The sequence below is a fragment of the Drosophila kikkawai genome, chromosome 4 (genome assembly GCF_030179895.1).
Source record: "Drosophila kikkawai strain 14028-0561.14 chromosome 4, DkikHiC1v2, whole genome shotgun sequence".
Classification (NCBI taxonomy): Eukaryota; Metazoa; Arthropoda; class Insecta; order Diptera; family Drosophilidae; genus Drosophila; species Drosophila kikkawai.
The window spans coordinates 1732188-1853842 of record NC_091732.1 but is presented as its reverse complement, the minus strand read 5'-3'; the positions used below and the strand labels follow the sequence as shown (position 1 = coordinate 1853842).

Sequence of the window (121655 nt, the reverse complement as noted above, 5' to 3'; positions counted from 1 at the left end):
TCGATCTCATCAATTTCGTTAATCGGAGCCATGAAAGAAATTTTCTCCAGATTAGGTTATCCTAAAAAGTTAAAGACTGACAATGGAAGACAATATGTCAGTACAGAATTTTAAGAATATTGTAAGCAATGCGGAATAGAGCAAGTAACATCGCCACCTTATTGGCCTCAAGCTAATGGGGAAGTTGAGAACATGAACAGATCGTTAGTGAAAAGGCTGAAAATTGCGTACACCAACAAGAATAACCTCAAGGAAGAAATTCAATCATTTGTTATGATGTATAATGTTACTCCCCATGGAACCACAGGGTCTGCACCAACAGAATTGATGTTCAATCGAGTGATAAGAGACAAAATCCCGGGAGTTCAGGATTTGGTAGGCGAATACAGTGATTCAGCAGAAAGAGACCGGGATTTAGTAAACAAACAGAAAGGGAAAGAATATGCCGACAAGAGGAGAGGGGCTAGGGAGATTGATGTTAAAGTAGGCGACAAGGTTTTTCTTAAAAATGTAATATTACCTCACAAACTTACACTGAATTTTGACATCACTGAATACGTCGTAGAAGGAAGAGAGGGAGATATTGTAAGAATAGCGAGTGGAGGCAAGACCTTGACAAGAAACGTGAGCCATGTGAAAAAGATTCCACCATTACAGTTACCAGCTGATACCGCCGATCACTCTTCACACTCCCGGAGTACAGGTGATGTTCCGCAGCCCTCCAACTTCAGGATACCGGAGATATCTAAGGAAATGGAAGCGACTACTGAGGCGACATAGGATTCCAAAGAAAGGGCTGAAGCTGAAGCTCGTCAATAAGGAAGGGATGTAGGAACCTGTACTTCCGAGCTAATCAAGTTGGCTTTGGATTTACATTTATGTTGGGACTGTCATTGTAAAAGCTAAGTCAGTCTTATTCGCCGAGGCAAAGTGTGCAGAGCACAGCGAGAAAATATACGTGTAAAACGAACGTAATTATTTGTATTTTTGGTGCGTAAAACCGGGTTAATACATTATCTAAAGAACATTAAAATTGCACCAATAGTGCGCCAAAGGACACATTAAGACTAATAGTTTTTTGCTCAGAATTGACAATGCTTCAACATACATTTGGACGCACTGAAAACTAATGCAAACTTCTATTTCAAAACTCTTCCCAAAGTTGAAATTTGTTCCTCAAAACTCAGCTTAAGATGCATTTATAAAATGACAAAATATCAGTATAAACACGCACAATTTAAACAATAAATGCATTTAACATGTAGTTAAAACCTGTGAAATCAGTGTCTATTAGTTTTTTCCTTTACAGATGGTGTCTTACACCAAAGATCACTTCGTAAAAATTGCAAACTTAGCGGACGTGCTTTCGGATGCAACAGCGTATTTTGCAGCTGTGTTGCTAACATATGCTGTTAAGTATTGCCATTTTGAGTATGGGGCATAAGAGTTTTAATGTTTGGTTAATACAATCTCACTAATTTTTTTTTTAAAAAGAGCATTTAAAAAAAAAATGACAATACCACATAAAGTGGTCAAAAACCTTATAGATCAGTGTACTGATACCCAGTGTACCCTAACAGCACTAATGCATGCGCATTTCCCAGGATGCACTGAGGTACCCTATGCGAATAAGCACCAAGACCTAGCAACTGGAGAAGAGCATCTCCCAAAAGATCTAATATCCTCTAGTAGAATCCACGGGGCTATAGACTCATTTGCGAGAATAAAAGCACCAGGCCTAGTTGAAATATTCCCAGCCATGCTGCAGGTGACCCAGGAAGTGATCACCCCATGGCTTTAATGCAATATATACAGCAATATATACATGCAACGTTAGCATGGACGCAATAATGGATCGCCTAGAAGCGACCAACACGCCCCCCGCTATCAACTTGTGGATCAGAAATCTTCTGATTTGCCGTCGGATACAATCAGATTGGGGCACCGCTTCCATGCACACTGGTCCCAAAGTCCAAAATTTGTGCAAGAATCCAATTTTCTTTTTTAAGAGTTGGGCGAAAACAATATTTTATTGCGATAGAGTAATATTCAGGGCAATTGAAAATAATAGAGTTTCAATTGAAATTGCATCCCTGCGATCGCTGGCAGCCCTGGAAATCAGCTAATCGTTTACCGCAAACTTTGGCATTGCTTTCTCGCGAAATTAATGCAAAGTTTGAAAACAAATTGTGTAAAATCTAATATCTCGATTGCTATAATTCAAAATGGATGATAATTATGCAGGTATGTGAAATATTATGTAATATTGCAATATTTGTTATATGTGTAATTTCTTTATTAATATGTGTTTTTGTGATGTTATGTGTTTTAACAATTCTAACCTAACTTTTGTCGTGTTCCGTGGAATAAAGGTATATAGTATTTAATCGTATTTAAGAAACTATTGATACAGATGTTATCTTTAACATATACATTTTTTGATTAAACTAATTTTTTTTGCCCGTTTTTGCCCGATTCCATGAAATATTGTTTTTTGACAGACAACATCGATTTGAGCTATGCTGAAATGGTAGAGGTTTGGCTGGCAAATGGTCGTGAAAATAAAAGTATTTATGATTTTGTGCTGCAGCATATTATTAAAACAGTAAAGGAACATATAAAGAACCCCATAGACAATAAAATAGCAAACTTTGTTGCTGCATTAAAAACACGGTTAAACAATTGTAAGCGGGATGTTTAAAGACTTAAGAAGAAGCATGAAAATTGGCTCGCATTACGTTTCAAAATCAAATTATTACCATCTGATTTTATGGAAGTGGCCCCCAAAAATGCAGGACGCCCACGACTAAACTATGATGCAGGAAGTTGCCGATTAAAGCAAAGATTAGCTGCCGATCTTTCATCTAAAAATAATAACGACGTTAATCTTCTTGCTCATGCAGCAAACTTGGCTGCAAAAAAGGCGCGATTGACCGTTGAGGAAGTATCTTCCAAAGCAGAGCCTGTACCTTTCACTCCAGAAGAAGCCTTAGACTTTTTAATTGAAAACGGCTTTACAAAAAAACAGTATATGAGCATAAGGCTGCAAAGTAAATGCTGGAATTGCGACATTTATCCGAGCTACAAAAAAATTATCGCTGCAAAAGATAAGTGCAGGCCTAAAGGAATAAATATTACGGAGTCTGTCGCTTCTGTTTCACTACAAAACATGCTTAATCACACTGTCGAACGTATATTACAATTACAAAAAGACATATTTGACGTTTATCCAAATATTTGTAATATGAAATTAATTGCCAGTTATGGATTTGACGGTTCAACTGGCCAAAGTTTGTACAAACAATATTTTGAAGATTGTATACCAGATACATTTGATGATTTGATGATGCACATGATGATGGAGATGACTTGGACACAACTGAATTTACTAATGACTATTCTTTTGATTTAGATGTAGAAAATGATTAATTTAATAAATATATGTGATAAAGAAAATAAATAAAATTAGCCGAAAACTTTCCTCATTTTCTATTTTAGTTATTTTTTCATTTTAAATATTTATTTTCTGATAAGAAACTAAAATCTAAGCCATGTAAAACTGAAAGCAATATCAATTGACAAACGGACGTATGAGTAATTTTGTTGTTTATAAGGGGAGGTAAGGAAGGCGTGGCCCGATCGCAAACAATTTTTGCACAGGCTTTTTATATCCAACAACCATTAACTGTACCAAGTTTCAAGCGTATATCTCCATTTTTCTAATTACTGCACAAATTTTTGACTTTGGGACCAGTGTGCCATGGTGAGAAAGAGCGCACCAATAATAACAGCTTATGCGGCATAATGATCACGGAAGTCTGTCCATCGACCCTCAGTTCGATCATGGAAACAACGCTCAGGGAGAAATGTGAGTGGGCGGAGAAGGTAGGACTCAATATCAATGCGGATAAGACGCACCCCTCTCTGAAAATACTAAAAGAGTACCCTCTCATAATCAAGAACATCCATTTGAAACTATTTGCCTCTCGTTTTTTCTCTCCTTTGAATCCAGGTTTTACCCTTCGATACCGTGCCTAAGATAAATTTTTTTCTTCGCGTCATCTTTTGTAAATTTTATTTATAGTTTTTCTTTTAAGTTACTTTTTATTGGTAATTAGCATGCAATCAGATATTGATATAAGGCTTTTTTTGTTTACTACAAATTACATTTTAAAGCCGTTCCTATTCATATCTTGAAGGGGACTTTACAATTAACTTAAATTAATACAGATCCTTCCAATTAAAAAAGGAAAGATGGCAGACATTAGAATGCTCCATTATAGCGTTTTTTCTAAGGTCTGTTTTATTATTTATTTATAAATTTATGTTGATATAAAATGGAAAATGGAATTGTTTAGGACCCTTGCTTTAAAATGATTTTATGATTTTATTGACATATTCAACCTATATAGAAGCTTTTTAATCTTTAAAAACCCGAAAACTTATCAGAATTGCATTAGCATTAGCAGTGTATGGTAAATTCTTCTACATATTTATTCATATATATATATATATATATAAATATTTTTATTTATTTGATTAAGTTAGGTTCTTTATGCAACATTATAACCCAAACTGTGTGTAACATGTATGTAGCAATTTTTTGTTTTGTAATAAAAATGCAATCATACTTAAATTTGTAAATTTTAATCCTTGTGAGATCTTTGTTTTTTTAGTATTTATGTGTGCGACTTGACTTGATGTTTAATTTATTAGTTTGGTATCACTTTTATACTGGCAGTGCCTTTTTTAAATAATAAATCAAATTAAGCTTTTTATGATCTTTAAAATGGCAAATTGTATGATATTTTCAGGAATTGGCTACATATCATTTCTTATATTTGTTAGGTTAGAGTTACCACTAATAATTTTAATAGATTTATCCAAGACATAACCACTACTAGCTAGGTTAGCCAAAGACTCATTAGCTGTATCTAAAGCATATCCAGATCCAGCATCTTTTGTTTTTAAATTGGGCGTGCTTGAGGTCGAGGAGTAATCTTGCAAGATATCCAAATTTGTGACATTCTCTAGTTGGAGGAGAGAGTTGGCCGAGCTGTTTAGGGAGCCAGTGAGTCCTAAAAAAATACATATATATATTTATACATTTAATAAAGTAAAAAATTGAATAGTTCTGTTTACTATTCATTCCATTATTGTTCATCAAATGCGGTAAATATGGCATAGAAGCTGGATAAAATCTAGATGTTTCACCAGAATCCGCTGAATGCGCTGACGTTGTTGTTGTTGAAGGTAATAATAATCGTGTGGAGATATCATTAACGCATGCTTTTCTTAAACCTTCTGCCAAGATATCTGTATCTTTTTTTGTTATTAATTCGCCTTCGTTGACATTTAAGTTGGCCAGTTTCGTGAGCTTTAAATCGCAATGACTATTTTCGTTGTCCCTTTCAATGGATAACGAAATGGATGTACCGGATGTTGAGGAATTTATATTTGTTACTTCATTTGCGGACCCTTTATTGACACCTGGAAAACATATATTTTTATTATAAACATATTTATTTTTATGTATTATTATATTATATATCTCTTCCTTATAATACCTGTTACTGGGGACTGATTTCCGCTCGTGTTACAACCGCCACTTGTAGTGCTAGGCGGCCTGGGCAGTCTACGGCGCAGCCAAGGATGCTTCAACGCTTCTGATGGTGTCAATCGCTTTTCTGCATCCCATTCTAGGCAACCGCGTATAAAATTAAGAAACAGCGGATCTTTACATCCATCCAGCGCCTTAGATAAACTCTTGGAGCAAGGTGGACCGCGTGGCTTGCCCCTGCGGGACTGACCACCGATTAGAACCACCATACCATCGGACATGGTGCGAACAGTGCAGTAGCGGGGATATCCCTTTGGGCTAAAAAATGATTTTGATCTCTTCGAACTGGCTAATATATTCCTATTTGGCATTCCCAACACTTCAATAATGCACGCCAGTTGATCGCTTTCATTTTCGCCCGGAAATAGGGCATGCCCCGATAGCAACTCTGCTAAAATACAACCCAATGACCACATATCAATGGCTCGGCCATATTTTGAGCCTAATATAACTTCGGGAGCGCGATAGAAACGTGACTGGATATATGTGTAGATTCGTTGATTTTCAAAACACGACGAACCAAAGTCAATCACCTGTCAAAATAAATATATATATAAATAGTATCATGAAAAATAAAACATACTATACATAGCTAAACTAAGATATATTGTGAACTGGCTTCAGGCTGTCTTAAATTTACTCCAAAAGCCAATAAATGAGCGCTCTAGAACCGGCAGGAGAATTAAGTCAGAAGTTTTCAACGCAGTGAAGGGTCGCTTCCGACCCTACGAAGTACATATATTCTTAATCAGCTTTAACAGCCGAGTCGATATATCCATGCCTTATCCGTCTAACCGTTTTTATGCAATTTTGCAGATAGTCTTCTTGCTTTTTTACTAGTATATTAGTCGCCGAATCGGACGACAATATCATATAGCTGCCATCAAAGCAATCGGAAATTTTTTTAGAAAAAAATTCTAGTTTCGCTGTTTTTTTAATGTTTTTTTCATTTATTTTAAGATTTAACCATTTTGTATTATTCAGAATTTCGGTTTTAATTTTATGGAAATCGGACGACTATATCATTTAGCTACCATAGGAACGATCATTAAATGTTGAGAAAAATGTAGATCTGGGAATGGAAAACTGTATCTGTAAAAATAATATTAATAGGTACTTTGTTGTTGTTCAGCAAATATACAGGTAGTCAAAAGTATTTACACATGGAACCAATTGTTGGACATCCCAACTTCTCTTATTCTTGTTGTTGTTAACCAATTTCAGTAAAATATTTTTTATCACGTAGCTTGATCTATGCAGAAGCAACCCAAAAAGAAATGCGAATGATATCGGTACATGGGGAAATAATAAAAACAAAAGAGTAGAAGCATGTATTTACACACGTTTATTATTTATACACGTTTAAAGATGATTCGCGCTGCTACAGAATTTACAAAAAAATATGTATATGTCGGAGATAACCGTTATTTCGCCTGCGCTGTCTAATCCAATCTGTCCTCACGCCACTTTTCCTGTGGCCCTTTCACCTTTTCTTAATTTTCACTCAGACGTCAATCCTAGACAATCTCAAGCTGTTTCTCTCACTGTCTCCTATTGTTGCGACAGACGAACAGACCTCACTCATTAACAGACAGTCTTCTGTCCTTGTCCTGTTACCGACTCAACTGTCATTGCGGCTGCGCGCCAGCGACACCTACAGGGCTACCAATGCCTGAGCATGCCGAATAATTCTGTTGTCCATGGCAACAAGCATTCCAAATTTGCACTTAAACCAACTTTCCGACATATATATATATCAGAGAGCGGCAGCAAACCACCGGATAAACACCGAGTATTTTTGACACCCGAGTTATTTTTCGGCAACGAGAATAGGGTGCGAGTAAACACTCGACAATAATTCTCGTATATTTGTGCACACAAGCGTAGTTCGTCTACGAGTCAACAAGTTGAGCAAGAAATGCTCGAAAGAGAAGTGAGTAAAAGCGAGAACACAATACTCGAGCCTAAAACAACACCCGGTGACTAGATGCTCTCGTTTATTTTTGTGATTCCTTTTGCAATCTGGTACAACCAAAATTCATTTAAGTAAATTATAAATACAGTATACATTTCCTGATTTCTTGTTCTTTTAATTAACCAAAAATAATAACATATATGTATATGGTACATAGTTCATTCTATTTTTCGACACATAGTAAAAAAACTGAATGCTAATCGAACGAGTGGGTAAAGCACACAAAAACTACTCGGGTGACTTCAAAACACCCGAGTATTTTTTGTGTGCTTTACCCACTCGCTCGTTTACTTATGTGTGCTTCAACTACTCGCTCGTTTAGTTATGTGTGTGAGTGCCACCGGCACCGAGCAACGAAAAGTACCGGGTGTAAAATGAATAAAAACAATCGCTGAAAACGTAATCGGGTGCTCGGTATACATGCCACTCGTTATACTCGTGCAAGTTTATGTGTGTGCGACTCGTTTACTTTATTTGCCGGTGCACAGTGGTCGAGCTTGTATGGAGCCGCGGCCATAAATACTTCTAGATGTGCTATCGCTATGAAACTTTCACCAAAAATCTAGAAAAATGTTTTAAGTATATCCACAAAAAATTGGCCATATTGCTCGACTATATCATATAGCTGCCATAGGAACAATCTGTTAAAAATCCATACTTAATATGAAAAACTTTTTTGTTTTTCAAGATATCTTAACCAATTTCACAGATTATATGTTTGGTACAGGTTCATGCATTCTTACCAAATTTGGTTAAAATCGGATCTCTATATCTTATAGCTCCCATACAACATTTTTATAAAACTATTTTTTTCCAAGACCTAACTTTAATTTTTTAGTTTTTGATCTCTTAATGAGAACGTTGGTGAAATATAAGTGCCCAAAAGTAAAAAAAAAATTATGCACTTATATATTGTGTGTTTATTTTGTCCAGCAACAAACTTACACAGCTTAAGGGGGGTAAGGTTAATTGGATGCAAAACTCACTACTTTTCAAAAAAATGTTGTGGCGAAACGGCTAAAATTAGCTTAATGAGTTAAATACCATATAATAACACAACATTTGAGCAATTTTTTTTTAATTTTTGTATTAAAAAATATTTACATGCTTACGAGTAATAGCGAATCTCCTGAGTCCCCACAAAAAAAGTTTATTTTCGGTGTACATCCTATCCTAGCTGTCCACAAAAACATCAGATATCAAAAAAATGTATTGTATTCACTAAAGGATAAGTGCTCCGAGGTACTCAGGTGACGTTTTTATTTTTAAAATTTTTTCCCGATTTTCTATTACAACCCGGATTATTGGCTAAAAAATTAGGGTAATTTGTTTTGTAATGGCAAATTTGCAGCCGCAGGTAGCCGCAGCTAAAGTAAACATTTTTATAATCTTTAAATATCAGTTAATGACGGCACATAAATTTCATTTGGGGGCAACGGGGGGAAACTACTTAAAACTTTACGTAAACCCAACATTTACGAACTAAAAAGACGCACTTTTTTAACAAAGATTTACACGAAACACAACACAAATTATATATATATTTTTCTGTACAAATAAAGTATATACCTTTATCTACCATATCCAGTCCAATTTTTTTTGGTTCAACAGCGTTTTATATTATAGTTTACATTTTTAAATTTGGTCTGTGCACTCCACTGCTGACAAATTAAAAGTGCATGAATACAAAAACGCTTTTGTCAATCTATTTTCAGAAAGTCCCGTTAGAAATTCCAAGTAGACCGTATTGCATGGTAAACTTTGGACAATCAGCTGATAGAAAAACCATGTTTCGCTTGAATAGCTCAAAATCAATTTTTTTATTTTTGGCCTATGGGCCCGACCACTGTGCGGTGGTAAGAAACACCGGCACCAAAATTTTGACAAGTGTGAATGGAGTTGTCGAAACAGGCACCCCTGCCGTTCTCTGATATATATATATATATATATTAAAATACTGAATATTATGGATTTATTTGCCAAAACTCGGCTAAAACTCGAAAAAAAATAAAAATGTAATATTTTAGTCTACAATTTTTTAAATCATACCAGTTTTTTTTTTTGGTAGTCTTACTACAATTTAATTAAAAAGGAGAATAATTGCAAAAAAAGCAAAGTTGAAGTCAAAACCGTCATAAATCTACGTTAAATCAATCAATCATATGACAACTAAATGGAAGATTTAAGAAAAATCCTTTTATTTAATCATATTAACATCAGTAAAATAGCGATGGCAAAATAAAAACAAATAAAATAAAATAAAAAACATTTATTTACTCTAGAGTATACTAAAGAGCTTATTAATTTTGGAACTATGTTTTACGGACTTTTTAGTCTTCAGATTAATAACAAGGTTCGTTTAGAACATTTATATTTATTATTATTAATTAAATATACCACAAGAACATAAGAAGAAAAGGGCACAACTACCTATTAGATATATGTGACTCTGTCAGTCTATATGTCTATCTAGTTATCTTTTTTTGGATTTGGTGATGTGATATTAATATCACATTAAATCGGTCTGAATTATTTAATATTCTGAAAGATCTTTCCTTTTTTATTTTCCGAATATCACGTGGATCCTGCAACTTAATGGTGCTCAATATAAAAAATGTTTCAACAAATCTGTTTATGCAGTTCTACCATAGCATTTATTTAGTTTTGACTTAATATTATTAAAAGCAGTTAGCTATCATTAAATGTCAAATTGACTATAATTTGACTATACCTTCCTAAACTCAATTTTTAGCCAAGCTGATGCTAAAACTAATTTTTCTAATTATTATGAGAGTAACTTATGAGATTTAAGCCTAAAAGAATATTAACCAGAATTTTATTTAAAAAGAAAATTTATGTGTAAATATCTTTGACGCGAAATAAACGTGTGTAAATACTTTTACATGCTTATACTCTTCTGTTTTATCATTGTTCCATTTACCGTTATCTTTCGCATTCTATTTTGGGGAGCTTCTGCATAGATCAAGCTACGCGATAAAAACTATTTTAGGGAAATTGGCCACCAACAACAAGAATAACTACTAAAAGAAGTTGCGATGTGCAACAATTGGTTTGTTGTGTACATTTTTTTGACTACATAAGTATATTTATAGTTTTAAAAAAATATATATAAAATATAGTTTTGTACCATTTAAAAATGTTTTTGAAATTATATCAAAACCATAGAATACATTGTTTCATATACATACATACATATCTTCTGTGGGTTTTATAATCATTTGACTAAAATTGATCGATTCTTAATGATCCAATTGCGAGGGTACAGAAACTTCGGCGTGCCGAAGTTAACTTCATTTTTAACTTTCATTTTCTATAGTTGTTAGATTATTTATTTACATATGTCTGTACTTTATTAATTTCTACTTGTTTCATAATTTTGTTGTGCTTTTACTTTTTTTCTTCTTCGCTTTATTGGTTACACTGTTTACTGTTTTATTGGTTACAAGTTAAAATTAAAAAAAATTTTTTTTTTTTTTTTAGCGATTTAACACCTTCAGACTACTTTTTGTGGGGCTACGTTAAGGGAGGATATACATGTAAACCAAAATTTTGTTTCCCAATTTTTTTTTTTTTTTTTAAGAAATAGTTTATTACTTAAATTATATACTGTGTAAGTTTCATTTTCATATTCCAACTTTAAGTGCCTTAAATCAAGTATGCACGCAAAGTATACAAGTGTTAACGTGGGCGCATCAAAAACTTTAAACGTCTTTTTCTCAGCTTCTAATTTTTTCATTTCTACCTATGCTATGGATACGATTCACAAAAAACTGTAACATATCGGAGTGAATCAAAAATTATTATGATCAGCATGAAAATATCTTCTATTTGAACCTAAATGAAAATGAGTATTACTATTTTTTAAGAGCGTAGAAAGTGAAATCCCTATAAATGACGTTTTTTCCTTCAAAACAAAATTTAATTTTTTTGTCACAATTTCTTTTTGGTTTTTATACCCTTGCAGGGTATTATAATTTCAGTCAGAAGTTTGCAACGCAGTGAAGGAGACGTTTCCGACCCTATAAAGTATATATATTCTTGATCAGCATCAACAGCCGAGTCGATTTAGCCATGTCCGTCTGTCCGTCTGTCCGTCTGTCTGTCTGTCCGTCTGTCCGTCTGTCCGTCTGTCTGTCTGTCCGTCTGTCTGTTTCTACGCAAACTAGTCCCTCAGTTTAAAAGCTATCTGAATGAAACTTTGCATATAGTCTTCTATATGCTCTCACTGCTATATATGTCGGAACAGGCCGGATCGGACGACTATATCATATAGCTGCCGTACAAATGTTCGATAAATTTTTAGAAAAAAATTATAACTTGGCTGTTTTTCAATATTTTTGCGATATAGCCATTTTATATTATTCTAGAATTTTGGTAAAATTTTTATGAAAATCGGACGACTATATGATATAGCTGCCATAGGAACGATCGGGAAATTAATAGAAATAAAATTATAGCTTCGTTGTTTTTCAACGCATTTTTATTTACTCTGAGATATACGTTTTTTTTATTATTCTAGAATTTTGGTATAAATTTCATAAAAATCGGACAACTATATCTTATAGCTGCCATAGAAGCGATCGGTAAATGTATAAAATATATAAAGCTGGGAATGTAAAACTGTAACTGTCAAACTCTAAACATAATAAGTATAGGTAAAATGTAATGAAACTCTGTTTTGTGAGTGTCTTCAGCATTTCAATCTAAAAAATAAACATCAAAACCAATCTGCAAGGGTATACAAACTTCGGCGTGCCGAAGTTAGCTTCCGTTCTTGTTTAGGTTCAAATAGAAGGTAAAAATGTTATGAATACAAAAAAATTTTGTTTGAGGATTTCCGACACAAATTACGTGCTCTATCGTGTCTATAGCCGGGAAACTCAAGGCTCGAGGCGCTGCGCCATATTTTCCATAGGTCCGCCATTTTGTAAAATATTGTTTATAACAACATTTTTTTTATCATCTCCGATTCTACTTTTAACTATCTCCAAAGTTTCACGAAGATTGCTTGACTATTTCCTACATTAAAAAATTCACGAAAAATATCTACATTTAGACCGTTTACATGTATATCCCCCCTTAATGCTCTGTATAGACAGGCAAGCCCGCTTCAATTGGAAGACAACATTGAAGCATGTATTTTATTTATTTGAATATAGTGTTCCCAAATTGGACTAGCCGAATGGACCATTTCAAGCGCAGTCGCGGTCAACATTTGCATAAAATAATCTTTAAATATTAAATTATATGGACCGTACTATCAGTTCTAATAAAGATATCATGAATTTTTCTGTATTTATTAATTTTTTTTTTCCTATAGCTCTTAAAAAATCACCGTTAACTATGTTTATATATGTACAGCTCACCTTTATACCGGAACGACCTTGTTGCTTAAGTAAAACATTCTCCGGCTTCATATCACAATGGATAATGTCGCTCTTATACAAAGCATCCAAGCATTGCAGCAAAGAATGAGCAAATTTGCGCACCAATTGAAGGCTGAAGCCTTTAAACCCGTTCTTTTTAATCAATTCGTAAAGATTGATACTAAGAAGCTCAAAAGTGATGCAAGTATGATTGCGAAATGTAAAGTAATCGAACATGTGGATAATGTTCATTGTATTATATTTATCATGACGCCGCAAATGGTGAAGAATTCGAATCTCCTCCTGTGCCTGACGATGAAACCTCTTCTCGTTGCGCACAATTTTAAGAGCAACATGTTCGTGGGTTTTATGATCATAGGCCTTTATCACCTGCCCGAAGCTGCCCTTACCAATTATTTTCAACATCTCATAACGATACGCCACATGGTCGTGTGGGACGTGTATATAAGCACCTTGTTCATTATCATAATCCGAATTATTGGGTCCATATACGCCGGGACGCTTCTTGGCATTCGCCCCAATAAAATATATCTGGGGATAGGCTAGTATTTCTGTTCGTTCGTAGGGAGTTAGCTTATGCATATACAAGATCATAACTTGCTGGGGCGAAACAACAAGAACTTTTGGCTTATCCTGCAATGCACTCTTCTGCTGGCCAGACATGATGATTTGTTCGTGAAATAAATAGCTTTGATTCTCCATTGGTTGGGGACTCTCATCCACTATGGGTTCAGTTTGTGCCTTAGCCTTACTGCAGCTGCTTGAGATAGTAGTGCTTAAACTTAAATTGGGAACCTCCGTTTTTGTTAAACTGGTCACGGCATTTGGCAGCGATATGGCTAAAATGTTGTATAAAATTATTAATTTTAGTTTTATAAACGTTATTATTATTTACCTTGAATAGAGGCTGAAAGCTCAAAGCCATCGGAAGTCGAACTGCGCTGATGTAAATGAATATTGCTGACAAGCGAATTTGTATCTGGATCTGACAATTCCGGCTGCATATCTTCTTGCCGATTATAAAGCAAAGCCGATGAGCCATAGCTCCTGCTGAAATATTGAACCTGCCGCTTGCCGCCTCGACACCCTTGATGTTGGCTTGCATTATGGGTATTAGTTTGAGTAGTAACACCAGCCGGGTTGGCCGTCGAGTTTCGGTTAATCATGTGCTGGACCTTAAGCTGAGGTATAGACATTATAGATGGAGGCGAAGAATTGGCTTTTGGTGACTTGAGGATTAGTTTTTCGTCTAAAAAGCTTTCACCGGTAGCAGCAGTAATCCGAATTGACTTTTTGCCACACAGTTCAATATGATAGATTTTCTTCAATGAACCAACCATAGTATTCAGGTATACATACATACATACGTACATATGCACAAACATATGTACATACACCGATATCCGAGATATTTTTCGTTATTTATTTTTTCATTGGTTGTTTTGGTTTAAAATAGCATTATAATTTCAACCAGAAGTTTGCATTTTTGGATGGAATAGTGTTTTTAAACTTCTGGTCAATAATACTTATTTTTTATTTAAACTGCTGAATTATTGTGTGGGCTTTATCTTAATTTATTTTCTTAGTAAGTTACATATGTATGTATGAATGTTTGCATATAATGAATGTTGCTTTATAGAATCATTCCAAATAATTAATAATAATTCGTTACCGAATAAACGTTCAGAATATAGTACAAAAACACAATTTCACATTTCATTAATATGTACATATGTTCATACTTTTGTACATACATTCACCGAATTATTAAACTGTAGCGGAAAATGTTAATACATCTTAACCAAAATTATATGAGATAACACTCTCATTTCATTCTGCCAAACGTTATTTTAAAATATATTAAATATATAAATTATTGGTTTAGCTTTAATAATACACAATTTTTTCTCAAGAACCTGTAGAGATGCGAAAACATCGATTTTACTTTTATCGATGGCTTTTAAAACTGTGATATATAGATATATTTTTCAGGGACCGCAAATATCGGAAAAAATTTTGAATGAAAACATCAAGCAAGATTTCATGCATCATGATCAGCAAAAACGGAGAGTAATAGGGTTTTCCCACACACCGTCAAAGCGCAGCCACCGTCTGTTGAACAAACGGTCCATAAGGTTTTGCCGTTCCGAATTTTCTCAAATGGACCGGCATCAAAGCGCATCGAAATCTAATACTGTCTTCCCACACAGCACATTTGTGAGGAACGTTTGGGATTTTTCACAAATGTGAAACTCGTGTTCCCACACAACATTAAAACACATTTAACATCCGAACAGCTGATCGATCAGCTGTGGCTCATGAAAACGTAAACAAAGGCTGTCGAATTGACAGTTGCAAATTTGAAATGGAGCATTTACCAACTATTTTGGCTGTTGTACAACAGCAAAAGGCACAGATTGCGTCAGAATTTATCCGCACTAAATTTAAATGAATTTAATGACAAGGAATTTTAGTTTTTCTAATGATTTTTCTCTAACAAAGAGCAAATTCCCCGAAGAGTGTCTATAGGTGGTATAGGCATCCAAAATCTTTAAAATAAGATAGAGGCAGGCGGTTTATATTAAATAGTAACAATTGGGGACATATTGAAAAAACGTCAACAACTATTTTGGGCATGCTTGTGCTTTGGCGCCACGTTTTAAATTCCATATCTCATTTGTTCCTCGCCAAGTTTGTTTACATTTTCGTGGTGAATGGTCAAATTAAGAAGAAGAATCAGAGTTGCACCGAAAAACTATCGCCTAACTATCGCCAAGCAAACCGTGGTTAGATTTTAATGTTGAACTAACGCCGGTCCATTTGGGAAAATTCGGAACGGCAAAACCTTATGGACCGTTTGTTCAACGGATGTTGAATGTGCTTGAATGTTGTGTGGGAAGACCCTATAATACTGTCTTTAAAAAAAAAGTGAAACTCGTGTTCCCACAGAGCTGCGTTAAAGTGCATCAGCATCCGAACAGCTGATCGATCAGCTGTGGCTCATGAAAACGTAAACAACGCTGAAGCGATGTGGGAGTAAAATGAATAGTTTATCAACTATTTCGGCTGTTTAAAAACAATAAAACCAAAGAATGCGTCAGATTTTATCCGCACTAAATTTAAATTAATTGGATAACAAGGAATTTTAGTTTCTGTTTAACGCAGCTCTGTGGGAACACGAGTTTCGCATTTGTGAAAAATCCCAACCGTTACTCACAAATGCGCTGTGTGGGAAGACAGTATAAGGGATTACTCTATTAAGTCTAACTAACGGACGGCATGACTTTACATTTTCCGTTTGCATAATTTGGGTTTATGATCTTTCGCGTTGTTGGGTACTAAGATAGTCGTGCTTCAGGCCAGTTTCTATTGGTGGTAGATTACAGCAGGACAATTTGTATGCTTAGTAGTGATCAGGCAAAACAAGTCAAGACAGGCCAGCTGAAATCATTTGATATCGGACTACAGCAAAATGGAATTCCATCATGGGCTATGGCTGTCGCGTGCCACTGTTTTTGTCGACTTCCTTCTGCAGAAGATGACAAGGACAGAATCCAGAGCACAGAAAGAGACATGGACAGAAGAGAAAGAAGAAACAGAGGTACGCGACAGCCGTAGCACCTGACAAAATACCATTTTCTCTGTTCTACGGCTACGGCTTCGTTGAGCTATATTTTGCTGATATTTAAGTCTGCTGCGTTTTTTTATACCGCTGCAGGGTATTTTATTTTTGTAAGAAATTTATAACGCAGTGATGGAGTCATTTTCGACCCTTTAAAATATCAGGCCTGCTCCGGTAATCGAAAACGGCAAGATTTTTTCGTTTTCGTTTTTGAAAACGAGAAATTGGTGCTCCGGTAATCGAAAACGAAAGATTTTTTCGATTTGAAAAACGGGCACCTTTTCTCGGCCGAAATGAAAAGTAAATGGCTGTTTTTATATGAAATCAGATCTTATTTACAAAAGGAAAAAAATAGTTTACTTAATAGTCTATTGATGTTTATTCCACACCACCACAAAATCATTCTGGCTGGTAGTTATTTTATAAAAAATTTATTCTGACCCCTCCTCAGATTTGACAACAACATTTTTGCCGTGTTCAACCAGTTTTCTCCCACTTCTATATATGTTGGAACGAGCAGGATCGGATGACTATATAATATAGCAGCAATAAAACAAATGTGACAAGAAAGGAAGCTAACTTTGGCACGCCTTGCAGATTGGTTTTCATATTTATATTATAAATTATAATGCCGAAAACAGTCACTAAACAGAGTTTCATAATATTTCACATATACTTATTATGTTTACAGTTTGACAGTTACATTTATACATTCCCAGCTTTACATTTTCTCTACATCTACGGATCGCTTCTATGGCAGCTATATGATATAGTTGTTCGATTTTCATAAAATTTTTACAAAAATTCTGGGATAATATAAAATGGCTATATCTCAAAAATGATGTAATAATATTGAAAAACAGCGAAGTTATAATTTTTTTTCTAAAAATTTATCGAAATATGATATAGTCGTCCGATCCGGCCCGTTTCGACATATATAGTAGTGAGAGTATATAGAAGACTATATGCAAAGTTTCATTCAGATAGCTTTAAAACTGAGGGACTAGTTTGCGTAGAAACGGACAGACGGACGGACAGACGGACATGGCTAGATCGACTCGGCTGTTGATGCTGATCAAGAATATATATACTTTATAGGGTCGACAACGTCTCCTTCACTGCGTTGCAAACTTCTGACTGAAATTATAATACCGTGCAAGGGTATAAAATTTTGTAGAAACCGAATTATAGCTTTGCCCTTTCTAAATACATCCTTTGACATTATCTGTCAAGATTTTCGTTTTAAATTTTATGAAAATCTAATGACAATATCTAATAGCTGTCATAGGAACTGCCCGAGATATAAAAGATATTCCTCAAAGTTTACTTTCAAATAAGAAATTAGTTCCGTTTCTCAAATATTTAATTAAAATATACGAAGCTAGTTTCTTTTTTTGTTTTTATATGTAGTTTGGCGCTTGAAAAATATTTTGCTTATGTTAGTACTAAGCTTTAAAGAAATATAACCGATATCTTTACACCCAATATAAACGATTGGTTATCGAATATCGATTTATTAAGACAGACCAGACTTAAAGTTGCCGTTGCAAATTTTCTTCAGTTAAAAGTAAAAATTATTCATCTGTTATTTTAGCAATTGTACATTAGTTCGTATAATATAGAAAACGAATAAGATAAAAATATGCTATAAATTCTTTTGCGTAACTTCCAACCTACAATAGATAAAATTTAATGAATTGACAAAGTATATAAATTCGCCACCCTTTTGCAGTTAATGAGAGTTAACTTTGTGTAAAAAATAACGGCTAATGAAAAATTCATGAGTTTAGTTTTAACGTTAACATAGGTGCCTACTTGTCAAAGACAGAAGAAAGTACATAAAGTTAAAACAAATTAATTAACCCCCCCTTTTTTTTTTTTTTTTTTAAATTGAACGATTTTTCCACCCTCTTAGGGAAATATATATGTATGTATGTATCTATATACAAATGTATATGTGTAACACGCTTCCAAAACAACGAAGATAACATACATACGTACATATCTATATACATAGGAATATGTTTGTTTTCGATTTATTCACAATTTTGATGTTTTCCTGCATTTATATATCTTTTTAAATGAATGTAAATAGTGTACATACATATGTAATATTTACTGAATTTATATGATCAATACAGTGTTTTATTGTTACTTGCAGCAACTAAGCTTTTAAATTTGTTAAATTGAGTGTTTAGTTGCAGTTTAGTAATTATTTTTTGGATTAATTCGATTCGAACTACACTATTGTATTTTATTTGTCTAAAAGTTTATTGTATTGATTAATTCAACTTTTTGACAATGTAGTAGAATTTACAGTAATAAAACTTTTTAAAAAGTATTAAAAGAAAAACAAGAAAGGAAGCTAACTTCGGAACGCCGAAGTTTGACAATGTAGTAGAATTTACAGTAATAAAACTTTTTAAAAAGTATTAAAAGAAAAACAAGAAAGGAAGCTAACTTCGGAACGCCGAAGTTTGTATACCCTTGCAGATTGGTTTTGATGTTTATATTATAGATTTAAATGATGAAAACACTCACAAAACAGAGTTTCATTACATTTTACCTATACTTATTATGTTTACAGTTTGACAGTTACAGTTTTACATTCCCAGCTTTATACATTTACCGATCGGTTTATATGGCAGCTATATGATAGTTGCTCGATTTTTATGAAATTTATACCAAAATTCTAGAATAGTAAAAAAAGCTTAGATCTCAGAGTAGATAAAAATACGTTGAAAAACAACGAAGCAATAATTTTTTTCCTATTAATTTACCGACTGTTTCTATGCAGCTATATCATATAGTCATCCGATTTTTATAAAATTAATATACAAATTCTGAAATAATATAAATTGGCCATATCTCAAAAATGGTGCAAAAATGTTGAAAAACAGCAAAGTTATAATTATTTTTATACAAATTTATCGAACATTTGTATGGCAGCTATATGATATAGTCGTCCGATCCGGCCCGTTCCGACATATATAGCAGTGAGAGCATATAGAAGACTATATGCAAAGTTTCATTTAGATAGCTTTAAAACTAAAGGGACTAGTTTGCGTAGAAACAGACAGACGGACAGACAGACAGACGGACATGGCTAGATCGACTCTGCTGTTGATGCTGATCAAGAATATATATTCTTTAAAGGGTCGGAAAGGTCTCCTTCACTGCGTTGCAAACTTCTGACTGAAATTATAATACCCTGCAAGGGTATAATTATATAAAGGAAATTAATATCAGCACACAGCATCTGAGTGGTATTCCAATATTCATTAAAATAAAACCGAAATTCTGAAAAATAGAAAATGTTTAGTGTAGCTGAAAATATTTTGAAAAACGGCAAAGTAATAAATTGTTTGTCCATACATTTTGCGATCTTTTCTATATTACCTATATGATATAGTCGTCCGAGCCGGCCCATTCCGACCTACATATTTACTAATCAGTATAGATTTAAAACTATTTGCAATGTTTCATTCACATAGCGCGAACACTGATCAAATATATACTTTAAAGGGCCAAAAAAGTTCTTCTTGTAATATAATACCTTGCAGGGGAATAGTAGTTGATAAATAAGAGACTAAAATAATTCGAATCGAAAAATTGGTTTAAAAAAATAGTCAACCATCTAAACTGCTTGGTCTATTTTATTCAGAGCAGCCATGATTGATCCTAGTTCGAGTGAAGAGGAGGGCGATGACGATTCCATTGCCAATGCATCTTCTAATAAGGGACGCCATCATGTTCAGCCGTCTAATAAGTGTGGCCCTGGCAATACAATTTCCATTCCACATTCTGGTCTGGGATCTAATATACCAACATCTGGCTCTAATGGGGACCTAACTGGGAACCATAGAAACTTAACGAATATTACTCATGCAACGTCGGTCAGCAATCGCGTTGATGCTGGACAAAAAAGTGTTGCGGGTGGCGGATCTGGATCTGGAGTGGGGGTAGGCGCTAACAAGAATCAAGACCAAGTACAAGGTACTAATCGCGTTGATGGAGGTGGTCTTGAGGTACCTAACAACGGAATTCCCAGGTAAGAATAAAACAATAAAATACATTTTTGTACAATCACATAGATGTGGTTAAATCATTCTTTTTAGTGGCATTTCGCAAGAAACTCTAAATCAAAGTATTGGCTCCTCAAGGGCCAATTCCCTGCCACGTCCCTTGTCGCCTTCGCCTTCTTTAACCAGTGAAAAGCAAGAAACTGGGGATGCACATGTAAGTAATTGAACCCCTTAAATTATTGTGGCAAAACTAGCTTAATGGATTAAATACCATATAATAACACAACATTTGAACAATTTTTGATAAATTTTGTATTGCTAAATATTTAGAGGTAGCGAAGTTATAGGGAGTCGCCTCCAAAAAAAAGTTGGTTTGCGGTGTACTGTCTCCAATATCATCCGATCTAAAAAAATTATACCTCATTCGTTAAAGGATAAGTGTCCCGAGGTATTCTCGTGGCGATTTTATTTTTAATATTTTTTCCCGATGTTTAATGAAAATTTGAAGTCAAAACCCCGATTTTTGACTAAAAAATTAAGGTCATTTGTTAAATAAAAAATACTATAAATTTATAAATTAAAGAAAGCTAAACGTGAGTACCTGTATAATTACCTAAAGAAGCTATGTTCCAAATTTCAAACCGATTGGTTCAGTAGATTTTGAGTCGGTGTACACGTGATGCTCATGCATTGAACACCAACCACGAAGGTCAACTCGGCATAACTTCGTACATTTTGCTATGTTCGATGTAAAACTTGGAAATAATATTTTTAGGATATTGAGCCTTAACACCACCCCCCCACACCCCTTAAAGTCCCAAAAGTGCCTTGAGGTACCTATTTTTATTATATTATAGGACAAACATGAACGTGAAGAAGACGAACGCAAGCGCCGAATTCAGCTTTACGTATTTATCTCACGCTGTATTTCATATCCATTTAACGGTAAACAGCCCACTGATATGACAAAACGACAGACAAAAATTACCAAACAGCAATTGGAAATAATAACTCAGCGATTTCAGGTAATAATCGTGCAAAATTTAAGGCGATTTTTAGTAATTAAAATGTCTATCCAATAATTAATGTGAAAATATTCATTCGATCAACAGGCTTTTCTCAAAGGCGAAACACAAATTATGGCTGATGAAGCCTTCCAAAATGCCGTACAAAGCTATCATGATGTGTTTTTAAAATCGGAGCGCGTTTTGAAGATGGTTCAATCCGGTGCCTCATCGCAACATGATTTTCGTGAAGTCTTTCGAAATAATATTGAGAAAAGAGTTCGATCTCTGCCAGAGATTGATGGGTTAAGTAAGGAGACCGTATTAACCTCTTGGATGGCAAAATTTGATATAATACTAAAGGGCAGCGGTGAGGAGGAATCAAAGCGACCGTCACGAATGCAACAATCGTTAAATAGTGAATTAATACTATCCAAAGAGCAGCTCTATGATATGTTTCAGCAAATATTATCGGTAAAAAAATTTGAACATCAAATTTTATATAACGCGCTAATGGTGAGTAATAATTGTTATGATGTACTTGTTATCACACCTGTTCCGGTTTTTACTCATGTTAGTTGAAAAATCCTAAAATGTTATCAAATTCACTTCCCTAGCGTGGACTGGAAAAGGTCTGGGCGCTTATTCATATTATTTATATGTCAGAGATAACCGTTATTTAGTTTAACCGTAGTCGAGCCAGCGAATTTTTTTCGCCTGCGCTGTCTTATCCAATCTGTCCTCACGCCACTTTTCCTGTGGCCCTTTCACCTTTTCTTAATTTTCACTCAGACGTCAATCCTAGACAATCTCAAGCTGTTTCTCTCACTGTCTCCTATTGTTGCGACAGACGAACAGACCTCACTCATTAACAGACAGTCTTCTGTCCTTGTCCTGTTACCGACTCAACTGTCATTGCGGCTGCGCGCCAGCGACACCTACAGCCTGAGCATGCCGAATAATTCTGTTGTCCATGGCAACAAGCATTCCAAATTTGCACTTAAACCAACTTTCCGACATATACATATCAAAACACAGGTCAACATGGTTTATTTGTTGGAAAGTTAAGGATCATTTGTGGAGTAATTAGCCTATCACGATTTTGAGACATTTGAGGTTATGTACTCGGGAAAACTCGGTTTCTTTAACTTTTGAGGTTATGTAGAGAGCGCAACAAATTTTGTTGGCCTTTTCCCCTCCATTTATATTATTTAGTACATGCCGAAAAAACTTTCGGAGTGTTTCGTTTTCTCATCGTTTCTTACTGCTCAAACACTATTTTTTTTTGTAAAAAGCAAGCACCGTGAAGAACTGCCATAGTCCATAAGGTTTTTTTTTCATTTGGACCGCCGTTAGAACGCATCTAAATCTAACCACGGTTTGTTGGCGATAGTGCAACTCTGATTTCTTCTCTTTAACAATAAAAATTAGACCATTCACCAAGAAAATGTAAACAAAGTTGGCGAGGAACAATTGAAAAATGAAATTTAATATGTGGCGCCAAAGCTACAAACATGCCCAAAATAGTTGTTGGTGTGTTTCTGTATATTCTTGCCCCAAAGTGTCTCCCAACTGCTATTATTTAATATAAACCGGCTACATTCACTTTATTTTATAGATTTTGGAAGCCTATACAACCTATACACACCCTTCGGGGCATTTTTTTTTTTTACAGAAAAATCATTAGAGAAACTCAAATTCATTTAAATTTAGTGCGGATAAATTCTGACGCAATCTGTGCTTAGCGGTTGTACAACAGCCAAAATAAATTTGTAAATGCTCCATTTCAAATTTGCAACTGCAACAATTCGACAGTCTTTGTTTACGTTTTCATGAGCCACAGCTGATCGATCAGCTGTTCGGATGGCGGATGCGGGAACACGAGTTTCCCTTTTTTTTTAAATCCCAACCGTTCCTCACAAATGCGCTGTGTGGGAAGACAGTATAGGGCGTTAGTTCTTCAGTGGAACTCTGATTTCATCTTCTTAAAGCCTAGTACTCTGACGAGAAAAATCCGCTGTATAAATTTAGACAGCGGCCAAACTCCATATAAAAAAAACTGTGTCGAAAAAAGAAGAAGAATAACTTTTAGCCACGTCGTTTTTTCCGGTACTCTGACGACGAAAATGAAGCCTGCGAAAATTGAATGGCGTTGCCAGATCAAGATAGTAAACAGCTGATATCGCGCTGTCTAAATAATTCATTTAATTGATTTATTTAGACACCCCTTATGGAGGGAAAGTTGAAGGAAAAAGGTGGCATTGATAAGGGCTGTCAAGGGGAAGGCCATAATATGGAATTTAACCCACAAAGGACATTTTAATGCCATATTTATTAATATTTTTTTTAAATATTTGTTAACAAACAGCTGTCCAGTGTGACCAAAGAAAATCCTTAAACGCCATAAAAAGTACATTTTCATGGCATTTCATGATTTTCCTTTAATTTTTTTGGTCACACTAGCTCGGTAGCGAAATAAACAGCGATTCCGCTGTCTAATTTAGACAGCGGGTTTTTCTCGTCAGAGTACTAGGCTTAACAGTGAAAATTTGACCAACACTACGAAACTGTAAACAAACTTGGCGAGGAACAAATGAAATAGGAAATTTAAAATGCTGCGCAAAAGCTACAAGCATGCCCAAAATAGTTGTTGGCGTTTTTGTTTGTATATTCTTGCCCCAAATGCGCTGTATGGGAAGACAGTAAAAGATACTGCCACATTTTCACAATTTTAGTTCTGGTGGTATTAATTAATTATGTGGTAAATTATGAGGTGGGGTCAGATATACATTTTTTATAAAATAACTACCTGCCAGAATGATGTTGTGTTGGTATGGAATAAATTTCAATAGACCACCGAGTAAACAATTTTTTCGTTTTGTAAATAAGATCTGCTTTCATATAAAAAAAAACGAAAACGAAAAATCTTTCGTTTTCAAATACTGGAGCAGACCTGATTATTTGAAAACACGGCCGTCACATTGGTCAATAGTAAATTAATTAATAATTTGGTCATATTGGTTCCCGAGCGAAATATAATATGTGGCAATTTCGATATAAAAACGTTGTGAGCGTTTTTTTTTACGTTAGTACTATAATATTTATAATAAAAATTATAATTAATTCGATAATTCATAATAATTAAATAAATTGTATAGTTGGACTCGGCGGATGAGCAGGCCGCTGCCATAAGACGCGAACTGGACGGACGAATGCAGCGTGTGGGTGAAATGGAAAAAAATCGCAAGCTTATGCCAAAATTTGTATTAAAAGAAATGGAATCTCTGTATATCGAGGAATTGAAATCGTCCATAAATTTGCTAATGGCGAATTTGGAATCGCTGCCAGTTTCAAAAGGAAATATGGATAGTAAATACGGACTTCAGAAACTAAAGCGATATAATCACAGGTTAATAATATTATGTTTCACTTGCAAATACAATTAAATTTTAAACAAAGAATTTTGTTTTTCTAACCTTTTGCTTCTTCTGTATGGGTATCTTCAGTACTCCGTCGTTTTTGTAAGTTTTTTCAATCAATTCTATTTTTAATATAAGAATCATATAATTGTATCATATATTATATATATAATATACTAGCAGACCCGACCCGCTTTGCTGGGCCCGAACTAATTATAGTTGACCCGGCAAACACTGTTTTGTCATGTATATTATTTGTAGGAAACAATACGGAAACAATGAGCATATTACAGAGTTGTCAGTAAATAAAATATTAAACCTTCAACAGTAATCTTAATATATAAAAATCTCCTGTCACTATGTTTGTTCGCTATAGACTCCTAAACCGCTTCCTCAGCTTGTTCAATAAAATTATACTGGCATCGAGTCGTTACGCGCTCTTCACAATTGCCCATAAAATAAATTTGAAGAAATTTCGGATTATCATCAGGCATTGACATCAATGATCCAATTTTGTGGTACACCTGGCCATGTATTTTGAATGTAGTTTCAGAATTACGTCCATCGGATGCAAGATCACAAATTTTAGTGGCCCCAAATGACGTCAGTTGGAAGCAAGAATTAAATTTGCATATTTTACGCAAAAATAATGTTGAGTCATTTGAATTTCCAGCAAGAAGGGATAATAAAGGTTCTGGCGGAGCAGGTGGAGAGCACGACTTTTCCTGCTGCGCAGCACATACCGGCAGTTTCATTCCGAAATTTAAACGCCTGACAATATTGACATACTTTGTCCTTTCCACCGATAGCAATTTTTGAATGCGCAGAGTAGTTAATATCTGGTGCATATTCAAAAGCAAGACGAACGAATGATGTACGAACTAATGAGCGACTGTTCCGCTGCCTTTGTCGTTCTTGTGCTTGTACTACATCCTATGTTTCTATCTCGAGCCGCTCTATTTCTTGTATTGACTTGTTCTGGCAACTGATGAGCTCTTTCGAAACGTCTGAGTCGTGCCACTCTGCTGCTTACGTTGTTGAGATTCGATCTTTTCGGTGGCATTTTGCTGAAAATAATATCTTACCTTCTTAATGTATTTCAAATGAGAATTTAGAGACTCACCACTTATAAACACAAAACAATAATTATGAATGACAAATGACAATTGACAATTGACAATCATTGGCTCATCCTTCCTTCAAAGTGAACGGACGTGTTTTTTTCTTGCGCTCCCGATTTGTGTAGAATTTGTCTATAAACCTCCGGGGTTTACTAACATTTAATATTTGGTGTTTCAAATAATTCCCGTTAACTTCGCGTGTGCATGCTACTTGTTTATTTTGTGCTATTTAATTCAATTTAAATTGCATTTTAGTTTGGGCTGCTGCGGTTGCTTTGCATTTTGCTCTTTTTGCATTCCCTTTTGTGCCTTTAGCGTTTGTTGTTGTTTGCGTTGCCGCGACAGCTATAAACGGTTCTACTCAGCGCTTATCTCTCGCTCTCCTGCTCGTTGCCCCCCCGCTCATCAAGTGCCGCTGCATTTAATCCCTTGCGCCCTCTCTTAAATATCGAAGTACAGTGGTAAGTCGTTACAATGTCCCATAATATGGTCTGCTTCGCCAAAAACTGTAAGAAAAATATTACTTACGGTGAACTCACCATCACCTGTTGGCTGTGTGACAACATAGTAATTTGAACGAAATCTGTTAAGCGGTTTAGGAGTCTATAGCGACCAAACATAGTGACAGGAGATTTTTATATATTAAGATGGTAAGTACAGGATTTATAAGATATGGTTAACAGATTTTTGACAAGGCACACAAAATAAATCACAGGACTTGTAAACGCTAGTTACATATTTCCTTATTTTCTGGTAATATTGTGTATTTTATTCTCATTTTCTTGCTTATTTAAACTAAAAAGGAAATTAATATTACGTTCGCATGGCTCATTATCGAAGCTGGAAGGCGACTCTGAGGATGGCTCAACGCAACTAACTAAATTAGATGTGGTTCTGACCTTTCAATTGGAAGTCATTGTTATGGAAGTTAAAGGTCTCAAATCTCTAGCACCAAATCGCATAGTTTACTGCACAATGGAAGTGGAAAATGGCGAAAAATTACAAACGGATCAGGCGGAGGCATCGAAGCCCATGTAAGAAGCTAGATTTAATGTCTCCATTTATATTATTTCCTTTATTTATTTTGATTATTTTTTATTAGGTGGGACACGCAGGGCGATTTTACCACCACACATCCATTACCTGTTGTTAAAGTAAAACTTTATACGGAAAATCCGGGAATGTTAGCATTGGAGGATAAGGAACTAGGGAAAGTAACTCTAAAACCTACGCCTTTATCATCCAAAGTATGTAATTGTAATTAAACTGAAAATATAACAAAAATAAAAGCTATAATATAGTATAATAATAATAAATAAAATTTTAATCCTAGTCCCCCGAATGGCATCGTATGATTATACCGAAAAATCTACCAGATCAGGATATTCGTATTAAAATAGCTTGCCGACTAGATAAGCCTTTAAATATGAAGCATTGTGGGTAAGATTATACTTAATTACTTAATACATTATAATTATATTAATTAATATTTTAATGTCTATTGCTTATTAGCCATCTGTATGCTATAGGTAAATCAGTTTGGAAGAAATGGAAAAGGCGGTATTTTGTCTTAGTTCAAGTATCACAATATACCTTCGCCATGTGTAATTATAAAGAGAAGAAATCAGAACCATCGGAAATGATGCAGTTAGATGGTTATACTGTAGACTACATAGAAGCTGCCAGTGGTTAGTATTTTTTTAGCAGAAATTTTAAAATTATTTTTTAAATTAATATTCTCAGTTGAAAGATATTCTTTGTTACACTTTTTAATAATAACTGCTGAATATAAATTTAAGTGAAGACATTTAAAGCTCTGATGTTCACTAAGTCTCCTATTATTTAGCAAACCTAATGTTTGGAATTGATCTAAATGGAGGACGTTACTTCTTTAATGCCGTCCGAGAGGGCGATAGCATTTCGTTTGCTTGCGATGATGAGAACGAGTGCAGCCTTTGGGTAATGGCTATGTACAGAGCAACAGGACAATCGCATAAGCCAACACCACCAATAACGCAGGATAAGAATTCAGCGTTGTCGAAAATTCAAGGTGGTAAGTATAAAGCATTTATGAAATATTCATTTTATATAATTTTATAATAAACCAATTAAAATTCAATAAAAATGCAAAAGAATACAATGCGAGCACACTGCCCTCTTTTTATACACTCGTCAAGTCGAGTCGATCTTGCCGTGTCTGTCGGTCCTTCAATTTTGAAGCTTCTGACTATTCTTACTACTATATATGTCGGATGACTATATCATATAGCTGCCATTGGACCGATCAGAAAATTTGTAACATAAAAATTATAACTTGTTGGTGTTCAACATATTTGAGACATGGCCATTTTGTACCATTTTAGAATTTTGATTTTAATTTTGTTTTTAATTAGATTTTTATATTATATAGCTGCCTTAGAAATATTCGGCACATGTAGATAAAAATCTAGAGCTGTTCACACAGCTTTTACAACTGCAATTGTAAAACTGTTAATTTAATACTTTATGGTTTACTTAATGAAAGTTCACATTGCTGACCCTTCTGGATAAGTATTTTCGTCTATTAGCGATGTGACCTTATCAAGAATCGTGCGATGCCCGACGCTCAGTTCTCTCCAGAGATTGCTTGCCTCAAGTCCCATTGAACTCTGCGCCGTCGTTTCCTTGATTAACAGGTCAACCGCCCTCAAATCCCCCGATGCCTAACGTTGTATTCCTGTTAGTTTTGTGATGTAGGATCTAGTGAATGTCGGCCACTATACCAGAGCCCCGTACGTCCATAGAGCCAGCTTTTACTCTGTCTTTAATGTTACGTTTCTATGAGAGCTTTGTGTAAAGTATTACTCCTAGCTATTTTGCCTGCTCTGATACTTGAAGCTCGAAGCCATAAATCTCGGACTGGTCTACAGTCTTGTGCTAGGATACGTTCCTTCTGCCAGGAGAATGACGTGATGTAAATATCATTTTCGCTTTACTCCACGGAAACAGTTTGTGTTAGTTTAATGCATTCCTCATAGATGGCTATAGGCCACCTACAGATGCGTTCTTCTGCTGCCTGTTTTATTGCCGGAATAATGACATCAAGACAGGGTTTTTTGATTTATCAACCGAGTTTATCGCCGATTGAATTTTATATCTTCGGCATGCCGAAGTTTTTATACCCTTGCCGCTTGCAATTGGATCATTAAGAATCGATCCATTCTGGTCAAATCAATAGAAGAAATAAAACTAAAAAAAAGTTCAATCGTATAAAATAAGTTTATTTCAGATTTTAAATATCTCATTTAAAAAACTCTATAAATATAAATGGTAAAAAAACGAAGTAATATCAGGTTTCATTACATTTACCTATACTTATTATTTTTATAGTTTGACAGTAACAGTTTTACACTCAGGTTAGGTTAGGTTAATCCGGACGGCCCTCGTGGGGCCACGCATAGGCCAATATGGCCCCTAGCTATACGGGGAAATTCCTGAATCTAGACCTAGAGACTATTTGTGCTGGTTTCGAGATCCTTGAAGATCAAGGTGTTTTTCGCAAAGGCAAAGGAGTTCGCATGGCATCCTCCTGGAGACCGACTTGGTGGCTGGGAACCCAGTAGATCCTCACTTAGTCGTGCTTAGGCTATCTAGTAACTCTCTGCTTGCCAGTACATTTTTGGAACTGACCGCTGATGATTGCATGGATCTTATAGCCGCTTGACTGTCTACAAACAAATAGACCGCCTCATGTGGAGCTCTGCTGCTTTCCTGATGGCGAATACTTCCGCCTGGAATATACGGCAGAAGCTTGGTAGCTTATACGACAGCCTCATTTCAGGGTCCGAACAGTATAAGCCCGCTTCATCTTGGCCTTTTCTACCCTCTCTACTACATTGGCCTTTCATGTCAGCTTGCTGTCAAGTACAATGCCGAGGTATTTGACTTGTGTTTTCGGGGTCAGCCTGGTTTTGTTAATTTTCGGGGTGATCCATTGCGGCACCTTGTATCTCTTGGTGAAGAGAATATCCGTTAATATTGAGTTCTACCTTGTCCACCCACTCACATATCTCCCTGAGCGTTGTTTCCATGGTCGAGCTGAGGGTCGAGGGACATACTCCCGTGATAATAATGCTTATCTCATCCGCATAAGCTGTTATCTTTGGTGCTGTCCTCTCGAATCTCTTGATTAGGTTGTCTACCACCAGATTACATAGGAGGGGCGAAAGGACCCCACCTTGCGGCGTGCCTCTGTGCGCTCCTCTCACCATGGAAGCGGTGCCCCAATATGATAGCTACCACCAGATTACGTAGGAGGGGCGATAGGACCCCACCTTGCGGCGTGCCTCTGTGCGATCCCCTCACCATGGAAGCTGTGCCCCAATCTGATAGTACCCACCGGCAACTTAGAAGATTTCTTATCCACAAGTTGATAGCGGGGGACGTGTTGGTCGCTTCTAGGCGATCCATTTTTGCGTCCGTGCTAACGTTGTTGAATGCGCCGGATATGTCCACGAACACTCCGAGTGCATATTCCTTATTGTGTAGGGGGCTCTCTCAATGGTGGCTATCAACGAATGTAGGGTCGTCTCCACTGATTTCACCTTCGTGTAGGCGTGCTGCTTGGTCGACAGTAGTCTCTCTACATCGTTCCTGATGTATAAGTGCAGCAATTTTTCTATCAATTTGAGTACAAATGAGGTGAGGCTTATCGGTCTGTAATCCTTGGGGCTCATGTGGCTGCACTTTCCTGCTTTTGTAGTCCCTTAGTAAGACTTTGTATTCCTCATTGATGATATCATATTTCGCCTGCTGGCGATTTTGAAGAATTCTTTGAGTTTGTTTTGTCGGAGTGAAAGGTCCTTATTCCACCAGGGTGGGCAATGCTGAAATTGACGTCTATAGACCTAAGCCAATTTTTGTACCTCCAATATTATGGAGTATTGGGAGAATTTGAATATTTTTATATCTTATATTAGCTGCCGAAAGTAGTGCACTCGGTTCTCGAATCTCGAAATTAAGTTTACGGACCACCGATGCAACATCGTCGATGAGTCATTAGCAAAATGTATTTTATTTTTTTTTAATTAAACAATACTTAATTCAACAGGTCGATCAAATTTTTTTTATACGGAGACTAAATGCAAACTATATGGAAAGAAACTTGCTATTGGTTTTGATCTTACCATAGATGTACAATTTGTGCAGTAAGGATTAATTCCTAGTACTCTGACGACGACGCTGTAATATGTGTTATAGCGGCCAAACTCCATATAAAACACGGTGTGACAAAAGGAAGGAGAAAAACATTTTCCCTCGTCGTTTTTGCGGGTACGGTAACGACAAAAATGATGCCTGCCAAAATTGAAAAGCGTTGCCAGGTCAAGAGAGTAAACTGATATCGTGCTATAACAATAATTCATTTCATTTATTCTTACAGGCCTTATGGAGGAAGAGTTGAAGGAAAAAATGGCATTGATAAGTGCTGTCAAGGCGAAGCACATAATATGGGATTTAACCCACAAAGGGCATTTTAATGCCATATTTATTAACAAATTTGTTTAAAAACAGCTGTCCAGTGGGACCAAAGAAAAGTCTTACAAATTTGTTGAAACATCAGGGCTACCAAAAATATGGGGCAAACGGAAGTTTGCTGAACCTGAGGTCCTTCATTGGTGGTTTACATATTAAAGAGGACAGGTTACGCTTTTAAATACTCTGGTATACAGTTAGCGTTTATTAGGCGTTGAAAAGTCCCGCGAATTTCTCAAAATTTGTACGTGATGGAAACTTTTAGTTCTCGATTTGGCAATGTACAGAGCAAGATCTTTCAGAATTGGAGGCGTTTAGTTTTAGTGTTATATTTTTTTTGTTGGCGACTAGCGGAAATAAAAAAAATTATATATATTAAATTACCAGAATTTAAAATAATATTGGTAAAAAGTTCAACACGGAGCCCGTGATTTAAGTTGTGTTTTATTTTCAGAAAGTAATCTAAATATAATCATTACCATTTGATTTTTATAATATAACTAATCTGTTCAACAGAACATTTTTTACGGTCCTTTTTTGGTGATCATGATCTTGCAACATGATCAGTGATCATTCGCGTTCAGTATAACTATACATTAGTTTTCAATGATCACAGGTCACGTATTTCAGCGCAAGGAGGATAATAAATATGTTTATATATTTATTATTATGTTTTGTATAATTATTATTAACTAGTAAGCCCGGCGAACTCCGTTTCGTCACCTTCGCCAAATTATCCGTTTCATTGAAGTGCTTTTTGGTAAACCACATTTTTTGTGATGTGTCGTGGTAAGAAATGTATTAGGGGAATTATCTAGGGACCAAATGGCCCCTGGGATGTTAAAATCACCAGGAACTACTAATTAAGGGGGTTTCCTGAATTAGGAGGCCAAAAAAATCGATTTTTTTTATTGCTTAAATCGATAGATAACTATCTATAACTATCTAAGAATATACCACAAAAATTTCAGAAGCCAATTCGAAGTATTTTCGAAGATACAGAGATGAAAGCAAAGGAGCGCCGAGCAGGTTTGCAGGCGCTTGGCGAACTTTGAAGCGCGTTTTCTCCACTTTTATTTTTACGATTCTTTCGAATTGGCGGGAAAGATAACAAAAAAACTTATTGACCGATTGAAACGAATAAAGGATTATTCTTTTTAGAATTAAATTCTCTTCTAAATGAACTTAAACGGTTGTTGAAAACCGCTTTTTATGTTTTTAAAGGCATGTTAAAAAAAAAAAAATCATTTTTCGGGATAAAATATTGACTTTAACATGCTGTAAAAAATATAAAAAGCGGTTTTCAACAACCGTTTTAGTTCATTTAGAAGAGAATTTAATTCTAAAGAGAATAAGCCTTTATTCGTTTCAATCGGTCAATAAGTTTTTTTGTTATCTTCCAGGGGATAAAACGGATATGGGCAACACCGGCGGCACAGTCTCACCCGCGACACCGAATTTTTCTAGCACTCAATCTCAGGATTCTTGGAATTTGTCCTGAGGTCGACTCATCACTGTAGTTCGCAGTGGGATAATATAGGAAAGCCAAGGGATTGTATGATGCCAATGATCTTCGTGTGTTTACGTGTTGTCTCAATCGGTTATATTCCCTTACTATATTTTGGCTTTCCTCGCTTAAGTTCTGTAAATATACTTGTTGCTGGCTTGCATGCCTTGTGCGGCGGCCGATGTTCGAACGTCGTGCTCTAGGCAGGTTGGACTATAGACAGCGTGGTTAATTTAACCTCAAATCCACATAATTTCGCTGTTCAACTTTCCACCTTAAAGATAAATGCTGGTTTCCAATTGAAATGTTAGGAAACGGAATAATGGCATGCTATATATCAGAGATGGCGCTGTATGCGAAAAATGATTTTCCCGCTTTTCTGTTGCAATTGTTTCTGAATTTTCTTTGCTGCAAAACTCACGAAGCCCGAGACCTTTCCAACGAATGCAAAACCGTGGAAATTGGTTCGTGCGTTCTGGAGTAAGGATCAGGAAGGAAACCCCTACTTTTTATGTAATAGATTATTTCAAATTTAATTTTTTTTTTAATTAATTCTTATAAAAATTATTTTTTTATTTGTAGACGCAGACAAGGCACGCAAACATGGAATGGAGGATTTTATAAGCACCGATCCCTGTACTTTTGACCACGCCACACTCTTTAAGACCTTACAGAACCTGACCCTCGAGTATAGACTCAACGATCCATATGCATCTTTGGTGAGTTTATTATACCATGGTTTAAAGGGAGCCCTTTAAAAGAGCCCGACAAAATTGGAAAAATCCCTAGGTTTTTGATGCGCTGAACTCAAATCAAATCAGCAAAAAATTCGTTCTTTTAGGTGCTTTTAAAGTGCTGTACCTTAAATAAGGTATAAATTCAATATCTCAGCTACCAATAAAGCAAACTGTAAAACCAAATTTTGAAGGGCATATTTGCATATGCCGAAACGATCAACCGTATTCAAATTGAACCACCTCAAAGGTATACCAAAAACCATATTTTTGGAATATCTAAAAAACCTGACGTAAACCTCCGAAAAAATATTTTGTGGTCTTTGGTTCCGTAAAGCTGTCAGCCTGTTAAGTTATTTATTTTGTCAATATTATTTATTATAAATTATTACTTTTCAGGGCTGGTTTAGTCCCGGACAAGTTTTTGTGTTGGATGAATATTGTGCCCGTTATGGGGTCCGTGGATGTTATCGGCATTTATGCTACCTTTCGGACTTACTAGATCGTGCCGAAAAGCAACATATGATTGATCCGACGCTAATACATTACTCATTTGCATTCTGTGCGAGCCACGTTCATGGAAATCGGTAAGATTCGTTTTTATTATCAATATAATTATTAATTTTTATTATAACTAAAAATTAAACTCAATTATATATGTCCCAGGCCTGATGGTGTTGGCAGCATAACACATGAAGAAAAGGAAAAATTTTCGGAAATCAAAGAGCGTTTGCGTCAATTGCTAGAGTTTCAAATAACTAATTTTCGATATTGTTTTCCCTTCGGACGGCCTGAAGGTGCCCTTAAAGCCACCTTATCTTTGTTGGAAAGAGTTCTTATGAAGGATATAGTGACACCAGTGCCACCCGAAGAAGTTCGTTTAATGATCAAGAAAAGTTTAGAGACTGCAGCGCTTGTGAATTATACGCGCTTGTCAAATAAAGCCAAGATTGAAGGTACGAAAGTTATGTTGTATTTTTATTTATTTAGCATAGTTGTTATATTGTAGTAATTTTTTGTTTTTTTTCTTCTTATATTACAAATGGAAAAAGATAATAATTTTGTATGTTGTGATTTTTTTTTATTATTGTAGTATTTTTTTCTTTTTTTATTAAAAATTATAGAAACAAATAATAATTGTTTGGTCATTATTAAGGAAACAATTATATATATAGATTTAAAATAACCACTAATTAATTTATTCACTCACAGAAGATTTACGTGGCGAAATTATAGTGCCGGCGCCAAAAAAACTTGAGGACCTGATACATTTGGCTGAGCTTTGCGTTGACTTGTTGCAACAAAACGAGGAACATTATGGAGAAGTAAGTATAGAGCCTATTATTTATTATTCTACTTTACCGCTTGCTTAATCGAAGTATATAACTATATCTCTGTATGAACTGTCTATATGTGTGTGACCATCAAACAATAAATTAATTTTAAAAAGTGTTTACAAATGTTGTCATATATTTTTATACATAATTTGTAAGTTGGATGTGCTTGAACCCCCCTTTTTTAACTATTTATAATTCCATCCATCCAATCGTATTGGTAGCCTTTTTTCCTTATTTTTAGCATACTTGTATTTTTACCTGTTTTGTTTAAATTTGTTTTATTCTTAATCCTTACTACAGAATTATATTATCACAACTGTAATATAAATAATATTTAGTAAAACATTTTTAATTTAAATCTGTGCTGACTTTAGTTGATTCTCCCATACTACTACATACCATATTATGAAAGGGCAAATTTATGTTTGCTAATCGTAAGGAAAGTCTACAAGAATTAAATTATATAACTCAGAAACTGGAGTAAGGTTATAATGAATAATATCTTAATTTTTCACTTAAATCTATACTATATACAGACGTATTTGTTGGAAATCAGTAAGACACATTAAATATCTTAAATTTGTCTATAAAAACACAAGGGCACTATCTATTCAAATAAATAAATATCAATATGGTTATTAAAATGAAGGGTTTGAAATTGGCACCTTTTAATTTCTTCTTTTTAATAATTTTAGGTTTAAAGATAATACAATTTTTCCTTACCACTATTTAACAACCTATGCCTATATTATGCCCTATGATTTATTTAGCTGCGCAAACACGATAAATTGGATAAAAGTAAAATGGGTAAGAAAGAAGATTGTAATTTGTTGGGCGAGGAGGAACTCCCTGAAGGCGAGGCCAATCCTGGAGTAAGCACAACAAGTGACGAACTGGTTAAAGCTGAATCAACCGAGGGATCTTCTTCATTTCGTTACTGTATGCCGACACACGCAGTCTATACTACGCCAGTACCAACGGCACGTATATACAAATTCGATTAGATTAGGGACCTATATCATATTTTATATATAAAGCCTGGTCAGGATTTCAGGGTTTTCATTTTTTTATTATTTAATGTATTCCCTATAAAATTATATAACTAAAAATATCGTCAGCTAAAACTGTTCCATACAAATTGCACATTCCATATATTTAGTCAGTCAGCGACCGCGAACTTTCTAAAAATATCAGTTAAATGACTGTAAGACCAGTCGCTAATGAGTTCGTATGAGTTAATAATTTAAATTGCCTATTAAAAAATCCTGTAATTTAAAATAGCTATAGGTAATACATATCATAGAAGCGACTAGGTTTTTGGATGGAAGTTTTAACGGGTTAATATTTTGGATCTTGCCCTATACTATAAACATACAGCCGATACAGTATTACTATTCAAAATTCAACATCGATTTTTAAATTTAATAATATTTATTGTGATCTATTTAAATCTTTTATTTTTAACGGACACAGAGAAATACTTTATTAATTATTGGAATCGATATTTTAACGTTTTGCATTAAATCTATATTCTGTTATAGGGTCTTCCCACAGAGCGTCAAACCGCAAACGAAGAAACTGCCCATAGGGTTTTGCCGTTCCGAAATTACTCATTTTGTACTGCGTTAAAACGCATCAAAATTTAACCACCGTTTGTTGGCGATAGTTAGGCAATAGTTTTTCGGTGCAACTCTGATTTCTTCTTCTTAACAGTGAAAATTAGACCATTCACTACGAAAATGTAAACAAAGATAGCGTGGAACAATTCAAATTTAGAATTTAAAAGTGGCGCCAAAGCTACAAGCATGCCCAAAATACTTGTTGGTGTTTTCCTGTATATTCTTGTTACAAGATGTCCCAATAATATAAAACTCTTGTTTATACTTTATTTTATAGATTTTGGAAACCTTTACCACCATCACACACTTTTCGGGGCATTGCTCTTGGTTAAAGAAAAATCATTGGAGAAACTCAAATTCCTCGTCATCTAATTCATTTTAATTTAGTGCGGATTTTGCTGTTGTTAAACAGTTAATTAAACTATTAATTTTACTCCCACATCGGCCGCTTCAGCCATCTTTGTTTACGTTTTCATGAGCCACAGATGATTGGTCAGCTGTAATTGATTGCAGCTCTGCGGGAACACGAGTTTCGCATTTGTGAAAAATTCCAACCGTTTCTCATAAATGGTCTGAGTGAAAAAACTATATTAGATACATTGGATAAATACAACCTTTCCGACCCTATAAAGTATATATATTCTTGATCATCATCAACAGCCGAGTCGATCTAGCCATGTCCGTCTGTCAGTTTCTACGCAAACTCAGTTTAAAAGTTAACTGATTGAAACTCTGAATACTCTCACTGCTATATATGTATGTAGGAACGGACCGGACGACTATATCATATAGCTACCATACAAATGTTCGATACATTTTTAGAAAAAAAATATTATAACTTGGCTGTTTTTCAACATATTAAAAAACATTTTAAGATATGTCCATTTTTTATTATTTCAGAATTTTTGTATAAATTTTATACAAATCGGACAACTATATCAAATAGCTGCCATAGAAACGATCGGTAGATGTAGCTATTCTTGATATGATATTCAAGGAGATATACTTATCGACTTTTCTTCTCGATTTCTATACATTGAGTTATTTGCAGCTACCTCAAGTAGAACTGGTCAAATATCAGTACGAGAATATGTGAAGAAACTGATCTCCTGACAACACGGGCTCTCTCTTTCAGAATCAAATGTTTTTAACTTTCAAAACCTAGCTCCTAGTACCACTAATTAATTATTTTATTTATTATTGTCTGAAGAAAACACACCTGGACATATATTTCCTAAATAGCATGAATTACCTAAATATTACTATATAAATTGGTTGGTAATATTATTTTGTGTGTGAAAATCTGTATGCAAATATAATTTTTAAATGTTGTATTTGTATTAACGTTGCATGTGTATTTATAATTACTATTGTTAACTTATAAATTCAATTAGTATGGTATTATATTTTTAATCAAAAATAAATAAATTAAAATATTCTGTCATTTAGGCATTTGCGTGGTTCAGTGACTTGTTGGTTGAACATGCCGAGATATTTTGGTCTCTTTTCGCCGTTGACATGGATCGAGTTTTATCGGAACAAGCACCTGATACCTGGGACTCATTTCCACTGTTTCAAATTTTAAATGACTATCTAAGAGCTGATGGTAAGTTGACCGGAATTTGGTGACCGTGAATTAAATAATTTATTTTTAGTCGATTTAATATTATTATCAATTAATTTATATTTTTGCTAAAAAAAAGATTAATAATAAGGAATAAAATTGGTTTTTAAATTGAATTAGAAATTGAAATCTTAAATTATTATATGATTTACATATAACATTTACTGATTTTCGGATAATTTTGAACACGGTTTAAACTTTAAAGTAAAATTTGGTAGGCCTTGGCCATTGAGCTTTATTATAAAAGAAACTTAAATTAAATTTGTAATAAATTAAAGTTAAAATAAAAACACTATTACACAATTATTTTCACAAGACAATTTGCGCAATGGCCGGTTCCATCAGCATCTCCGCGACACTTTCGCTCCTCTAGTTGTACGATATGTGGATCTCATGGAATCCTCAATAGCCCAGTCTATTCACAAGGGATTCGAGAAGGAGCGGTGGGAGAGCAAAGGGTACGTATTTGTATATATGTATAAAATATATTTTATTTTTCCATAAAATAAGGATATGTATATACCCATATGGGCATTTCCAGAAAAGGTCTACCCCTAAAACTAAAAGTCTAATAAGTCGATTTAATTGATATTGTTATGTATGTAAATTTAAATAATTATAAATAAACGGCATATTTATATATATTTTTTGTAATATTTTAGTCGCAACTTACAGGTATGATTTTTCCTCTGTTCGCGACCATAAGTGCTGCCTTTCCTTTTCGTTCCTATTATTACATATTAGTTTTTTGCTTTCAATTTTGTCTTAAGATTGTTTTATCAACAATAAACTAATGAAAAAATAGAAAGTGATAAGCAAGCCGTTGATTAACTATTAATTTCTTAGTTTCTTGCACTTTCTATCTTTCCGTACAGTTTGCGATCCCAAAACGTGTGTTTTTGTCATTACCTGAAATGCAGTCGGTCTAAACGATTGTTAATATATTTAAATATAGTCTTTTGTTCTAATTGAAAGAAAACAAGAAAGGAAGCTAACTTCGGCACGCTGAAAATATTGAAATAATAAGAAAATCTCATATCTCAGAGATCAAAATACGTTAAAAACAACGAATTTATAATTTTTTCTCTTAATTTCCGGATGGTTTCTATGGCAGCTATAAGATATAGTCGTCCGCTTTTTATAAAATTTGAACCGAAAATCTGAAATAATATAAAATGGCCATATCTCAAAAATATGCAACAATTTTGAAAAACAGCAGTTATAATTTTTGTTCTAAAAATTTATCGAACATTTGTATGGCATCCGATCCGGTCCGTTCCGACATACATATACATATAGCAGTGAGAGTATATAGAAGACTATATGCAAATTTTCAGTCGGATAGCTTTAAAACTGAGGGACATGGTTAGATCGACTCGGCTGTTGATGCTGATGAAAAATATATATACTTTATAGGGTCGGGTCCTTCACTGCGTTGCAAACTTCTGACTGAAATTATAATACCCTGCAAGGGTATAAAAATAGTTAAGATATATAATTTACATATATAAGAATGTAGAAACATTATTTGATTAAATTTGTCAGGGTTATACTGCCGAGTGAGAAGTAAAATTGAATAGTTGATCAAGTATTTAGGCTGTTTAAGAACAGCAAAACCACAGATTGCGTTAGATTTTATTCGCACAAAATTAAAATAAATAAGATGACGAGGATTTTGAGTTTCTACAATGATTTTCTCTAACCAAGAGCAAATGCCCCGAAGAGTGGGCATAGTGGTTATAGGCGACATTTTAGGGCAAGAATATACAAAAGAGCTAATAAAAGGCTATATGTTAAGCCTTCAATAAAATTTTTTTTCTTTCTACAGTGGTTTTGGAAATGCCCATATATTGTATGCACTATTATTTATTAGTATTACTTGTACTTGTACGTTAAAAATATTTATATCTGTAAATAAACATCGTTTTTAATGCATTTTTATCACTTAATTTACAAAAAAAAAAAATGATAAAAACAATGTTTATTCACTAATTCGAAAGTAAATTGAGAAACAGATACTAAGATACCTTGATTTGAATAGATGTAAGGAATCACAAAATACGTTATCATGTCTTTAAATAAAGGATATATTTTGTAGTCGTGTTTTTTTTTTTTTTGTTTTATTTATTATTATTCTTGTTTTAACTATTCTATGTATGAAAATCTTTAGGATTAATGCAGCCCTGAACCCAGCAGCATTAAATAATGCTGCTCAGGCGTTGAATACGGCAGCCCTCAACCCATCATCGCTACTAAGCGGCCAAAAAAAAGATCAAATCAATTTTTATGTGCCGAAAATGCCAAATCAAACAGCAGCAGCTTCAACTAACGACGATTTAAGGTTTTTAAAACGTAGATTTTATAATGTCTGCCTTTGGTTTATAATGCATTTTGTGTTTCTGCTAATATATTATGCATTATGCATTACTGAATTTATTGCATTATGCATTGCTGCAAAAACCTTGCCAATAATATCAGCGCATTCATAAATATGCATATTTCCCAAGTTAATAAATGATTCTCAGTAGTTTTCACTATTTTAGTTTCAATACTTACCCAGAAAACAATCAATTAGTTCACGCACATATTTAGAAAATTTGAAATGTTGTTTTTAAACCAGAAATAATTCAAATAATAATATCATATATCATTGCAAATTGGCATCGTATTGGAAGGAAATTTAAAATAAATATTAAATATATATCTCGATTGTAATAATATCGGACTTGCTTGTTATAGATATATTTAAGTGCAGAAGGCGATGATGGCGTTTTTATCTCTATCTTATTAGGGCTTACTTAACCCATAATAAGAACACATCCACATATTATATTATTGCATTTATTATATTAACAACATTATTAAATATATCGCACAGAAATTTCTAGATCTAATGTCATTATAAAATAGATAACATTTGAATATATTTTTGCGAACTCTATTAAAAAAATGAAGCTTAGCAAAATGGAAGCATGTGTCCCATATCAATTATTATATATATATATTATGTATTATATATATATAATATATATATATGTATATTCATAACCTTTCTCATCTTGTGTAAAGCAATGCATTTCTTATACAATATATGGGACTTACAAAAAGTTAGTTGCGTTTTCATATTGAGGTAGCTAAATGCTTTGTTTAAATATCCTATACAATATGTAAAATGTAATTAAAATCGTTTCTTCCCTATATACATATGTATCTAGAAATGGCTGTGCCACATCAGAGGATTTATTTTGGAAGCTCGACGCCCTGCAATCGTTTATTAGAGACCTCCACTGGCCGGATGCTGAGTTTCGTCAGCATTTGGAACAGCGTTTAAAAATGATGGCCGTGGATATGATCGAACAGTGTATCCAGCGCACAGATGCGTCTTTTCAATCGTGGCTAAAAAAGAATATTGCCTTTATATCAACTGATTATATTTTACCATCGGAAATGTGCGCAATGGTTAATGTGATATTAGATGCTAAAAATCAAAGCTTTAAATTAACCACAATTGACGGCATTGATTTGGTAAGTCAAAAAGTTTGGATGACAGAAAGTAATATATATCCGTTTATTAATTATTAATTTATTATTTCAATGTGATGTTGAGGATTCAAGAAATGAGACTAAGAAATAAGCGCCCAAAGCGAAATAAGGTCAAAATTGCCGGCGATATTTCATATAAATTAAGACAAATTTTAAAAACTAGGCATCGGTGCCGAATTTGACCACTGCAAGTATACTTACTTAAAATGCGGTGGTGCTGGTAGTAACACCGCATAATATGCGGTTCCGCATTGTTTGTTAGTAGGGCAAAGACAACGTACAACAAGATAGGGAGCTAACTTCGGCACGCCGAAGTTTGTATACCCTTGCAGATTGGTTTTGATATTTATATTATAAATTATAATGCTGAAAACACACACAAAAAAGAGTTTCATTACATTTTACCTTTACTTATTATGTTTACAGTTTGACAGTTACAGTTATACATTCCCAGCTTTACATTTTCTCTATATCTACGGATCGCTTCTATGGCAGCTATATGATATAGTTGTCCGATTTTCATAATATTGTTACCAAAATTCTGAAATAATACCAGAAGGTCATGTCTCAAAGTAGATTAAAATACGTTAAAAAACAACGAAGTTATAATTTTTTTCGATTAATTTCCCGATTGTTCCTATGGCAGCTATAAGATATTGTCGTCCGATTTTCATAAAATTTTTAACAAAATTCTATAATAATATAAAATGGAATAATATTGAAACCCAGCCAAGCTATAATTTTTTTTCTAAAAATGTATCCAACATTTGTATGGCAACTAGTCCCTTAGTTTTAAAGCTATCTGAATGAAACTTTGCATATAGTCTTCTATATACTCTCACTGCTATATATGTCGGAACGGACCGGACGACTATATCATAGGTTAGGTTAGGTTAAACCGGACGGCATTTGAGGGGCCACACATAGGCCAATATGGCCCATTGCTATCCGGGGAAACTCCTCGATGGACCTAGAGACTATTTATGCGGGTTTCGAGATCCTTGAATATCAAGGTGTTTTTCGCAAAGGCAAGGAGTTCCCCTGGCTTTCTCCTGGAGGCATCTTCTAGCGATACCAGAACTGGAGAGCCTATGTATCTCATTCTTGCCCTCCTGAGGGCCGGATATTTGCAAATGAGATGCTCCAAGGTTTCGATTGCCTCGGATTCATCACATTTCCGGCATTTGGCGTTGTCGGTAATACCCAGCTTGACTGCATGTGTAGCAGACAGGCAGTGACCTGTAAGAATACCCACTAACATTCTGCAGTCCTTCCGCGGAAGATGCAGCACGTAGTGAGTGAGTTTCTCGTTGTGCTCTTTGCGCATGATTTTTGATATTCTGCAGGTTGCGGAATTACTCCTCCACTTGCTTATTGCGCTTGCGTCAGCCCGTCTCTTTAGCTCGCTTTGGAGCGTTCTTAGGGAGATAGGGACGTTTTCTGTTCTTTCACTCGCCAGTCCAACGCCTTCCTTTGCAAGTCCGTCCGCGGTTTCGTTACCGTCTATGGTGGCTGGGAACCCAGTAGATCCTCACTGACTTAGTCGTGCTTAGGCTATCTAGTGACTCCCTGCTTGCCAGTACATTTTTGGAACTGACCGCTGATGATTGCATGGATCTTATCGCCACTTGACTGTCTACGAACAAATTGACCGCCTCATGTGGACGGTTTATGCTCTGCGCAAGCTCTGCTGCTTTCCTGATGGCGAATACTTCCGCCTGAAATATACTGCAGTAGCTTGGTAGCTTATATGACAGCCTCATTTCAGGGTCTGAACAGTATATGCCCGCTTGGGCATGGTCCTGGCTTAACTTTGTAAGGAAGCGCCTGGGCGGCCGGGGTGAACCTCAGCGGCCCAGAGTCCCCTCAAAAATTTATAATTTGTGCCGATAATTATCTGGCCAGCTAGCGAGGGGAATGGGGAAGAATTTATTTGCAAATGGTTATTGGCCAGGAAACTGGGCGACCCGAATAATCCAGCGGTCAAGCTCGCGTCCGCGCCCGGAATTATCCAGCGGCGGGACGAGTGGCCCGGAGTAATCCAGCGGCCACGCCCATGCTCGGAATGATCCAGCAGCGGGGCGCCTTCGGGGCAGGACCAAGGCTCGGAGGAGTCCAGCAGCCAAGGCCTGTGTCCACGCTCGGAAGAATTTAGCAGCGGGACCACTGGCTCGGAGAAAATCCAGCAGCCAGCCCCGAATCCTCGCCCGGAAGAATCCAGCGGCAGGATTGTTCAGAGGGCTCGGAATAATCCAGCAGCCACGCCCACGCCCACGCTCAGAAAAATCCAGCAGCGCGGCGTCCGTAGGGACAGGACAACGGCTCGGAAAAATCCAGCAGCCGATGCCTGCGTCCACGCTCGGAAGAATCCAGCAGCGGGACAGTTGCCTCGGAAAAATCCAGCGACCAACCCCAGATCCGCGGCGGGATGGCTCTCTGTCGGGCAAGGGGAAGGGGGACCGGCGGCCTCGCACAGCAAGTCCGGTCTCGGAAAGAATCCAGCAGCCACGGGCTCCTGTTCCCGTCCGGCTTTCGCCCGCACCCGGAATTACTCCGGTGCTACGGGGAAAGCAGGAGGGGAATTGGTCACTGCCGGCGAAGGGCACCGGCCCGCGAACGAGGACAGGAAAAACGCGCAATCAGATTTCGGCACATGTTTTCTAATTGTACTTTTATTTGAAAATAAACTGCTGGCGGAGGGTGTGGGATAAATCCCGAATATAGTTAATGGCTGGCGGCCATGCTCACCCTCGACTTGATATTTTTGGAGGTCCTACAGGATAATGTCCCGACGCGGACACGCGGATTTTCACGGGTTCTTTTTACTTAACTTTGGGAGCGGCACGACTTGCGAGGTTGAGAATTTTGCGAAAATTAAAATTGACCTAATTCTGTAGTGTGGCCGTGACCCACTTCTGCTGGCAGCGCTGCCGCGATCGATCGCAGCGTTGCCAGACGCTGCCACTATCGCCGATGATCGGCCTTTCCTGCGCGCGTAATTCAAATAATTCCCTTCGTGGGATATCCTAATTGTACAATTAATTCTAAACTTAATGTTATTTTGTGACGACAATTTAGCGTCGCCACAACTTCCAGTCATTTGGTCCCATGAATACTGTTGTGTTTGCATCCGGGCACGTTCTGGGTATCAAGTAGTCAGATGTACTGCTCATGTCTCGACCAATTGAACTGTGCCCGAAACCTTGTAGCGACCAATTTCCTGATTATGGTTTCGAGAGCTTTGGTAGGGGTTGACTTCAGTTGATATGCAGAGCATTGCCTGCCGCTGGGTTCTCTCCATAAGCTTATTATACGTTTTCTTCTCCATTGCTTGCCACCACACTAAGACTCCATAAAACAGAGTCGAACGCACCACCGATATGTAGACCCAATGCATTAGAGCGGGCGAGAGGCCCCCTGTACTGCTAAGCAGCTTCTTGGATGCATAAAGCGCTATGTTGGACTTTTTACCCTCTCTTGTGTGTTACATTGGCCTTCCACGCTAGCTTGATGTCTAGTACAATGACGAGGTATTTGACTTGTGTTTTCGAGGTCAGCCTGGTTGTGTCCATTTTTGGGGGGATCCATTGCGGCACCTTGTATCTCTTGGTGAAGAGAATATCCACGTTAATATTGAGTTCTACCTTGTCCACCCACTCACATATCTCCCTGAGCGTTGTTTCCATGGTCGAGCTGAGGGTCGATGGACATACTCCCGTGATAATAATGCTTATCTCATCCGCATAAGCTGTTATCTTTGGTGCTGTCCTCTCGAATCTCTTGATTAGGTTGTCTACCACCAGATTACATAGGAGGGAGCGAAAGGACCCCACCTTGCGGCGTGCCTCTGTGCGCTCCTCTCACCATGGAAGCGGTGCCCCAATCTGATAGCTACCACCAGATTACATAGGAGGGGCGAAAGGACCCCACCTTGCGGCGTGCCTCTGTGCGATCCCCTCACCATGGAAGCTGTGCCCCAATCTGATAGTACCCACCGGCAACTTAGAAGATTTCTTATCCATAAGTTGATAGCGGAGGACGAGTTGGTCGCTTCTAGGCGATCCATTATTGCGTCCGTGCTAACGTTGTTGAATGCCCCGGATATGTCAACGAACACTCCAAGTGCATACTCCTTATTATTTAGGGCTCTATCTAGGGCTACCAACGAGTGCAGTGCCGTCTCCACTGATTTCCCCTTCGTGTAGGCGTGCTGGTTGGTCGACAGTTGTCTCCCTACATCGTTCCTGATGTATAGGTCCTGCAGCTTTTCCAGAGTTTTAAGTAGGAATGAGGTGAGGCTTATCGGTCTGTAATCCTTGGGGCTCATGTGGCTGCACTTTCCTGCTTTAGGCAGGAAGACAATCCGAGAGGTCCTCCATGGGATAGGGATACAGCCCGTGCTTAAACAAGCTGTATATATTGCGTAGAGCCATGGGGTGATCACTTCCTTGGTCGCCTGCAGCATGGCTGGGAATATTCCATCTAGTCCTGGTGCTTTTATCCTCGCAAAGGAGTCTATAGCCTATACTAGAGGATACTAGATCTTTTGGGAGATGCTCTTTTCCAGTTGCTAGGTCCTGGTGCTTATTTGCATCGGGTACCTCTGTGCATCCTGGGAAATGCGCATGCATTAGTGCTGTTAGGGCCTCTTCGCTGCCCTCAGTCCACTGTTATGATCTGAGAAGAATGGTTCCTCAAGGACTCTCCATTCTGATACCAAAGTACCTTGTCCCCTTACCAGAGTAAGATCTAGCACGTTTGAGGAGATGGGACCTAGATAGGTGTGTTCCTCCCCCACGTTTGGTATACTCAGGTTGGTTGAGAGTATAAAGTCGGTTATGTCGGGGCCCCCCCATACGCAGTGGTGCGTGTTGGCGTCTGCACCCACGAGCAGTTGCTGGTCCTTCGGGCTGGCTTCTACCAAGCTCATGAGTTCTTCTGGTGGGGCTGTCCTCTCGTGTCCCATGTAGCAGGAAGCTACCAAAAGGCGCTTTTTCCCGCTCTCTAGCATCACCACGGTCAGGTCATCAGAGCTGTGGTGAGACATAAGGTTAGCGTGTAGACCCTTCCGTAGAAGTACGGCAGTTCTATTCCTGCTTACCGTTGGTGGATGGAGCAAATTGTAATTTGCGGACTTCGGTCCGGCGATGGCATTGCCTGAGGCGATCCATGGCTCCTGGACCAAAGCTATGTCGGCGGATCCTTGCTCCATGGCTATGAGGAGTTCCGCCGACGCGACCTTGCTCTTATGAAGGTTGAGCTACAGCACCCTGAGTGTCATGGGTACTGGCCTCACCTCCATACGACGGGTTGACTACTATGGTCAGGTCACTGTCCTCTCCTTCGTCGGACTCATCCAGCATCATTTCCCGGTCGGCATCCACGATGGTTTCTAGACCTAGGTCCTTCTCAACCACATCTGCCTTCAGGGTGTGAGAATCTTTGTGGAGCAGGTATACGCTACCCATGCCCCACGCCATCTTTCCGTATCTGGGATAGAGAATGTTCTCTGCCTCCTTGTTTATCTGGAGGACTGGGTGATGGGCCCTCCTTGGGTGATGGGGCCGCAACGTGTAGAACCTTCCAGTCCGCGGTTGGGATATCCGGGTTCTGACGCTGCAGCAGCTTCAGCGCCCGGTCCGCTTGGATTGCGATGGGGAAGAGTACCTTCGCTTTTGGAGTGGATGGGATTAGCTCCCGGTCCACCACCTCTAGCTTGGCTCCCTCCCACAGCGCCTCCAACTGGCAGACCGGTTGCGTCAGCCACTTTCTCGTCGGGTCATCCATGCACTTTAGGATTTTGACCCCATTTAGCCACCCAGCGCCATCAAAGGTGGGCATGGGAGCTTCGGGATCATACTCCATCCGTGCGTACAATGACTCAACGAGCCGCGCATGCACCATCTTTCACTGGGCCTCGGTCATTTTGCCGGCTTCATCGCTTCTATCAATGAGGGCCACGATCAAGTGTCGTTTGGTCACCTCACTGACTTTTGCTGTTTTTTTTTGGGCTTTTTCGCCATTTGAGGAGGAGGGCCTGCCTCCTTAGGCCCGCGTTGCCGCTTGCTCCCCGGTGCGTCCATAGAGGCCCTTTCGGTTGAGCGTTGCCTTTTGTTGGCAAGCGTCTCCTCCACCTTGTTGGCGAATCCGCCAGTCGAACTCATATGGGGGAGTTTGGCGAAGTGAAGCCTCCCCTCAGCGATTTTCTCCTCAGCCCAGGTAAGCTTTGCCTTCTCTGGGGATAGGGCGGCTTTTTCTTGGAGCCGATCCTGGATGCGGAGGGCAGCCTTGTACAGCGCCTTGGCCTTCATTCCCTCGCTTGACCGCTTTGGCCCGTCCCTGCGCTGGGAGCTGGTGCCTGGTTTCGGTGAGTGGAAAAGCTGCACGCTCTCAAGGTCCGAGTCTGTATCGACTATGGCACGTGAGCGGCTCAACTTCCCCTGCTTAGTTTTTTCGGCAGTAGCGTTGCAACTGACATGACCTGCTCCCGTCACATCAGAGGTGTAACCGCTGGCGACACGCAGAGAGGATTGCTCCCCCCGTGCCCGCCGGTGGTAGCGGACACGCCTTCCACCGACGTTTGGGCTGACATCCAAGCCCTGGTTTCTTTCTTTAAACCCTCCAGAATGGTTTCTTTTTGCGTTTTATGCCTTCCGCCAGGCACCTCCACCCATGGCTAACGGCTCACTTCCTTAGGCTTTTTAGGGCAGAAGGAGTTGAGCCGTGGCCTTAGCTAGACACTGTATTATCGCGGGCGGGGCAAGCAGCAATGCATTACCCCTGTCCGGGCTAATATAGTGCCCATTGCCCAGCCGGCACACTCGGGGAGGGTTCAGATGGAGGATTTTTGCCAGGCCCAAAATGGCAATACTTAACAGCATATGTTAGCAACAGAGCTGCAAAATACGCTGTTGCATCCGAAAGCACGTCCGCTAAGTTTGCAATTTTTACGTGTTTATACTGACATTTTGTCATTTTATAAATGCATCTTAAGCTGAAATTTGAGGAACAAATTTCAACTTTGGGAAGAGTTTTGAAATAGAAGTTTGCATTAGTTTTCAGTGCGTCCAAATGTATGTTTAAGCATTGTCAATTCTGAGCAAAAAACTATTAGTCTTAATGTGTCCTTTGGCGCACTATTGGTGCAATTTTAATGTTCTTTAGATAACCTCACTGTCTACAAAACCAATTTGGTTACTGTTTGTATGGAAAAACACTGAATTCCGGTATTTTAGTTATTTTAGTTCTTAGGGAAAGCGATATCTGATGAGTTCAAAATTGCTATATGGTATTAAAAGAGCAATAAATTTCAGCTCCTTAAATTTCAATAATTTATCTAAAGTTTTACCCGAACGTTTCTATGGGAGCTATAAGATATAGTTTCGTGATCCGAACGATTTTCATACTATATGTATGTATGTGCCTAGGGATAAATAATAGGTAAAGTTGTATGTCGATCTGACCGAATTGATAATAGTGCATTGTCCGTCGTCGCGTTTGAGCTGACTCTTTGTGGTTGGCTGCTTCGATAGCAGCTTCCGGAGTCTAGCCATTTCTGGGGCAGTCTCTATATTGGAGCAGAAGTTTCTCCCCGAGTTTCTCTGCGCCTCGCGTATTTCCTTCTTGTAGTCCCTTAGTAGGACTTTGTATTCCTTCATTGATGATATTATCTTTCGCCTGCTTTGCGATTTTGAAGAATTGTGCCATGTAGCAGGAAGCTACCAAAAGGCGCTTTTTTCCGGTATCTAGCATCACCACGGTCAGGTCATTAGAGCTGTAATGAGACATAAGGTTAGCGAGTAGACCCTTCTGTACAAGTACGGCGGTTCTGTTTCTGCTTACTTTTGGTAGATGGAGAATTTGTAATTTCCGGACTTTATTCCGGCGATGGCATTGCCTGAGGCGATGGCATTGCCTGAGGCGATCCGTGGCTCCTGAACCAAAGCTATGTCGGCGGGTCCTTGCTCCATGGCTATGAGGAGTTCCACCGACGCGATCTTGCTCTTATGTAGGTTGAGCTGAGCACCCTGAGTGTCATGGGTACTGGGCTCACCTCCATACGGCGGGTTGAATACTACGGCCAGGTCACCGTCCTCTCCTTCGTCGGACTCATCCAGCGTCATTTCCCGGTCGGCATCCACGATGGTTTCCAGACCTAGGTCCTTCTCCACCACATCTGCCTTCAGGGTGTGAGCAACCTTATCCCCGGGGTGGCGCTTTTTTAGGCGCAGGTATACGCAACCCATGCCCCACGCCATCTTCCCGTATCTGGAATAAAGGATGTCCTCTGCCTCCTTGTTTATCTGGAGGACTGCACTTTGCCCCCCCCCCCTCTTTGGGTGATGGGGCCGCAACGTGTAGAACCTTCCAGTCCGCGGTTGGGATATCCGGGTTCTGACGCTGCAGCAGCTTCAGCGCCCGGTCCGCTTGGATTGCGATGGGGAAGAGTACCTTCGCTTTTGGAGTGGATGGGATTAGCTCCCGGTCCACCACCTCTAGCTTGGCTCCCTCCCACAGCGCCTCCAACTGGCAGACCGCTTGCGTCAGCCACTTTCTCGTCGGGTCATCCATGCACTTTAGGATTTTGACCCCATTTGATGAGGAGGGCCTGCCTCCTTAGGCCCGCGTTGCCGCTTGCTCCCCGGTGCGTCCATAGAGGCCCTTTCGGTTGAGCGTTGCCTTTTGTTGGCAAGCGTCTCCTCCACCTTGTTGGCGAATCCGCCAGTCGAACTCATATGGGGGAGTTTGGCGAAGTGAAGCCTCCCCTCAGCGATTTTCTCCTCAGCCCAGGTAAGCTTTGCCTTCTCTGGGGATAGGGCGGCTTTTTCCTGGAGCCGATCCTGGATGCGGAGGGCAGCCTTGTACAGCGCCTTGGCCTTCATTCCCTCGCTTGACCGCTTTGGCCCGTCCCTGCGCTGGGAGCTGGTGCCTGGTTTCGGTGAGTGGAAAAGCTGTATTATCGTGGACGGTCATTACCCCTGTCCGGGCTAATATAGTGCCCATTGCCCAGCCGGCACCCTCGGGGAGGGTTCAGATTATATCATATAGCTGCCATACAAATGTTCGATAAATTTTTAGAAAAAAAAAATATATATATATATAACTTGGCTGTTTTTTTACAGCATCATTTTTTTGCATCATTTTTGAGATATGGCCATTTTATATTATTTTAGAATTTCGGTTTTAATTTTATAAAAATCAAACGACTATATGCGGCTGCGATAGGAATGATCGGGAAATCAACGTATTTTCATCTACTCTGAGATATGAGCTTTTTTTTTTATTATTTTAGAATTTATAAATTTTTATATTTCATAAAAATCGGACAACTATATCATATAGCTGCCATAAAAGCGATCGGAAAATGTTGAGAAAATGTAAAGCTGGGAATGTAAAACTGTAACTGTAAACATAATAAGTGTAGGTAAAATGTAATGAAACTCTGTTTTATGTGTGTTTTCAGCATTTAAATTTATAATATAAAAATCAACACCAATCTGCAAGGTCATACAATCGTCGGTGTGCCGAAGTTAGCTTCCTTTCTTGTTTAAATTAAGTTTCTTTTTAAATTAAATCAAATTTCTACTTTACCTAAAACGAAAAAGGCTACAATAATAATCTCTTCTTTTTGGGTTGTTAAATAGGTCTCCAATTTGTTTCATACAAATTTTGTAAGACTTTGATTTCTTAAAACTATTTTCATGGTCCGTTTTTACTTATATTGAGCAAGATATTATTGTCAATATATCACTTTTCCATATCCAAAGGAATACTACAATACTAAAAATAAAAATCCCAATGCTAAATAAGTTAATAATATCATATTCAATTTAATTAAAGCATTTAATCATGTTTTATAATCAGTTCTTCAATTCTAACGTTTAGAGAGAGAAAGAGAGAGAAATATCATTGTTATTAAAAAATATATATATTTGCTCCTATATTTAGTACAAATTTCATGCAAAAATTGATGATCAAATTGACAAAGCGAATGTAGCCATGACACAAGGTCTGAATGGTAAACTTATGTCAGTGCTAGAGTCGACCTTGTCGAAATTAGCCCGTTATGATGAAGGCAGTCTGATCGGTTCGATTCTAAGCTTTACGAATGTCTCAAGCTCGGGCAAAGATCTGGGACAGGGCTATGTAAACTTCTTTCGGAATAATATGGATCAAATACGAGGCAAGATCGGCGATGATCTATGGACATTAAATTTCTTTGAGCATTGGTATGGCCAACAAGTAAACATGCTTTGCAATTGGCTATCGGAACGTTTGGATCATTCTCTGCATTATGCGCAAGTTTCATCGATTTCGCATATTATTAAGGTGAGTTCTGTTAAAAAAATAAAATTAGTTTAGAAAAATTACAGTTTTGTAACGAAAAAGAAAAAAATCGAAATGATCATATCAAATTTTATATTTAGGAAAATAGTAGGTCAGTATTCTATCAATTCATATTTATTTATTTTGTAATTTTATCCTTTTAGAAAATATATTCTGACTTTGAACTGCAGGGAGTATTGGAAGATAAACTCAATTCAAAGGCATATCAGGCAGTCGCCCAACGTATGGCCACCGAGGAAGCAACTTGTGCTTTAACAATGCCCGATGTGGCCGAAGGCGATGAGTAAGTGTCTTTTTATTTCTCTATATTAATTAAATATATGCGTTCACATACAATTCAGAAATCATTTTAGAAATATTGAAATAAATTGAATTTTTTTGTAGACCCTGTGATGACCTTCGCGAAGGTGACGAAGAAGATAATGGCGATGAATCTACCTCTAATATTCCAAGAGGCTTACCGAAGCCAAAAATTGCAGCGGCCCAGGCGGCTGCTGTTACCAATGTCGTGGCCGGTCGTGTGGGAAATTTACTGGGCAAAGGCATTGGCGGCCTTAGCTCAAAACTGGGCGGTGGAAGTTGGTTTTGAAATGTGTCTTTAGAAAATGATAGTGTAATTTTCGATTTCGAATTCAATTTATATATAATTCCATTCCCAAGAAATTATTTAATGCGAATAATTTATACAACTTTCTTTAATAAGTCAATAAGAAAAACTCCAAGGGTCATAATCTCATTATATTTATATACGGTATATGTATGTTTATTCTGAAATATCACACTTAGATATTTGCTATAGGCCTAGTACGATACCTGGTTCTATTTAAATACTAGTTTACTTTCTTTTAAAACTTTCGTAACATGAATCTTAATAAGTAATATTGTATAGCATATATCATATATAATATTTAGTTCGCCTAATATGACCAGCGGCTGCCACAACAAAAGTACTTGTTTTCTCAAAAAAATAATAATAATAATAAATAATAATAATAAACATTTTTTTATTATTATCATTAATATTAAACAGATTTAGTTAGCTATGCTGGCTGAAAAAAAATTAAGCAGACATTTTTGTAAGTTCTCTCATTCCGTAAATTAAACTCTAGTCGCAAAATATAATAGGACAACGTTACACAATTTATAATTAAATAATTAAACCCACATTAGGGGATTTTAGATAGTAAGTTACTGCTGTATTTACTTGTTTCATTAAAAAAAAAAAAAACATAAAAATAATGTTAAATTGTTTTTGTAAATTTCTTTACCTCTGCACAATACGTCTAAACCAGGGATCGCAAATAAGAGTTGAGTAAAATAAAATTGATAAAAATGTACAAATAAATTTTATTTTTAAATTTGGAAATATAAGTTTACGAACACTTTTATTTTAAAATTGAAAATAAAAGTTAAATTCCAGTAATGTTCAAACTGAGCGGCCTATTTAAAAGATTGCTTGGACCTTGAAGAATTGCTCGCTTTATTCCTGCATTGTTCTCGCGACGTCAATCTAATTAATCTTCCAGTTTGCCCATGAAATTTATTTGTAACAAGAAAGGAAGCTAACTTCGGCACGCCGAAGTTTGTATACCCTTGCAGATTGGTTTTAATATTTATATTATAAATTTAAATGCTTAAAACACACACAAAACAGAGTTTCATTACATTTTACCTATACTTATTATATTTAAAGTTTGACAGTTACAGTTTTACATTCCCAGCCTTACATTTTCTCTACATCTACCGATCGCTCCTATGGCAGCTATATGATATAGTTGTCCATTTTCATGAAATTTATACCAAAATTCTGAAATAATAAAAAAGGCTTATATCTCAGAGTAGATGAAAATACGTTGAAAAACAACGAAGTTATCATTTTTTTCCTATTAATTTCCTGATCGTTCCTATGGCAGCTATAAGATATAGTCGTCCGATTTTCATAAAATGTTTACCAAAATGCTGAAATAATATAAAATGGCTATATCTCAAAAATGATGCAAAAATATTGAAAAACACCCAAGTTATAATTTTTTTTCTAAAAATTTATCGAACATTTGTATGGCAGCTATACGATATAGTCGTCCGATCAGGCCCGTTCCGACATATAAAGCAGTGAGAGTATATAGAAGACTATATGCAAAGTTTCATTCAGATAGCTTTAAAACTGAGGGACTAGTTTGCGTAGAAACGGACAGACGGACGGACATGGCTAGATCGACTCGGCTGTTGATGCTGATCAATAATATATATACTTAATAGGGTCGGAAAGCTCTCCTTCACTGCGTTGCAAACTTCTGACTGAAATTGTAATACCCTGCAAGGGTATAAAAATGTATGCTGTGTACTATCGAGAGGTAGTAAAAACCAATTCGATGGTGTATCTCTCTTTGTATCTCTACAAAATAAACTTAATCAGATAGTGACGGCCGTTTTTTGGGACGTTTTTTCGTGAAGAACGCTTTTGACTTTGCAATTTGAATTTTTTAACAGTTATTAATGTAAGTATAAAGTATTTTCCAAAATTTTTTGTAAGTTGAAATATTGTCAAATTTCCGAGTTATAAAGTGTTAAGTGTAGTACTGCACTGCAGTACTAGAAAGTAGTATTTAAATCTGCATTTGTTAAATCTTTCGTTCTGTGTCGCAAATGATCTATTTGTTGACCTCTGTTGTTTACTCGACGATTTTGCATTGCCAACCAAGCCGTTTACCGGGCTGGCTCACTTTGCTCTTGTGATTAAGAAGCACGAAGTAGCACTGCGCTGTTCAGGTACAATTATCCGCATCCTTCTTGCATTGCGGCTTTGTAGGAGGAGATTAGATCGTCTTGGTTACGGCATTATTAATTAAACTTAACTTCAATTCACCTTAAAATGGATTACAAAACTCAAATCGCAACCATTTATTCATAGACAAAATTTGTTTTGGTACTTCAAGTCTAACGCGTAAATATATTTTATGGACTTTTCCAAGTTGTAAAATTAACATTCACTACATTACTACAAGGTGAATAACTTCTCTTAATAAGCAAATAAAAAATTTTTATCAATCGAATGGGGCTTAACGGGACAAAAAGTATCCTGTGTTGGTCTCCTCACTTTAAGATACATACCCACCAATTTTCAGTCATATATACAGTACTTTTTTTTTTTTTTTGGGAAAAAAAATATAATGAAATTTTATTTGACTAGTGCACTGTTACCTAGATATTTGGCAACTAAACCTAATTCGAAGTTAATTCTATGTTTACAATGCTTTGTTATGGAGGAGTATTAAGTTAAGTTATGTTTATATAATTTGAAATGATTTTCATGTTTTGTCTGATATTTTATGTCAAGACACTATCGGGGAGGTCTTGAGGGTGGGTACAGTACTGCCCGAAAAATAATTACATGCGTATGAGGTTCAAGTCCTATAAAATTAGTTTAACAAACTTAATGAAAAAAAACCCACTTCTTGCTAAAATTCCAAAAATAATAGCGAAAGTAGCCTAAAATATGGGTGAATATATTAATCTAATCTAAGTTTACTAAAAAGAAGAACAAATTGCAAAATATCTAATACGTTCCGAGTTCATTAAGTTTGTTAAACAAATTTTATAGGACTAGAAACAAACGCATGTACTTATTTTTTCGGCCAGTAGTGTATTCATTCAGATTCAGCAATCTCCTTTTATATTTCCATGAGATCCTCTTCTCTCCATCTGCTAAACAGCGTCACGAATGCACTGTGTAGATTCCGCATATAATGGCTATTTTCTGCAATCTCATTCATTTCGTTCAGTATTAAATTTATTTTTATATTTGAAATACAAAGCCATTTTCAGTGGAATCACATATATTAAATATGTGAAAATATGTAGTTATGGAATCATACTGTTAGTAAAGAATTGTTGAGCCAAATTTTGAAACATTTAGAATTTTACTTATAGCGAACACAAAAAATTCACAATTTTTTAACTTTTTGAAGCGCATACATTGAACTAAAAACGGCATCCAAATAATCATAATTACGTAAGTTTTCCTATAATCGGTGTAAAACAATGCTTTAGATGTAAGGCATTGCTAAATATAATATAATATTAGGTTAAGGGTCCAGATAGCTGCGCGTCAAGACATATCGAGAGAATTACCTGTTTTCTCCGGTAAGCCCGAGGGGTGGCTGTTATTAATAAGCAACTATGAGCAGTCGACAGAAAGATGATTTACAAACGAGGAGAATCTCATCAGACTTTAGAAGTGCGATGACAAGAACAATCAGAATTTGCAGGATGTACAAGAATCATCGTGCCCAGAATGTGACGGTGACCATGAACTTGTAAATTGCAAAGTATTTTTGGCCATGTCAATCAAGTCTAGATTGCACTATGGTTTTTTTCGCGTTTTTTTTGGCATAAACTCTAATTTTAAACCTATTGATCTGAAATTTGGTATGTATACATTTTTTAAGCTTCTATGATGGCCTACCAAATTTCAAATGATTTGGGGAACTATTTCATATAGCTGCCATATAACCGATCTGGCCGATTTGCACCAACTTTTTTGTTTTTCAAGCTATTGCTTTAAAATTTGGTTTGTATACATTTTTTAAGCTCCCAAGATGACCTACCAAGTTTCAAATGATTTGGTTATATTTAAAAAAAAAAAAATTTTGGGCGAATGGGCCAGATCTGTTATATGGCAGCTATATGAAATAGTGCCCCAAATCATTTGAAACTTGGTAGGTCTTCTTGAAAGCTTAAAAAAGGTATTCAAACGAAATTTCAATACAATAGACCTAAAATTGGAGTTTATAGAAAAAAAAAAAACGGAAAAAAACCATACTGATATGGTACTAGAAAATGTTGATTTTTTCGAAAACGTGTGGATTCGGACAAAAACGGTTAGTTTCTCATTAATCTGCACACTTTGGTTAATAGTTTCTCATTTACAACTTTTTGCAACTCTTTGCCATGCAAAAGTACTGATCCACGAAACACAGCTACACTTGTTAAGCTCGCTCTAAAAATACACGTAAACAAAAGACGGTACAATTGGACAAAAACACATAACAACGACAGAAACATTGGTAAACTTTAGTTTTATATACCTGGACAATCGTTTTCCATATTTATTCATTTAACTTCTTCGTAAACTTTTGCCACAACAAACTATCAAAGTCGCACAATTTTTCGCGCCAATTTCATACAAAACAGCTGCTACGTAATCAGCTGACTTTAACAGCTGGCCAGCAGAACAGTGTTGCTCCATATGTTAAAGTTACATATTTTTTTATTTGTCTATGGTATTTAAAAATTAAAAATAAAAAAAATTTTAAGATACATAAAAATAAAAAAATTGACTTTATGCCAAAAAAAACGCGAAAAAAACATAGTGGATTGGACAAAATAAAGGCAAAACGTTTATGCTTATGTTGCTTTGGAAAGCATATTACATTAACAGTGAAGAAGACTTGCGATGTCAATGAATGCAAGTTACAGCACAATAAGCTTCTAAATTTTGAGCGAGTTGTGAACGAAGGGGAAATCGAACCAGAGAAGAAAACTAGCGATATAATAACCAGTGAGTCAACTGTTTTCTATCCGTAGTTGTCTTGGCCCTTATCGACGAGGGATCATCCTGTACGCTAATGTGAGCAAACTGGACCTGCCATTGCAAAGTATCGATGATCAAATGATTAATGATCGACGTACTCATTTGCTAAGGTCCAAATGATCATTGGACTGGATCATATTAAGATCTGCGTGCCACTGAAAGTACAAGAAGCTGATAATGACGATCTTATTGCGTTTCGTTGCCAATTGGGGTGGTCTGTTTATGGCTGATATGGACTGGACGAAGCCATGCCGTAACGTGTGCTGCATGTCTGCCAGTGTACGTGCGGTACCCGAGCAATTGACGAGGCTGTGAAGGCGCATTTTTCGTTTGATGCTATTGGATCCGGAACTGAATGAGTTTTTGAGTGATACCATGCGGAACCACAAGAAGGGCTCCTAATCAACGTTCTTGGTATCTGCCTGTCTTTGTAGTGGAAAATCCAAACTAAGGAAAGAAACGTTTGGTCTGGGAAGCCGCATCACAATCTTTGCAGAAGTTCTTATGGCGAAATGGAGAAATTGATCGTCCGCTGGATACATATGTAATGCAAGTCATGACCTCTGGCGCTTCTTGTTCGCCGTTACTTGCCAACTTCGTATTGAGGCGCAATGCGGAGCAATTCGGCGAGAAACATTCAAGCGTGTTAAAGGCGATCTTCCGAAACACGTTTGTTGACGACTTACTGGAGTCGCTAGATACAGAAGATCAGATGATTAAACTGCCAACAAATGTAAAAAGATATCGACACCAAAGGTGGATTTGAAATGAGGAATTGGCTTTCAAACTCCAAAGCGTACTTCAATCCCTGAATAACTCACAGGAGGCGTCACCGAAATATCTTTGCGTAGAGCAAGAACTTCGGGAGAACGTTTTAGGTATGTAGTGGCTACCGGAGACAGACAAGCTAAAGTTCGTCATCAAGCCCGAGTTTTTGCAGAGGTCGGCAACCCACACAAAGCGTCGAGTATTGAGTATTGTAATGTCCATTTTTGATCCGCTAGGGATACTTGGATTTTTCAACATCCGCGCCAAAATCATCATCAAAAATAGAGTAGCCCCATTGAAACCAATATCAGTTCCTCGAATGGAATTGATGGCAGCTGTTTTGGGTCTGCGCCTTGCCAAATTTTTGGAATCTGAGCTGTCAACAAATATTGAAAAACGCATATTGTGGGTCCGACGCCCGTAAGTACCCCCAATTCATGGCCTTACGTATCGGAAAGATTCTTGAAGGATCTGAGATTGAAGATTGGCGCTGGGTCCTTCCGAACAGAATGAACCGGATGAAGGGACCAAATGGACTAAGAAATGAGAAATAAACAGCTCAGCAAGATTGTTTACTGCCCGGAATTTTTGTTGCAAGACGAGTCGCATTGGCCATTGCGAACAGGAGTTGAGTGTGAGTGTGAACTAATGTACCATGATGAGGAAACGCGGGTGAATAAGTCACCTATAGATTCGATTATGCCGGATCCGCTGCGTTTCAGTAGACTTGAACCTCTACATGCTGCCCAAAGACGAGTGCTGGATTTCCTACGCTGTATATACAAGAAACAGCGTGGGCCTGAACTGGTGAGACTATTCAAACTAAAACGCTATGTGGAAATGGATACTGTTCTTATACGAGCATGCCAAGAAGAAGCGTTTGCTTATGAAATACGCTGTCTAAAGAAAGGAGACTGCGTAACCGGAAAAGCACTATAGTGAAGGACATTGCCAAAAACTGTTCGGCCTGCATCAGACGCGCGCAGCCGCTTCCACCAATAATGGGAAATTTTCCCAAGGAACGTCTTTCACCGTTCACTCTGCCTTGCACGTACACAGAGTGGACTATTTCGGACCAATGGAAATCGCCGTGGGAAGATAGGGAGTATTGTTCACCTGTCTAACAGTTCGTGCTGTCCATTTAGAGATCGTTCCATGTCTATCAACAGACTCATTCTTGCTTATTCCACCCAGATCACATCATATGGGCGGAGCCCGGGAACGCATGGTGCCTCGGATTCATCACATTTCCGGCATTTGTCGGTGATACCCAGCTTGACTGCATGTGCAGCAGACGGGCAGTGAGCTGTTAGAATACATTCTGCAGTCCTTCCGCGGAAGGCGCAGAACGTAGTGAGTGTGTTTCTCGTTGTGCACATGATTTTTGATATTCTGCAAGATGCGAAATTACTCCTCCACCTGCTTTTTGCGATTGCGTCAGCCAGTCTCTCCAGCTCGCTTAGGGAGACAGGGACGTTTTCTGCTCTTTCACTTGCCAGTCCAACGCCTTCCTTTGCAAGTCCGTCCGCGGTTTCGTTACCGTCTATGGTGGCTGGGAACCCAGTAGATCCTCACTGACTTAGTCGTGCTTAGGCTATCTAGTGACTCCCTGCTTGCCAGTACATTTTTGGAACTGACCGCTGATGATTGCATGGATCTTATCGCCACTTGACTGTCTACGAACAAATTGACCGCCTCATGTGGACGGTTTATGCTCTGCGCAAGCTCTGCTGCTTTCCTGATGGCGAATACTTCCGCCTGAAATATACTGCAGTAGCTTGGTAGCTTATACGACAGCCTCATTTCAGGGTCTGAACAGTATATGCCCGCTTGGGCATGGTCCTGGCTTAACTTTGTAAGGAAGCGCCTGGGCGGCCGGGGTGAACCTCAGCGGCCCAGAGTCCCCTCAAAAATTTATAATTTGTGCCGATAATTATCTGGCCAGCTAGCGAGGGGAATGGGGAAGAATTTATTTGCAAATGGTTATTGGCCAGGAAACTGGGCGACCCGAATAATCCAGCGGTCAAGCTCGCGTCCGCGCCCGGAATTATCCAGCGGCGGGACGAGTGGCCCGGAGTAATCCAGCGGCCACGCCCATGCTCGGAATGATCCAGCAGCGGGGCGCCTTCGGGGCAGGACCAAGGCTCGGAGGAGTCCAGCAGCCAAGGCCTGTGTCCACGCTCGGAAGAATTTAGCAGCGGGACCACTGGCTCGGAGAAAATCCAGCAGCCAGCCCCGAATCCTCGCCCGGAAGAATCCAGCGGCAGGATTGTTCAGAGGGCTCGGAATAATCCAGCAGCCACGCCCACGCCCACGCTCAGAAAAATCCAGCAGCGCGGCGTCCGTAGGGACAGGACAACGGCTCGGAAAAATCCAGCAGCCGATGCCTGCGTCCACGCTCGGAAGAATCCAGCAGCGGGACAGTTGCCTCGGAAAAATCCAGCGACCAACCCCAGATCCGCGGCGGGATGGCTCTCTGTCGGGCAAGGGGAAGGGGGACCGGCGGCCTCGCACAGCAAGTCCGGTCTCGGAAAGAATCCAGCAGCCACGGGCTCCTGTTCCCGTCCGGCTTTCGCCCGCACCCGGAATTACTCCGGTGCTACGGGGAAAGCAGGAGGGGAATTGGTCACTGCCGGCGAAGGGCACCGGCCCGCGAACGAGGACAGGAAAAACGCGCAATCAGATTTCGGCACATGTTTTCTAATTGTACTTTTATTTGAAAATAAACTGCTGGCGGAGGGTGTGGGATAAATCCCGAATATAGTTAATGGCTGGCGGCCATGCTCACCCTCGACTTGATATTTTTGGAGGTCCTGCAGGATAATGTCCCGACGCGGACACGCGGATTTTCACGGGTTCTTTTTACTTAACTTTGGGAGCGGCACGACTTGCGAGGTTGAGAATTTTGCGAGAATTAAAATTGACCTAATTCTGTAGTGTGGCCGTGACCCACTTCTGCTGGCAGCGCTGCCGCGATCGATCGCAGCGTTGCCAGACGCTGCCACTATCGCCGATGATCGGCCTTTCCTGCGCGCGTAATTCAAATAATTCCCTTCGTGGGATATCCTAATTGTACAATTAATTCTAAACTTAATGTTATTTTGTGACGACAATTTAGCGTCGTCACAACTTCCAGTCATTTGGTCCCATGAATACTGTTGTGTTTGCATCCGGGCACGTTCTGGGTATCATGTAGTCAGATGTACTGCTCATGTCTCGACCAATTGAACTGTGCCCGAAACCTTGTAGCGACCAATTTCCTGATTATGGTTTCGAGAGCTTTGGTAGGGGTTGACTTCAGTTGATATGCAGAGCATTGCCTGCCGCTGGGTTCTCTCCATAAGCTTATTATACGTTTTCTTCTCCATTGCTTGCCACCACACTAAGACTCCATAAAACAGAGTCGAACGCACCACCGATATGTAGACCCAATGCATTAGAGCGGGCGAGAGGCCCCCTGTACTGCTAAGCAGCTTCTTGGATGCATAAAGCGCTATGTTGGACTTTTTACCCTCTCTTGTGTGTTACATTGGCCTTCCACGCTAGCTTGATGTCTAGTACAATGACGAGGTATTTGACTTGTGTTTTCGAGGTCAGCCTGGTTGTGTCCATTTTTGGGGGGATCCATTGCGGCACCTTGTATCTCTTGGTGAAGAGAATATCCACGTTAATATTGAGTTCTACCTTGTCCACCCACTCACATATCTCCCTGAGCGTTGTTTCCATGGTCGAGCTGAGGGTCGATGGACATACTCCCGTGATAATGCTTATCTCATCCGCATAAGCTGTTATCTTTGGTGCTGTCCTCTCGAATCTCTTGATTAGGTTGTATACCACCAGATTACATAGGAGGGGCGAAAGGACCCCACCTTGCGGCGTGCCTCTGTGCGCTCCTCTCACCATGGAAGCGGTGCCCCAATCTGATAGCTACCACCAGATTACATAGGAGGGGCGAAAGGACCACACCTTGCGGCGTACCTCTGTGCGCTCCTCTCACCATGGAAGCTGTGCCCCAATCTGATAGTACCCGCCGGCAACTTAGAAGATTTCTTATCCACAAGTTGATAGCGGGGGACGTGTTGGTCGCTTCTAGGCGATCCATTATTGCGTCCGTGCTAACGTTGTTGAATGCGCCGGATATGTCCACGAACACTCCGAGTGCATATTCCTTATTGTGTAGAGCTCTCTCAATGGTGGCTATCAACGAATGTAGGGTCGTCTCCACTGATTTCACCTTCGTGTAGGCGTGCTGCTTGGTTGACAGTAGTCTCTCTACATCGTTCCTGATGTATAAGTGCAGGAATTTTTTTCTTTCAATTTGAGTAGAAATGAGTTGAGGCTTATCGGTCTGTAATCCTTGGGGCTCACGTTGCTTCACTTTCCTGCTTTGGGCAGGAAGATGGAGATAAATATATTAACAAAAAAATAAAATAAAATAAAATAAAATACATAAAACAAAAATTTCACAAATGTAAGAAAATAAAACAAAATCAAATTTGCATTTTTTATCTTTTATTTGTAAGTGTAGATTATTTAACCAAAAACATATATATAGTTCTTTTAGTATAGTTATATATGTATATATATTCTGTTTCAAACGAAAATAAAATAACTGCAAAGAGAATTCTAAATAAATATAATTCATTTTGTTAATAGTTTTAATTTAATATTTAATTGGAGAAATATTTTGCTCTTTTTTCCTTTTGTTTATATCATATATATATATATATATATATATATATATATAAATGGATATAATTATGCTATATACCCAAGTCATTACCTGTACAAGTAGAATTAAAATTAAAATTTACATCTTAAATTCGTTGAGTGAGTTATAATTACCGGTCTGCATTATTACATCCTGCGGTATAATTGTATCAATACCTGTCAACTGCTTCTTAGCTTCTCCGACTGCTTCTAGTGAAGAATTTCCTATTGATAAAGATTAAAATGAATATATATTATATTTTGAACTACTTCATATGGATTCAAAGCGACTGCTATTTAAAGCAATCGATTGACTTTCCAATGATCAAAAACATACCAGTTTTCTTTTGCTATTCCTCCGGTGTGTTGGAATTATCTTGCGGCGATTTATTAATACACTTTTGTACTATATCGGCTCGATGGATTTTGTATAGAGCTTCCGCTAGGACATTTCCTTCAGCGGCGCTACCTCCGCGTCGCTCCAACCAAATCTGTAACATGATAATTCCTTGCCGTGCAAAATCCTCACCAGAGTACTCCGCTTTGACAAGCTCGATATCGGCTTCAGGTACATCCAATTCCATCGCTAATTGCGGCCAATCCTCGCCTATATATCGGCATATATCGATAAGGCGGATATCGACTGTAGAATTTTCGGTAATTTCTTTAACCTTGCCGCATTCTATATTATTTTCGATGAGAATTTCGTTTTTAGTTGTTATTTCGGTGTCATTAGTTGTTCTGATTCCCGAATTATTAAAATTATTTTGCTGATTCTCTGGCTTTTCCAGTGACATTATTTTCGTTAAAGATTCCATATCCAGAGCCACACTGAGAGAACAAATTGGATTGAGCGGGGCTTCATCGGGCTTGGCCTTTGGCTCGCTCATGAAGTTGATGCGTCCCTGTGGCATTTCTGGATCTTTGACGTGAGCGATAAACGATAAACGATTCTCGCAAAAAGCCTCGAATTTGATACTTAGTTGTTCGTCCGTTTTTAAAACGGGAACAAAGTTACCATTAAACTCCAGATAAATTATTTGATCTTGCAATACTTCAATATTACGACTCTTAGCAATCTCTGTAAAGTATTCCTGCTGTTCCAGTGTCTTTTCCTCCTTATCATCCGTCATACAAAACACCGAGAATTTGGCTTCCGTTTGAGAAATTCGTTTGGCAAATACAACAAACTTGACGATGAATGGAACCTTGGCCAGGTGAGTGTAGAGCTCAGTGGCCATTCGACTAGCATCGCTAATATTCCGACAATCCATTAACCAAAATCTGGCCGAAACAGTCGTCGTAAACGTAATTCTGTCTTTGACGAAAGATAGCGGCGTGGAGCCCGTGACATCTTCCCAAGCTGCACGCGATTGTCCGCCGGTAATGGAACACAACAGTCGTAGTGTGGGAGGATTGCTAGCATTTGCATCGGAAAAACAAGCATTTACCATTCCGCTGGAAGATGCCTTCGGCGCTGGAATACTCAATGTTATTGCTTTGTGGAATTTTCGACGACGTGGCTCCACTGTTACTACCGGAGAGACGGCAACACCATGTCCCAAAAGCTTGGAACAACCAACCAGGTCAATTGGCTGTGCCTGAAGACCGACACGAATTTTCTTAGTCAAGGCGTGACGCGGAAATGTCGCCTGAACTTCAGGTACCGCCGTGGAATAAACAGTTCCCCCATCCGGTCCAATGGCGTGCACTTCCTGGCGGACTCGCGAAACGACGGCAAAGAAGTGTGGAACATTCTGTGTTACAATGCGAACTATGTGATTAGTGGCCAAATCTTCTATCGGCTTGTCGATTGTATCGTTAAACAGTTTGTTCTCATCCTCGCTCTCGTACAAATAGTGTTCGCGCCAACTCTCGCCGTTATCTGATCTGAGTATGATAATTTCGCGTTCATTTTCCCGGAGAGTGCCAAAGTGGGGTACTTCTAGGGTTATGGGGCTTTTAAATAAATTATTATTATTAGTATTATTTTAATTTTAATTTTAACTATAATATATTACATTATATTATTTTCATATAATTATACATAATATATAATAACAATATAAAATATATATATATATCATATTATTATTATTTGATTTGATTTTATTTGTATCCCTAACGTTACAAGTTTATAACTTATAAATTAGTGCGCTAGTCACAATGGGAGAGAATTCACAGCACATTTGACTACATTTGTACAAATAAAATGTATATAATATATTCTTAATTTAACCATTTTATTTTTTTTTTCATTAATTAACTAACACCATACCTTTACCTCCGACACAGCATCAACTCTTTTCTAGCAATACTCCTATGATGGGTTCAGAAACAAAAGCTTTTTCATTCTAAACAAGAAAGGAAGCTAACTTCGGCACGCCGAAGTTTGTATACCCTTGCAGATTGGTTTCGATGTTTATACTATAGATTTAAATGCTGAAAACACTCACAAAACAGAGTTTCATTACATTTTACCTATACTTATTATGTTTACAGTTTGAAAGTTACAGTTTTACATTCCCAGTTTTACATTTTCTCTACATCTACCGATCGGTTTATATGGCAGCTATATGATATAGTTGTCCGATTTTTATGAAATTTATACCATAATTCTAGAGTAATAAAAAAAGCTTTTATCTCAGAGTAGATAAACATACGTTGAAAAACAACGAAACTATAATTTTTTTTTCCTATTTATTTCTCGACCGTTCCTATGGCAGCTATATCATATAGTCGACCGATTTTCATAAAATTTTTACCAAAATTCTGAAATAATATAAAATGGCCATATCTAAAAAATGGTGCAAAAATGTTGAAAAACTGCAAAGTTATAATTTTTTTCTACAAATATATCGAACATTTGTATGGCAGCTATATGATATAGTCGTCCGATCCGGCCCGTTCCGACATATATAGCAGTGAGAGCATATAGAAGACTATATGCAAAGTTTCATTCAGATAGCTTTAAAACTGAGGGACTAGTTTGCGTAGAAACAGACAGACGGACAGATGGACAGACGGACATGGCTAGATCGACTCGGCTGTTGATGCTGATCAAGAATATATATACTTTATAGGGTCGGAAACGTCTCCTTCACTGCGTTGCAAACTTCTGACTGAACTTATAATACCCTGCAAGGGTATAAAAATGCTATAGAAAGTGTCTGCAAAAAGAATTAGTACCAGCGCCCTGAAGAGACGGCAGTGGGCACCAATGCAGCCTCTACGAAAGCTCTTCTCTGGGATAATCCAGAAATATAAAAGCTAATCAGTAAGGACACAAATCATTAAAAACAAGAAAGGAAGCTAACTTCACGCCGAAGTTTCCTATGGCAGCTATAAGATATAGTCGTCCGATTTTCATAAAATTTTTACTAAAATTTTAGAATAATATAAAAGTGCTATATATAGAAAATGATGCAAAAATATCGAAAAACAGCCAAGTTATAATTTTTTTTTCTAAAAATTTATCGAACATTTGTATGGCAGCTATATGATATAGTCGTCCGTTCCGACATATATAGCAGTGAGAGTATAGAAGACTATATGCAAAGATTCATTCAGATACCTTTAAAACTGAGGGACTAGTTTGCGTAGAAACAGACAGATGGACAGGCGGACATGCGGACATGGCTAGATTGGCGCGGCTGTTGATGCTGAACAAGAATATATATACTTTATAGGGTCGGAAAGGTCTCCTTCACTGCGTTGCAAACTTCTGACTGAAAGTATAATACCCTGCAAGGGTATAAATATATTGGAGGAGATAGAAATAAGAATAAAAAAAACATCAAAAAAAAACTTTGGCATCTCTATATGGGCTTCAAATTATTTGATATAGCCGTCTGGACTAGCACGTGTCTTAAAAACGGGCAGACGGACGTCTGAATTTGATAGGCAGATATTGAATATATGTTATTTACAAGGTCAAATATGTCGCCTTTCACAGGTGAACAGATATGCATTTCTTTTGTTTTTTTCATTCCAGAATTTGGAATTGGAAAAACTGTGAGCATATTAGAATATACGCCTAATATAAAAATAGTGTAGGTTCAAGAGTAACGAAAATGTTAAGCTTCTATAATAGTCTATTATAGTATAGTCTTAAAATGGTATTTATTAAACTTCGCATACCTTAAAAATTTTCCCTCAACAGGTGTCATTTCTAAAATACGACTCACTAGAGCCTCACCTTCCATTAGGGGCGGCAGATTGGCTATTCTTTGCGGTTTGACGTAACGGCAAGTGATTCGAGTTGGTTCAGAGCAGGCCTTTGGCGGTACAATAATCCGGACGCCACTGTGGCGATAGCCGCGCATTGAACCACCGCGGGCGTCTACCAAAAAGGAAACAAGGAATCTATAAAATAAATAAAACGACCGTAAGTGTCAAACTTTTAACAACGAAAACTGAAAGCCTACCCCAAATGTATCGGCGGTCGAACGATAGGCACATTATCCAATTTTCTTCGATTTTCCGAACCTTTAATGTTTTGCAATTGTAGCTGTATTGTTTCTGTACAAAATAAAATTAAATACTTTATGTTAAACTATTAAATTAATTAACAAAATGTGTATTAACAAAATTTGTATTAACAAAATTTGTATTTATAACATTGTAACATTGTAATATTATAACATTATAACATTATAGCATTATAACATTATAACATTATAACATTGTAATATTATAACATTATAACATTATAGCATTATAACATTATAACATTATAACATTATAACATTATAACATTATAACATTATAACATTATAACATTGTAATATTATAACATTATAACATTATAACATTATAACATTATAGCATTATAACATTATAACATTATAACATTGTAATATTATAACATTATAACATTATAACATTATAACATTATAACATTATAACATTGTAATATTATAACATTATAACATTATAGCATTATAGCATTATAACATTATAACATTATAACATTATAACATTATAACATTATAACATTATAACATTATAACATTATAACATTATAACATTATAACATTATAACATTATAACATTATAACATTATAACATTATAACATTATAACATTATAACATTATAACATTATAACATTATAACATTATAACATTATAACATTATAACATTATAACATTATAACATTATAACATTATAACATTATAACATTATAACATTATAACATTATAACATTGTAATATTATAACATTATAACATTATAACATTATAACATTATAACATTATAACATTATAACATTATAACATTATAACATTATAACATTATAACATTATAACATTATAACATTATAACATTATAACATTATAACATTATAACATTATAACATTATAACATTATAACATTATAACATTATAACATTATAACATTATAACATTATAACATTATAACATTATAACATTATAACATTATAACATTATAACATTATAACATTATAACATTATAACATTATAACATTATAACATTATAACATTATAACATTATAACATTATAACATTATAACATTATAACATTATAACATTATAACATTATAACATTATAACATTATAACATTATAACATTATAACATTATAACATTATAACATTATAACATTATAACATTATAACATTATAACATTATAACATTATAACATTATAACATTATAACATTATAACATTATAACATTATAACATTATAACATTATAACATTATAACATTATAACATTATAACATTATAACATTATAACATTATAACATTATAACATTATAACATTATAACATTATAACATTATAACATTATAACATTATAACATTATAACATTATAACATTATAACATTATTACATTATAACATTATAACATTATAACATTATAACATTATAACATTATAACATTATAACATTATAACTATATAACTATATAACATTATAACATTATTACATTATAACATTATAACATTATAACATTATAACATTATAACTATATAACTATATAACTATATAACATTATAACATTATAACATTATAACATTATAACATTATAACATTATAACATTATAACATTATAACATTATAACATTATAACATTATAACATTATAACATTATAACATTATAACATTATAACATTATAACATTATAACATTATAACATTATAACATTATAACATTATAACATTATAACATTATAACATTATAACATTATAACATTATAACATTATAACATTATAACATTATAACATTATAACATTATAACATTATAACATTATAACATTATAACATTATAACATTATAACATTATAACATTATAACATTATAACATTATAACATTATAACATTATAACATTATAACATTATAACATTATAACATTATAACATTATAACATTATAACATTATAACATTATAACATTATAACATTATAACATTATAACATTATAACATTATAACATTATAACATTATAACATTATAACATTATAACATTATAACATTATAACATTATAACATTATAACATTATAACATTATAACATTATAACATTATAACATTATAACATTATAACATTATAACATTATAACATTATAACATTATAACATTATAACATTATAACATTATAACATTATAACATTATAACATTATAACATTATAACATTATAACATTATAACATTATAACATTATAACATTATAACATTATAACATTATAACATTATAACATTATAACATTATAACATTATAACATTATAACATTATAACATTATAACATTATAACATTATAACATTATAACATTATAACATTATAACATTATAACATTATAACATTATAACATTATAACATTATAACATTATAACATTATAACATTATAACATTATAACATTATAACATTATAACATTATAAAATTAAATGTTAAAATTAATTAGATTGCCTTTTTCGAAATGTTCCGACGTGACGTTATCATGTTGATCTGGATTTGTGGTATCAAAGTTTCGCTGGTCCGCCCCTACACAATTAGCTTTCAAGTCATCTGTTTCCATATATTTATAATGATTATGATCCAAAAAGTCATCATCGCCGGCATCATCGTCCTCGGAATCGGATAATAATGTCTCATGCATTATCTCCGGTGATAATACTTTGAATTTTTCCTCAATGACACCAGTATTTACATCAACAATAGAGGTTTTAGTGACAATTTTTAGAGTTTCAATCGCGGTGACATATCCCAAATTGCTAGCAATATGTAGAGGTGTCTTGCCGGTCTGTTAGGGACAGATTTTGATATAATTATTGGTTAACAAATTAAACATTATTTATCATATTATATAAAAGCCAAAATATTTAAATTACTCTGCATTGTTGTGTTTTAATTAAATGGGAGTTTTATGATTCTTTTAATCAATATTGAATTTTCATTGTGTTATAATAAATAAATAGAAGACTATTCATTGTTGATAATAATCATTGGCGTTAAAGATGCAATCGTCTGCCTTCTAGAAGGCGTCTTTGTTCAAACTTTTTAAATACTCACATTTGTTAAAGCCTCGGGGTTGGCCTTGTGACGCAGCAAGAGATTAATAATCAGAACATGGCCCTGTTGAGCCGCTTGATGCAGTGGTGTGAAGCCAGTATTGGTTGTAATTTCAATATCGGCATCGTTTTCAAGCAAAAACTTTACCAAATTTAGATGACCATAATGGGCGGCAATGTGTAACGGAGAATAGCCATTTTTAGTACGCTGTGAAATCGGAGAGCCATGATCCAAGAGTAAACGTGCGACATGTACATGACCCTCCTGTGATGCTAAATGCAAAGGTACCAGGCCATTTTTAGCCGCATTATTCTTGGCATTATATTCGAGCAGAAGTTGAACCATATCAATGTGACCCTCCTGTGACGCCAAATGCAATGGCGAAAAACCACTCCTGCTCATAGAGTCAACATCTGCTCCATTTTGTAACAATAATTGCGCAACTTCCATATTATTCTTTTTGGCAGCAATGTGTAGGGCACTTTGTCCATTTCGAGCACACAACTTGGCAGAAGCACCTTTCTTTAAGAGCAACTCCACGACCGCCTGATGGTTGTAGTGTGTGGCCACCAACAAAGGTGATACATCGTTCTTACCCAGAGAATCGATGCTTGCTCCTTTGTCTAGCAATAATGATACGATCTTCTCCTTGCCATATTTGCTTGCCAAATGCAAAGGACTAAAGCCTTTTTTGGTAACCGCATCGATATGCGCTCCATTTTCGAGGAGCAGTTGAATTAAATCCTCATCATGACCCTCTTTGGCTGCTATGTGGAGTGGAGTGTACTTATCTTTGGTCTCAGCATTAATCTGCGCTCCATGCTGGAGGAGAAGCATTATTATATTGATATTACCCAAGCGAGAGGCGACATGGAGCGGGGTCTGTCCCTCGCGGGCAATGGAATTTACTTGAGAGCCGTTCCGAAGGAGTATGCGTATGATGTCAGTCTTAAATAGGAAATTAAAACTATTACATACTTTTATATAACTGTATACGCTAAATATTCTGTATGCTATGTATACTATATGTTTATTTAATTTTGTTAAGTTTTTTTTCGTAAATATTTTTTTAATTTTTAATTATAAAGGCCAAATATCACAAGAATATTGTGTCAAAGTTCTACATCGATCATAGAAAACTTAAAATTTACAAATAACTTTTATTTTTAAATTTTACCGCCTAGTTTAAAAGTATTGCAGTTTAACTTTTATTTTTAATTTTTTTAATAACCGTTATTTGTCAAATTTTATTTTTAAATTTATATGAGCATCAAAAACTTTAGAGAGCTCTCCTGAAAAGTGCCCTTTTTAAAGTCAGTTTAACTCAATATTTACTGGAACAAAAAATCTGTAAAAATTATAAAATAAAAACGCCATGTGAATACCGCGGAACCCGCCCCCCTAAAGTAAATTGATATTAAAGACCTTATTGTTATTGTTATTATTGATATGTATTAAGAACTGAGTAAAATCCTATTACTATCCTAATTATACACTAAAATTATTCTAAGGATGCTAATTTCCGCACGCTGAAGTTTGTATAGCCTTGCAGTTTGTACTTGGATCATTAAGATTAAGTTACGCTAACAGGAGATTTATTTAAGCATATCATATAATAATTTAAAAACAATATAATATAAATTGGTTTATTATTATTAATCCCGCCATTATGACGGATACGTTTTCTGATTTGCAAAGCGATCCGAGATTCAAGAAGGAAAGTTGAGCTGTGTTCCCATGCATATTATTGTTGATTTGTGTTCGGCGATCGATTCTGTGGCCCGAGTTTCTTCCTTGAGAGTAACTTAGAATGTTAAGACGTTTTTCTTGTAAGAATATTATTAACTTGTTTTAGAACTCTGATAAATACTTATGGCGCCTTGAACTAAGTTATTTAAGTTTACATACGGTTCAGTATTATTTTGTAGAAATAAATATAACCTATGGCACTCATTGTGAATATTGCTTTCCCATGGTAAGTGAATTTTTTAAATCGGATCAGTAAGTTTTTGAGCTTACACAAAAACACAAATCTTTCGTCTTTATAATAGTAGTACGATAGATATAATACAAAGCTTAACTCTTTATAAGAGTTGTATAATATATATATAGTATGATTAGATATGAACTCTGAGATGCAGGTATTTTATTTGATTAAAAAAAATTTGTTGAAAGTTTATTCAAAACGAAGTATGTATTATATATGTAATAATTTTTTATATATCTCTTGTTAGTGTTTTGCTCCATTTGTCAACTTCAAGGCTTTACAATCTTCGGCGTTTCCTTTCTTATTTATTTTTCAAATACCTGACTAGCTCGCGTCGCCAAATGCAGAGCTGTTTCGCCGCGTAATGTTGGTACATCCGGATTGGCATCATGTTGCATCAAGTATATTACTATGTTCATGCACCCTATTAGAATAAGTTAATGAGAGTTCAAAACTTAGGGCTTCTTGCATCAATAAAAATAATAATAAACTAGATCAAGTTATGTAATTAGGAGATACTTGAACAGAACTTACCCATAAAACTGGCAACATGCAGAGGCGTTAAACCAGATTCCGTGGTGGCACCAATATTAGCTCCATGTTTAATTAGCAATTCAACTATCTTTATCCTGTTCTTTTTGCACGCTATATGCAAGGGCGTAAAGCCATTGAGAGCTCTAGCATTTGGATTGGCACCATAATCCAGTAATAGCTTGGCCACCTTTACGTGACCACAATGAGCAGCCACATGGAGAGCTGTTAGATAATCAATGGTTACTTCATCCACGGGAGCCTTGTTGTCCAAAAGAAGACGCGCTGCCTCATTGTGCTCCCCTTGGGCGGACATGTGAAGAGCAGATAAGCCATTCTTGGTCTTGGTCAATATTGGAGCATTCTGACTTAAAAGTAACTCAATGACCTCAACGTGGCCGGAACGAGAGGCGCAATGAAGCGGTGTTAGTCCATCCCGAGTTGCTGCATCAATTTTTGCTCCTCTCGAGAGTAGTAACTGACAAACCTGGACTTTACCCCATTTACAGGCAACGTGCAAGGGCGATATTTGATGTTTTGCCACATAATTAACATCGGCAGAGTTATCCAAAAGCAGAGTGGCGATATCCACATTACCATAATGAGCTGCAATGTGCAATGGTGTAAATCCAGACTTGGAGACTGTATCAGGATTGTTATCATTTTGTAGCAAAAGTGTTGCTGCCTTTACATCGTTTTTTTTCGCTGCAATATGCATCGCCGGGAGTCGAACCTTGCCGCGTATGTCGTTTTCGAGGAGAACAGCCACGATTTTATCATGACCCTGCTGCATGGCAACTGCCAACGGAGTAAAGCCATCCTCCGTGGCCAGTGAAGGATTAGCACCATTGGCGAGAAGTAAGCGACAGCAATTGTCATGATTCTCCTGAGCTGCCATATACAATGGCGTAAAGCCATTTAAAGACTGAACATTTACATTAGCATCGGACAAGAGAAGTTGGTGTATAACATCTTGCTGTCCTGCCAAGGAAGCTATATGTAAAGCCGTATTGCCTTTTTTCGTAGCATTATCCACCTTGATGCCACGTCTTAACAACTCACAGCATATATCAACATAGCCATCTTTGGCAGCCAAGTGTAGGGCATTAAGACCATTCTAAAACAAGAGTTAAAAAAATACTATTAAAAGATATTTAAAAAAGGACGAACTTGGCTTTAAATTAAATTTGTTTTATTAAATAGAAGTATCGCCGACTGAGACCTCAAGTCCTGCAATTACGAATGATATTTTATAAATATATTTTTATATAAATTTTTTGTATTCTATTATATTTTTCTAACTGTTAAACTATAAATATAATATTATTATATTACATTTACCTATATGTAATAAAAGTTGTCATTACTTTATTTTTGTTCAGCATATATATGTATATGTCGCAGATTATTTTGTTAATTCAAATTATAACGATTTTTGTGGGTATACACTTGTTTAATTTGTTATTGCTTCTCTGTTCTTTCGTGCGAGGCATACACTGTTTTGCCAACGTAGTCTGGGCGTGGGTATGAAAGGGACGGATATTGTTTTCTGAGAACTCACCACACCTGCGTGTGTGTTGGAAGGTAAAAAGGAATTGAAAAGGAATGACACAGCGTTTTTGGGTCGCAAGCAAGTTGGTTGTGAAAGTTCAGGAATCATGCCACGCGCCAGAAAACGTTTCGCTGAAAGTCCAGTTGAGGACTCCGATGATGGATCGTCGTCATCAGAAGTGGGATTACCTCCGTCTCCAGCCAATGATGCAAATCTTCTAACAATTCGGGAGCTGCAAAACCGTAATTTCGTCGAGTTAATAAAACAAGTACAGTGCTCTCGAAATGAACCAAAAGATGCAAAAACCATTGTGCTGCCAAAGTTCAACCCTGATCGAGCAGGATCGGACGCGCTGTCCTGGTGTTCAAAAGTCGACTACATATTGTCTGAAAACCAGCTCGTGGGGAGCGCTCTTGTAATGGCACCGCATCTCACTGGCTCTCGCAGACATGTTTTCCTGGCATTACATGGACGCAGTTTCGAGAATTATTTTTGCAATATTTTTCCGGAACTGAGACTTTGGGCGCGACTGTCATGAATTTGCTAAACGCACGCCCAAATGAAGGAGAGTGCCTGTCGTTATATGGGAGCAGAATGGTCACCTCACTAATGGCCCGCTGGAAGTCGCTCAGCGTCGAGCAGATTGCAGTATCCGTCACGTTGGCACATGCAGCTGGCATAGATACACGGTTGCGCCGTTTGGTTTTTACGACGGACATCAAAAGCCGAAATGAGCTGCATCAGGAACTCAAAGCCTTTTCGTTTGACGCCAGACAGAGACAGCATTCAAGTGACAACGTATCGGCACCAGAAGGAAAAAGAGACAGAGCTATGCCTCACATCACGTGTTATAACTGTGGCACACCCGGCCACAAGAAGGCGGAATGTCGCTTTAGAGACAACTCATTTGGAGCAGCCCCATAATCAATAATCTGGATATAAAGGAGCAAAAGATCTATCATCCGTGATCTGTTATAAATGTGGAAAATCTGGACATGTTTCTACGGTATGCCCGGATCGTCAGAAGCGTTCACTGGTCACGAGCAATACAATCAAAGATGTGAACAGATGCACCGTACTTGACCCATAGGAACGTTGCTGCAGTTTGGTGAGTCGTTCCAATTTTACTTCGACTCCGGGTGTCCGCTCATCGAAGAGACTGTGTTCTCGAGATTATTAAAAAAACAAGAAAGGAAGCTAACTTCGGCACGCCGAAGTTTGTATAACCTTGCAGATTGGTTTTCATATTTATATTATAAATTATAATGCCGAAAACAGGCACTAAACAGAGTTTCATAACATTGTAACTATACTTATTATGTTTACAGTTTGACAGTTACAGTTATACATTCCCAGCTTTACATTTTCTCTACATCTACGGATCGCTTCTATGGCAGCTATATGATATAGTTGTCCGATTTTTATAAAATTTATACCAAAATTCTAAATTAATAAGTAAAGCTCATATCTCAGAGTAGATGAAAATACGTTGAAAAACAACGAAGTTATAATTTTTTCTATTACTTTCCCTATTGTTCCTATGGCAGCTATAAGATATAGTCGTCCGATTTTCATAAAATTTATACCAAAATTTTGAAATAATACCAGAAGCTTATGTGTCAAAGTAGATTAAAATACGTTGAAAAACAACGATGTTATAATTTTTTTTTTTTGATTAATTTCCCGATTGTTCCTTTGGCAGCTAAAAGATATAGTCGTCCGATTTTCATAAAATTTTTACGGAAATTCCGGAATAATATAAAATGGCTATATCTCAAATGATGGAATAATATTGAAAAACAGCCAAGTTATTATTTTTTTTCTAAAAATATATCGAACATTTCTATGGCAGCTATATGATATAGTCGTCCGATCCGGCCCGTTCCGACATATATAGCAGTGAGAGTATGCAAAGTTTCATTCAGATAGCTTTAAAACTGAGGGACTAGTTTGCGTAGAAACAGACAGACGGACAGACGGACAGACCGATCATTAGGAATCGATCCATTCTGGTCAAATGAATAGAAAAAAGTTGTATATTTATATATAGCATATACATATGTAATAATTTGGTTTTGAAAAAAATTAAAAAAAAAAAAACAAAAACAAAAACAAGAAAAGAAGCTAACTTCGGCGCGCCGAAGTTTGTATACCCTTGCAGATTGGTTTTGATATTTATATTATAAATACTCACAAAACAGAGTTTCATTACATTTAACCTATTCTTATTATGTTTACAGTTTGACAGATACAGTTTTATTTTCCCAGCTTTACATTTTCTCTACATTTACCGATCGCTTCTATGGCAGCTATATGCTATAGTTGTCCGATTTTTATGAAATTTAATTATAAAATAATAAAAAAAAAAGCTCATATTTTAGAGTAAATGTAAATAATCAGACAACTATATCATATAGCTGCCATAGGAACGATCAAGAAATTAATAGGAAAAAAATTATTGCTTCGTTGTTTTTTAATATGTTAAAAAACAACGAAGCAATAATTTTTTATACGTTAAAAAACAACGAAGCAATAATTTTTTTCCTATTAATTTCTTGATCGTTCCTATGGCAGCTATATGATATAGTTGTCTGATTTTCATAAAATTAAAAGAGAAATTCTGAAATAATACAAAATGGCCATATCTCAAAAATGAAGCAAAAATTTTGAAAAACAGCCAAGTTATAATTGTTTATTTTTTTTTTTAATTTATCGAACATTTGTATGGCAGCTATATAATATAGTCGTCTGATCCGGCCCGTTCCGACATATATAGCAGTGAGAGTATATAGAAGACTATATGCAAAGTTTCATTCAGATAGTTTTAAAATATATATGCTTTAAAGGGTCGGAAAAGTTTCCTTCATTGCGTTGCAAACTTCTGACTGAAATTATAATACCCTGCAAGGGTATAAAAAGTGTGATAACATTAAATCATCCGGCAGGTTTGTGGAAAGTAATCGACCATTACCGTTCGCCAGTAGTGGCTAAGAAAATCTTCACGTATCGTTCACAAATTCAATTCTTCATATAGAGCCATAGTTTAGATGTCTTGAGGCAAGCGTTTATTACGTCTGCAGCAGTTTACCTGGGCGGAAATCTCTAGCATCCAAAACATTTTGAGAATGCGAAGAGCTTTCAATATTTTGTTTAAGGGGGTCTTCTCATTGGGCAACTTTTTTTTCGATTTTTATTTATTTATAGCTTGGAATGTTGTGTATATGTCTCCAAAAGGATTTTTAGAAATTCGAAATACTTTAGGAGATACAGCCTTTTTTGTGAAGCAAGGTCTTCGTAAACTTATAACGCATTATAACTTCAAACGCATTTATCTCGAAACCACGTTTTTCGAACTGGCGGCCATGATATCTCCAGTTCAACTGAACCGATTTTCATGAAACAAAGTGGAATCGACGCAGAATTGTCACCATTCTCGGGTGACGGAACAGATTAAAAACTTTTTTTTTTTTTTTTTACACTAAACTAAAAAAAAAAGCCCGAAATCGAAAATTTTTTGAATGGCCGCCATTTTCTTTAAAAAAAATTAAAAAAAAAATCTATTCTGATTATAACCCCGTTTTTTTTCATTTCGGATGCTCTGGAGACCCTGAATCGTGGCCGCCAGGACGACACCTTTTTTTTCCACCACCAAGTTTGAAGTCTCATTATTTTTTTATTTACTTTGAACATTTTTTAATACAATAAATAAAAAAAAAAATTTCAATTATTCTTTGAGTTTTCAAATAAGAATTTTTTTAAAAAGGGTCCAAAAAACGGGTTTTGAATGAGAAGACCCCCTTAATGCTTCTAGTGCTTGCCATTGTGCTATTATATATATAAACACACAATTTTCATAATGTTCAGGTCAGGAGCTTATGTTCCCGCCCCCCGCGACTCCGAAGCGCTCCCGCTTCATCAAAGCTCCTCAGCTCGCTCTCTCGCTCCCGCTCTTCTAGCGGATGCTTCGGCTCTGGCCGATCGTCGCATCGCTGAGCGGCCGCTCCCGCTCTCCTAGTTTGATCTCCGACTCCAATTTGTACATTAGATTAATTCCTAATTAGAACCTGAATAAAGCGGATCATACGATTTCATATTATATTGAAAGTTACCACGCCCCCCCGGCCTACTATTTCATTTCGTTGGTGGTGATTTTCTCTTGCGCGTTTTCGCTATTTCTACGGTGGTTACGTTGACTGCGGCGCGGGAGTGATTTATTTATTAATTCTTGTGCTGATCTGGAAAGTGAAGGAAATTGAATTTCCCCCCCCCCTCGAGCCGAACATTTGGTCCTCCAGAGCCGGATTTGTGGATTTTTGGATTTCCGGATTTTATTGGATTTTTGGATTTTTGGATTCCGGATTTTTTCCATCCACACCAGCAGTTCTCGGCGTTATATTTTCCAAGATAAGTACGAATTATTCCGTCGCCCCCTCACTGCCGGTCTTCAGCAGTAGTCCGAACAATTAATTTCGGTCACTCTGCTGCAAGATTAATTTCCGTGTCGACTCCAAGAGCGAGTTTTCCTGACAACGGCAGTTGAGGAATTTTCCATTTCGTTTTTCCATTTCCTACATTTTGCAATTTTCAATCCGTCTCCGTTTTGATCGTCGCCATATTCTTTTTCGTCCGCTTTCCTCTACATATTGGCATATATCCGTACATCAATGTACAAAACGGTTCCGACAGAAAATTAAAATTCATACATACATATGTCCGTACATCTGTCTACATAAAGACATTGAGTTTATTTTACACAATATAAAAAGACAAAATTATTAAGATTCCGATAATAAAAAATTACAAATAATAAAGAATACAGTCCGCTGCTAATATATACACATATATTATTATATTATTCCATATTATATTTTCTCCAGGTCAAATATATATGATTCCATATTATATTTTTCTACATTCCACATACGTTTACATACAAAATTTTAAACAACATTTTAATACAACATTTTAATACAACATTTAAAACCAAGAAAATAAACCATAATAAATAAAGAATAAAATATTAAAACAAAATTTTATAAGCCAGTGTCCGTCTTTTTTCTGAATTTTATTGGTGCGCTATATACATACATACATACATAACCAAGAGCTTTACATTCTTTACAACGAACATTGAATTGAGAAAAAAAGTGCCAGGTGTTCCGATCCCACCATTCCGATCGAATTACTTTTTCCATACAATTAATAATTTTTATTTGTTAATAATTAACGAATTAATTGCGCATTTAATAATTTTTTAAAGTTTTGCACGCGATAAATATCAAGGGTACTCCATATATTTTCTTTGCATTTATTGGGTTATTATTAAGTACGAAAAATAATAAACAACTCGGCAATTTCATTCCGCAATTATTTATACATATAAATAAATTTCCATTCTCGTCGCATTTGCTCCAACTAATATTGGCTCCATTACAATTGATTTTGATTCTCGTCGCATTTGCTCCAATTAATATTGGCTCCATTACGAATAAATTTCCATTCTCGTCGCATTCGCTCCAACTAACATTGGCTCCATTACGAATAAATTTCCATTCTCGTCGCATTTGCTCCAATTAATATTGGCTCCATTACGAATAAATTTCCATTCTCGTCGCATTTGCTCCAATTAATATTGGCTCCATTACGAATAAATTTCCATTCTCGTCGCATTTGCTCCAGCTAATATTGGCTCCACTACAAATAATTCTACGATTTGAATTTTATTGGTTAATTCCACCATCCACCATCTACCATCCGAGTTCTACGGCATAGTCCTGCCATCCATATTCGCTTTGTTTTTACCGTCTCACATTTCTATTTCGGCGTTTTTAGTTGACGGTATTGACCTCAACTAAGTCTAACATTTGAATTCTACGGCATATTCTTGCCAATCCAATCAAAAAAAAAAAATGTCGGAAGGACAAGAACCAATTCCGCAAGACGCGAGTCAGAAGAAGGAGGCAGCACAGTTAGCGCCTCCAATCGAGGGAAGTTCGAGGCGGGAACCGAGTCCGAAAAACACGGGCGCGGGACCGTCAAGTAATTTGAGATCCAAATCCAAGGGCACGTTAGAAGGTATTTTGCTTGAATTCATAGCAACCAGCGACCGTCTTGTCAAATATGAAAGCCAGATATTTACGGCATCCTCTTCCGAGCCTAGTCTGTTTACCTTAAAGGTCCGTCTGGATCAGACACAAGCCTTATGGGAAAAGGTCGAACGGGAGTATGAAACCGCTTCCAAAACAGCTCTTCGCGAAGGTAGCGGAAATCTTCCGTTACTGCAAAACAAATATGAGCACTGCTATGCGGTGTTCGAAAGATGTGCTTCGAAGCTAAGTGAAGACATCGCCCGTATGTCCGTCCCCACTTCACCGCCAAGAACAGCTCCGCCGACAGAGACATTCTCCAGGGGTTGCAGTCTTCCGCCATGCGATACCGAGATTTTTGACGGGGATTATCTGCGCTGGCCCACCTTTCGTGACCTGTTTACGGCCATCTATGTAAACAATTCCAGGTTGACTCCAGTGGAAAAGCTTTTCCACTTAAACGCCAAAACTAGCGGCGAAGCTCACGCCATCGTTACGAAGTCTCCACTGACCAATGATGGCTTCCAATCCGCGTGGTCAGCGCTTCACGATCGTTTCGAAAATAAACGCGCGTTAGTAAACAATCAACTTAAGAAATTATTTAACATGGCGTCCATTGAACGCGAATCCTCGGCAGCCTTGAAGGAGCTGCAAAATACAATCCAAAATTGTCTAACATCGCTGAGAATTTCCGGCCTTTCTACTGAGAATTGGGATTGCCTCCTTGTTTATTTGTGCTCCACAAAACTTCCAAAGCTGACGCTTTCATTATGGGAGCAATCCATCGAACAAAAAACCGAAATTCCTACGTGGCCGGAACTTGATTCATTCCTAACAGAGCGCTATAGAACTCTGGAAGCCATAGATTCTCTCCAGCCTACTGTGACACGTTTTCGTTCATCTAAACCGATAAGTTCCAACCCATCGCCACGAGTACTACAATCCTTTAGTACGAGGATTCTACATACGTCCAAAAGATGCGATTTGTGTTCTGCAGAGAACCATCCAGTGCGTTTGTGTCCACGCTTCCTTCAGATGACGATAGTCGATCGATCATCTTATATCCAGAAAAAGCAGTTGTGCTTAAATTGCTTTGCAAGCGGTCATCCACTCCGTAATTGCACAAGCGCCCACAATTGTCTTACTTGTCACGGTCGGCATCACACTTTGTTGCATCCAAGCGACTCATCTTCTAGTGTTCCGATTCCTCGTGATGACACCCGACAAATATCTCCACCTATCCAACGGATTTCGTCGTTCTCTACACGAGTGACCAATGCGGCCGACTCCTTCAACTACTGGGTTCCATACAACGACAACAAAAGCAGACGTTCCCGAGGTATTTCATCCTACCAATGCCGAGTCTGTCAAGGGAACCATCCTCTTCGGAAGTGCCACCGTTTTCTTCGGCTTGATGCGAAGAAACGGCTCCAGGCAGTCATCGACAGGAAATACTGCGTCAACTGCTTGGCCCACCACCATTCTGGAGGATCTTGCCGTAGTAACGACCGATGCCAGTCGTGTGGACAGGATCATCACACACTTCTACATGCCGACGACCGCTCAGCGACTCCAACACTTTCTCGAGCGAAGGACTTCTGATATTTTGCTGCGTATCCTCGCAAGGGGGGGAGAATGTTCAGGTCAGGAGCTTATGTTCCCGCCCCCCGCGACTCCGAAGCGCTCCCGCTTCATCAAAGCTCCTCAGCTCGCTCTCTCGCTCCCGCTCTTCTAGCGGATGCTTCGGCTCTGGCCGATCGTCGCATCGCTGAGCGGCCGCTCCCGCTCTCCTAGTTTGATCTCCGACTCCAATTTGTACATTAGATTAATTCCTAATTAGAACCTGAATAAAGCGGATCATACGATTTCATATTATATTGAAAGTTACCACGCCCCCCCGGCCTACTATTTCATTTCGTTGGTGGTGATTTTCTCTTGCGCGTTTTCGCTATTTCTACGGTGGTTACGTTGACTGCGGCGCGGGAGTGATTTATTTATTAATTCTTGTGCTGATCTGGAAAGTGAAGGAAATTGAATTTCCCCCCCCCCTCGAGCCGAACACATAATAATAATCATTTTCAGTCATCAATGTATAGTAAACTTCCTCGGTTATCTTCAAAATCCTAATAATCAGGCCTGTTTTAGTTTCCACTTCCGCAAGATCTACTCGTATTCAGGTCAGCTGTTCACTTCCGAAAAATCCTTACTGGTTTTGAATGAAAAGACCCCCTTAATGCTTCTAGTGCTTGCCATTGTGCTATTATATATATAAACACACAATTTTCATAATAATAATCATTTTCAGTCATCAATGTATAGTAAACTTCCTCGGTTATCTTCAAAATCCTAATAATCAGGCCTGTTTTAGTTTCCACTTCCGCAAGATCTACTCGTATTCAGGTCAGCTGTTCACTTCCGAAAAATCCTTACTGATTCGTATTTCCCTCTGTTACGTCCCTGTAAACTACCCGTTCGGAAAGTTTCCGACTGCCATTTGGCTGGCGATTTCAGATCCGCAAAACCAGAAATTAATTATTTTAAAATACAATGCGATTATGTAAATGGCAAATGTTAATCGTATTTTATTTTAGGAACATTATTGGATAACTGAATTACCTAAAGCTAATAGACTTGATTTTTAAATAATTATTTTGTGGTTGCACCTTAAAATCGCATCGATTCTTACCTTCAACATTCTTGGAAGTCCGCCGCCCTGAATCGTATTTGAAAGAGACTATTTAATGGTTGTCAGCGTTCCAAAAAAAGGAATATATCTAAGATTAATTTCACAAATTAATTTTTATGCTGTTTTTCAATTATAAAATTGGATGTTAGTCTAAAATATATGAAAAGGTGTTTTTGTTTAAAATACCAGCCAATTCAATCTACAAACTGAACTAAATGTTATCCGAAGGGAATTTTTTCTACAACCTCGGCAACTCTACTTTTGAGCATTTTGCCACTAGAACAGCTGATTGCAATTAGAAATATTTCAAAATGTTTATTTTCAGCCGTAAATGCTTATTCCTTTGATTTTATTAACTAAATTAGTGCTTCATTACTATCTATGAGTTGGAGACTACATCTAGCAAATATAATTGAACTAGAACAGGCCTGAATATTAGGCATAGACTATATGACGAATAACATTTTTTTACCTACTTATATATATAACGGGAAACAAATAGTAAACCGCGAAAAAAGGTTTTGAAAAAGTTTTAATTTTTCCGCCGCGATTGTATCTTCTGGAGAATTACCCTTATAAATCCACATATATATTTAAAACAGTCCATCCTTAAACAATTTAGAATGTGTTTTACACTTACCGCATTGCAACTGTTAATGTCCTTAACTTCCTCACTTTCTAAAAAATCAAGTACCTTTTGAAGGTCTCCGCTGCGAGCAGCACGCAGAAATGATATAGTAGCATCGTTCTGTAAAAGAATATATGTATTGTATTATTATATTATATTAAAAAAAAAACAAAAATTACAATTTTATAATCAGTTTTGAATATATTATACCGCTATCATAGGCCCATAAAAAATAGTCTAAAAGTGTTTAATCGCACGATCTAGGCGGCCAATTGACCGGTCGCGAATGTGAAATAAAATGCCTCTATCTTGCATCTCAATAAATTGATTGTTTACGGGTGTGGATTTTGTGTGTATGTGTGAATTATTATTTTTTAATTGTTATTATTAGTTGAATAAGTCTTAAAGCTTAAAAACTATAATTGAACATCTGAAAATCTGAAACCTCCCCAGGATTCCGGCTGGACAATGGGCACTGTATTAACCCGGACACGGGCAATGCATCGCCTCAGGCAATGCCATCGCCGGACTGAAGTCCACAAATTACAATTTGCTCCATACACCAAACAGTAAGCAGAAAAGAACCGCCGTACTTGTACAGAAGAGTCTACACGCTAACCTTATGTCTCATTACAGCTCTGATGACCTGACCGTGGTGATGCTAGAGAGCGGGAAAAAGCGCCTTTGGTAGCTTCCTGCTACATGGCACACGACAGGACGCCCCACCAGAAGAACTCAGGAACCTGGTAGAAGCTAGCCCGAAGGACCAGCAACTACTCGTGGGTGCAGACGCCAACGCGCACCACTGCGTATAGGGAGCCCCGACATAAACGACAGAGGTGAGTCACTCTTAGACTTTATACTCTCAACCAACCTAAGTATAGCAAATGTGGGGGAGGAACACAGCTTTGTAGGTCACACCTCCTCTAACGTGCTAGATCTTACTCTTGTAAGGGGACAATGTTTTTTGGTATCAGAATGGAGAGTCCTTGAGAGAACATCCTTCTCAGATCATAACTACATACCGTTCCAATACGCATTCGAACACTCTCCAAAACAATCAGTCTTCAAGAACTCCCGGAATACTAACTGGGGAAAGTTCAAGGAGACCATCGCGACACGGCTCGCGATCTCTTCGGGCATAGTAGAATCCGCGGTAGATATAGAAAAGTCCCTAGTGACCCTCTCCAAAGAACTGCTAGATGCGTACCACGCATCATGCCCTATATCGGGCACGAAAAAGAGGACCTACCCACTAGAGCTGGGAAAAAATCGATGTTAACATCGATTAAATCGATTCATTCTTTTTGGTCGATGCATCGATTCGGTTTAGAAAGAATCGATTAATCGACAAGGTCCATGCTTTGCGCTATCTGTGCGTTTCAGCTAGCTCAACAGAAGCAGAGCGAGTATTTAGTAAGGCTGGATGTAACATAACCGATAGCTCGTTTTTGCCAACAAAAACCAGTGGCTAATCTAGAATTTTGATATTTATTTTCATTTTTATAATTTGAAAATATTTTCTTTTGTTTTTTGTGATCTCATTGAATTGATCCCATTTAATTTAATTTAATTTAACTGGAAATAACCAGTAAATAATTTACTTTGATTTTTTGTTTTTATAATATGAAAATATTTTGTTTCTTATTTTATGAACCTTTATTTTAAATATTTTTATTTAAAATAAGTTACTTTATTTAAAATAAAGGCTTTGAATAATTTTATTTAAAATAAAGATTCATAAAATAAGAAACAAAATATTTTCTTTAAAAAAAAATCAAAATCAATTAATCACTGGTTATGGCCAGCAAAATTTATTTGATTTATTAAGAATACATTTTTGGTTTATTGTTTTAGAATGATTATGTAAATAAATTTAAGTTTGGTTTTTTTCTAAATTTATTTGAAGTAAAAAATAAAAAAGTTTTGTTTTCGATTTAATCGATTTTATTTTCACAAAAATCGAAAAAAATCGATTCGCTGAGAATCGATTTTTTCCCAGCTCTACTACCCACCCTAGTGGAATAAGGACCTTTCACTCCGACAAAACAAACTCAAAGAATTCTTCAAAATCGCCAAGTAGGCGAAAGATGGCATCATCAATGAGGAATACAAAGTCCTACTTAGGGACTACAAGAAAGAAATACGCAAGGCGCAAAAAAACTCATGGAGAAACTTCTGCTCCAATATAGAGACTGCCCCGGAAACGGCTAGACTCCGGAAGCTGCTATCGAAGCAGCCAACCATACAGAGTCAGCTCAAACGCGACGACGGACAGTGGACTGAGGGAAGCAAAGAGGCCCTTACAGCACTAATGCATGCGCATTTCCCAGGACGCAATGAAGTACCCGATGCGAATAATCACCACGACCTAGTACTGGAGAAGAGCATATCCCAAAAGATCTAATATCCTCTAGTAGAATCCACTGGGCTATAGACTCCTTTGCGAGGATAAAAGCACCAGGACTAGATGGAATATTCCCAGCCATGCTGCAGGTGACCAAGGAAGTGATCACCCCATGGCTCTACGCAATATATAGAGCACATTTAAGCACGGGCTATATCCCTATCCAATGGAGGACCTCTCGGATTGTCTTCCTGCCCTAAGCAGGAAAGTGTAGCCACGTGAGCCCCACCTCATTTCTACTCAAAACGCTAGAAAAGCTGCTGGACTTATACATCAGGAACGATGTAGAGAGACTACTGTCGACCAAGCAGCACGCCTACACGAAGGTGAAATCAGTGGAGACGGCCCTACATTCGTTGATAGCCACCATTGAGAGAGCTCTACACAATAAGGAATATGCACTCGGAGTGTTCGTGGACATATCCGGCGCATTCAACAACGTTAGCACGGACGCAATAATGGACCGCCTAGAAGCGACCAACACGTCCCCCGCTATCAACTTGTGGATAAGAAATCTTCTAAGTTGCCGGCGGGTACTATCAGATTGGGGCACCGCTTCCATGGTGAGAGAAACGCACAGAGGTACGCCGCAAGGTGGGGTCCTTTCGCCCCTCCTATGTAATCTGGTGGTAGCTATCAGATTGGGGCACCGCTTCCATGGTGAGAGGAGCGCACAGAGGCACGCCGCAAGGTGGGGTCCTTTCGCCCCTCCTATGTAATCTGGTGGTATACAACCTAATCAAGAGATTCGAGAGGACAGCACCAAAGATAACAGCTTATGCGGATGAGATAAGCATTATTATCACGGGAGTATGTTCCTCGACTCTCAGCTCGACCATGGAAACAACGCTCAGGGAGATATGTGAGTGGGTGGACAAGGTAGAATTCAATATTAACGTGGATATTCTCTTCACCAAGAGATACAAGGTGCCGCAATGGATCACCCCAAAAATGGACACAACCAGGCTGACCCCGAAAACACAAGTCAAATACCTCGTCATTGTACTAGACATCAAGCTAGCGTGGAAGGCTTTATGCATCCAAGAAGCTGCTTAGCAGTAGAGAGGGCCTCTCGCCCGCTCTAATGCATTGGGTCTACATATCGGTGGTGCGTTCGACTCTGTTTAATGGGGTCTTAGTGTGGTGGCAAGCAATGGAGAAGAAAACGTATAATAAGCTTATGGAGAGAGCCCAGCGGCAGGCGCTGCTCTGCATATCAACTGAAGTCAACCCCTACCAAAGCTCTCGAAACCATAATCGGTATATATGCCCTAGATATCCAAGCGCAACTGACAGCAGGAAAGGCGGCTCAACGTCTGGTTGCATCAGGAAACTGGTCGCTACAAGGTTTCGGGCACAGTTCAATTAGTCGAGACATGAGCAGTACATCTGACTACATGATACCCAGAACGTGCCCGGATGTAAACATAACAGTATTCATGGGACCAAATGACTGGAAGTCAGGCCAGGACCATGTTCAATAACTCAATATATACTCCGATGGCTCCAAGATGCGGGTTTATACTGTACAGACCCTGAAATGAGGCTGTCGTATAAGCTACCAAGCTACTGCCGTATATTCCAGGCGGAAGTATTCGCCATCAGGAAGGAAGCAAAGCTTGCGCAGAGCATAAACCATCCAAATGAGGCGGTCAATTTGTTCGTAGACAGTCAAGCGGCGATAACTTCCATGCAATAATCAGCGGTCAGTTCCAAAAATGTACTGGCAAGCAGGGAGTCACTAGATAGCCTGAGCACGACTAAGTGAGGATCTACTGGGTTCCCAGCCACCAAGACGGTAACGAGACCGCGGACGAACTTGCAAAGGAAGGCGTCGGACTGGCGAGTGAAAGAGCAGAAAAGTCCCTGTCTTCCTAAGAGACGCAAGCGAAAAAATCAGGTGGAAAAGTAATTCCGCAACCTGTAGAATATCAAAAATCATGTGCAAAGAGCACAACGAGAAACACACTCACTACGTGCTGCATCTTCCTCGGAGGACTGCAGAATGTTAGTGGGTATTCTAACAGGTCATTGCCTGTCTGCTGCACATGCAGTGAAGCTGGGTATTACCGACAACTTCAAATGCCGGAAATGTGATGGATCTGAGGCAACCGAAACCTTGGAGCAGCTCATTTGCAAATGTCCGGCCCTAACGAGGGCAAGAATGAGAAACATAGGTTCTCTGGTTCTGGCATCGCTAGAAGATGCCTCCAGGAGAATGCCATGCGAACTCCTTTGCCTTTGCGAGTGCCGTACGGATTAACCTAACCATAATTAAACAAAAAACATTTCTTTCTAAAAGAACGGCTGACCGGATTATGAAATCAAAACAGCTTTAAAAGACGTGAACATGTTAACTCATCTAAAAATTTATAAAATAAAAAGCGCTGAAAGCTTTTTCTATATCTAGTTTATTAAACACATAATCCCTCGATGAAAATGTAGGTATTAGATTGGTTTCTTTTTTTTTTGTTAAATAAAACAAGAAAGGAAGCTAACTTCGGCACGCCGAAGTTTGTATACCCTTGCAGATTGGTTTCGATGTTTATATTATAGATTTAAATGCTGAAAACACTCACAAAACAGAGTTTCATTACATTACCTATACCTATACTTATTATGTTTACAGTTTGACAGTTACAGTTTTACATTCCCAGTTTTACATTTTCTCTACATCTACCGATCGGTTTATATGGCAGCTATATGATATAGTTGTTTGATGATAAAAAAAGCTTTTAATCTCAGAGTAGATAAACATACGTTGAAAAACAACGAAACTATAATTTTTTTTCCTATTTATTTCTAGACCGTTCCTATGGCAGCTATATCATATAGTCGTCCGATTTTGATAAAATTTTTACCAAAATTCTGAAATAATATAGAATGGCCATATCTGAAAAATGGTGCAAAAATGTTGAAAAACAGCAAAGTTCTAATTTTTTTTCTACAAATATATCGAACATTTGTATGGCAACTATATGATATAGTCGTCCGATCCGGCCCGTTCCGACATATATAGCAGTGAGAGCATATAGAAGACTATATGCAAAGTTTCATTCAGATAGCTTTAAAACTGAGGGACTAGTTTGCGTAGAAACAGACAGACAGACAGACGGACAGACGGACAGACAGACAGACAGACAGACGGACAGACGGACAGACGGACAGACGGACAGACAGACAGACGGACAGACAGACAGACGGACAGACGGACATGGCTAGATCGACTCGGCTGTTGATGCTGATCAAGAATATATATACTTTATAGGGTCGGAAACGTCTCCTTCACTGCGTTGCAAACTTCTGACTGAAATTATAATACCCTGCAAGGGTATAATGAACAAACTTTTCATGATTTTATTTCTATGAAGTAAAAGCAAAAAAGTATTAGATAAAAATAAATAAAAAGCAAGTAGAAACTAATAAAACACATATACACACATACTACATACAAGTCAAAAAAATTCATAACGATCGGAGCATTAGAACGGAAGTTGTAGCTGTAGCACGACTTGCACATCGGCTTGAACAAACTTAAAACTTTAAACGCGATTATCTCAGAACCTTGTTTTTTCGAAATTACCTTTGCGGTGGACACGATTACTAAAAAACTATTAATCCGATCAACACCAAATTTTGACCACTTATTTATTATAACAATAGAAGAATTTTTAATTTTTTTTGAAAACTTTTTTTTTAGAGAATAAAAATCGAAAATCTTATACCTTGAAGAAGTAAATTTTTTGTTAAAACCGTCACCATTTTTTTTTTTTATCAAAATTTTTACAAATCCATGGTCTAGAGAACTAGGCAATACAATATACTAACGAAATTTTTTTGAATTTTTGATTTCGGATGAACCGTTCTCGGGATATGATGTCCACCGCAAGTCACCATCGAAAAAAATACGATCTTGGAATTCGGCCATAATATTTTTATTATTTAATATTTTTTTATGAACAAATTTTATAAAGTACCCAGAAACATGTACTAAACAACGCACAGTGGCCGATTTGGCTGTTCTAGCGGCAGAAATGGAATTTCATAAAAAGTAACGATAAATTTAGCAAGTTTGAAATTTTTATTAAATCTTTACCTAAAAAGAAATTAAACTTTACACCTTTAATTTAATTTAATTTTTTATTTTTTATATAAAATTTTTTTTTTAACTTTTAATTGTATTTTGTTTTTAAAGATGTTATTTAAAAAAAAGCCACAAACAAATATATTTCAATTTTCCGATTCTGAATCGGAATTTTCTTCTTGCATATGTAGTCTACAAGTAGATTTTGACCTTTAATGTCAAATGAAACTGCTTTGCTCGAACTATTAGCCGCACTTTTGTTTAAACTTGTTATTAGTGGATCCGACGATACCAACAATAAGTGCAAAATATCCTTCATTGTGTTAGACCGAGAGTTTTTGCGAATATGGTTCAAGCGAAAATTTCTTAAGTAATGTTTTCTGAAAATATCCTAAACTTTAGCAGGGGCACGTAAGGGCAGCTGATCTTGGTTAATTTACACACTAGACGAACCATAGTTTAGCACAGATATACAGTTTTTGCGGGCCGGGATGAGCTTCACAAAGATTTAGTCTACAGAAGCTGAAACATGCTTTTAAAAAGGGGGCTACAAACATTGATGGTTTTAAACATAAACTACAAATACGACATCTACTCACAGGTCACAAAACATTAATTTTCTTATTATGCATACCTTGAGCTTTAAGAAAGTGGAGAACTTTTTTCAAAAAAGGTGAAATCCAAAAAAATGTCGCAAATATTAAATGGAGTGAAGCAACCGAGGTATAAACTCTGAAAAATAGTGTGCTACTATATGTTGACTTTGAGTGTTAACAGCTGATCAAGTTAATCGAAATGATCGGTTATAGTATTTTTTTTTTATATATATGATTATATTACTATTGATGGAAAATACAACTTTTATTAATTTTAACAGTTGAAAATATTCTTAATCTGCCGCTAGAACAGCCAAATCGGCCACTGTGGGCCGCTCTCAACAAAAGGGTTAGCTTTCTCTAAGATTTGCTGATAAAGGGCTGATCAAACTTTAGCCTACTGTAGTCTCCAACTCATAGGTAGTCATTACAGGACTAATTTAATTAATAAAATCGAAGGAATAAGCATTTACGACTTAAAATAAACATTTTAAAAGTGCAACCACAAAATAATTATTAACAAGGAAGGAAGCTAACTTCGGCACGCCGAAGTTTGTATACCCTTGCAGATTGGTTTTGATGTTTGTATTATAGATTTAAATGCTGAAAACACACACAAAACAGAGTTTCATTACATTTTACCTATACTTATTATGTTTACAGTTTGATAGTTACAGTTTTACATTCCCAGCTTTACATTTTCTCTACATTTACCGATCGCTTCTATGGCAGCTATATGATATAATTGTCCGATATTCATAAAATTTTTACCAAAATTCTGAAATAATAAAAAAAGCCTTTATCTAAAAGTAGATAAGAATATGTTGAAAAACAACGAAGTTATAATTTTTTTCCTATTCATTTGCCGATCGTTCCTATGGCAGCTATAAGATATAGTCGTCCGATTTTCATAAAATTTTTACCAAAATTCTGAAATAATATAAAATGGCTATGTCTCAAAAATGATGCAAAAATATTGAAAAACAGCCAAGTTATAATTTTTTTCTAAAAATTTATCGAACATTTGTATGGGAGCTATATGATATAGTCGTCCGATCCGGCCCGTTCCGACATATATAGCAGTGAGAGATTCATTCAGATACCTTTAAAACTGAGGTACTAGTTTGCGTAGAAACGGACAGACGGACGGACGGACAGACGGACATGGCTAGATCGACTCGGCTGTTGATGCTGATCAAGAATATATATTCTTTATAGGGTCGGAAACGTCTCCTTCACTGCGTTGCAAACTTCTGACTGAAATTATAATACCCTGCAAGGGTATAAAAATGAAGTATGTTAGCTTTAGGTAATTCAGTTAAGCAATCATGTTCCAAAAACCTCAAAGAATAAAATACAATTAACATTCGCCATTTACATAATCGCATTGTATTTTAAAATAATTAATTTCTGGTTTTGCGGATCTAAATCCGCCGAAAATTGTGAAAGTCTGCAAAAATAATGTAGTTTTTAATTAATATAAGTTATATTTAATTTATAATTTTATTTATGATTTGTAACGTTACATCGCGAACGGTACAATTTTTCCACTAGGTTTTTGTTCAAATTTTTTGAATAGTATGGGAAGCAAGGTATTTAATTTTTTTTCAATTTTTTTATTTAAATGGCCTATATATATATATATATATATATATATATTCAGGCCTGCTCCGGTAATCGTAACATTTTTTCGATTTCGTTTTGGGCGAAAACGAACCGTTTTCGTTTTTAGCTGCTCCGGTTTTCGGCAAAGTTCTGCTATCGGAATGTTTCGTTTTCTTATCGTTTCTCACTGCTCAAGCAGCTAACTTGTGTTTTTGGTAATAAGCAAACAACGTAAAGTACTGCCTTTTATATTTACAATTGCCCTTTTTCTAAGCCAGAAAAAGGCAAAAAATGGTGGAGTTAAGCAAATCTAGGCACCTAAGATGCTGCCACACAGTTTTAATTCCGGTGGTCTCAAATAATTATTTGGTTAATTTGGACCATTTAAATAATAAAATTAAATAGCATTATTTATAAATAACCATTTTGGCGCTCCTTTAAAGTTATTAATGTATTCATTTATATTTTATAAGTATTTTTAACTGGCTGTTTCGTTCCACCAACAATATGGCAACCTTGGCGATAACTTTTTGCGGTGAACTTATCGACCTATCGCCAAACCGAGAAAACTGGTTTTGGCGCTCCTTTAAAGTTATTAATGTATTCATTTATATTTTATAAGTATTTTTAACTGGCTGTTTCGTTCCACCAACAATATGGCAACCTTGGCGATAACTTTTTGCGGTGAACTTATCGACCTATCGCCAAACCGAGAAAACTGGTTGAACAGGGCAAAAATTTTGTTGTCAAATCTGAGGTGGGGTCAGAAATAAGTTTTTTTATAAAATAACTACCTGCCAGAATGATCTTATGGTGGTGTGGAATAAACATCAATAGACCACTGAGTAAACTATTTTTTTCCTTTTGTAAATAAGATCTGATTTCATATAAAAAAAAGGCATTTACTTTTCATTCCGGCCAGAAAAAGGTGCCCGTTTTTCAAATCGACAAAATCTTTCGTTTTCGATTACCGGAGCAGGCCTGATTATAGTTAAGAATTTAAAAAAAATTTATTTTTTATATGGGCATATTCACTAAATGGTCAATAAGGACCGAAAAATAAATCTTTATAATCATCGAAACTTACAAAAATAAGTTAAATTGGAGAACGCGTAAGCCGACCATTTTTCGAAAATTGAAACATGTCCAACACTCGGGTAAAATGCCGCACAACATGTGTTAATGTATCTACCATGCCAATTTTAGTTTTCTAATAAATAGTTGCGCAACAGTTATTAAGACTCTTCCCAAAACGTTTAAAAGTTATTTGGAATGAACTTGTTGTGAGACAGATCTAAAATCAATTGTCCCAGTGAAATATTTAATGAAATTGCGTGAAATCGTTAAATGGCAACACTGGAGGAAAGTTGAAAATGGAATTAACTTGACGTATTCCGTTTCTCCGCTATCCGATTTATTCAGAAGTTCAGCTGCCAATTGTTGGAACATTGTCATGTTTAGCTTTATGACAACTTATATGTATAGCAGGTGATAGAGCTTTTTCTATATTACTATTCTGTAATAGTTCTAAGCTTTACTTGATTCACTACATTAAATGACTCTAACCTGAATAGACGTTGGTCTCTTATTTCGGTCCCTACAACCAATTTTTAAAGCGAGATTAGTGAAATTACTTTCAATCCACAAAAAAAAAAAATAATAAGCCTCGTGAACTTGCCGACAAATTGATTTCGCAGAACATTATTGGCTACTGTGACAAAACGAAATTAAAAGCGCGCGGCTAACTTTTGTTGTAAAACAATCGAATGGAACTACTTTGCACTACTACTTTCCATGGGAAAGGTGCAGTCAATGGTGTTAGTGCGGTTATAAAACAAAAAAGGCCATTAACTAAAACAAATAACCTGAAGCAGGTACAGTAAATAACATGTCAGCATCTACCATAAAGAAATTGGAGGATATACCGAATGTTTCAGGTATCAGAACAATATTTATCCAGAAAATGTCAAATTAAGCACAGCTCTCTCGGACAGCCTATTCCTTAAAAACCTAAATATCATAAATATTGCATTACTATATATTAAATACGGCTTTATTTTTCTTGTTATAAATACATTTTTAGTAAATATTTCATAATATTACTTACGTGCTATAAATGTTATTACACATATAAAATTGAGGTAACCATTTTTAAGGGAATTATAGTTATTCATACGTAGTAGAGGTCTGCATGAAACCATTCACAACATGCGCTTCATTGAATACATTCTAATGAAATGGAATGGAATGAGTGGAATGCAAGAAATGAAACGACATTGTATCAGGAATGCGTTCTCGTTTTGCTTCATAGCTTGGGACGTTTAACGAAATGAAAGAGAACGAATGTCGCGAAAAAAGAAACAACAAATTTGGTAATGCGTCTTACATTCGAATGATTCGAGTTGTTGTGCACGGATTCGAATTTTCAGAGATCGCGGGTGAAAGACAGAGAAGCATGGAAGAACCCAAGACGGGAAAAGAAGCCGACGAATCTGTATGTATTTGTATTTTGTTTTTAGTTTAATGTTGTTTTAAAATAAACTTTTAATTTTAATATAATTATAACAATTTGTTTGTTTTTCGTGCGTAGATATTAACATGCGTTTAGTATTAACCAACGTGACCTGTCCATAAGTGTTTTTTGTGTTATATTTTTCAGAGTTAATTTAATTTGTTTAAAAAATATAGGTTGTGCAAAGCGCGGTGGATGTTAAAGAGGAGATTAAAAGTGGCATGTACACCTTGGTAGAAAAGTGAGGCAGAAGCGAAGTTTGGCAATTTTTAATTAATTAATTTTTAATTTTTTAGTTTAAGAAAAAACTGAGAATTTATATTTTAATTTATTTTTGTTATTGTTAATTTAGAAATTACTTCAAGAGAAAACCATGAAATTATGAATTTAATAGCCTTGTTTTTTTAGAAATAAGTTAAATAAAAAAAAACATTAATGTAACGCATATCAATTACTTATGTTTCAATTTAGACTAGGCAACAGCCAAACGTGGCGGTATACCAAACCTTTATCTTTTGAAACATTTGGTACTGTAGTGTTATTTACAGTTGCAACTCGAATCATTCGAATACAGCGTTTCAGTTTTCTGAGTTCTCATTTCATTCCATTCGTTTCTTCTTTGTGCGGCTGAGTCGTACGTAAGCGAGTCAACTCATTCAATTCAGTTTGGCATTTGCTTCATATTTGTTCACGCCAGAAAGGCGCTTAATTTCGGGAGGCAGTGCGCTCTCTCTTTCTCTCCCTCTCCCTCCGGACTTCCAGTCCAAAGCTCCTCCGCTTGCTCTCGCTCTTCTAGCGGATGCTTCGGCTCTGGCCGATCGTCGCATCGCTGAGCGGCCGCTCCCGCTCTCCTAGTTGTTTGATTTCCCACTCCCGCTTGTACATTTAATTACTTTTATGAACTCTAATAAAGCGGACCAAGTCCATACTATTTTACATTGAAATTACCACGCCCCCCCGGCCTACTACTTCTTTTCCTTGGTGGTGATTTTTCTTTGGTTTTCCACGACTGCGGCGCGGGAGTGTTTTTAATAGTGCTTATCCTACGGAAGTGAAGGAAGAAATTCCCCCCCAGCCGAACAATATTCACTCAATTCATTTTGAGCTTTGTGCATTTGAATGCGATTTTTTTGCCATTCATGCAGATGTCTAGTATACATTCATAAACTGTTAGTGAACCTAAAAAACGGCACTTTGGTTTGGACTTGAACAGGTGTCAATTTGTTCACCTTTTTCTGCCTAAAGTAGTCTATAACTTCTGAAGCCGATGAAAGCCACCGACTACACTATGTCTATAAGTTACGTTGATCTTTCCTGGACCAGAATTAACTTTCATCGGCTGCGTCGAGCTGCGTCTGCGAAATGCAACGACATAAACCAAATCTACTTAGGGTTAAATATACCAAAATACCGACACAATTTTATACATTCCAAAAAATATACTAACTGTAGCGCATGACGGTTACACTTTGAATTAAAAAAAAACTTTTTTTCAGTTTTCAAATTATTTTTATTTGAGCAAATACATTAAAATAAAGATAACAACTTAAATACATTTTTTTTTTAAATTGTTTTCATTGAAAAAAATAGTTTTTCACTTTAATACCGTTTAAAAAGGCAGTACATATATATTTTACAAAAATTACCTGTCCAATGCCGTTTAAATTATTCGATTACCTTATTTCGTTCAAAAGATATGATTTTTGCAACGCTAAATGAGAAAAGGCGCTACGATGCGGCGCAATAGGAGTTGAATATGATAAAAGAACAAGGACAGAGCACAGTCTGTTACTGAATGATGATCGAAGATGTTCGAAAAAAATATAGCTTCCGCCGACATCAGAAGTGGGGCCGCCTACAACTAACGCGTGCATCTATCTTAGTGCATTGAAATCAGGAACGGTGGCAACAATAAGACCTACCTGAAGCGTGTCGACTTAGCACAGTGGTCTCGCTAAAGAAAATAATAAATCTATCCGGTGAGTTTGTTAAATTCTACTTCGACTCCGGAGCTGAATGTTTCTCAGTGATGGAAGGTGTGACAGGCAAATTTTAAAGAAAGCGAAATCACAGTATCCCAAAAATATTTAAGTGGTATATCGTTTTGGATAATACCTACATAAAATATGATGTTTTGATTGATCGCGAGATTTTTGGTCAGGGATTCAGCCCAACAATGGAAGCCGAAGAATTTCGCACTTATAAATCCTAAAATCAAAAAACAGCTTCTAAACACAATCGCAATCCGATGGTGTTAGTTACTACAGAAGAAGACTGTCTTATTTTGGACCAAATTGCCAGATTACGAAGGGCTGGTTCTCGTGTTTTGTGACTCTTGTTTTTTGCTAACATCACAGAAGAACTCAGACTTCAATTGGCGGGCAGTACAAAAAGGAATTCGTCTAAAAATAATATGAACATACATACATTGGCTATAGAACGGTTGTATTATGAAAATTTGGATTTAAAATTTTCGTATATGTATGAATGCATAGAAGTATACATACATAATAATCGATGACGTAATAACGAAATTTAAAACACCACTTAAAAGTATTTACACATAGATATATATATATATACATATATGGACACATGAATGCCCTGTTTATCATAAGTAAATCTTCGCAGTACACATTATCAATTAAATCCATTTCTAATAATACACTTACAGAAAACGCCCGCCGCACACAAATACTCACATACACCGAATTATATTTAATTAATGAATGTGTATACATTTACCTGCTTTATGTTGCCATTCATTTTGTCGTTTACATGGGTTCCGTTATTCATTTCTTGAGTACTGTATTTTTCACTGGTTTTCGGAACCTCGCCAAGTGTCATGATTGTTTAGTCAAAGAGACCTGAAAAATGGTAACAAAACAAATTAGATACATATAAATCCATGTATACATACACAATTGATCTTATTTATTAAACATTAATGCAAGTACTAAACACATTTTCGTTTCTGTTCCTCGGACTTTTCAATACAACTTTCCTGCACGAACTACATAAATACATATGTATTTACATATGTACACACATGTACACACATGTATATGCATTTATGTATATTTATGTATTTGTTCTTAATGTCCAACATATCCAACACATGATGTCATCGGTAAAAACTCTTTTTAAGAATTCAAGACTATCAACACATTTAGGGTTAACATTATTATTAACACTTCTTAATTAATTAATCTTACACACGATAAAGGTTCTAAAAATCAACGTTTTGTTTTACGCACAGATCGAGTAACTACATATGTATGTATATAGAGGCTCAATTTGTTCGTCAATTTCTCTGCCGACGTCGACAGAAGTAGAGCTGGGAAACTATCGATTGTTCTATCAAGGTATCGATTTTTTCCCTTTTTGAGCCACCATTGCTGTTAGAGGTGGAGAAACATCGATGTTCGGGGACATCGATGTTTTCGATGTTTTTGGCGAAAAACATCGATGAAACATCGATGTTTTAAATAAAAAAAATTAGCAGTTATATTAGTGTATATGAACTTTATTATAATTTGTAATATTAAAAAAATAAAAGACAAATTTTCAACAAAAATTCAATTTTTTTAATCACTTGTTAAATGAAAAAAAACAAAAAACTAATTAAAATAAAACTTCATGATATTCATGTTCCACTTCTTTGGTATATAGTTTCTTTTTCTTAGTTTGTAAATAAAAACTAAAAACAAAAACAAATTTAATATCAATGTTTCAATATATACATGGTCCAAAGAAAATAATAGTTTTTTAGGATATTGCTATCCCGAACTCTAGTATATATATTTACATATTTTTCCATGTTTGTTTTTGTTTAAGGAAGAGGAGCCGCGTGCGAAGCTCACTTATAAGTTGTGAAGCTTTACTGAAAACTCTTTCAGATTCGTGCGAAGATGCGAGAACGCAGAAGTATTTTTTAGCAAACGTTTTAAAGGAGTCGCCATCTGTAGTAATCTAAAATATAATTAATACAATAAATAAATGAAAAAACATCGATGTTGCCCCGCTAAGCATCGATGTTTCCGATGTTTCGAAAACATCGATGTCATCGATGTTCGCATCGATGTTTCTCCACCTCTACTTGCTGCGCATTTTTAATATCATTGACATTACCCCAGAACGCGATGCTTTGTTGCAGAAATTTAGTAACAAATATGCAAACAAATTTATTATTATTACACATGTTCATTTTAGTTGTTCTATAAAAATTGCAGTTGATTGTTGGAGGGAAGTTCAAATATATAAAGATATATTCCAAACAGATTGGAACGATGTCGTAATGTATCACAAGCGTTCACTATCACTAATCAGTGATCACTGATCTTTCTTCAGTTGTTCTGCTGAACGCATCCATCAAGGGAATACCCAGAATTTTTTATTTATTGTAGAACACATTTCTTGTGGTTGATAAACAAGGCAGTTGAAGTCACATGAAATGATTGTGCTTCGTCGAAGGTAAATATAAAATTCTTTACTAATTTAGTAGTATTATTTAAAATTTGAAAATGAGTGTTCAAAGATTATAGACTAGTTAAAAAAGTGGTTAAAAAATATACATATATGTATGCCTGCAACGTCCTGCATGTCGGAGCGGGCTTTTAGCTAAGCAGGACAAATCGTATCTGATCGCCGTACCCGTCTGAAGACAGACGTCGCACAGTAGCACCTATTCTGATTTTATGTTGCAATAATCATAACTTTTAAACCAAATAAGATAAAATAATTTAAAAGCCATTAGACAGCCAATTGTTGTAAAATTTACATATACATTGGAAAATGTGCCGTGCCCACAGTTTTTATTTATATGTATTTGCTCAAATAAAAATAATTTGAAAACTGAAAAAAAAAAAAAAATTTTAAATTTACCTGTGAAGCCCAAACCCAATTCCCGTTTTTTGGGTTGGATTACAGTTTATGAATCTATCTATTATTTAAAGCAAAAATCATGACGATAGGTAAACTATTTTTCCCCGTTTTTCTTAAAGCCTAGTACTCTGACGACGAAAATGAAGCCTGCGAAAATTGAATGGCGTTGCCAGATCAAGATAGTAAACAGCTGATATCGCGCTGTCTAAATAATTCATTTGATTTATTTAGACACCCCTCATGGAGGGAAAGTTGAAGGAAAAAGGTGACATTGATAGGGGCTGTCAAGGGGAAGCCCATAATATGGAATTTAACCCACAAAGGACATTTTAATGCCATATTTATTAATATTTTTAATATTTTTTTTGAATATTTGTTTACAAACAGCTGTCCAGTGTGACCAAGGAAAATCCTTAAACGCCATAAAAAGTACATTTTCATGGAATTTCCTTAATTTTTTTGGTCACCCTAGCTCGGTAGCGAAATAAACAGCGATTCCGCTGTCTAATTTAGACAGCGGGTTTTTCTCGTCAGAGTACTAGGCTTTATAGAAACATTGTCGATGTGACAACGATACATCGAAAAAACATCGATGTTTTTGCACCTCTAATATCGACTCCTATGCTACACATGTACATCACTCATTTTTAATTGAGCTGGCAAATAATACAAACGTTTTGTATTTATGGCCTAAAACGACTACAAACTACTATCATCATGGCACAAGAGACAATAATCTTAATATTATTAGTAATAGTTATGCTTGTTGGTTCCTATCTGGCTGGAAGTATACCCATGTTAATGAAATTAAGTGAGGTTTGTATCAGTGCATTGGAAACAAAATAAACATAAACGTACTTCTGTTGATTTAAAGGAAAAGTTGAAGTCTGTCACCATCCTTGGTGCTGGCCTGTTGGTGGGCACTGCTCTAACCGTTATTATACCGGAAGGTATCCGATCATTATATACCATGGGCGCCGCCGAACATCAAGACTACTCACAAAAAATTGGCCTTTCCCTAGTGCTTGGTTTTGTCTTTATGATGCTAGTGGATGTATCACAGCGACGGAGTAATATTGGAAGTGAAACTAAAAATGGTGCTACTACATTAACATTAGGACTGGTGGTTCATGCGGCAGGTACGAAATTTAATTGTTGCTTAGTTATGTGATTTAATTTTTTTTTTAATATTTCTTTTACATTAATAAATTCTTAATATTCTATTTACTAACTTCTAGCTGATGGTATTGCTTTGGGTGCCGCTGCAACGACCAGCCATCAAGATGTGGAAATAATTGTATTTTTAGCCATAATGCTTCACAAGGCACCTGCAGCCTTTGGCCTGGTAACTTTTCTGTTACACGAAAAAGTTGATCGACAGAAGATTCGCCGACATCTCGCAATTTTTTCCTTATCGGCGCCACTGCTTGCTATTTTAACATTTTTTTGTATTGGCCAAGAGCAAAAGGAGACGTTAAATTCAGTCAATGCAACGGGCATTGCCATGCTTTTTTCAGCTGGTACATTTTTGTACGTGGCCACTGTGCATGTCCTGCCTGAGCTCACGCAAGGTGGTGGAGGACCTCGCCAGCATGATTATCGTTTATTAGAAGAATCCCCACGAGACATTCCCACGAGTGAAAATAATGGTAGCAACAGTATACAAGCATTAAATTATAGCGAACTAGTCATAATGATTTGTGGTGCTTTGCTACCCTTAATAATTACTTTTGGACATAAGCATTAGAATAATTCAAACATTCTAAAAACTTTAATATTTACAAGATAAGGGTTTATATGCAATAATATACTTTTATTGAATGAAATCTACAGCATATTTAATTGATAAAAGAAGTCATTTGAGATGTTTTTAGAATTATAAACTCCTTGGTTCCATTAGTTCCATTTTAAATTCAGTGTAAGCAAATCGGAAAATTCTCGTTCCGACAAATTGTCTTGCCATTTTAGAAAAACATTTGAGCATTCATCACTAATACGTGAGCATATATAACAAAGACAAATTGTTTTCGAAGACGACAAAGCTACAAAGCTACCGTGAATATTATCAAAACGCTCACTTCTACATTATTTTATTAATAATTTATTATTATTATTTTTAATAGATTTTGTGGGTCACTACCACCATCCTTCGGTGTATTTTCTCTTATTTTAGCTAAAAATTTTAGAGAATATTCAATTATTCGTCATTTAAATAATTTTAATTTCGTGCTAATAAAATCTGTCACAAACTGTGGTATTTATTTATGATGTTCAACTGACAAAATATTTATAATACCCACGCATGATATTAAAATTTTAGTTAGAAGTTTGCAACGCAGTGAATGTATTCTTAATAAGCATTAACAGCCGAGTCGATCTAGGCATGCAGGTTTTTAACATTTTCATTTACTTTAAGGCATGCCCATTTATTTAGAATTCTGCTTAACATTTTTTTTATCGGACAACTATATTATATAGCTGCCAAACGAACGACCGGTAAATTAAAATTCCAAATTGTTGGTCGCTCTTGCGCTCCCGTGTTCTAGATCTCACACACGCTCTGACCGTCGAGCTTATCAATGCTCGCCCGCCAGGGAAAATTTTGTTGAGGGGAACACGGCTAATTATCCCAAAAAGCCAAGTGAAAGTTGTTGTGGCTACGGAGAACTTTGTGAAATCATGCAAAGATTGTATTTATTGATTATTTTTCAAGATACATGAAATTATCCATTTTAAAGTCCGCACCATCGGAATCAATTATCGGGGCTATGGAAGAGGCATTTGGTCGATTGGGTTATCTGTTTTCAGATAAAGCCTAGTACACTGACGACGAAAGTCCGCTGTAACATGTGTTATAGCAGAATCGCTGAATATTTGGCTCGGTAACCAGTGTAACCAAAAAAAATTAAGGAAAAGCCATAAAACGCCATGAAAATGTACCTTTTATGACGTTTAAGGCTTTTCTTTGGGCACACTAGACAGCTGGTTGTAAACAAATTTTCCAAAAATATATTTAAAATATTAATAAATATGGCATTAAAATGTCCTTTGTGGGTTAAATTCCACATTCTGGGCTTCGCTTTGACAGCTTCTATCAATGCCACTATTTTCATTCAACTTTCCCTCCATTAGGGGTGTAAGAATAAATGAAATGAATTATTGTTATAGCACGATATCAGCTGTTTACACTCTTGATCTGGCAACGCCATTAAATTTTCGCAGGCATAATTTTCGTCGTCAGAGTACCGGCAAAATCGACTAGGCACAAATTTCTTCTTCCTTTTTTCACACCGTTTTTTTATATGGAGTTTGGCCGCTATAACACGTGTTACAGTGGATTTTCAACGTCAGAGTACTGGGCTTAAATTCAGATAACATATATGTACATACATACATATGTAGACATTTGGGCATACTTCCTTCCAAGCGAACAGACGTGTTTTTTCCTGGCGCTCTCGATATGTGTATAATTTGCTTGAAAAAGCACTGGGACTTATTTATATTTTCTATTCAATGATTTTAATAGCTTTTCTGTTTTAATTCAATTTAAATTTACATTTTAGTTTTGGGTTCTGCGGTTGCTTTGAATTTTTTTTGTTGAATTTCCTTTGTGTTTGCTTTTGTTTGCGCTGTCGCGACATCTATGTATGAACGGTCCTAATTTAGCTTGATCCCACGCTTTTCTGCTCCATTGTTCTGCCGCTCCCTCTTTCAAACGTAAAAGGTACAGTGCTACGTCGATAAACTGACCTCAGAAATGGTCTGTTTTCTTTAAACCTGTAAGAAGGCTATTTCTTATTCGATCTCACCATGGGTTGTTAGCTGAGCGATAACATGTCGCGAGCAGATATATGTTTCGTGTCTCTCCCCAGCTCAAACATTTAAGATGTTATCGCCTATATTCAAAGCAAAGCCAGAGCCGAAAAATTAATAGATAGGGTGAAAAATTAAAATTGTCCAGGTGTCCTATGCTATAGATTTTTCATCCTTTAAAATAAATGTCCCTAACGAACTCTTTAACATGGTATGATCTGACCAATTTTGACCAGAGTATGATGTGGTCAAGGAGAACGAGCCTAGTAAAAAGAAAAAACGGCCAGTGGCTACTGCACCCTCTACCTCCTCAACTTCTTACCAAAAAAAAACTAACCACCTCCCATTCACCAGACCAGTCTTATTGTGTTCACAGAAACCTGGTTAAAGCTGGAGATTCTGAGCTCCGAAGTTTTTCCAGCTGTGTTCACAGTATACCGGCTAAATCAGCCTATCACACGTAGGGGAGGTATTTTCATAGCGGTTGACTTCACTCTCACGTCCGAATTAATAGCTTCCGAGGAGTGAAACGATGTTGAATTCCTGTGTGTTTCATTAAATTTTCCTACATCCCTCCATTGTCGAAACTCCCTATTTATTGGAACCATATTTTTATACCCTTGCAGGGTATTATAATTTCAGTCAGAAGTTTGCAACGCAGTAAAGGAGACGTTTCCGACCCTATAAAGTATATATATTCTTGATCAGCATCAGCAGCCGAGTCGATCTAGTCATGTCCGTCCGTCCGTCCGTCTGTCTGTTTCTACGCAAACTAGTCCCTCAGTTTTAAAGCTATCTGAATGGAACTTTGCATATAGTCTTCTATATACTCTCACTGCTATATATGTATGTCGGAACGGGCCGGATGTTAGATAAATTATTAGAAAAAAATTATAAATTAGCTGTTTTTCAACATTTTTGCATAATTTTTGAGATATTGCCATTTTATATTATTTCAGAATTTCGGTTTTAATTTTTTGAAAATCGGACGACAAGCTAACTTCGGCACGCCGAAGTTTGTATACCCTTGCAGATATTAGTTCATTACATTGTACCTATACTTAGTATGTTTAAAGTTTGACAGTTACAGTTTTGCATTCTCAGCTTTACATTTTCTCTACGTCTACCGATCGTTTCTATGGCAGCTATATGATATAGTGGTCCGATTTTCATAAAATTTATACCAAAATTATGAAATAATAAAATAATCCTATATCTCAGAGTAGATGAAAATACGATGAAAAACAAATAAGTTATAATTTATTTTCTATTAATTTCCCGATCGTTCCTATGACAGCTATAAGATATAGTTGTCCGATTTTCATAAAACTTATACGAAAATTCTGTAATATTATAAAATGGCCATCTCAAAAATGATACAAAAATGTTGAAAACAAGTCAAGTCAAGAATTTTTTTTAAATTTATCGAATATTTGTATGGCAGCTATATGATATAGTCGTCCGATCCGACCCGTTCCGACGGTATGCAGAGTTTCATTTCGATAGCTTTAAAACTGAGGGACTAGACGGACGGACGGACAGATGGACATGGCTAGATCGACTCGGCTGTTGATGCTGATCAAGAATATATATACTTTATAGGGTCGGAAAGGTCTCCTTAATTATAATACCCTGAAAGCGTATAATGAAAATGTTTGCTTTATTATTATTTAAGCATGTTTTGGTTATCTTTCATATAAGATAAATTTTTGTTCTGATTTGATTTTAATATAAATAAAAGCAAAAGAAAGTATAAAAAATATTGTTTTCTTTCATTTATTAATAAATATAAATTAAAAATACAATATAATTTAAGATCGTATGTGGGTTAATGTTTAGTGGTTATTTCTTATGCAGCTTGAAATTAAAAAAATATAATAAAACTAAAATATCAAAAATATTTGATATATCTATATTTTTTTTCTGATATATCAAATATCATTTTGATATTTTGTTTCAATAAAAAATATCATCGATACGATATTTTTAAATATTTCGACAACCCTAATCTGGACACACCAAATGGAAAATTCCTCCCAGGCGTTGGTCACACTTAACCTCGCTAGGGCCCTATATAAGACGAGCTCCAGCCCTTGGAATCTCATTTAATTTCGGCCGGCGATCGGCCAAGTACTCTGGAGGAGCAGCGGTAAGGAACCAACCAAGGATCATCACCTGGATCGGATAGGAGGTTAAGTAAGGTATTTTGGTAAAGTGGTGTAATAGTCGGGCCCCGACTAGACGTCTGCATGAAACCACTCACAACATACGCTTCATTGAGTGCATTCGAATGAAATGGAATGGAATGAGTGGAATGCAAGAAATGAAACGACATTGTATCAGGTATGCGTTCTCGTTTTGCTTCATAGCTTGGGACGTTTAACGAAATGAAAGAGAACGAATGTCGCGAAAAAAGAAACAACAAATTTGGTAATGCGTGTTACATTCGAATGATTCGAGTTGTTTTGAACGAATTCGAATTTTCAGAGATCGCGGATCAAAGACAAAGAAACGTGAAAGAAACTAAGACAGGAGAAGAAGCCGACGAATCTGTATGTATTTTTAGTCCGCGTTATTTTTATTTTGTTTTTAATTTAATGTTGTTTTAATTTTTATATAATTTGTTATTACCCTATCAAGGTCCTGCGTGTGCAGCCATCGGCTTGGGCCATGCCTCGGCTAGCTCCCTCTCAGGCATCGGTTCTTGGCCCGGCCCACTGACACACGTAACAGATATAATTTATTTTTGAACATCCCGCCCTAGACGAAGACGAGACATTGCACAACACTAACACTTGCACTAGTTCGAAACTGGACGAAACACTTTTTTAACGACGCATACCTTCTAAACGGTCAGACTCTTGAGACTCCGGGATGTAGTGGAGCTCACCTGCCTTGCCCTCCCGTCCTTTGCAGGCTGCTGGCAGAAATCATGTATGCAGCTGCCCCTATCATGTTTCACACAATCACCTCACGCCATCGATTCCTTCCTCCTTCCCAGAAAAAAAACTACTCCATATTCATATTTAAGCCTTACTTTTAATTATAATCCTTAATTCTACATAAAAGTATAATAGAGCAGTTTGGTCTCTGTTGAACCGCCAAACTCCTTTTTATACCCTTGCAGGGTATTATAATTTCAGTCAGAAGTTTGCAACGCAGTGAAGGAGACGTTTCCGACCCTATAAAGTATATATATTCTTGATCAGCATCAACAGCCGAGTCGATCTAGCCATGTCCGTCTGTCCGTCTGTCCGTCTGTCTGTCTGTCCGTCTGTCCGTCTGTCCGTCTGTCTGTCTGTCTGTCTGTCTGTTTCTACGCAAACTAGTCCCTCAGTTTTAAAGCTATCCGAATGAAACTTTGCATATAGTCTTCTATATGCTCTCACTGCTATATATGTCGGAACGGGCCGGATCGGACGACTATATCATATAGCTGCCATACAAATGTTCGATATATTTGTAGAAAAAAAATTATAACTTGGCTGTTTTTCAACATTTTTGCACCATTTTTTAGATATGGCCATTTTATATTATTTCAGAATTTTGGTAAAAATTATATGAAAATCGGATGACTATATGATATAGCTGCCATAGGAACGGTCAAGAAATAAATAGGAAAAAAAATTATAGAGTCGTTGTTTTTCAACGTATGTTTATTTACTCTGAGATATAAGCTTTTTTTATTATTCTAGAAATATGGTATAAATTTCATAAAAATCGGACAACTATATCATATAGCTGCCATATAAACCGATCGGTAGATGTAGAGAAAATGTAAAACTGGAAATGTAAAACTGTAACTGTCAAACTGTAAACATAATAAGTATAGATAAAATGTAATGAAACTCTGTTTTGTGACTGTTTTCAGCATTTAAATCTATAATATAAACATCGAAACCAATCTGCAAGGGTATTCAAACTTCGGCGTGCCGAAGTTAGCTTCCTTTCTTGTTTTTTTTGTTGTTTATCTTTTTCTTGCAATACGAATAAAACGTTATAATTTTCCTCGACATCAACAAAATTCTCGACCTACCCGTTTGAGCGCTCAGAAGGGGGACGAAATTTCGAGGGGAAGCCGATACATAAACCAAAGAACAGAAAATTCACACAAAAAAAAATAAGTTGGGGCACAACCAGAAAATTCAACCAAAAAATGAATAAATAAAAATATGAATAAATAAATAAATGAGGACCAAATATGACCAAACAAATAAATAAATAAATAAATAACTAATAAATAAATAAATCAATAAATAAATAATAAAAATTAAAACAATAAATATATAAATACGGAGATTAAATAGAATAACAAAAAAAAAAAAAAAAAAAAAAAAAAAAAAAAAAAAAAAAAACTCGGTCTGAAGCCTTTGGTGGCTCCCGTTGCCGCCTCGTTGCAGGCGTGTCGGTCTTCAATTCCGATGTACAGTGGCGGGTAAAAATTATGGCCTTACGTGCGGTCAGCACAGACAAAAAGGATCGACAATTTGGCGCAGTCAAAATAAACAATTATGTGGCACCCGGATTTCAGGTGGCCATAAAGCACGAGGTACCGCCAGCTCCAAAATATTCGGCCACCAAGACCACTATTTCCGCCAGTATATATATAAACAATATGCGGGATCGAAAGATTATGCTCCCGTATCAAGAGAATTTTCGCCTGAATTAACCTGGTCCTGGTCGGCTTCTATATTTTAAAAAAATTTTCTTTATCCTCTTCTATTTTTCCTGCCTGGTCCCTGACCACTCACCTCGACGGTTCGCCGATCCAGCTTCCCAGGTTGTTGTTGTCTCCAAAAAAAATAAGCACTGCTCCACTTAATTATTATTCTTCAATATATATAGTTTTTTTTTTTTTTATTTTTCTCTAAGGCCACTTCACAACTTTTAAAATTTTTGCACCGCCGAACTGTCCCGCGCTCGATCGAATTTCTTTCTCTCCGGATTCCAAAACCAACGGAGGCAGCGACAGCCGACAACACGCCATTCGAACTCGAACTCCGTTAGGTTTCTTTTTTTCGAGTTCTCTTTCATCGGGTGAATGAACCCACTACCCTAAATGGCGTCAGTTGGCAGTCCTATTCCCAGTGCTACCCATTCCCACCTATCGATACCAGTGACCTCCGATCACCGATATGTCCGTCGGACACAACACCACACTGACAATGGTCGACATAAACAAAACAAAGAAACATTGGCAGTGAAAAATGTCCGAATTCCGGCTATTGCCAAAGAACAGGAAACCTGACGAGTCAGATTAGCGCAGGACCTTGGGATTTACAAGCGCCCAACGCGGGAGACGTCCCACGACCCTGAATCCACGATCCGACGCTCTCATCGCCTTGGCCAGCATCACCTCCACGTTACCATTCCGAGCAAGTGATCCCGTGCGTTTGAGATGCCGGATTTATTCCCTTCTTCTCTTCCAGGTCCTCATCGTTGGTCGTAGACCCCATTCTGTGTAGGGAACAATTCTCCTTCCGCGTGTCCTTTATTGCTTTAGGTCCTTCACATGGAACACCCCTGCCAACTTGCCATTCATGTCTTCCACCTCATACATGTGGTTGCCTATGGGTCTTCGAATCCGGCATTTCAGGAATTTCCTGGCAAATTTCGCGTTGAAACACTTCCCGAAATCACTTAATACGTGATTTCGCCTAAATGCTTCTTGTCCGGGGCGGAAAGCTACCTCTCGTGTCCGGCGATTGAAAAACCTTGCACTATTCTCGTGTGCCTCATGCAAGTTATTCCTTATCGTGTCCCTTATCAGCGCCATCCTCTCTCCTGCTTCCAGGCCCTCCAGCTCGTTGTCCTCCAACGCATGTAACCTCCGAGCCAACTGGTAATCAGCTCCGTTGGTGAACATATTCTGCCCAAACAAGGCGAAGTACGGCGTTACTCCTGTAGCTTGGTGCACTGAGCTTCTCAAGGCCGCCTCGATCTCCGGGAGATACAAATCCCAATCCCGATGATCCTCCTCCAAGTACGCCCGGATTGCATTGAGCACCGACTGGTTCACCCGTTCGGCTGCATTTGACTGAGGAGAGTATACCGCAGTTCTCAAGTGCTTAATCTTATACTGCTCGACCATCTCCCGGAACCGTTTCGCTACAAACTGCTTTCCGTTGTCCGAATGTATAATCTCCGGCACTCCAAACGTGTGGAATATTGTTTTGGTCAAGAACTTGACGACTTCCACCGTGGTCGCCTCCTTCATTGCCTTGAGGAACACAAACTTCGAGAAGTGGTCCACCACAATAAAAATGTAGGCGTGACCCTTCCTAGACCGAGGATATTTTCCCAGGAAGTCGATGTAAATCTTTTGGAACGGCCGATACGTTACCGTTTCCGTTCCCAGCCCCGGCTTTGGACCTCCATACAACGGTTTGGACTCCTTGCATACCTGGCAGTCGCGAACGAATCCCCGTACCTGAGACACCATGCCCGGCCAATGGAACCATTGCCGCAGGCGATGTAGCGTTTTGGCCATCCCTCCATGAGCCTTTGTCAGCGGCGCGTGTGCTTGTTCTATCAATGTGCTGGTCAGCGACGCTGGGATCCACAGCTTCCAGCGGTTCTCCTCCAGCTCAGGTTCGCTGTTGGACATGGTCCGTTTAAATACGAAACCATCCACCACTTTGACATCTGGCCGTTTCTCCTTTTCCGCTTCGACCACGTCACGTAGCTCGCGATATTCCTCCGACTCAAACTCCACGGTCTGGAATCCCAGCATCCAGTCGTCACTTAGGTCTTCCACCGATTCCACCATCCTAGATAGGGTGTCCGCCACTACGTTCTCTGACCCTTTCCGATGCTGTATACAAAAGTCGTAGGCCTGTAATTTCAACGACCATCTCGCCAGTCTCCCACTTAAATCCTTCAGCGACATTAACCACTTTAGGCTTGAGTGATCCGTAATCACCGTAAATGGCATGAGCTCTATGTACGGTCGGAATCGCTGTATAGCTAATACGGCCGCCAAGCATTCCTTTTCCGTCACTCTGTAGTTACGCTGACACTGATTCAGCTTCTGAGACATAAATGCTATAGGTCGTTCGCTGCCGTCATCTTCCTCCTGGAACAACACTGCCCCGACTCCGGAATCCGACGCATCGCACTGCACATAAAATCTCTTGGAGAAGTCCGGATGGGCTAATACCGGCGCAGCCATTAATGCATTCTTTAGGGCTTTGATCGCTTCCTCCGCCTCCGCTGTCATCTTGAATTTCTGGCCCTTTTTCAAAGTATCTGTCAGCGGCGCTGCGAGGTCTGCAAAGTTCCGGATAAACCTCCGGTACCAACCCGCCGTGCCTAAGAAGCTCCTCACTGCCCTCGTGCTCTTGGGAATTCCTAGATTCTGAATGGCTTCGACCTTCTTGGGATCAGTTCGAAGAACTCCGCCGCCTATAATGAAACCCAGATATCTAAGCTCTTTAAAGTAGAAGTGAGACTTCTTTAACCCGATGGTCAATCCCGCTTCCCTCAAGAGTCCTGCCACTTCCTGGAGCGTCTCTATGTGTTCCTCAAACGTTGGGGACACCACCAGCAAGTCGTCCAGGTACATAAATACCTTTTCTCGCAACCTCTGGGGAATCACCTTATCCATGAGGCGGCACAGGCGTTGAGCAGCATTTGTCAACCCGAATGGCATGGTGACGAAATGATACAACGGGCGCCCTGGAACCGTAAACGCCGTATACCTTCTGCTCTTTTCCTCTAGTTCTATCTGCCAGAACGCGTGTTTCAGGTCTACGCTTGATATGTACCTTGTAGTATTTACCCGGCTCAGGATTCCTTCGATACTTTGTTGAGGATAAGCGTCTTTTATCGTCACTTGGTTTAGCTTCCTAGCGTCCAGACAAAGGCGATTCTTCCCCGGCTTTCTCACAAGCGTTATGGTATTACTCCATGAGCTGTCGCTTTCTTCAATCACACCTAAGCGAAGCATTTCGTCTACCTCCTCATAGATAAGAGATTGTACTGCTGGTGATACCGGGTAGTGGCGATCTTTCACTGGGACTGCTCCTTCAACCAGATCTATCGTGTGCTTCATCCTAGTAGTTCTTCCCAGGCCATTGGTTTCAAAGGTAAAGAAGGAGTCGCGGATCTCTTGTAACTTCTGCTGTTGGTCTTCAGTCAGTTCTTGTGGCTCTGGTTCCCCGTTAGTTTCCATTTGCAGGTCTGTATTGGCTTGGATCGATTCTATCCCAAACACCTCGGGTGCTATCCGGAAACTCTTCCAAAAATCTACGCCCAGATATAGTTCCTGCTCGAGGGATGGGCACAAAAACAGGTTTATAGTGGCAGTGTTCTTTTTGTACTCTACCGGCACTGACACTTTTCCCAGGATCTGCTGTGTTGCCCCATTGGCTGTTCGAACACTGGCGAAGTACGGCTTCCAGGTGATGTCCAGCATTTCCAAAAGCTCTCTACAACCTTTGCCCAGTAGGCTGACCGATGCTCCTGAGTCTAAAAGACCCCGTACCGTCTTTCCAAGGATGCTCACGACCGCATACGGGCGTGGATCTGTATTCTTCCTCTGGTCTCGAACAGAATTCACCGACTGCTGTACCCTGCCTCGTTCCTGTTTCCTTTTCTTGAATCGATCCCTGGCTTTTTGCATCCTTTTTGTTATCATGGTCATACCTGCAAGCTGATTTTCACCGAATATTCGTTGACGAGCCTCTTTGTACCTTCGAACTCGCTCACTCAGGGTCAGGAACATCCGATCTGGTCCCCGCACCATCGGCTTCGCGCTCTCTTCCTTATTGCTGCTTAATTGGTCCGGGATCTCCTCTCTGGGTCTCTCACGGAACGCGGCTCGCCCGTCCCCACTACGTTCCGCAAGGCGTTTCCCTGCCTACAGTTAGGGCATTTGGGCGTAACGGTATTTGCCAATCCGCATTTATAGCAAAAAAGCTTCCGCTGCACCGCCTCACATTCCATATAAACATGCCCACTCTGTTGACAATTCCAGCATATCAGCAACTTTTTAGGTGCTCCGCTTGATATCGCCTCTACCGATCCTTCTGTTCCCTCAGTAGATTCCTGGATTTCCTGATCGCAGCGTCGGATTTCCTCCACTCTGCTAGTTCGCAGCTCCTGCCGGGGTCTGTAGCTGATTGGCAATTGTGTTCTCCGTCTTTCACGCTCGGGATCCAACGTGCGTTCCGCCTCCTTACACTCGTCCTGGAGGTGTTCCAGCGTGTAGACTCGTATCGGGTAGATCCACTGTCTCATCGGCTCCGCCAAGTTTCGCTTCGCAGTTTTAACCACCCATTCCTGGTCCACTCTGCCACCCACAGATGCCACTAGTCGCCGGAGGGCTGTGAAGTATTCCTCCAGAGATTCTCCCGAGCGCTGCTTCCTCTCGGCGATATCCTGGATCCGGTCATAATTGCTTCTATTGTCACAATAGCGCCGTTGCAATGCCGCCTTAAGGTCTTCCCAGGTCCTCGGAGGTTTGGTTCTGATTTGCAGCCAGTACCACTCAGATGCTTCCTCGGTGAGCAATCGGTGAAAATCCCGTAATAGGTCTGGCCATGGCACTCCATAGTGCTCCTGTAGATGTTCCACCCTGAACAAGAAGTCCTCAGCGCTCATGGAGCCGTGGCTGCCGGCAAACTGAAACCCCCACTTGTCCAGTGGAACATAATGCCTTGGCCGACTCCATTGCCTGTGCTCTCCCGAAAAACTGGTTCCCGGTCCTCTCCCGGACAGACTGCCGTTTGGATTTGCCGAGGCGCGATATTCGTCTCGTTGTTGCCCTTCAAATCTCACTCTCGGCTGTTGCGGAGTTCCCGAGGCTCTGTTATCAAAAGAGCGGTGATCCCAGCGATCTCTCATAGACCCGTTCTGGACCCCAAATGGGTTGCCTCCTGTTGCCTGTGGGTTCACCCAACGGTTTCCTTGTCCGGTCCACGTTTGGCTTTCACCTCTTCCATTTGCCACTCGAGGTGGCAGTACATCCGTTGTCGGCTGACCGGGGTGGTGATCCCTTCTGGCTCCCTCACTCTGTCCTTCGGAATGGGGTTGTCTTCCTGCTGCTTCGCCTCCTGGACCCTCTTCCATATTCAGTGCCTTGCTACCAGCCTCTTTACTCCCAGCTGTTCCAACCGCTCGCTGTGTTGCCGTCGATGAACCAGAGGACTTGGATGTTTCTGAACTTCCGTCCCTTAGATCCAATCGCTTCATTATTTCGGCGAATCCCGTCTGCATGCATTGGTCGATCCTCACGTCGATGAGGCGTTGCAAATCCACCCTCATCTGCTCCTGCGATGTCTGGATCACCGATTGCAATTCCCTCCTATTGAACGAGCCATATGCTTCGGCGTTTTCCTGACTGTATTGTTCCTGTATTGGGTCTAGGATAATGTGGGAATGTACGTTGTACGGAGTGGAGGCCTGATCCAGAGTTCTTGGGATTGCGCCCCTTCGCTGTGCCCCCGAAGATCCCTGCCCCTTGCACCTTCCAACATTTGTGACTTCTCCTCTTCACCTCTATGCCGTTCTTCTTCGCCCTGCATTGTGGACATTATTGGTCCACCCATATACCCTCGACGTGAAATGTCTGGAACCAATCAAACGCTACGCTAACTGCTTGGCTAAGGAACGATAATGTGGTGACAACAAACAAAAACAAACACTGCAAAAAAAAATATGTTTAACAACTCGTCTTCAATGACAATTTGGCGAGAATCCACCCAAATGTTTTGTTGTATACAATATATCTGCATCTGGAAGGAAGAAGTTCACTCGGCGTTTGGTGTTGTGTGTTCGACATTTATTTCTGACCATTTAAAAACAAGTACGTAAATATACTAACAACAAAAAACACTTATTTGGCCCAGTCGACTATACAAAACCTCACTAGCAATGACGTTTGATAGTCAAGTTGCCAAATACAAAAACAAAACATAACTAATCATCCTCTCTTCTTCCCACAGGTGCAAATGGACACGTACAAATTGGAACCGATGCAGCTCTCTCACACATCGGAGCAGAGGTCACCGTCCTTCGCCCGGACGCAGCGCAAGGTCACCGAATATTGGGCCCTGGGTCGCCGGACGTTGTCGTGTCTCACCACCTGGGAAAAAGGAGGAATCAGCTACATTTTTTTAAGTTAATATTTTACCCCTTTGTATTAATTTGATTTTCATTAAACCCCTTTTTAATTCTAATTTTTCCCGCTTTCACTACTTAAGTCTTTGTCCGTTATTTGTGTCCGATGTCTATGCCAACATTTCGCAAACTGATCTATTCCATCTGGTCAGTGTCGAACTTGACCTTCTCCTTCTCCGGTCGCTATATGTCCTTGCATCTTAGCTAGCCATAGTCGCCGGATTTCCTTTTCCTCGTTTCTGTCCGACATTTTATTCTAATTTTAATTACTAACTATCTAAAGGCTATATCACAGATTAATATCACAATTGTGGGAACTTTTGTCAGTCAGCTTGCGCTTATCAATTTATTTGGCTCAACCGCATAATTGATGACTTCAAGTCTGCTCTATAAGCCCCGTTTTATGACATTAATCCGCAACCTTTCTTTGCTCTCTAACTTCGTTGTTTATAGAATCAGATATTCAGTCTAGCCACCCTGCTAGAATTCTCTGATCCTACAAACCACGAAGTTTTGCATGTCCTTTTGTGGAAGACTTAGTGCTGCTTTCCGTTGGGCGCTATTTCTGTTATTACCCTATCAAGGTCCTGCGTGTGCAGCCATCGGCTTGGGCCATGCCTCGGCTAGCTCCCTCTCAGGCATCGGTTCTTGGCCCGGCCCACTGACACACGTAACAGATATAATTTATTTTTGAACATCCCGCCCTAGACGAAGACGAGACATTGCACAACACTAACACTTGTACTAGTTCGAAACTGGACGAAACACTTTTTTAACGACGCATACCTTCTAAACGGTCAGACTCTTGAGACTCCGGGATGTAGTGGAGCTCACCTGCCTTGCCCTCCCGTCCTTTGCAGGCTGCTGGCAGAAATCATGTATGCAGCTGCCCCTATCATGTTTCACACAATCACCTCACGCCATCGATTCCTTCCTCCTTCCCAGAAAAAAAAAACTACTCCATATTCATATTTAAGCCTTACTTTTAATTATAATCCTTAATTCTACATAAAAGTATAATAGAGCAGTTTGGTCTCTGTTGAACCGCCAAACTCCTTTTTTTTTTGTTGTTTATCTTTTTCTTGCAATACGAATAAAACGTTATAATTTTCCTCGACATCAACAAAATTCTCGACCTACCCGTTTGAGCGCTCAGAAGGGGGACGAAATTTCGAGGGGAAGCCGATACATAAACCAAAGAACAGAAAATTCACACAAAAAAAAATAAGTTGGGGCACAACCAGAAAATTCAACCAAAAAATGAATAAATAAAAATATGAATAAATAAATAAATGAGGACCAAATATGACCAAACAAATAAATAAATAAATAAATAACTAATAAATAAATAAATCAATAAATAAATAATTAAAATTAAAACAATAAATATATAAATACGGAGATTAAATAGAATAACAAAAAACAAAAAAAAAAATATATAAAACAAAATAAAAAAAAAACTCGGTCTGAAGCCTTTGGTGGCTCCCGTTGCCGCCTCGTTGCAGGCGTGTCGGTCTTCAATTCCGATGTACAGTGGCGGGTAAAAATTATGGCCTTACGTGCGGTTCGGGTGGCCAGCACAGACAAAAAGGATCGACAATTTGGCGCAGTCAAAATAAACAATTATGTGGCACCCGGATTTCAGGTGGCCATAAAGCACGAGGTACCGCCAGCTCCAAAATATTCGGCCACCAAGACCACTATTTCCGCCAGTATATATATAAACAATATGCGGGATCGAAAGATTATGCTCCCGTATCAAGAGAATTTCGCCAGGCCCGGATCTTGGCCTGGCGCTCCTTCTTTATAACCTGGTCCTGGTCGGCTTCTATATTTTAAAAAAATTTTCTTTATCCTCTTCTATTTTTCCTGCCTGGTCCCTGACCACTCACCTCGACGGTTCGCCGATCCAGCTTCCCAGGTTGTTGTTGTCTCCAAAAAAAATAAGCACTGCTCCACTTAATTATTATTCTTCAATATATATAGTTTTTTTTTTTTATATTTTTCTCTAAGGCCACTTCACAACTTTTAAAATTTTTGCACCGCCGAACTGTCCCGCGCTCGATCGAATTTCTTTCTCTCCGGATTCCAAAACCAACGGAGGCAGCGACAGCCGACAACACGCCATTCGAACTCGAACTCCGTTAGGTTTCTTTTTTTCGAGTTCTCTTTCATCGGGTGAATGAACCCACTACCCTAAATGGCCTCAGTTGGCAGTCCTATTCCCAGTGCTACCCATTCCCACCTATCGATACCAGTGACCTCCGATCACCGATATGTCCGTCGGACACAACAAATTATAACAATTTGTTTCATTTTTTTTTCGTGTGTAGATATTAAAATCCGTTTAGTATTGACCATCGTGACCTGTCCATAAGTGTTTTTTGTGTTATATTTTTCAGAGTTATTTTAATTTGTTTAAAAAATATAGGTTGTGCAAAGCGCGGTGGATGTTAAAGAGGAGATTAAAAGTGGCATGTACACCTTGATAGAAAAGAGAGGCAGAAGCGAAGTTTGGCAATTTTTCACCAAAATTAAAAACCAAAATGGAGAAGAATGGGTCGTTCTTGTAGCTTGTAAGATGTGCTATACTGTTTTGAAGTTAGCAGGAAGCACGTCAAACCTGGTCAAAGACAAATGTTACGTCGTTAATGCCAGTAAATTCCGCAACGGTTAATAAGCTTTTACCACATCCAACAACCGTTTCCCGAAACACAACAATATATTCGTCCCACTTTGGCCCAATAAAATCGGAAATTGAAAGATATAAAACTTCATATTTGTCGTGCACTGTACATTATATAAGGGAGGGAGTTTTGGTTGATCGCCTTATGGCCATGAAGTCAATGAAGGGCTCGCCCAGCATAGGTTTGTTAACCCCAACTTTATGTGTAGAGGAAATATTGAAGGATTTTGGATGTGACCTCGATCTTGACAATCCCGTAGTCGTAACTGATCGTGTGTCGAGCATGATTAAAGCTTTTTCGGACTCGGAGAAAATTCATTGCGTCAACCACTTGCTCAACAACTCTGTTGAAAAAGCTATTAATGTTATTCCTGAGATGGAAAATATTGTCTCAAGTTGCAGCAAGTTGGTAAAATATTTTTAAAAATCAGGAAATAATTTATCGTTAGGAGTATCTTTAAAGAGCTTTTGTCCAACTCGGTGGAATACCCTTGCTAAAGTCAATTAAAGTCAATTAGGTAGAGATAACAAATATTAAAAAAAAAAAAGATCAGGCCTGCAGAGTTGAGGGCATTAAGATTAATTGTTTAGGTCTAATTGTACGATTTCTGGAAGTTTTTGAAAATGTGTCGAAAAAACTTGAAGCTTCTAAACGCCCAACTATTCATCTCATTTTGCCAAATTTAAATAAGCTAAAGAAAGCCTGCCAGATTGAATACTATGACTATGACATAGACATAATTAAAAGCCTAAAGTTTGAACTCAATAGCCCAATTTTAACAACTGTAACTCCAAATTTGTCAAAATACCACAACATAGCCTTGTTCCTTTTTCCCTTATTCAATTTACACCGACTCAGAGAGAGAGAGCATAAATAACGATTGCAATGTTATTATGAATCACTTTCTCCAAAACAATACAAGAAAAGGTGGACCAAGAGATTCCTGGATATATGAATATCAATGTTGCATACACGATGGACTTTTGTGCTTTGGCTTGGTGGCATATGAACAAGCAATTTTTTCCGCACAAGACAAGCTGCAAAATATTTTGCATTCCAGCGAGCAGCGCGGCTTCGGAACGCACATTCTCAAACGCGAGAAATCCTCCACCAACTTCTTAATACTGGAAGATCTTAGGGCCTCCACAAACTTCTCAATATTGGAAGACCTTAGGGACTCCACAGACCTGTCCGCTAACTGAAAGATCTCAGGGTCTCCGCTAACTGGAAGATCTCAAGGTCTCCGATAACTGGAAGATCTCAGGGTCTCCGCTAACTGGTAGACCTTAGGGCCTCCACAAGTTGTTCTCACTCTAGAAGATCAGAGGTGCATTCGCGCATTGGCGTTTCACCGACACTGTCGACCCGAGCGAGAAGGATGTACCTGACCCTGAAGTGGGCACTGAAGGAGACTTTTCCGACCCTATAAAGTATATATATACTTGATCAGCATCAAAAGCCGAGTCGATCTAGCCATGTCCGTCTGTCCATTTCAACGCAAACTACTCCTTCAGTTTTAAAGCTATCTGAATGAAATTTTGCATATAGTCTTCTATATACTCTCACTGTATATATGTCGGAACGGCCGGATCGGACGACTATATCATATAGCTGTCATACAAGGTTAGGTTAAACCGGACGGCCCTCGAGGGGCCACACATAGGCCAATATGGCCCATAGCTATCCGGGGAATAAAAAATTATAACTTGGCTGTTTTTCAACATTTTTGCATCATTTTTGAGATATGGGCACTTTATATTATTTCAGAGTTTCGGTTTTAATTTTATGAAAATCAGACGACTAAAGCTGCCATAGGAACGATCGGGGAATTAAAAGGAAAACAAGAAAGGAAGCTAACTTCGGCACGCCGAATATACCCTGCAAGGGTATAAAAATAACTTCATTGTTTTTTTATACCCTTGCAGGATATTATAATTTCAGTCAGAAGTTTGCAACGCAGTGAAGGAGACATTTCCGATTTCCTATAAAGTATATATATTCTTGATCAGCATCAACAGCCGAGTCGATGTAGACATGTCCGTCTGTCCGTCCGTCTGTCAGTCTGTCTGTCCGTCCGTCTGTCAGTCCGTCTGTCCGTCCGTCTGTCCGTTTCTACGCAAAGTAGTCCCTCAGTTTTAAAGCTATCTGAATGAAACTTTGCATATAGTCTTCTATATACTCTCACTGCTATATATGTCGGAACGGGCCGGATCGGACACCTATATCATGTAGCTGCCATACAAATGATCGATAAATTTTTAGAAAAAAAATTATAACTTAGCTGTTTTTCAATATTTTTCATTTCATTTTTGAGATATAGCCATTTTATATTTTTCCAGAATTTTGGTAAAAATTTTATGAAAATCGGACTTTTATATCTTATAGCTGTCATAGGAACGATCAGCAAATTAATAGGAATAAAAATTTTAACTTCGGTGCTTTTCAATGTATTTTCATTTTAAAGAAAGAAACCAGGGCTGGGATGTCAGCCCAAACGTCGGTGGAAGACGTGACCGCTACCACCGGCGGGCACTGGGGGAGCAATTCTTTCTGCGTATCGCCAGCGGTTACACTTCAGATGTGACAAAAGCAGGTCATGTAAGTTGCAAAGTTACTGCCGCAAAAACACAAACGCAGGGGAAGCTAAGTCGCTCAAGTGCCATAGTCGACACAGATTCGGACCTGGAGATCGTGTAGCTCTCCAAAGAGGAGGAGGAAAGCAGGCAATCGGGTCCAGGAAAAAGCCGTCTTATCACCTGTCGGGAGCAGCCGCAGCAATCAACTTAATATCAATTTAAAATCATTTATTGTTTGCCATTTGGTCAGCATCTCTGACAACAACAATGTAAACAAAAGCTCCCAATTATCTATTTTGCAAAAAATAAGCCGAGATAAGCGACTGCGCTCGCTGCTCTCTCGGACTTACGCGTTCTCATCATTTACATTCGCTTTTGATCGCTGGGTCGGAGGAGCTCGTTCGCTCTTGCTACCATAATAAACGCATTTAAAATCGAACCACATTCTCGGCTTTCCTTTTAACACCGTTCTGACACACGCATAATTCTCTCTCGTTAATTATTCGCAAAAAAAGGTGGCATAAATGAATGCCTCCTCTAAACAGGAGAAGGTGAAGCTTACCTGGGCCTTGAAGAAGATAGCTGAGGGGAGACTTGACATCACCAAACTCCCCCACATGAGATCGAAGGGCGGATTCGCCAACAAGGTGGAGGAGACGCTTGCCAACAAAAGGCAACGCTCAGCCGACAGCGCCTGTATGGACGCACCAGGGAGCAAGTGGACACGCGAGCCTAAGGAGGCAGGCCCACTCCAAATGGCGAAAAAGCCCAAAAAGACCGCAAAAGTCAGTAAGGTGACCAAACGACATTTGATCGTGGCACTCATTGACAGAAGCGATGAAGCCGGGAAGATGACTGAGGCGCGATGGAAGATAGTTCACGC

At 37.6% G+C, this 121655-nt stretch overlaps 5 protein-coding genes across 19 annotated transcripts; 2 read left to right on the top strand and 3 right to left on the bottom strand.

Moving 5' to 3' along the window:
• Positions 1-4058: 4058 nt before the first annotated feature.
• Positions 4059-26981, bottom strand: Dyrk3 (Dual-specificity tyrosine phosphorylation-regulated kinase 3). 7 transcript variants are annotated; one of them, XM_070287698.1, is made up of 6 exons: positions 26930-26981; positions 13899-14222; positions 12983-13842; positions 5568-6153; positions 5143-5490; positions 4059-5078 (listed from the first exon to the last, which is right to left on the bottom strand). In XM_070287698.1, exons 1-6 carry the CDS (start codon positions 26970-26972, stop codon positions 4822-4824), a joined length of 2418 nt encoding a protein of 805 aa, XP_070143799.1. In that variant the 5' UTR covers positions 26973-26981; the 3' UTR covers positions 4059-4821. The 7 variants fall into 7 exon arrangements, with proteins under 7 accessions (XP_070143799.1, XP_070143798.1, XP_070143800.1 ...); XM_070287697.1 differs by lacking the exon at positions 26930-26981 and adding an exon at positions 25817-25936 and having other exon boundaries at positions 13899-14184; XM_070287699.1 differs by lacking the exon at positions 26930-26981 and adding an exon at positions 14758-14907 and having other exon boundaries at positions 13899-14184.
• On the top strand, positions 18146-53761 carry Cadps (calcium-dependent secretion activator 1). 8 transcript variants are annotated; one of them, XM_070287689.1, is made up of 24 exons: positions 18146-18192; positions 20290-20676; positions 20744-20864; positions 21508-21675; positions 21763-22170; positions 24813-25063; positions 25161-25175; positions 26998-27228; positions 27297-27441; positions 27528-27634; positions 27707-27882; positions 28041-28247; positions 33795-33931; positions 34346-34533; positions 34613-34902; positions 35159-35271; positions 36054-36263; positions 38352-38508; positions 38843-38984; positions 40697-40867; positions 41742-42051; positions 52018-52398; positions 52560-52699; positions 52801-53761. In XM_070287689.1, the coding sequence occupies exons 2-24, from the start codon at positions 20297-20299 to the stop codon at positions 53003-53005; spliced, it is 4653 nt and encodes a 1550-aa protein (XP_070143790.1). In that variant the 5' UTR covers positions 18146-18192; positions 20290-20296; the 3' UTR covers positions 53006-53761. The 8 variants fall into 8 exon arrangements, with proteins under 8 accessions (XP_070143790.1, XP_070143792.1, XP_070143793.1 ...); XM_070287690.1 differs by lacking the exon at positions 18146-18192 and adding an exon at positions 18208-18224; XM_041776597.2 differs by lacking the exon at positions 18146-18192 and adding an exon at positions 18225-18330.
• Positions 47316-50196, bottom strand: LOC138929062 (uncharacterized). Its single transcript, XM_070287757.1, has 3 exons — positions 49912-50196; positions 49713-49843; positions 47316-47602 (listed from the first exon to the last, which is right to left on the bottom strand). Exons 1-3 carry the CDS (start codon positions 50190-50192, stop codon positions 47316-47318), a joined length of 699 nt encoding a protein of 232 aa, XP_070143858.1. The 5' UTR covers positions 50193-50196.
• Positions 53762-63294: 9533 nt separating the features above from the next.
• Positions 63295-99059, bottom strand: Ank (Ankyrin). Of its 2 annotated transcripts, none has more exons than XM_041776573.2 (12): positions 98949-99059; positions 98437-98558; positions 84500-84607; positions 73539-74652; positions 73325-73428; positions 71018-71965; positions 70415-70748; positions 67915-68008; positions 67628-67852; positions 63825-65446; positions 63623-63712; positions 63295-63560 (listed from the first exon to the last, which is right to left on the bottom strand). In XM_041776573.2, the coding sequence occupies exons 2-10, from the start codon at positions 98536-98538 to the stop codon at positions 63838-63840; spliced, it is 4638 nt and encodes a 1545-aa protein (XP_041632507.1). In that variant the 5' UTR covers positions 98539-98558; positions 98949-99059; the 3' UTR covers positions 63295-63560; positions 63623-63712; positions 63825-63837. The 2 variants fall into 2 exon arrangements, with proteins under 2 accessions (XP_041632507.1, XP_041632506.1); XM_041776572.2 differs by having other exon boundaries at positions 98907-99047.
• Positions 99060-101216: 2157 nt separating this feature from the next.
• On the top strand, positions 101217-102829 carry Zip102B (Zinc/iron regulated transporter-related protein 102B). Its single transcript, XM_017172360.3, has 3 exons — positions 101217-101391; positions 101450-101714; positions 101814-102829. Exons 1-3 carry the CDS (start codon positions 101293-101295, stop codon positions 102320-102322), a joined length of 873 nt encoding a protein of 290 aa, XP_017027849.1. The 5' UTR covers positions 101217-101292; the 3' UTR covers positions 102323-102829.
• Positions 102830-121655: the final 18826 nt, after the last annotated feature.

Excerpts from the sequence above, each read along its gene's own strand:
- Dyrk3 (XM_041776659.2), bottom strand. The coding sequence starts at position 14,388 with ATGTTTGTGCATATGTACGTATGTATGTATGTATACCTGAATACTATG. Across the intron at positions 13,843-13,898 it reads GCTTTCAGCCTCTATTCAAG|CCATATCGCTGCCAAATGCC; the intron begins GTAAATAATAAT and ends ACAACATTTTAG. Across the intron at positions 5,491-5,567 it reads AAATCAGTCCCCAGTAACAG|GTGTCAATAAAGGGTCCGCA; the intron begins GTATTATAAGGA and ends TATGTTTTCCAG.
- Cadps (XM_070287689.1), top strand. The coding sequence starts at position 20,297 with ATGATTGATCCTAGTTCGAGTGAAGAGGAGGGCGATGACGATTCCATT. Across the intron at positions 21,676-21,762 it reads TAATAACTCAGCGATTTCAG|GCTTTTCTCAAAGGCGAAAC; the intron begins GTAATAATCGTG and ends TTCGATCAACAG. Across the intron at positions 28,248-33,794 it reads GTTGTCGAAAATTCAAGGTG|ACGCAGACAAGGCACGCAAA; the intron begins GTAAGTATAAAG and ends TTTTATTTGTAG.
- LOC138929062 (XM_070287757.1), bottom strand. The coding sequence starts at position 50,192 with ATGACGCTGGATGAGTCCGACGAAGGAGAGGACGGTGACCTGGCCGTA. Across the intron at positions 49,844-49,911 it reads AAATTCTCCATCTACCAAAA|CTCTAATGACCTGACCGTGG; the intron begins GTAAGCAGAAAC and ends GTCTCATTACAG. Across the intron at positions 47,603-49,712 it reads CATCAATGAAGGAATACAAA|TCCTCCAGATAAACAAGGAG; the intron begins GTCCTACTAAGG and ends CCCATCACCCAG.
- Ank (XM_041776573.2), bottom strand. The coding sequence starts at position 98,538 with ATGACACTTGGCGAGGTTCCGAAAACCAGTGAAAAATACAGTACTCAA. Across the intron at positions 73,429-73,538 it reads GCATGTTGCCAGTTTTATGG|GGTGCATGAACATAGTAATA; the intron begins GTAAGTTCTGTT and ends TTATTCTAATAG. Across the intron at positions 71,966-73,324 it reads TGGCGACGCGAGCTAGTCAG|ACTGACATCATACGCATACT; the intron begins GTATTTGAAAAA and ends TTCCTATTTAAG.
- Zip102B (XM_017172360.3), top strand. The coding sequence starts at position 101,293 with ATGGCACAAGAGACAATAATCTTAATATTATTAGTAATAGTTATGCTT. Across the intron at positions 101,392-101,449 it reads TGTTAATGAAATTAAGTGAG|GAAAAGTTGAAGTCTGTCAC; the intron begins GTTTGTATCAGT and ends GTTGATTTAAAG. Across the intron at positions 101,715-101,813 it reads ACTGGTGGTTCATGCGGCAG|CTGATGGTATTGCTTTGGGT; the intron begins GTACGAAATTTA and ends ACTAACTTCTAG.